Here is a 144179-nt window from a genome sequence, read left to right on the forward strand (position 1 = left end):
CCCCAATCCTTCCTGCTGGTTATGATTACTGACATCCTGTGGAATCTGACAAACAAGATCTTCCATTGGCTCCCTGGAGTGGGACTCTTAAACAGCTGGTTGACAGTTGGACACATTTTTCGTACCACCCTTGAAGTAAAAAAAAGTATCATCTTTCTCACAGGTAGACCCATTTGGTCCTGTTTATCAGTAGCTGCTTCAGGCATAGCAGTGGGCCATTGAGTTAATTCTGACTTATAGCGACCCTTTTCAAGGTTTTCTAGGTAGAGAGTACTCGGAGGTGGTTTCATGTTCCTTTCTTGGCAATCTGGGATTGTGCAGTTTGCCCCAAGACCACCCAAGCTGGCTTGACGGGCAGGAAGCCCGGTGGGAAGTTACAGGTGTGTACGAGTGCACATCACTTTCAAAACAGGGCTGTGAAACAAAGCAAGCCACTTCTGCCTGAACTTCCTGGCAATCGAGAAAGGTAAAGGTTCCCTTTGACATTTAGTCCAGTTGTGTCCAACTCTAGGGCGCATTGCTCATTCCCGTTTTCAAGCCACAGAGCCAGTGTTTGTCCGAAGAGAGTTTCCGTGGTCACGTGGCCAGCACGGGTAGACATGGAATGCCGTGACCTTCCCACCGAGGTGGTACCTAATTATCTACTCACATTTTTACATACTTTCGAACGGCTCAGTTGGCAGGAGCTGGGACAAGCGACGAGCGCTCACTCTGTTGCGTGGATCAGATCTTATGACGGCGGGTCTTCTGACCTTGCAGCACAGAGGCTTCTGCGGTTTAACCCGCCACGCCACCACGTCCCTTTGGCAATTGGATACCAATGTCTTAACCCAAACTGATCAGTGGAAATGTCTGGATGGCTTCTATGCTTATGCTAACCAGTTCATTGAACGTGAACGATGACAATTCTCCCTTTCTGTCTCCTATTTCCTTGTGTCACACCCCAACAACCAGTGTCCCGGTGCATGCGTAGGCCTGATGCTTCCATATTGCACTCTGAGCATTATACGTCTGAAGAAGGGGGCTACGTCCATAAAAGCGAATGCCACTGAGAACTTCTTAAAGGTGCCAGAAAACTCATGGTTTTAAAAGAGGTGGTTGCGTTAGTCTGTGCAAGTGTATCCAGCAAAATCGGGAGAAACAAAGCAAAGACAAAATTAAAAAAAAGATTAAAAACATGGTGGCCCCTTAAAGACTAATGATTATATTTTAATCTGAGCTTTGGTGGACACACACTCTTCATCAGACCTTGGAGAAAAGAATAAAATGATGGATGAAATATCAGTTTCACAAGTGGACAATTCTAAATACAGTGGGGTCTTGACTTGAGAACTTAATCCGTATTGGAAGGCGGTTCTCAAGTCAAAAAGTCTGTAGGTCAAGTCTCCATTGACCTACAGTGCATTGAAAACCGATTAATCCCGTAACAGGCCGTTTTTGTTCCATTTTGGGTTTTTTCTGGTCTGTAAGTCAAATCTCAGTCTGCAAGTCAAACCTAAATTTTGCGGCCAGAGAAGTCTGTAACTCAAAAAGTCTGTAAGTCAAGCCGTCTGTAAGTCAAGGGCTGAAGGAGTGTGAAGTGTGAGGTACATCTAAAGGCAGTATGGTTCTGTTGTAGGCAATTCACCAGGAGACAGAAGAAAAAAGATGCTAGGCCTGAGCAAGGATGAAGGAGGAGAGAAGGGACAGAAGGGGAGTGTGTGAGTGGGGGATGATTCAAGAGAGGGGGGGGAAAGGATATATAAAACTACAAATAGATAAAAGTGAAAGAAGATGGCAGAGGAATCACATGTGTTAAGGTGGGGAATACGGACCGTTTTTGAGCCTTGTGATGTGAGAGAGGGGCTTGGTAGTTATGAAGAACAGCACAGCAGCGCTTGATCACAGCCGAAGTGTTACCTTCGGTAGTGGCTCAAGAAACCTCAACTTCTATTCAATCCATGTATATGGGTGTCCATCAGGTGTACAAATTTTATCTCAACTGTTCTTCCCTCTGTGTTTTTGATCTGTAATGACTCTGACATCCTTTGCATTATCAGTGACCTTTGCATGCTTAAACCACAGCACAAGCAGTGCCTCTGAAAAAAAAGCATCTTGTTCTGGTCCCTTCCCCCTTCTTTAAGTCCGAGCCAAGAGGCCAAAGTTCAGACAGGATAATGAGCCTTTTAATCACAGAAGGGTTAATAATAGCAGAGCATCCATCACTAGGTTAGCTATTGTCTGGTTCAGAGCCCCATAAATTCCCAAAGGCATGTTTGAGTCTGTGGACTCCTCAGGGGAGATTTTCTTCTAAAGGAATTGATCAACAGCCAACAAAATATAATGCTTCGGAAAGGCCAGAGAAAAGAAGGTCAGCAAAAGATTGTGAGGGCATCAATGGCTTAAGTGTTATCCATCAACACAGCGCTCTGTGCATTGACAGAGCATGCTGAGTGTGCACAATGTCTTAGAATCAGAGAATCATTGAGCTGGAAGGGGCCTCGAAGGTCATTGAGTCCAACCCCCTGCTCAACGCAGGAATCCAAGTCAAAGCAGATGTGACACAGGGGTTTCCAGTGTTCTCTCGAATGCCTCCCATGCTGGAGTGCTCACCACCTCCCCGTTGGTTTCATTGTCATACTGCTCTAACAGTTAGGATGTTTTTCCTGATATTCAGTTGAAATCTGGCTTTGTTTTAACTTGAGGCCATTCTTACTTGTTCTGCACTCTGGGATGATTGAGAACAGATCCTGCCCCTCCTCTGGAGGACAGCCTTTCAAGGAACTGAAGAGTGTTCCCCTGTCTTCCACACAGTCCTCTTTTCTCATGGTTAAACAGCCTTTCCTTCAAGGGCTTGGTTTCCAGGCCCCTGAGCATCCTGCTTACTCTCCTCCAAACGTGTTCCAGTTTGTTGGTCTACTTCTTACACAGTTTCCTATTCAAGAATAAACTGGTCCTTACACCAAAGGGAGCTTACCATCTGAAACAGACCCTGTGGAGACACAAGAGATGAGGGACAAGTAAGGGGTGCATGTATGGGGCATGTAGCGATGTATGGAAGTGAGAGCTGGACCATAAAGAAGGCTGACCGTCAAAGAATTGATGCTTTTGAACTGTGGTGCTGGAGGAGACGCTTGAGAGTCCCACGGACTGCAAGGAGAACAAACCTATCCATTTTGAAGGAAATCAACCCCGGGTGCTCATTGGAAGGACAGATCCTGAAGCTGAGGCTCCAGTACTTTGGCCATCTCATGAGAAGAGAGGACTCCCTGGAAAAGACCCTGATGTTAGGAAAGAGTGAACGCAAGAGGAGAAGGGGACGACAGAGGACGGGATGGTTGGACAGGGTCATCGAAGTGACCAACATGAATGTGACCCAACTTTGGGAGACTGTGGAAGACAGAAGGGCCTGCCGTGCTCTGGTCCATGGGGTCACGAAGAGTCGGACATGAGGGAGAACATGATTCCACGTAGTTACAACTTTGAACTCATTCAAATGGCACATTTATTCTCCCTAATGGACCTGATTCAACCTTGACATGACCAATGTTTTGCCCATCATCCACATCAACACTATCAATGCATGGTGGCTCTCTGAATGACTGCCCACCAAAATGTCCTATCATCCACAGCCCTCCTGTTGGACGGGGTGGTGGGGTTACCCCAGCAAGGGTCACCTACTTACTACCTGTTTGCACCACGGCTGGCAAGGGCTGAGCCAGAACCCAAAGGCACGTAGGTTTCCATCAGAGAAGGATTGAGCCCTGGTACCCATCTGGATCTCTCTCTCTCTCAGTGGTGAATGCCGCTGGAACATCCTGCAACCCCTCGGGAAAGGGTCGGTGTACAACGGTGGGCCTCCATCGATCGGCTTAAGAAGGAGGCACACGGCAGGCACAACAAATGGATGTGGTTGAATAACGCACACGCCACCCTGTGCCATTTCTGGATCATAATTGCTAGAAATGTTGGAAAGATAAAGGCAGAATCAGCAAATGGATCGAGATATTGTAACCACATCAGTGACGGGATGTCTGTGAAGGAAGCTAGGATTCTCAATGTATTTGGTAATTAAAATTTTGATGCTGATTGCAAGAACGCTTAGGATGCTCGGCTGCTGCTGAATATTCACAGGGTGCTGAATGCCCTCGGATCAGACTCGAAGCCTCTCCTCTTTGAGGGGAACGCAGTGCACGCCAGCAAGAGCAGGATCTGTCCTTCAGTTCATTCGAAGGCAATCTGAAAGCCTTTCTACAAGACAATCTGCGCATCCCATCTTCCTGGTCTACGAATGGGAAAAATACTTCCTCGGAGACCTCTGGTGATCTGTTGCCGTCAAACCAGCAAGGCGTCTTGTGGCATCTTGAACACTACGATAGGAGGAACACACTCAGAGGAGATGTTTGCAGTCCATGGTAGCTTTTGCCGAAGAAAACCGGTTTGCCTCGAAGGCGCGACACGATTCCTTACGGGTTTGCCCGAGAAGGTATCCGGTGGCCTTCCGGCAGCTCCTTTTCTTTAGCTGAGGCCAAACCCAGAGCCGGGAAAGAAGTCTTTTCTGGGATCACATCTCCCAGAGTCCTACAGCCAGCATCTCAGAATCGCTCCCTGTCAGCAAACATGGGTTCGAAAACACACGTGTAAGCCTGGACAGAGAGCAATCAGGAGTTTGCACACGCTAAAATGGGCTGAGTGAGTCCAAACTCAGCTAGCCATGCTACAACACTCCCTCTTACAGGTCTGCCCACATAAGAAGCCCTTGTGCCCTTTCTCTATTACTGAAATAAAGCCATGTGGGCTTTGTAGTCCTGAGACTTATCTTGCACCACAGGCAGGACTCCTAAAGTATGCTAGGCTGAGGTAGCCCTCTCAGATGACCCTATGACAAGTGTACTGTTCAGAAAACCAATTGAGTTTTATAATCCTTATTTTATTAAAGAATAAGCATGTTTCTACGTATCAAAGCCAAATTAAACCAAAGCAAATAAACTAGCATTGTGCTGGTTAGTTACAAAGATGTAGTGAGGCAAAGAAAACATGAAAAATATGCAAATGTCCAAAAACCTTACAAAAACACAAAAAGCCATTAAAAAGAATAAAAACAGTTCCAGTCCAATGATTCATTAGTAAAAACAAAATAATCCAAGTAGGTTATAAAAAGGCTATAGTCCTCAGTGATCCTGTAGAACAAAAATACTGTTACAAAAAGAAAAATCCAGTAAAAGTCCCATTATCTTTAGAAAAGTCCAAGAGTATAGTCCATATGAAGTATTTCAAGAAAAGAAGTCCATAAAGAGTATTCCATAGGTAACAGTCCATAGGAAATAGTCCATGCATAATCCTTAGGAAAAAGCCCATAAGTCCAAGGGTAATCCAGTATAGTAAAGGTTAGTCCCATGTGTCATGAATGACTGAAAGGTCGGTCTTGGAAAGACAATGTCCATAGGTAAAAAGTTCCTTTTTCAAGAGTAACTGGCAAGGGCCTAATGCACCTTCCCACGATGTCATCCAATCAGAGTTCGTTACTAGGCAAACAGTCCTGTTGCACCACGTGACTTCTTTCTCATACGCACCAGATGTTATTTGGGTTACTGTAGTTTATCAAAGAGTCACAACAATTCCCATCTAATCACACCGAGTCCTTTTCTCAGGCTATCAGAATAACATTCTCTCCGCTCGCCTAGAAAACAACCTGTCAGCATAGCAAAGATACTTTATACGAAGAAACAAGATGGAACCTCTCTGGCTCATTTCTTAATTACAAAACCCATATTCCTTAAAAGATTTTAACTCAAAAACCCATCTCATCACACTCCCTTCTTTGCCCCAAAAGGTAACTAGTTACACATAACTAAAATAAAAAAAATTGAGTTTGAAGAGGCCTGTAAGCCCATTGAGTCCAACCTCCTGCTCAATGCAGGAATTCAAATTAAAGCAGATCTGACAGATGGTTATCCAAGTTTTTCTTGAATCCAGGGTTGAAGCACTCACCAACTCCTGAGGTAACTGGTTCCATCATTGTACTGCTCCAACAGTTGGGAAGTCTTTCCTGATATTCAACCGAAATCTGGCTTCCTGTAACTTGAGCCCATTGTTGTGTGTTCTGCGCTCTGAGAGGATCGAGAACAGATCCTGCCCCTCCTCTGGAGGACAGCCCTTTCAAATATTCAAAAAGTGCTATCCCATCACCCCTCAGTCTCCTTTTCTCAAGGCTAAACATGCCCAGTTCTTCCTGCCTTTCCTCCTTATAGGGCTTGGTTTCCAGCCCCCTGATCCTCCTTGTCGTCGTCCTCTGAACTTGTTCTGATTTCTTAGCATCCTTCTTGAAGTGTGGCATCCAGAAGAGGACACACAACTTAGGGTGAGGCCTCACCAGTGCTGAATAGAGGGGGGCTAGCACCTCCCTTGATTTGGAGACTATATTACTTGTAAGTGGTCGTTTCCATAGTCTAAGAAAGGCTGGAGCCTTCCGGATGATCTTCTGTGGCCTCTTGTCGATCCCGTGAAGGGGAAGAGCTGCGGTCTTCTATGCAAAGCGACAAACTCCGGTAGGACAGGAGAAGCCACTGACTTCCGAATGGGTGGGCATGACGTGGCTTTTTCGGCAAGGTGATGCTAGCCTAAGAAAGGAGCCCATGTTTTCTCTCTGTGTGTGTGTGTGTAATTTTTGCTTTTTGTTAAGAGAGGCACTCCTCTGTTACCACAGGCCACTTGTCCACTTGCAAAAAGCTTTGAAAATGAAGGTCACCCGGGTGAGCGAATCTTCTTTTGTTGCGCTAATGGAGCCCTTGTGATAGAAAAAGCTCCCCCACAAAAAAACCTAATGACCGAGGGTTGCAATCTGCTTGATAAAACGCAGCGCAAAATATGTGGCGTCTTCAGCCACATACGTTGCCCAGGATTAATTATGGGCCTCGTGTAGCAAAAGCCAATCCTATCAAGAAAAATAATTTTGTTCCACAACAAAATTTCATCGCCAGCTTGGAAGTGATCTCCTCCCCGCTGCCGGTTTTCTCCTGACCTCCATCCTTTCTTCCACAACCCACAGTCTGTGGCTGCCAACGTGGTGCAGCTTCTGCCCCGCTTGCGTTCACCTTTGTTAAACAGCAATCGCAAAAGCCAAGGTGGTTGAAAACACAGCTTTGGAGAGAACAAAAACTGCCGAACAAGGTCGGCCAAACCTCTGCCCATTTCTGAAACCCCGCAGTGTCTCGGAGGCGTCTCCCAAGGTCCCGATTCTCTCAAATGAAGAGGAGTAAGCCCATGGTACGGCGTTTCTGGCAGAGGAAAAGTTAAAAAAAAAAAACAACCCACAGCTTTCAAAACATAAAACAAAAGCACCAGGCTAAGAAATTGGACATCGACTAGATTTCTGAGAATTGATCAATTTCAATTAGGTGTTGTTGTTGTTTAAAGATTGATTTATTGTAGGGTGGACAGCAGTTCCTAGAAGGAAAGTTCCTCTCTTTTTTGGGGAGGGGGCTTCAGAATACCCCAGCACGGCAGGGTCAGTGGGCTGAGAGTTTCTGGGAATTAAAGCCAAAAAAGAGAGAGTCACTTTGCCAACCTCTGTAAGGCCATCACAGGCAGGTTCAAAAATTACTTATTTCTGCAATCGATCTGAGCCGTTTAACACTCAAGGGCCCCACCGCTATTTTTCTAAAACACCATCACCTTTATCTCCTGAATGAGGCTGAAATAATTGTTCCATTTTTGTGGGTTTAATGGGCCATTCTGTTGACAACCGAGGTCTAAAATGCAAGGTGCTGTGTTCCCAAGCCTTTTTCTTTCCTCCACTCCACATGCACAGGTCTCGGTTTTTTGTTGCTATTCGGAAGCGGAGCAAGCAATGAATCAGGATTCGAACCCAAGTCTAAAGCCAACCCGCTACCCAAAGGACTCCCCAGCTCTCCAAACATCAAGATTCCTTGTATGTGAAAGCAATGTCACTTTCAGATCGGAAAAATGGAGAGTGTGTGTGCGCGCGTATGCGCGCGTGCGTGTATGTGTGTGTGTGCGCACACGCGTAATCACATAGAGAAATACATTGCCATTTGGGCCACTCGTGGGTCTGTTTCCCAGTGACTGCACAATATATTGTGCTGGGTAGCTCAGGGGTTGAGGTCTCTGGCTGCGGAACCAGAAGTTGGGAGTTCGATTCCCCCACGGGGCCTCCCTGTGAGGGGCTAGACTGGATGATCTTCAGGATCCCTTCCAGCTCTGCAGTTCTAAAACAAGGATGATGATCACAAAAATGTGTTCCAGCCTGACCTCAATCTGTGCCCATTTGGGACCTTTTTTGGTCCAGCTGTAGGGCTTCTAATATTCGGGCCCGGGCGGGATCCATTTCCTGGCAGAAGGAAGCGGATGAAATTGATGAAGGACCATTTAAGTGAGTGACCTTCTCTGGTGCCATCTGGCAGGCGGCTAGGCAACCATCTGAGAGCACTCTGAAAAAGGGTGGACCACCGAGGAAGCCCAGGGCGGCCCACGGGGGCTCTAAAGTCCACTCAATGGTTAGGGCTATGACATGATTCTAAAAGAAAGTTCAAGAAGAGGATGCCCAGCCAACAACCTCTCTTATCCAGGATGGCGCTGGTGGTCTCTCTCCTGGCTCTGAGTCTCATCGCCTCGGCTGCCGGCACCGTGCTTCCCACATTGCCTTGAAACCCATCCCTTGGCAAACTGTTTCACAAGCCTCAAGGGCAGCTTGCTTCGACCAGTGCTTCTCAAACTGCACATACGCACCCCGATGTTCTCGGACCGAAGCTCCCAGAAATCCCGGCCAACCCCACCATACTTGATTCTTTCTACTCGTTTTTTCTTTATTTATTTTTAACTCAATTTTTCTGGTTTGTAAATTGTCATTCGAAGATCTATGTAATTTTGTGCTATTTTATTACTTGCCCTTGTTGTATTGGAAGCCGCCTAGAGTGGTCGTATAGACCAGATGGGCGGGATACAAATCAAATCAAATCAAATCAAATCAAATCAATCAATCAATCAATAAAATAAGGAGGTTTCTGGGAATTGCAGTCCAACTGGAGACCCCAGTTTGAGAACCCCTGGTTTAGAAGGTGCTTCCAGAACAAAACTTCCTTTCCTCCGGCCTCCTGGATGGTCACTCCAACTTGCCCGGAGGCGCGTTCCTTTATCCGAAGCTTGGTCATGCCAACCTCCTTCCATCCCAACGGGCTGCTAAGGCTTCACACATAGAATCTATTAACCTTTCCTGTTTCGCTCATCTATTTATCCCGCGGCAACATCCGAGGATGTGATGCCCACCCTCCAAGCCTCTCCGGGAATCCAGCTTTTCTTGGAACAGGCAAAAGGAAATCCCCTAATGGCTGAACACCTTTCGGGTTATCGCACTTACTACCAGGGACAAATTCATTGTGCATGCACAATCATGCACCGCTGATCTCTGGCCCCAGCTAAGAATGCTAAGGCGTGAATTGTTTGCTCATATTTAAGAACTAACCTCCAGTGTGAATGGTTACAAAAAGATGTGACTCTGTCTCTCTTGCCCCTCTGGAAAGTGTCTGCTGGTGGAGACTTAAGCGAGTCCAAAACACAGCAGCCAGAGGGCGGGCTGGGGCTGGTTACAGGGACCACACAGCCCGCCCTGTTACAGCAGCTTCACGGGCGGCCGACCTGTTCCTGGGCGGAATTCCAAGTGCAGAATTCAGAATCAAACCTGTATAATGCAGTGGAATTGCCATTAAAAACAATACAGTGGAATTGCCATTAAAGATACGTTTTAGAAAAGGTGGCCGTGTAAGTTTGTGGAAGTATACCAGGCAAAATCCAAAGAAATAGAACAAAACGAAAAGATAAAAACAGGCGGAAGACTAACTATTATATTTTAATGCGAGCTTTCATGGACACGTCCACTTCGTCAGACGTATGGAAACGGAACGAAATGCAGGATGAAATATCAGTTTCACAAGTAGAACATTCTAAATATTCAGTGGCTCTAAGAGCACAATATTTATGCGGTTTATCTACCGCCACTGTTATTTTCTGCACTACTACCAGGCCCATCTCTCATCACAAGGCTCAAAGGTAAAAACTATCTGTATTCCCTACATGAACACATGTGGTTCCTATACAGTCTTATTTTACTTTTATACACTCTTTTCCTGCCCTTGAGTTTTTAATGGTCTTTGCCTCCCACCTCCCCTCCACCCTCTCTTTTGCTCACGCCTGTTGCCTGTTTTCTGTCTCCTGAAGGAATGTTTACAACCTAACACCAGCACAGGCCATAAATCCCTGCATGTGAGATGTAGCCAAATACCCAATTCAGGAAGAAAAGGAGAAAAAAAAGACTCTTAGAACCAATGAATATTTAGTATGCTTTCTTTGTGAAATTGGTATTTCATCCAGCATTTCATTTCCCCCCCATATGTCTGATGAAGCAGACTTGTCAATGAAAGCTCACATTAAAATATAATAGTTACGTCTTTGTCTTTTTGGTTTGGTTTGGTTTCTCTGAATTTTGCCTAAAATTCCATTGTTTCTCCTTTTTAAAAAAATGTGCAAATGCAAAATTGGAACCGTAAGAAAAAAGTGTGTGTTTGCATTTGCACCAGTTCTGTAAAATCCTGCCCCACTGACTTTCAAATAGGAAGCCGCAAATCCAGCCTCTTAGTCAGCCGTTCAAGAGACTGCTTTCTTCTAATACCAGAGGAGATTGCTTAAGAAATTTAGCAAACTGAACTGCCTGCTAATCTGCTCTCTCTCTCCCCCCCCCCCTCTCTTTTCCACTCTGTTAGGTCCAAGAACTTTTGGCTTTATCTCCTTTAACCTCTGCCGCCAATGCGACTGATCAAGAAGGGTTTGCTAAGGAAGTGTCGTTGGAAAGAAAGCAGGGGGTGAATCAGCAGGAAAGGGAAACTTTTCCTGTCTCTGGCGAACTGCCCTGCAGGATTGTCATTCTCAGTCTAATCCAAATTAATCCATTCTATCTGAGGATAAAAGGCTAAAGCCATAGCACCAAGGAACAGAACGAGTGCTGCTACCAGACAAAAATCCAGCACGTTGCTGCCCCTAATTTCCCACGGCACTGCGGTCTTTTCTAGGGAGTTTGTCTTCTCACATTGTGTCCCCACGTAGGAAGGGCCTCCGTTTAGCTGTTTTTGATTCTCGAGAGGGTTCAGGCCTTGACTGGATTGAGCGCCCACTGGCTTGTCTTTCTGGTGATCCAGTCAAACCAAGCTGTTTTGGGAGCCTCGCGACACAGGGTTAGAACGGCAGTATGTTATGGAAGTGAGAGGTGGACCATAAAGAAGGCTGAGCGCTGAAGAATGGATGCTTTTGAACTGTGGTGCTGGAGGAGACTCTTGAGAGTCCCCTGGACTGCAAGGAGAACAAACCTATTCGTTCTGAAGGAAATCAACCCTGAGTGCTCCCTGGAAGGACAGATCCTGAAGCTGAGGCCCCAATCCTTTGGCCATCTCATGAGAAGAGAAAATTCCCTGGAAAAGACCCTGATGTTGGGAAAGTGTGGAAGCAGGAGGAGAAGGGGACGACAGAGGATGAGATTGTTGGACAGTATCATCGAAGCGACCAACATGAATTTGACCCAACTCCGGGAGGCAGTGGAAGACAGGAGGGTCTGGCGTGCTCTGGTCCAAGGGGTCACGAAGAGTCGGACACGACTAAACAACTAAACAACCACAACAACTGCAGTCAAGCTTCTGCTCACGATCTGAGTTTGATCCTTATGGGCTGAGGTAGCTGGCTCAAAGTTGACTCAGCCTTCCATTCTTCTGAAGTCAGTAAACTGAATACCCAGCTCGCTGGTGAGGGCAATGTGTAGCCTGCATAATTAAATGCAGTACAATTAAATACAAATTAAATGGAAATACAAACTGTCCAGAGAGTGTTCTACATCCTACGGGATAGTATACAAGCAGCACACTTTGATTTTTTATTCAGCTTGAGGTTGCATGGATGCAGTTCGCTTCCTCAGATGTGCAGGAGATGATATTTAGTGGAAACTCTCCTTTCATCCTGTCCCATCCCTCTCTCAGGAGCGGGCAACTGAAGAGAAGCTTGCAGCTGGAATATTGTTCCAATGCAGGCTTAACGGTGTTGTGCAATTCCTCTGGGCAGCTGTCAGTCTACATGGTGAGTAGCACCAGTGGCGCCTGCCTCTGGGGGACGCTCTCCTCCAAACCTCCAGCTCAGACCACAGAGATCCTGTCTCTTTCACAGGAAAACAGTAGCTTCTCTACAATGTGGTCAAATCGGTTACTAAAATAGTGCACATGGCCTAGTAGTCCTATCACGAATTCTGTGATATTGCCGGAGGGCTACAGTTTTGAGTGCCTGTCTGACATGCATGTTTTTTGTTTTTTTAAAATAACTTTTTAATCACTTTGTGATTTTTGCAACGGAGCCGTATAAAAGTTTGCACCTCGACAGATGAGAAAAACACAGCGCTGACTTGTTGCAAAAATACAGCACGGCCGAAACATCTCTGATTCCCCCGTGTGGATTTTGAACACGGTTTGAACGTGGCTCATTACTGTGAACATTGCTTGCTGGAGAGTAAACACAGGCGAGCCAAGGCGGTTCAGCGGGCGATGCTCAGGCGAGCCGGAATCATCATCCGGAGCAGACGCTCCCACTCGGTGGAGGCTCCCTCCTGTCACAACGCATTTACATCCTCATCATCCACCTCTGGTTCCTTGACAAACGACATCTCTCCCCCCCCCCCCCCCTTTGGAGCCCTCTTAATGAATGAGTGAGGGAGCAGCTTGGAATGTAAATAAGCATTACTGCAGCAAAAACAAAGCTAATTTGGATTGCATGAGTGGAAGCATCCTTAGGAAAAAGGATGGAGAGGGTGTGGGAGAAGCCCTGTTCCCCCGCTGCACATATTCTGGAATTAACTTTTTTTCAGGGCTGGGAAGCAGGTTTTGGTTGTGGAGAGTTGTTCTAAGATGATAAACAAACATCCTTTGCCATCAATTCAATTCAGATTTCTAGGAAAACATTTCAGGATTTTCCAAGTAGATTTTCCAGCCTTCCTTCAGAGGCTGAGAGCTAAAGGCAAGGTGTTCTCAGAGATGTCTGGATGGAGCCTAGACTGATATTTTTAGGGCTGTTGATGGATTACCTCCAATGGACCTTTTGGATTAGCCGAGTGGGTGGGGGAAATCCTTAGAAACGGGCTGTGTTCTGCGAGAGAGTGTGTGGTGGAGATGGCAAGTGCTTCTCTTTCCTGGAGAGCAAGAATCAGGCTGATTGTTCCTGATAAAACCAACTCCTCCTCCAAGTTACAGTAAAGCTCAGAAGGGCCAGGAAAGCTTGAGGAAGGTGATGGGTGCGATCATAGTCTGTGCTGCTCAGAAAGTTCTGGGCCATCAACCCCATGAGCCCAGGTTCCACTATAACATAATTGCAGTAAAGTCCATAAAATAAGGAACTCTCCATCCGTAGAAAACTAGAAAGCCAGCTGATTGGGCTGTCTTATCCCTTTTGTTGTTGTTTAGTCGTTCAGTCGTGTCCGACTCTTCGTGACCCCATTGACCAGTGAGCACGCCAGGCCCTCCTGTCTTCCACGGCCTCCCAGAGTTTGGTACCGAAGTCATGCTGGTCTCTTCGGTGACCCTGTCCAGCCATTTCGTCCTCTGTCATCCCCTTCTCCTCTTGCCTTCACACTTTCCCAACATCAGGGGCTTTTCCAAGGAGTCTTCTCACAAGATGGCCAAAGTCTTGGAGGCTCAGCTTCAGGATCTGTCCTTCTTATCCCTTACCTTACACAATTCCACATTTAGGATGTTTTTTTCCATAGGGAATCATTCAATGGTGTACGGATCTTCATCTGCACAATGAAATGGTATAGTCCAGACACAAGACAATGCACCCTTACGTTAGATATAAAAATATGGGAGTCAGGATCCCACCACACTTCATTTTGAAAGTGCCTTAGATAAGGGAAGGAACCCATCTGGCAAGCCGACAGGTTGGTTGTATTCCACGCTGCATGCAGAAACTCCTAGGATGATTTACTCTGTTTTTTATTAGCTGAGTGCAGTGGCTAAGTGCTGAGCTCATCACTGTTGAAGAGAACTCATCAATCTGAAAATGTGTAGTAAGAACCTCACATGTTGTTCTGAGAAATTCATCAAGAACAAAAAAAGAAGGATCGCAGCAGAGTCTGCCAACTGAGAAGCCCTAAAATCAGTTCCTACACTGGCTACTCGGAGAAAACCCCTGCACCATCCTCCCACTCGTTAGCTAGCAACAAGATCAAAACAGTGGTTCTTAGGAAGGAGGAATGAAGTGAGGCCAAGAGTAGCAATCTGCTTCTCTGCATGGAAGCCCCCAACCCATCTGGGCCCGAACAAAGGACCCACAGATTAAGACATACTCACACTGGACCCTTTAGGAGAAAGTATGACCTGCTCCATCGCAAGGTCTAATGTTTTATGTGTTTCCAGATCTCTGTTTTAATAACTGTATACACTCCTGAGAAAAGAGGGTGGCTAGGACTGGGGGGGGAAGAGCAGCTTTGCAGAACCCAAATTTTATAGCCTGTCCACTCAAAGCTCATACAGCAGTCATCCTGCCGCATCCGCGCACACGTTTTCAACCCTGACAGTCTGGTCATATTTCAGTGAAGTTTAATAAAGTCAGCTGAGAGACAGGACAGAGAAAGAGAAGATTATTTCAGAATGCAAACAGGCCATCTGGGGAGCAATACGGATCTTCCTCTTGACCCCACAGCTTGGCAAAATAGCAAATGGAAGGGCCACAAAGAACTATGCATGTCTGTATCACATTATGGTGTCCATCATCTGAGCCCCTCCTAAATGGCTCAAGGGCTGCATCATCCATGAAAGTCCTTCAGCTTTATGGGAGGTAAGGGGTGGGCTTTGGCAGTTCCCTCGTCTTCTCCTTTGGTGACAGGAGCTCAGTGAAATGTCTTACTTTTGATTCGTTTTTTTAAACCCTTTGAATGCCAAGTGGGGCATTCAAAGGCTCCATTGTGGTGTTACACCATCCCGGTGGGGGTGAACCGGAGCGCCTTGTCCCACCCTTCAGGTCTTGGTCACAAAAAGGAAATGTACTTTAGTTGTCCCTCAGTCAGATCACTGTTCTCCCCCCCCCCCGCCCCCCCGTTGCACAATGCACAGTCAAGAGTGAAACATTTTCCTGGCCAGCGGTGTAACTGCGGTTTATTTCCCACTCCCTGGGAGATTTTTTTTGTACCACGGTTGTATCAGTGCATCCTTGCCACCATGAGGGAGAAAACCCTTGCACCACCCTCCCACTCGGTAGCTAGCAGCAAGATGAAAACAGGAAGCGGCTCAGAGAAAGGAGGAATGAAGTGAGGCCAAGAGTAGCAATCTGCTTCTCTGCGTGGAAGCCCCCAGCCCATCTGGGCCTGAGTAATGGGACCCACATGACCTGCCCCACTTCTTTTCAGAATCAAAGCCAGGAAGGTGGCCATGGTTATTGCAGTGTGCTTTGAAAATGATTATTCTTTTGTGGCCGTTACAGCGACATGTTGGTAAAAGCAGGTCGCCGGGGAGGGGGCTGACATGCCCAGCATTTTGACACATCACTTTTTGCTAGTTATTGTGAAGAGACAATTTCTGTGGGGTGTGTTGGGAGGAGGAAAGGGCAGAGAGGATGGTGGTGGAAATAGACAGACCGGGAAAGGAATAGGAGAACAGCAGAAGACAGCTGGGAAATGCACCCAAGCATTTCCCAGCTTGGGTGCATTTCCCAGTAGACTAGTATCACGTAACTCCAGCTGGTGTCATACTAGCGGCTCAGCCGTAGACGGCCACCCTGTGTCCATTGTGTGCAATGAGGTTCTGCGGAAGCAGCCAGCGCAACAGGAGAGCTTCACAAACAGAAACCCCTCCCCAATATATTGATGGATCAATAAAGTTCAAAAATTAAATCAAGGGACTGAATTGCCCCTGGAAGCAAGACAGAAAATGAACTGGTGCCAAGGTGCGGCCAGCCGTAATGATCCAAATTGGAGGAAATAAATTGGTCCTGCTCAAAGTTCTTGGGAAGTTCGGCTCCAGTATTATATACCACATGTCTGCGAATCAATACAACAGAGTTGTGAAAAGAATCAAAAGAAGTAGAGAATATTTCCCTCATGGAACCAGGACCTCCGTGGCCCCAGAATGGCACGAAGGTCCCTAATTGAACCTCTTCTTGCGCATGGGTCCGAAGACAGTCTGCACCCCTGAGATCAATCAGGAAAAGAGGGTGGTAGTCACCACGTTCCACGATGGTCCATAAAAAGTGCCAAAAAAGGGAATATTTCGAGCTATGCCCCACCCGTGGAACTTTCAAAGAAGAGAGTGAGGAAAACTCTCTCTTTATGGAAAGCCATCCAACCGGTGTTGGGCGGGTACCCTTTTCACGCCTTTTGCCACTCAGCCCGTTCCACACCAAGTGAGAACGCCAGGCCCGTTTGTCGCGTCTGGTGCTTCATCCCCTTTAAACAATAAGTGAAATTGGAGAATAAATAAATTAGCAAATGAAGCTGTTTATTTCTGCATATAAGGTTTTAGTGCCAGAATAAATCTCCAGGCTGTCACTCTGCGCAGGGGGAGAATGAACTGCCAGCTGAGCATCGCCAGCTGTTTCCAGCAATCTCGGGGTGTTTAATTGGGCAGTTTGGTGGGAAGTGAAGAGATCAACCCCCCCTTCAATTTACGCCTCGCTGACCTTTGAGAAATTGTATGCAAATGGGTTGCTCGGATAGAGCAGAAGTCAGGATGGGACATCAACAAATCATTCGGAGACATAATGCCTCTGCACTTAGATCTCTCTCTCTCTCTCTCTTCTGCAGGGAAGAAAGATGCACCTCTCAGAAATTATGGAGGTTTGTGCATGAACAGAAATGTAACCTGTTTTCTCTTAGTGAAAAAACACACACATCTATTTGTGGGGTAAGGACGATACAAGTAGTATTTAGTCAAAGATAGGTGCCCAAATTATTTTAACTTTACTTGACACAAAGCGGACATCAGGAATAGACAGAAACCTGTTTGGATTAATTTGATTTAGCTGGACACTTTGCACTAGGCCTGAAAGTTCCCATTTTGGAAAAAAACGATTACAGGACAAGAATCCAGAGGGAGAGGGAGAGGGAGAGCGGAGATAAAATATATATATATGTTTTAAACCATTGTCAGGTTTAATATAAGCCGAGGTTTCTGAGGTCATTATCAAATGAAAAATATTGTTGTATATCCTGTATTCCCAGCTATATTTCCTTACTGACTAACCAGTGCCACTTCACAAGTTCCATTGGTGATTAGAGATGCTCATTAGCATGCTGTTCTTGCTTGTTATCTATAGCCTGAGATCAATTTAACCACTAGTCTTTGAAAACAATAACAATGGTGGTTGGTTGAATTATCCCAGGCAATAGATGACAGCAAAAACAACATAGTGATTAGCTAATTACTTTTGACGCTTTTAAAGTTGATCTGGTAATTAGGAGGGAAATATAGCTAGGAAATACAGCAGGTACAGTACAGTGTTTTACATTTGGTAGTGTCCTAAGAAACCTTGGCTAATATTGTGTCCACTGAGATGGGTGTCCAGCACATGTATATATTTTATCCCAGCTGTTTCTCTCTGGATTTTTGTCTTGTAGCTTCTCTTTTTCAGAATGGCAACTTTCAGATCTTATGCAGAGTCTCCAGGTAAATTAAAATTAACTTTAACTTAAAATTTAAATGATGTAAAACTGGTTTGTGTATTGCCATTCCTCACATTGCATAGCCTGAGAACCTTGTTAGACATTGCCGTAAGTCAGTAGCAATCTGACGACGCAAAACAATGACAAATTTGGAGAGCGTGAAGTAGTGGATAGCGACTCAGATGAGGGAAACCAATCTTTGAACATGGCACGTACTTCGAAAAACCTAAGTTACTGACACAGAACAAAGATTTGGAGACCCAGTCTGGTGTGGTGGGAAAAGTGTGTGACCAGAACCCTGGAAACTCAGGTCCAAATCCCTTCTGTGCCATAAAAACACAATGGGTGTGGCAATGGCACACCCATGAATATCTTGCCCACGCCCACAACCCTGCAAGATTCACCACAAGCCGGAAGTGATAGGATGTCACTGAAGTACAACATAGCAACTCTTTCACTTCCTTGGCCAGCTTGACACAAGACTTGGAAAAATCCCAGCCTTATTCAGTTACCTGATTTGCAAAATATGCATGCATTATCTCCTCCACCATTGCTTCCATAGGCCAAACAATTTGATGTGTATGGCTGCCAGGAGGTGCGCAAGATGGCTCGCATTATCTAGCTCCCACAGGGACCCTGCCATGCCTGCATTGTCTATGCCAGGGGAGAATGAATCTCCTACCACCACAGACATGCTGAATGGCCAAGAGATCTAGGGTTCAGTTCCCACGGTGCCAACCGGGAGATGAGACCGTTTGTGTCCCTTCAGGCAAGCTGGACGGTGGTCCCAGGGCAGCCCTGAAAGAAGGGAATGGGAAACCACCCCTGAGACATCTCTACGTGGGAAACTCTGAAAAGGGTCACCCTAAGCTGGAATCAACCAGATGTCGGGTAATTATTATGGCTAGACACCGTTTGAGAAGCACGTCATGGGGTACCAGGATTCACCGGAAAAGAGGATGGGACTAGGGAAAGCGAAAGGCAGCAGGAAGAGAAGATCAAAGATGGCCTGCTCCAAATTGGCAAGATCTGAGCAAGGCTATTAACGATAGAGGAGTTTTTGAAGGCCGCTCATCCATCGGGTCAGCATTCGTCAGAAGCAACTTGAGGGTAAGTAAAAACAACACATATATTTTAATTTCCTCGCCATGTCATTAAGATGGCATCGTTCCCAGTTCTTTCCATTGAAGAGATTTCTCTCAGCATTCGGCACCATAAATGTAGATTCAAGAGGTGGTTGTTGTCTAGAATCAGCAATTACAAGCAACCACCGTCTCAGCATGGGTACGCTGCTAGAGGGTGGCATTTTTTTTTTTTTTGGAAGCTCCGCAGAACACAGAATCTGTCCCTCCTTTACTCTGCCACCCCTGAGGGCAGCTGTTCCTTTCCCGTTCTACTTAATTCGGTTTATTTAATTTTGCCTCCCTGTAAAACAGATGTAGCTCGCACGGAGACCCAGAACGCTCCCTTCTAATGTGATTTAAAGCCGAAACCAAGGTTACCTTTTCGAATACAACCCTGGACGCCAGCCAGCCAAACAGGTGTCGAAGGGAAGCTTTGACTTTGCCGTCTGAAAGATTTGATCACTGACCACCGGGGGGGGCAATCCCAGGGGACACCCCGCCATAATTATGAGTGCAAATCATTATGGGCAGCCTGCAGCCTGGATCCATCGTTGAGGGGTGGTTGTGAGGTGATCTGGCAAGGAGAAGCACTGAAAACGACTCAAAAGGAGCAGATGAGAGACAGAAGTGACCCTGATTTTGTAAAGGCAGCAAATCCATTCTGATATTCAAAATATCCAGAATAGCTCCAGCAGATTGGAGGGTGCCTTTAAATTTCAGACTAAATGCCGGAGCGGATCCACTGCCGCCCCCCCCAATTCAAGCTACCAAGTTCCATGGGAAAGCCATCCGAGTGTGGGATCAGAAGCCAAACGACACATGGTAACACTTTTGTGTGAACTCTGCCACAAAGGACTTGAGATGGAGGAGTGTGTACTGTACTTAAATTTTGCTGAATCATAAAAATAAAAGGAGTCAGGAATGGTTGTTGTAGGTTTTTTGGGCTGTTTGGCCATGTTCTTCCTAATGTTTCGCCAGTCTCTGTGGCCGGCATCTTCAGAGGACAGGAGTCAGAACTCTGTCTGTGCCCTGGTGCAGTTTTGTGGGATAGTTGAGTGTTTATAGCTGTGGGATCAGCTTTTGTCCTTTTTTTCCAGATTGGGTGATTATGGTGATCAGCGTGTTTTTTTGTTGTGGGTGCATTGTTGTGATAAGGGGGAGATGATCTGTCACTGTGATTGATGGGTGTCGTTAGCTGGTCTTTTGTGTGCAGTGATCACTCTTACTTGTGGCTGGGTAGAGTTCATTGAACTTTTTGCAGGCTGTATTTATCAGAGCTGGGAGCCAGGCTTTGTTGAATCCCATCCGTGAAAACCTTCGAAAATAAAAGGAGTTGGGAATTTTGGCATCATGCAAACTAGCAATTCAGGTCAAGAACTTGAATCTTGCAGAAGTCCTCCTACTGGTTTACCACCTGCAAAGAGGTTTTTAATGTGGTGGGGAAAAAGTTAAGTATGAGATTTTACAAGAGCTTACGGAAGTTCCTTTGCTGGAGGTGCAGCTCCCGGAGTCCCTCAATGTAGGACTGACTGGGGGATTCTTGGAACTGTGGTTCAAAAAAGGGAAGAAGAATATGCTCTGCAGTCATAGAGTCATGACGTTCAAAGGGACCTCTATGGCCGTCAAGTCCAGTCCCTTGCTTAGTGCAGGAATACAAATCAAAGAACATCGGCTAGGGGGGTGCCTAAATTTCTCTTGAATGCCTTAAGGGTTGGAGCACTCACCCACCTCCGAGGCCACTGGTTCCACTGTCGTACTGCTCTAACAGGTAGGAAGTTTTTCCTGATATTCAACCGAAATCCGGCTACCTGTAGCTTGACCCCATGGTTGCGTGTCCTGCACTCTGGGATGATTTGAGAACAGATCCTGCCCCTCCTCTGTAGGACAGCTTTTCAATCATCAGCTCGAACTGCTTCAAGAAAGAAGAAAAATGTGCTGAGGCAGGCTTCACTCATATCACGTGTCAGGATGCGTCTGTGGAGAGCAAGAGCATCCACAGTCTTGTCTTCCCGATCACTATGTGTGGGTGTGAAACTGGACTGTGAAGAAAGCTGTGGGACGGGGGGAGATTTGTGTGAAATGTGTTGCTGGAGGAGAGCTTTGCACGTGCCCTGGGTTGCCAGAAAAACAGACAAGTGGGTCCCGGATCAAGTCAAGCCTGAACTCTCTCTGGTGGAAAAAAAAAGCTGAAATGGAGGCTGTCCTGCTTCGGGCACTTGGCTTCGACACCAAGCCAAGCTCCTCCTCGGTCAAGTTACCCGTCTCCCTTTCTGGCTGGGAGATTCAGAACATTGGAGTCCAGAAAAGTAACTTTTCCAAGGTCTAACGGCGGAGTGCCTTCTTCGCCAGGATGCCCGGACCATTTTTGTCCTACCAGCTCACTTGTTGTGGATTTTTCCGTTTGGCTTCCCCCCTTCTGGGAGCCTGAGGTGGCGAGCATGACTTTCCTCCCCTCCCTTCTTTTTTAATTTGCACCACAGTCCTGTGAGGGAGGCCAGGGGTGAGGAAAAACGATAAGGCCCAAGTCAGATCACCCGAACTGTTTGATGGCTCCGTGGGGGGACTTGTATCCCTTCAACCGTCCAGCTCCCCACCCTCGCCTGACTCTTTTCAGATACCCTGGGCCAAAGGAATGCCCATCCATGCCCAGAAGGGGAAGAGAAACATACCTGAATTTGGGCATATTTTGCTAGCATACTTCAATCATTCCAGTTTCCGAATAACCGGATGGCAACACAAACCCCATTTCCACAGACTGGCGCCGTCGACTGAGGTGACCAGGGCTGACAAACCGGGCATCTCTTCGCCCTCTGCAAGCGCGCGTTCCTGCCGCAGCCAATTTGAATTAATTTCCCCCGAGATGGATTTTGCAAGCGACTGTATCAAACGCTCTTAACAACAGCCCGGAATCAATTCCGCCCTACGACGTCCCACTTTTGAGTGTAATCCTATAAAGAGAAAAGGCTATCAGTTCTGTCAGGCATAATTTAGTTTGCATAAACCCGACACCCACTGGCTTATAGCAGAGAGAGATTTAGCTCCAGGGGCATTTTGCTCTCACTATTAATTCATTTTTTTCCCATTAGGCCCAGAACTGTGATTTAAAAGGAGGGGGCTTTTTTTTACACACTCACACCAGCCAATGCCTAATGGGGTGTCGTTTATCACAGATACGTACAGATGTGTGCCCCAGCACTCTTCGCCTTTGCTGGGGGGAGCAGGGGCCAGCTGCCACCACTGGACACCCCCGGAACAACCACCTAAAGTGTGTGTGTGTGTGTGTAAAAAACCCCAGAAACATTTGCAGAGATGACATAACCAGAAGCACACAGAATTCTGGTGCTGGAAGATGGCTTTACACATCTCAACGCTTTATGCTTTGGAAATCAATGTAATTAAAGATCGGTCTCCGGCATTTTGGAGGCGAGGTGAAAGGGCACAGCCTGCCACAATCAACAAGTGTTTGTGTGTGTGAACCACAACTGTAGACTGGCAGAGACATGGTTGCAGTGAGACTGAGGGCTGAAGCCTGCCTCACACTCCATTTTGAAAAGCATGTGATGGCTTAGGGAGCGATTCTGGCACACAGTCATCACCCCTTCATCTCTGCCTAATATTTACAAATGTCTTCTCCCCAACCCCAATTAGAGTTGTTGGGTAAGCCGAAACCCTCCCCCCCAAAGCAAAATGTGAAAACGCTGTCTCCCGCATGCACTGCAAAATGACCGTCTTAGCCTTTAAGTGGCTTCTCTTCTTTTGCACGGGCTGAAAAGCTCGCTTGTTAAAAGAGAATGAAAGCAAGCACAATCTGAACGAATCGCTCCTATTTGTGCAACTAAACACTTCATTTTTCTTAGGGTGTGACTAATTGGACAAACCATGTGGGAAATGCTTCTGGTCTGAGATTTGCATTATTTTCCACTGACTATATTATGTGAATCAGCCCAGAGTAGCTCCTCCAAAATCTGTAATTTTCCCCTCTGCTTTTAGGGCTTCTACCTTTACCAATGGGTAGGATCTGTCCAGGGATCTCTCCTACCAACTCTCCTCAGACTGAAGAAGCGACTTGGATGAGGAGCGAAATGTTTCAACCTAGCAAGACAGAAATCCAGTGGCCAGGACTCAACTTCCAGAGAACCTCACCTGGAGGACTGAGAATCTTCACCCAGGCACTAGTTTGTGGGGAGGAGAGGATTCAAATGGTTAGCAAGCTGCAAACAAGGCTGGTTTCCACCCCTCGCCCTGCTGACTCCCATGTGGCTGGCTGAAGCGCCTTAACCAGGGAAACCCAACTTTCCAGATGCAACGCCACAGGGGACCCGTTTGTGCTTTTTCCTGCTATGTCGCTGCACCCTACCTTACCTTGTTTATTTCTGGTGCCTATGATTAGCCTTGGATGCCTGCTAGACCTCTGCAGACGATACCTTTCGCTGGTTTGAAAAAAACATGACTTCTTCCACCTGGCCACCCCAGGGCGCTCTTAGATACGTGTCTCTCAAAAACAGAGCAACAGGGAGGGTAAAAACACACTGCTGAAGAAGGCAATGGAGACCCACCGGCTCCATTCAGCAATCAATCCACACAGGGGTTTACTCTCAGGCCGACATGCAGACCAAGTGGTAGGCAACACCTAAATCCTCAGAGTCCTGGGCATCTCCAAACATTCCTGGAGACGTTCTGAGAAAAGGGACCTGAACAGCCATTCCAAGGCAACTTGTTTCACAGCTCAGGTGCGGTTCTGAATGCATGGTGGAGGATCGAGATTCATGCTGTCTTCCAGATACTGGGCCCCATCGTCCATCATTTTGGCCTTGCTGGCTGAGTTTGAAGCGGTGTGATTCCACAAACATGGGGTGACTCACAAAACCCTTATCTTTGGCATCCACCTTGACTTGGACTGTGATAAAAGCCTGTGCATCACCTTCTGATTGGAGAAACAACTCTCCCTCTGCTGCTGGGCCTGCACACCTGAAGATCGGTGTATAACGATGCGTTTGTAGCAGAAGGCTGTGCAAAGGACTGGTTGGCTGGTGACTGTGAAGTCAAGCACCGTTCTCTGGTCTCACCAGCAGCAATTCTGCAACTTTATTTGAATGCATTTTCTCTCCCCCCCTTCCTTTTCTTTTCTTTTCTTTTTTGGAAGTGAAACAAAATAAATATTTAAATTAAACAATCATAGGCTGCTTTAAAGACAGGAGGGGAAAGCAGTTAGCATGCTTAAACAGGAGTGCAAGAGATAAAGAATGAGCAGTGAAACTCTTGGGTGTTCATGCTGTTCTTGTACATGTAGTAAAAAGATTTTGTTTTCAAGGGAGAAAGAGCAGGAAGTACAGTATGTTGCGTTTTCTTAGAAAAGTTAATTACAGGGATGGGGGCTTATGAGATAAACTTGCAAGATGCAGGGCACACAGAACACAAGCAGAGATATGCGCTCTCTCCCTCTCTCCTCTAAGTATTATACAGTAGGACTGTGGTATTCACAGGGAATTGGTTCCACACCTGTGGATGCCGAAAAATACAGAAGTAGTGAACATTATACATAATGTTGTCTCTGTCTCCCTTTAGTGGTAAATCCATCAGGTTTTTAAAGTTAATATTTTCAGGCAGCGGAAAAGTGAATCCACGGATACTGATAAGGTACAAGCATTAAATGGGCAAAGAGTTAGCTCACACAATTAGCAAGTAGCCACTGTTTTCTTCATGCCAGCGGCTGCGATGACAAAGCAAAGGGCGAAGGTTTGTACTGAACAAGACACGGAAAATGTTGCCGGAGGTCTACAACCACCGCCTTGCGCCTAATTTGAACAGCTTTCTGGCTGGGGAAGAACGGGAACTGCAGCTGGAGGCACCGCTCTGAAAAGACATCAGGGTTGGGACACGCTATCCCACGTCCTCTCAGTTCAGAAATGATGTGAGCAGGGAAGAATCCGTCTGCAATTTGGCAAAAAGTCCAACAGCAGAAGCGTTCCCCTTTTTTTAATTTTTATTTTATTTTTTAAAAATTTCCAAAACAAATACAAGAATACAAAATACTTACTAATACAATCAAAAACCCAGTGCACCCCCATACCCACGGGGGCCCTTTGGAGCAATACTTTTATTACCAACCTCCTTTCCAAAATTGCATTGATTGTTGCTTAGAGGCTTTCCCCTTTACTTTCACTAATACAAATTCAATAAATCTACCTCAAATAGCATAAAAAATACTTAAACTTATTTCCCCTTTTTTCATCTTAAGTTCAGTAGTCAATTTATCATTTAACGCAATGTCCCATACTTCATTATACCAATCTTCTAATTTAATGTCATTTTTATCTTTCCAGAATCTAGCTAATAATATTCTAACACTTGTCATAAAATTAGAAATCAATTCCTCTGAGCAATAATCAAGTTCTATCTTATTAAAAATTGACAGCAAAGCAATTTTAGAATTAAGTTCGATATCTTTTCCAAATACATCACATATTTCCTTAAAAATCAATTTCCAAAATTTCTGAATCAATTTACACTCCCACCATATATAATACCTGCCAATTTCTTCATCACATTTCCAACAGGCCTCAGAATAGTCTCAATTTATTATATTCAATTTCACCGGAGTCATGTACCACCTTAAACTAATTTAAATTTTTTTCCCTTTACTCTTACTGACATTAATCTTAAAACTCTCATCTTCCAAATTTTTGTCCAATCCTCTGTTTTAATTTCTGTCTTTAAATCATGTTCCCAAATTGATTTAAAATCTTCTATTTCAGGCTCTTTTTCCTCTTGTTCCAAAATTAGGTTATAAATTCTGCTTACTACTCCCTTCCTCAAAGCATCTTTCTGCATGTCTTCTTGTGATGATAGAAATTGTTCATACTTAGTACATTCTCTACATTTGCCATTAGTCTTCAACCATTCATTTGTCCAACCATCTATTTGGATATACAGTGGTGCCCCGCATAGCGAGGTTAATCCGTTCCGGATTAACCTTCGCTATGGGAAAACATCGTTAAGCAGAACGGGGAAACAGAACGTTCCAGATGGGCCCAAAACTCACCATTCTCTGGTTTTCCCATGTCCCGGCGGCCATTTTGGGTGTCCCGGCGGCCATTTTGGGTGTCCGGCGGCCATTCTGGAACCGCCGAACACCTGTTCCCCTATCGTAATGCGAGCATGCCCTCGCATTAGCGATGGGGAAATCCGCATCGCAATGCGGATTCATCCTTCAACGGTGCGCTCCTTATGTGAGGCACCACTGTAATTATACCATGATAGTTTATTAGTTTGAAGCTTAACTATAATCTGATCCTTCAATCTCATTTTAATCATCCAATCCTTCAATCTGGCAACTTCTTTATCCTCAAACAAATCAGCTAAACCCTTCAAATTTGCTGGGAAATTTTCTATTTTGGTCCCTAATTTTAGTGGTGAAGTAAAGGACATAATTTTTTATATCTGCTCCAAACATTTAACATGTTTCTTAAAAAAGGGTTGTTCACCTGATTTATTGTATTCTTTTTTACTACATTAAACAAATATTTTTCAATATTCCCATTTATTTCTGAGGATTCCATATCCAAGCAAATTAACCTTCCTTTGTTGTATATAAAATCTCCAATAAATCTTAGCTGATTAGCTATATAATAATTTTTATATTAGGAATACCTAAACCTCCATTTTTGACCCTTATACCAATATCTTTTATTTATTCTTGATTTTTTACCTTGACTACAAAATCCATTAATTAGTCCCTGCCAGTACTTAAAATCTTCCTCTTCTAATCGTATTGGGATCATCCTGAATAAAAAACTAATTTTTGGTAATATTTTAATTTTGATCATAGCAATTCTCCCAAACCCCGATAGTTTCATCACATTCCAGTAATTTAGTTTTTAAATTCTAATTTATATAATTTTCTATATCCTCTTTCAGTACATTGTTTCCTTTATATAATTTCTGATAAAATTCCTGAAAAACCTTCAATTTATCTTTCATTATATTACACCTCTTGCCTGTTCTATCTATCTTTAAGCATCACAATCATGTTTTTTTAAAATCTTCTATTTATCTTCTATTTTGGCACATTCTAGCTAATCATTGTGAGTTTTTATTGCTAAATTTAAAAAAAATTCCTCTTTATATACATGAAATCCTGAAGCGTTCTCTTAATAAACGTTTATTGGGTACTGATTTTCTGCAAGTAAAAGCAGGAGTAGCAGCAGCGTAGCTAAACATCTGGCGATTTTTCTTCCAAGCACCTGTTAGTACTATGGGCATCTTAGCAGCAGAGAAGAGAGGGAGGGTTTCCCCCCAGTAGGAAGGCACAATTTTTGCAGTTTAAAAGGAAGACACCTCAGACTTCTTTCCCTCGGGGTCCACAATTAGTCAGGGTTGCATGTTAACATTAGAAACACAAATTCAGAATCTAAAGACTACATCAAGGCTTTGTTCGTCTCTTATTTTGCATGATCCCCCCCCGCCCCGATTTTGACAGTGATAAAGAAGAAGCAAAACTACAAGGCGTGAAAATCTGACTCTCGTTCCTTGGAAATCTGTCTGTTCGGCCTTGGATGTTTTGAGCTGGCCCGCAGTTCATTCACACGTGGGGAAGTATATTTTCAAAACTTTAAGGACTAGAGACTTGATAATAAGAGTGTCGTCGCGCATTGGTTAAACTGCAGTCCTGCAGTCAAGGCTCTGCTCACAGCCTGTGTTTGTTCCGGATGGATTCGGTTTGCTCAAGGTTGATTCAGGTTGACCCTCCTTCGGAGGTTGGTAAAATGAGTACCCAGCTCGGGGGGGGGGGGGGGGAGAGAGACGCAAAGCGGAACCTGCAAAATTAAATTGCAAGCTGCCCCGAGAGTCGGTAGCTTTTTATTTTTTAAAAATTAAAACTAGGATTCTGAGCAAGCTGAAGAAGGATGCAATCTCCCTAAATACCCATAAAGCGTTAAAAGAGTTTGCATTTCTCCATTTGCGTTCTCTAAGCAACCACAACTGCTTTTGCACTGAGGTCTGCCTACTTTCCTGGGCTCCCCAAAGGACGGAACCTCCTTAGCTAGTCAATACTGAGAACAGGAAGGGCCATGGAGGCGGCCGTTGACATTAAAGAACCGCTAGCCAAAGGCCTGAGCGCCCTCCCTCCTGCGTGGGCATCCGGCGCCAGCCGAGCCTTCCCGGGGTAATCCGCTGTTTCCGCGGAACAGCAGAACAAGGAAACAATGGATTGGGTCCTCTTTTTATTGCAAAGTTTTGGGGGACCTTTTTCAAGCTCAAAGAGGTTCTCGGGGCCACATTCTGGAGAGACGCAGGGCAAAAAGAGGGGGCCAAGACAAATGCCGGATCTGAGCGGCAAGCTCTTGTGGCCGTGAAACAGAGCCCTGAAGGAAGGGCACCTTTTAATGTCTTTTATCACTGGGAACCCCCACCCCCCAAAAAAAGTGCCAGGGCACTGTGGAATGATGGCTGCGTGGGAGAGTGAGGGTGTGGGTGCCGGATACAGAACCTCAGAGGGTGGGGTGGGGGGAGCCCCCCCAGAGGGCAAGGTTTGGCCCTGAGACCTCATGGTCCAGACCTCTAATCTACAGGGGTATGGAATCAGGATGCTAAGCGGTGGCCCTGGCATCGTACCATTTTCCCGAAAATAAGAACTCACCTGAAAATCAGCCCTGGTAAGATTTTTCAGGATGCTCATCATAGAAGCCCTACCCCAAAAATAAGCCCCAGTTCAGTGAAGCCCTGCCCTCCACCCTTGTGCAGCAAGCAGAAGAAGAGGACAGGACTGCCTTTGAATAAATGTAGATGGTTGTACATTAAAAAAAAAACCCTGAAAATAAGCCCCAATGCGTTTTTTTTTTGGAGCAAAAATTAATATAAGACCCTGTCTTATGTTCAGGGAAACACGGTAGAGAAAAAGCAGGGCTAGACTAGAAGGCCTCTTCTAAATTCAGGAGGAGGAGATGGCCAACATCAGCCAAGTAAAACAATTTAAAAAACAGCACCAAACGACGGGGGAATGTTGCAGGGCACCCATCAAGGCCCGGAAGCAGAAAAGCCTGTTTCTAAGCATTGCTCTTTAAAAACAACAACATTTTGAACTTGGTGAGCACTTTGTAAGTAGTAGAGAGCCTCCAGCTAAGCTCTGACCACCCTTAAAATAAACCATGGGGTGTCAGAGCAGGAACAAAGCACTGGAGCTGCCATGAGTGTTCTTGATCTCTTTTAAAATTATTTTTTCGTGGCGCAGTGGTTAAACTGCAGTCCTGCAGCCAAGACTCTGCTCACAACCCAGGGTTCAATCCCAGGTAGCCGGCATAAAGGTTCACTCAACCTTCTGTCCTTCCGAGATCAGTAAATCGAATATCCAACTCATTGGGGGTGGGGCAATTTGTAGCCTGCACAACTAGTAAATTTTATTTATTTATTTATATTTATTTATTCTCTTTATATCCTGCCTATCTGGTCGTAAACTGCCCAGGGAGTGCTTTAAGCGCTATGGGGCAGTATAGAAGCAGCACCCTTTGCTTTTCTTCTTTCACTTGTTAAGAACAAAGGGGAGAGAAGCCTTATCCTGTGTGTGCAGGTGTTCAGAATTCTCCCTTTGGACAATTAAAACATGATTTTTTTTAGTCCAATTCTTTTGCTAACAACCGATCCCCTTCTAATTCATCAGACCTTTCTGCATTGCCGATAAGTTGATGCCCCCCATTCGCCAAAGGGTTGAGAGGATCCCCAGACTCAATTCTTGTCCACCTCGAAACCAGCCGCTGGTGACCCAACTGGGAAAAGCCTCGAAGCCCCGCTTAGAGCTTGGCGGCGGTTTGCCGTGAGCCGTTCTTGTGGACCTTCTCCAGCCACTCGATGAGGATCTTGTTCAGAGCCGCCGGCCTGCAAGAGAAGCGCCTTGTTGGGTTAGGTGGGTCTTTTGAGGTGGGCCCCCAAAGGTCAAGCCTGGGACCCACTGCTTGGAGGAACCCAATGGGCACGGAAGCGGACTCAGGACCATGGAAGTCCACCTTCTGTGACTCCTCCTGAGCGCCCTTTCTTCAGTGAGTTCCACAGGGCTGACCGTGGGCTCTCTGAACTTGGCCGGCTGCCCCTTTTGACACAGAATCTCCACCTGTCAAACCTCTGAGTCAAGTCTGGATGGGCTCAGAGGGTGTCAACCCAAACGGGCCCTCCACACGCTCTGGCTTCCCCTGCAATCCAGGTCGAGAGACTCAAGATTTTCCAGAGTGACTCAGGGATGCTCTTGCCTCCTTAGAGATCCCGGTCCCCTGACCTGAAACGGGTATCAGCCAAAGATACAGCAGCACGCAGGCACACACACGCACCGGGTCACCTAAGGTTCCTTGGTTTACATGAACAGCTTCCATTCAGTCTCATTGGCAAGCAGGAAAACGTTGTGATTATTCCTCTGCTTCCTCTTGGCCCTTGACGGCTCTCACTTGCCTGTCTCTTCAACGGTTCATGGTTAGAGATGGGCAGGAACCCGAAAACCAGTGGTTTGTGATGGTCTGTGGTTCATTATTCTGGTTTTGTCCCTGGGAGGGGACCTCCCTTTTCCTGCTCCTCTGCTGCCCACCCACATCCTACCCTGGTGGCATCTCTCCCTGGGCCTGCCACCATTGCCCAGCTGACAGGTGGGCACACAGGCAGAGGCGGCTTCCCTTCCTGCAGCCAAGCTTGACGCTTCTGTGCCTCCACCTGCAGCCCAGCCGACAGGGTGGGCAAGCACTCCAAAACCCGGGCAAGAAGAGCAGGCAAAAGCCTTGGAAAGGCCACACATGCTTGTCTCACGCCTTGCGCTGAAGGACAAGAAGCCATGGGTCGGGGCCCTAGCCTTTCGGTCCCTGCGCTTCCCCAGCCCGCAGGCTGTATAAGCCAGGAGCTGCTCCTCCTCCCTGTTTCGTCCCTCGCCATCACTCCTGTTCATAGATTCAGCAGAACATGATGGCGCTGTCGTTGAGCCGGCAAGATTTTACACCTCCACCGTACAAAGGAGATGGGAAGACGTGTCGTTCCTTACTCTGTGACAAGGGGTGCCACTCCCCTCCTCCATTTATTCATTCTCCAGTAGAACGCAGCCCTCTTTTTTCATGGAGAGATGGCTGAAATGCAGTCCCATTAGTTCACTGAATGGCCTTCCTTGAGATGGGAAGTGGCCACTTGATTTTTTTCCCCCCTTTTGTTTTACAGCCGCTGTGACATTCCGGCAGGACAGCAGTTTAAGAAAAGCAAGATGAACAACTGGGCAGGAAAGGGGCGGAAGCAGGGGGAGGCCATTGATTTTCTGGAGGGAACAAATCATCTTTTTTGACCAAAACAGAGCCTAGGTGTGCCTTCCTTCCCAGAATCCCCCAGTGGACCATTGTGGGCAACCGCCCCCCGACCCTGGCATGTCCCTGCACCGCTCTGGCCCCATGTGGTTGACGGTGCTTCTTTTTTGGAGAGCATCTCAGCGTGCCTGGCCAAACCCCAAGCCCTGTTGGGCTCAGAGGGTCCGAGGCAGAAGGGATGCACAAGGAGCAGGCTGGCTTGGGGGGGGGGGGGAATTATGGGCACCGGTAGTCCTAGAAACGGGGATTTGCCCAAACTCTGGACCTCCTTGCCTGAGCCTGCATGCCCACGCAAGGGTGTCCCTCTCTCCATGAGAGCTGCAAACATTAAGGCTCAGTGGGCCAAGGATCTGAGCCGGTATGAGACTGCTTTGGACGCTGATATTCAAGGGAACGAAAGAGTGCTCGGAGGACTCTCTCGAGCTGAGCAGTAACTTTAGCAAAGCATAACAAATATTTTTTAGCCATTCTGGACTTTGTTTTTTCATACCTGATGTCTGAATTAATAATTTCTTTATTTCACTGCAGAGATATTCTAAATCCCTTCTCTTGTTCATTCCCAAATTGATCCTGATAGAGGGTTGTGTGTCTTTTTTTTTGGGGGGGGGGGGAGAACTGAGAGACAATCAGAGTATCTAACCATAAAAGTATAAAAGGCAGGAGACGTCTTAAGTTCCAGTCTGCACCTTTGTCCAGTGGTCAGGTCAATAATCAGGAACTAGAAGAGTCTGAATGGCTCTAGTTACCCATTTGAAGGGACAGACAAAAATTTTGCAGAGCTTTGGGCAACGCATATGACCAAGTCTTCACTACTGGCTCGTTTGAATGTTCAGTTACTCCATTCTCAGAGCAAATGGCAGGTGTATGTTTTAAAAACAGGTGTAAAAGATTTTGTTTTTAGAAGAAACTGATCATTTTTTAACAAAAATAACTGTCGTAGAACCTCCCCTATCCATGGGGAATTGGTTCCAAGCTGCCCTGTGGATGGTGAAACCACGGATAATAGTGATTGCTATGCACAGCAAAACAATTTTTTAAAATCCAGGTAATTTTTTTATGATGTATTACCAGAACATTATAGTGGGCGCCAGAGACCATGATATGTGTCCTTCAACAACAACTATATAGTATGGTCTCTGGCTCCCCTTAGTGGCCAGTTCTAATAACTACATTGTGAAAATAGCCTAGTTCTTTTTTTTTTTCATTTAATATTTTCAGACCACAGATAAAATAAACCGTGGATACTGGTCCTCCTGTACAATTTCCGCCTAGAGTAGTCTTAATTGATTACATAGGCGGGATATAAATAAAATAAATAATAATAATTCCTGTTCTTCCTCTCCTACCAGAAATACTTCGTTGTAGCCAACCTGACTTTGGATGCAGCCAACTTTCAACAATGTTGTGTTGCTTCCAGACTAGCTTGAAAGATTCTCCCTCTGGTGCTTCCTTTTCCCTTCTGACCCTTCTTTTCCCATCCATTTTACATCTCACAATCAACGGTAAGGAACGGCACTTTTCTCATTATGGGACCAAAGTGCTCAAGCTTTCTAGATTTGGTGCGCATATCCTGTTCCATCTTATAGGCAAGGAACTCCAGCTGGAGAGGGTCATGTGGGGCTGTGACCAGGGAGTGCAGTCCATGCGCAAAGCAGCACCTTATTCGGTGGCTGCAGCGGCTTCTAAAACCGGAGCTCCTTATGCATATAAATGTTGGACTGGATACTGGCCTATGTGTCAAAACTCTTTGGATAATTTCCCTTTCATATGTCATTGCTGACTGCTCCTTGATCCAGGGGTTTCTCATAAATTCTTCTTTGTAATACTACGAGCCAAGCCCTTAACCCCGGTTACCTGTCCATCTGTGTGAAGTGTCCACAGTGCTCAATATGCCCACGACTCAGATCTGGAATCTAGGAAGGGGAAATAAACAAATGGATTATGCCTCAATGTTCCTTTACCTGCCAACCCATAGGTGCCCACCCACCAGAACGTGAGACAGGCATCATCCGAACACAGCTCTGGAGCAAAGTCCCAGATTCTGTGCCAGCAACGTAGGAAATTCTGAGAGGCATCCTCTCTTCTTGTGGCGCTAATTCCGTGGTACTCTTTCACTCTCAAGCCTCTTAGAAATCCCGAGAAACAGCTTTTGCTTTTTTTGAGCCATCTGGCCAGTTTGCTTGTAGCAGAAAGTACCAAAGCAAACTTGTAAAGGACACAGAAAATAATGAGATGTATGCATGTATGCATGTATGTGTGCGTGCGTGCGTGCATGCATGTGTGCATGTTCTTGGTTACAGGGAGAGCCTCCAATCTATGCAGAAATCTATCCTCTGAAGACTCAACGCTCTTCTGCATGAAGAAGGCACAGCAGCACGAGGGGGTGGGAGACCAGCTCCCCCCCATGACTCCGGAGCCACCACAGAAGAGAGCTGCTATTATGGAATTCTGCTTGGGACATGCGCGAAGGAGACATTAACTGGCATGGGGCTTTTCAACACTGATTTGGGCAAATGTGTATTTTAAAGAATTGGACTACATTCTTTATTTGTGATTTTCTGTTTTTAGTGTTCTTTTCCTTTTAATATTTTTAATATTGTCAGAACATGAATAAGAGACACTGCCTTCCAATCCCGTGGATACGGACGGGTTCTACTATATTTCAGAGAAAGAGCCTGGCCCCACAGACTTCCTTTCCCTGTGGGCAAGGCGTAGCGGTCTGTTTCCCAGATGGTCGGCAGGCATTACTCACCCATTCCTCCATGCGTTTGCTCATATCTGGAGTCAGGACCTTGTCCTTTCCAGCAGTAACCATGAGGGCAGGGACTCGGATCTGTGGATTTAGAGAGGCAAGAACAGATGAAGACATAGGAGGTCCTGCATTGGCCAGATCAGGGGGGGTCTCACACTTGGATCCCCAGATGTTTTGGGGCTGCAACTCCCAGAAATCCCGGCCACCATAGCAAGGGGTGAGAAGGCTTCTGGGAACGGCAAAAACATCCAGAGACCCCCGTTTGAGAACCACTGAGCTGGACAACTAACACCTAAGGTGCCCCCATTAGGTTGGTAAGAGGTGCAGAAGGTATGGGGCAGGGCTAAGGGAGTCCCTGGGCGGAGGCTGAATCTTACGCAGGACATCATCTCTCCCAACAGAGAGAGAACCACCAGAATTAAGGAGAAGAGCCTGGGCAGTTAGACTGGAAAGGAGGACCACGTTAGAGAAGCAGCTATACGTGCCATGACAGATGGAAGTTTTGTCGGAATGACTGAAAGACGTCCCACAGAATAAGTTTTTTTTTTTTTGGGGGGGGGTCAACAACCCAGGGACCAGAGCCACAAAGTGCTACACTCCGTGGTGGGGCGTGTGCAAACACCCCAAGAGGCACAAGGTGGAGGAAGGGTTAGACTGGGGGGGGGAGTTCAGAATGCCTTAAAACAGTTTTGAAGCAACTGTTTGAGAGGTTTGAGAAGTCCTTTTTTTTTTTTTTTTGCATTTTTTTCACAACTCCTAGAACCTGCTGGAGGAGACTCTTGAGAGTTCCCAGGACTGTAAGGAGAACAAACTTATCCATCCTGAAGGAAATCAACCCTGATTGCTAACTGGAAGGACGGATCCTGAAGCTGAGGCTCCAATACTTTGGCCATCTCATGAGAAGAGAAGACTCCTTGGAAAAGACCCTGATGTTGGGAAAGAGTGACGGCAAGAGGAGAAGGGGACGACAGAGGATGAGATGGCTGGACAGTGTCATTGAAGTGAACAACATGAATTTGACCAAACTCTGGGAGGCGGTGGAAGACAGGAGGGCCTGGCGTGCTCTGGTCTGTGCGGTCATGAAGAAGAGTCGGACATGACTTAACGACTAAACAACAACAAAGAATCTGCCCCCAATAAGGTAATTTTTTTGGACTTCAGCTCTCAGAATAGTGCAAAAAGCCTGTTCAGGGAGGAGTCTCAGAGAAAGGGGCTGGCCGGAGGGAACACCGCATGTCTCTTTCCCTGCTCTTACCTTTCTGCCCTGGGCAGTGGCATTCCAGTCCCAGTTGGCCTGCATGTTTCGGTACCAGTTCAGGGGGCCCCTGAAAGATGTGCAACGAGAAAGAATTGAGTGGACCAGACCTTCTCTGGACGCCAATGTTTGTGCCAGCGATGCGAACGGTATGCCTTTTATTTCTATTCGTTTTATCTCAAACCTTTTACCTCGCCTTTCTCCTCACAAAGGACCCAAGGCCGTTAAAAAACAACATTTATGAGCTAAAAAGAGTAGACATACAAAATATTTAAAAATTAAGGAAGCATTTTATTAAAGACGGCAAGTCAAATCAATACCGAAAATACATTTTAAAAACAACAGAGCACAACTGCCCATTTAAGAAAACCCTCTCTCAGGCAGCTGGTCATTGAGGGAAAGCCAACATGAAGAGAACGGTCTTCTTCGCCTGCTGGCGGAAGGACAGCCAAGATGGGGGACAGGCTGGCCTCCAGTGGGAGGGAGTTCCACAGTCCAAAGGAGCAACCACAGAGAAGGCCCATCTCCAGTCGCCCCACCAAGCCTACCTGATTTTAATTCTCAGGCAGGCTCATAAAGTGAGAGACACAGTCTGTTGGGCTCAAGCTGATCAGGGCTTTCTAGGTTCGAAGCTGGACTACCACTCCCAGAATCCCACAGCCAGCGCAGCAACCTCTGGGAGCTGTAGGCACTCCAGAAATTAAAATTAAACCTGTCTACTGTGTCCTCAAGTCCTGTTCTCCCAAGAAACATCCTTCCCTGGGGAATGGACCATAAGATCTGCGCACACTGAGCCACAGGGATCCAATCCCACTGTTCCATTTGTGGGCTGTAAAATGGGAGGGTCCGCCACCTGAATTTCGGGGGGGGGGCAGGGAGGGAGCTTCCTGACCGCTTCTGGCCTCCTCCTGCTTGATCTCTTGATCATCTGGGAAGGCTGCTACGGGACGGCAGAAGTCCCAGGAGACTTTCCTTCTCTCCAAGGGGGAAAACAAAAGGCTGCTAGAAGGGGGCACGGAGAGGACCCTCCATCCCCCACCCCACCCCCCAGCCAAAATTGTGGAGAGAAGATGCTCCTCTGAGAAGCTTTTGCTCCACTCTCCAGGGCCAGACCAGTCCATCTCTGGACGGAGAAGACGCCAAAGCGCACGTGGCCGAGGACCCACAGTTGAAAGCTCACTCGTGTTCTAAAGACACGAGTCAGGCAGACTTTCCAGTCTCCAAAATGAGACTTCCAAGGAAACCCAGGCTTGTCCTTAACGACACACGACAAAGCCCAGCAAGAGTGGTTGTGAACGAGAGGTGAGAAAAGCTCCCGCTGTGATCATCGCACAGATCTCATCTCTTAAGGAATCATCTCTTCTTACAAGGGGGCACGCTTAGAGGCCTGCGAGAAGCGCTTTCAAGACTAGAAGCATGGCGGAGCCAACGCATATTTTTCTTTCTCTCCCTCCCCCCATTTCTCTTTCTTTCCAACCCCGTCGTCTCCAGTCTGAGGTCCCCCCCCCAAAAGCCAAAACATTGGGGATAAAGGGCTCTCTTCTGTGGCCTTCTGTCTCCAGAAGCTGCCACAAGGAGCGCCGCCTTCCACGCGTGGGCTTCCCCTCACTTTCCAACTATGGGCCCCTCCACCGCAGCTGCCGGCAGGGATGTTGGCCCGTTCGCTCATCCTTGTTTTGCAGACTGCACCCCCTCCGGAGAAACGTGCACCCAACGAGCGAGGGCCATGCCCCCCTCGGTTCAGAGGTTCGTGCCACGTGTTTCCTTTCCCCGTCTCCCCAGCCAAGGACCCCACTCCCCCGCCGGCGTGCACACGTGCTCCTCTTCTCGTCCTCTTCAACTGTTTGTTCAACCAGACCCCGGCAGGAGCACGGGGGGGGGGGGGGAAGGGGTTCAGCCAGGGAGGCAGGAGAAGATGTGCACCACCGGCATGAACGGACATGAACCTCCAAACCGAGGTCTGTGCTCCTCTCTAGTGCCACCCTAATGCGGGTGGCAGAAATGGGTGAACTGTTCCAGGTCCTTTTGGCTTCCCCCATCGCCACCCCCACCGCCACCCTGCCTTTACCTCAATCCAGATTTCTTGAACTGCTGGACGTAATATTGAAGCACCGGCTCCGGCAGGAGAGAACTGTGGGGAGGGTCTTCGGGAAGGCCCACCAACAGCCCACCTGCAGGGCAAGAAGGAAAGAAGACCAGTCAGCAAAGCGACGCGGCTGCTCTCGCCATGGCCGGCAAACAGCCTGATCCCCCCCCCAAAGGTCTGCCCGCAGCCATTTCCCCAGAACCAAGGCTCCCGTGTGTCCCATCAAGAGGCCTCCTGTGCTTCGCGCCCTCCGCTTCCATGCGTTCGCAGGCTGTCCGTTCCGTGCTCCGTGCAAAACGTTTCCTCTCTCACTCTGAATAACTGAATAATAATTCACATGCCACAAAAGCAGAGGTGCAGAGACTGCAGGGCAAAAGAATATTGTCCTGGCACAATAAAAAACAGCATTTCAGGCTCCTTGGAGAAGACGGGAGAAGACGTCCCGTTTTGAAGGTCAACTCTCACTACATTCTTAGCAGTATGGCCTGGCCTGGCCTGTCATCAGGTTCCAGTTTACTTTGGAGTAGGAAAAAAGAAAGAGGACGTGGTGGTGCTGTGTGTTAAACCGCAGAAGCCTCTGTGCTGCAAGGTCGGAAGACCAGTCGTTGGAAGTTCGAATCCACGGCGGCGGAGGGAGCTCCGTCGCTTGTCCCAGCTCCTGCAGTTTAACCCATGGCACCATGAGGCTCTAGTGGTCAAAAAACCAGGGGGGGGGGTAGCAAAAATCCATCCGTTATCCTTATGGAACACCAGATGAAGTTTCTGGGTCTCTTTTTTTTCCTTTTAAAAAAAACCAAGGAATGTTGGGGGCATAGGGGTTGCTAAGAACCTCCAGGACTATGGGACTGCATTTAGCATCCGAGGGACTGGACTCTACCCACCCCAGTCTAAGCAGGAAATGGGAAGCGGAGGCAATGATATTCGGAAAGACATTGCAAAGGTACCGAGGGATAGAGAGAAACGACCCACAGTCCAAACCTGAATGCTACACATGGATAGTTTGACACGGAGATTCAGGGCCCAAACGTCCTGAACGATCTAACTGGCAAACACAGCCCGTGTTTTAACTCCTAAACCCCATCACAGAGCAAAGCAAGCTGGCTTGCCCGCTACATAAGGAGAGAAAAAAGCTTCAGCCTCAACCATCGCATACTTTCAGCAGTTAAGAAAGCCCCTCTTCCGTTTGTGTTATCTTCCCTCATGCTCTTGTGTCTGATACTGTTCTGGGTGAGCTCAAAAAGAGCTCCCCAAACCACTTTTGTAACTTTTTACCAGTCCTAATGAAAAATATGGCCCAGCATTGCTCTACGCTTTTATTAACAGGCCACGCAGAGTGGCATCTGTAAGTCTCGTGGCACAGCGGTTAAACTGCAGTACTGCAGTCCAAACTCTGCTCTGCCCAGGTTCACTCCCCAGGTAGCTCAAGGTGCCTCAGCCTTTCATCCTTCAGAGGTCAGTAAATCGAGTAGCCAGCTTGAGGGCAGGCAGGGAGGGACAATGTGCCAGGAACGGAGACTCGATTTGCTATCGAGTTGGACTTAATTCGCACCAGTGACTTGACTCAGACACAGGATTTTTTTTCAGCGATTTGGATTCAATTTGCGTTTTGGAACCCGCCCGCCCTTCCCCTTTTTTTCCTAGGGAAAAAGGCTATTTTTAAATCGGGACTCAGATTTGGTACCAAAGAATCAAAATTTGGACGAGATGCTGAAAACTTGGGACTCGGAAAAACATCTGTGCAATGCTTCAACGGCCTAATTTAAACTGTAAACCGCCTGGAGAGCGCTTTAAGTGCTGTGGGGTGGTTTATCCTTTAAGCCACAGGCTTTGCTTTTTGCTTTCACTTCCTTTTTTTATTTCTTAAAAAAATATATATAACTGTTCCCCTCCTTCTGTGGGGGTTCCTTACCTCGTGCCCTCACACTGGAGACGTCCAGCGAAGCTCCCTCTATCCGATCCTGTAAGGAAAGCCTTGTGAGTGACTTGGTCAGGATTCACAATTAGACCCCTAATGAAGAGGGAAGTGGACCACGGAGCCACATGACCTCCATCCACCAAGGCCAGTGACCAGCTGGCCACGGCGTGCTGGTTGCCCCACCATCCTCCCTGGGTGGGCACTCAAGAATTAAAAGCACACAAGCATTTCCAAGCCAGAACCACAAAGAGTATCAGGGCACCCTTAAAAAACAAACTAGTTTTATTTGGCCACAAGGTCCTAACGTGTACTGCAGCTCACTTCCTCAGATGCCATCCTGAGCTGGGTTAGTCTAAATGTTAAAGCCAGAAGAAGCGGAAATTCACAACCTGTGCAAAATTATGGAGATCAAGTCACATATGCACAATATATTTCGCCTTTGCAGTCACATGGAGCAGGGACTGGAGAATGCACCAACATTACTCTATCCCCAGTATGCGGATGACACCCAACTCTCTTTCTCTCCTTTCCACCTAATTTCAGGGAATCGGTCTTGACTCTAGACCATGCTTGGCCTCAGTCATGGGCTGGATGAGGGCAAACAAACTGAAACTTGATCAAGAAGAGGACAGAGGTGCCTCCTGGTCCGTCAGAAGGCAGATGAGGGAATGGGGATACTACCTGCGCTGGAACAGGGTGACGCACCCCCTGAAAACTCAGGTCCGCAGCTTGGGGGTTACTCCTGGACGCATCCCTAACCTTGGATGCCCAAGTCCTCAGCGGTGGGCAGGTGTGCATTTGCAGAGCTAAAGCAGGTGCGCCAGATGCACCCGTTCCTTGAGATGGCGATCTGGCTACAGTGACATATGCCTTAGCTGCATCCCGTTTGGATGACTGCAACGCGCTCTATGTGGGGCGGCCTTTGAAGACGGTTCGGAAACTTCAGCGGTGTGCAAAATTCTGCAGCCAGACGACTGACTGGGGCCAGCGGCAGGGAGCCTAAAATGCACCTGCTACGAGAACTGCACTGGCTACCAGTCCCGTTTCCGGTCCCAATTCAAAGTGCTGATCATTACCTATAAAGCCCTCTACGGCTTTGGTCCAGGCTCCCTAAAGGACCATATCTCCCTGTAGGTGCCTTCTCGACCATTAAGGATCAGCATAGGAGACCCCTCCTCTCAGGTCCCCATGGCCAACGCAGGCACAGCTGATGGGACACAGGGGGGGGGGGAGGATGGAGGGAGAGACCATTTCCTTCTCTCGGGGCTGCAATAGTTCGAACGGAAACTGACCTCCTTCCGGACCGACCGCACCATGAGCTTCAGGGTCCTGCTCAAGTCTTTTTCCAGTTCGGCCTCTGCAACACCCTGGGGAAAAGGGAGGAAAGGGAATTTATTTACCGTATTTATTATTTATTTTATTTCATTTATATCCCACCTATCTGGTCGGGTCAGGACCACTCTAGGCAGCTAACAATCATAAAAATACAATTAAAATTATATACACAATTTAAATAATAAAGCAATACACAGAGTGAGAGAAACAGTAAAAGAAGAAAGGAAAAGCGTCAGGGAATTATTTGATGGGAAGGCCTGTCCGAATCATCCATGTCTTTAATTGCTTCTTAAAGTTACCCAGCGAGGGGGCCCCGGAAATCTCAGGAAGTAGATTGTTCCAGAGGTGAGGAGCCACCACCGAGAAGGCCCGATTTCTTGTCTTTTCCTTCCGGGCCTCCTTTGGCGTTAGGAAGACAGGTAGCACAGCTTCATACCAGAAGGTTCCCCCTTCGTCCCCCCCCATTCTGATATTCCCACTCTCCCTCCATCTGTCAGTCCGATGGCCTCCAATGGCACAGGAACACGAAGGAGGTACAGTGGGACGGACACACACACCCGATCTGCAGGATGAGTATCTGCAGTTTCCCTTATCTGCGGTCTGAATATATTAAAAATATTAAAAGCAAAAAAAACAACACCTTAGAAAATACGTATTTTCATGTTGTGTTTACGAGAACTGGCCAATAGAGGGAGCCAGAAACCATGTTATGTATTCTTGTTGGCCAGTTCTGATAACGGATGATAAACCAAAGCAAACACACGCCTGCTTATATACCGGCCCATAGCGCTTAAAGCACTACCTAGGTGGTTTACCATTTAATGATGCCAAGCGACACATCCTCTCCGCACCCCACCACCCATCCCACCCCAAAGCAAAGCTGGGTCACTCGTTCGACCGACCTTGGAAGGATGGAGTCAACCCCGAGCTGGCTATCTGAGCGCACGGGGGATCGAACTCAGGTCGGGAGCAGAATCTTGACTGCAATACCTGCCAATTTAAGCACTGTGCCACAAAGCATGTGGCCAGCTGGGGAATTCCAGAAGGTCAGATCGGGACCACTGGAGGACCTGACTCAGCTCCAGCGCTTGAAATGCCTCACCTTTGCTTCAAAGCCTTGAAGGAAGGATCAGTGCTTTGGACAATGGTCAAAAGCACCACTGGCCGTGCCCCTTTAGCACAAAGGCCAAATTCTGCACTCATTCTGAGCCCTGCTCCACCGGGTCTCTCCTACCCAATTCACTCTGGCACTATCCCTCTGCATCAGCCCACCTTCCTTTCCAGCAAGAGGCCCCGTTTTAACTTGGGAGTCACCTCGGGAGGAAGACAGATTTAAGAGTCCACCAGCAACAAAAGAGTAAAACCAATCGCAGGCTCGGATCGGATGCGGAAGGGAGGATGTGCATTTTCCAGTTTCGAAAAAAAGCCCCGATGCTGCCCATTAACCTCCCCTTTCTCTCCACCTGCAGCCCCAGAAAAAGCATGGCTGGGGCTACTGGCCCCGATCCGCAAAAGGAATCTCGCCCCTGCCCCCTGCCGGCCGGAGATTTTGCACAGCTGCCACCTGAAGAAAACATCAAGCCCCCCCCCCCCCCCGTTTGCCTTCCGGCAATTAAAATGCTCTGTTGATTGCCTTTTGTTGGAAGGGCCAAGGAAACAAGGAAACAAAAGGAGGAAAATGTGCATTTCCAGAGACGTAAATGTCTCCATAAAGAAACCCTGAAAGGCGTGCTCTCCGATTCCTGGCCACCTTGTCTGTTAGGCAGAGAAGTGCCCTCTCCCCATTTCACCACTCCCTGGAGCGCATGCCTTGCACCCCTGCCCCGCAATCTTTTCGAGAAACACATCTGCCCCCTCTCTTCACACCAGGGCTGGAAATAATACAAATTTGGGCTGGGGAGGGGAGAACCACCACCCCCCATGCTTGTGCCATGCTCCATTTCTCTCCCCGACCTCAGCAAAAACCTTGTATAACTGTCTACATTTTGATTTGTTTTGTTTAAAAACGTTTTTTTTTAAATGTCAGTAAAAAGGGAAGGACACCCTTTATGGAATAAGCCAGCATCTGATGTACGGTTAATGTGATTACATCTTTCCTGTGTTCTGCAAGAAGTAACGGCAACCAGCGCTCTTGCAACACACTGGTCCCTCCCGTCACCTAATTGTGAATAATACGGTAGTGCTGCCGGTTAAACCGCAGAAGCCCCTGTGCTGCAAGGTCAGAAGACCAGTCGTCGTAAGATCGAATCCCCGCGACGGAGTGAGCATCTGTCGCTTGTCCCAGCTCCTGCCAACCTAGCTGTTTGAAAACATGTAAAAATGCGAGTCGATAAACAGGGACCAACTTGGTGGGAAGGTCACTGCATTCTGTGTCTATTCGCGCTGGCCATGCGACCACGGAAAAACGATCTACGGACAAACACCGTCTCTACAGCTTGGAGACAGGGATGAGCACCATGCCCTAGAGTCAGACACGACTGGACTAAAATATCAAGGGGAACCTTTACCTTTTTACCTATATATGGGATTTTAATCTTCTCCCACCCTCCACCCCCAAAAACACAACCTACAAGTGGCACTCTTGAAAAGCAGGGTCTAGGCTGGGACATATTCAGGTTCTGAGCTAATGGCAGAAGGTTTTAACATCCCTTCACTGAATGTCCAGGGCAGCCAGCAAAGCCTCGGGGGGCGGGGGCCAGAGGCCAAGGCATTTGGACCCCGGCCATGTGCTGGGTGCTTCTCGCCCTGCCCAACATTTTGGAAAAGCATCTCTCTTGGATACAACTTCCAGAATCCCACAGCCAGGAGAGTCCCAGCTCTGTCTTGGCCACGCTTTCAGCTGTCCTACCCTATTCTCCGAGGAGCAGAGCAAAGCAAATGCTCCCGTAGTGCGTAAAGCACTCTCTGGTTCATTTATAATTTAATTATGCAGGACAGAGAGAGACAGAAAGAGAGAGAGCTAATCTTGAAATCTTGAGCCGGCTACCTGAGACCATCAGGATAAAACTCTGGTTCTGAGCAGAGTCTTCACTGCAGAGCTGCAGTTTAACTCCCACTGGAGTTAAGCCACAAGCAGTGGCCAGGTGCCCTCCTCCTCTTCCTTCGCTGATCTTTGGACTCCTCCCACCCAGTTCCACCAGGGTCCACCTCCTGGCTCGAAAGTTCAAGCCTCAAGAAGTCCAGCATCCTTGGCAAGACCTGAGCATGCACCCCATGCTGTTCCCCTAGATGTGCTTGGAGGCTACGGGCCTTCCGTTTAACCCTAACCCTGCCACAGGCAACTCTTTTTTCTTCACGGAGGGTGAGATATCTACTGAATTCCTCTTAATTTTTAGTAGGGAAAGGGGGGGGGGAAGTCTCTTCAATAATTTTAAAAAAAAAAACCAAACAAGCTTTATCTCGGGAATTACTCTAGGTTCACATTGAATGGGCACCAGATCTGCCCAGATGTTAGGACTACTTTTGACTTCCCCTCTTCCCCGTTTGATGATCAGTCCGGGTGAGACAGACAGCCGTTTTTCAATTCTGCTGCCTGTCTCAGAGCTGCAACCTCAGGCAATAAAGCAGGGGGGGAAAAGCAATAAAGCACATGGAAAAAACTGGCTGCGCGGGGTTGCGTGAGACCCTCGATCTAAACAACTGAATATTTATTATTTCAACATGTTTATTGATTTAAAATACTTTTATCCCACCTTTCTCCTTTAAAAAGAATCTGTGGCTTTCTGGAGAACTCAAAAGTCGACACCACTTTTGTGACATTTTGGTTGCTCCTAATAACTCTACGACCCGACTCTTAATTTTTGCCGCTATTCCTGGATCCCAAATGACTTGGGCTTTGATGTTGGCTTGCTTTTTAGACAACCCGTTAAAAGGCTTGCTTAGAAATCAAACCAAATGCCTCCCCTGACATCTGCGACAACCCAGCAGATAAATAAACACCAGCCTTTGCCAGGAGGAAGCGGTTTTACAGCCCCAATATCGTTCGGAGTCGACCGAACCACTCGGCTCTGATTTCCAATCACCCAAAACCAGCCAGAGCAGCAGCCGGCCTGGCATTACGCTCTTGGTGATGGATGGAGCCCTCCTGGCAAGGCTAAATTGGATTACTGCTGTCGTTGAGCGCGGTGATTCAGTGCCCGGACTCAGCAGTATTTCTTCCTCCCCCTGCAAGTGGGGATGGCTGATGAGGGAGGCAGGTTGGCTGGCCGGCCTGTCCACTTGGACTGCTCCCGTTCCCCCCCCCCGCCACCCCCTCTGGTCAAGGGAGAATCCTTCTCTGCCCCCGGACTGATCCAAGCCCTCTGCTTCGGAGGAGTTACTTCTGGAGTCACCCATGGGCCCACTGACTATTCCCCATGGGTGCAGAAGCAGGCAGCAACAGCCCTCCAGATGTTCTTGGACTACAATTCCCATAAATCTTTCACTGTCGACTAGGAGGAGCCCTAAGGCTGATGGAGGCTGTCCGTTGGAACACATTTGGAGGGCCTGCGTCGCCTGCCCCTAAGGATTGGTTACCAACTGTTGCAGAAGAGTAGGTGGGAAAAGGAATGGAAGCAGACACGGATCCAGCTTTGAAATAATGGTCAGAGCTCTATCAAAAGAAAGCTGACATTCCTTAAGGCATGCTGATTGGTTCAAAATTGGGAAAGGAGTACGACAAGGCTGTATATTGTCTCCCCGACATCACCTTGCTAACAAAGTCCGCATAGTCAGAGCTATGGTTTTTCCTGTAGTGTTATATGGAAGTGAGAGCTGGACCATAAAGAAAGCAGACCGCTGAAGAATTGATGCTTTTGAACTGTGGTGCTGGAGGAGGCTCTTGAGAGTCCCCTGGACTGCAAGGAGAACAAACCTATCAATTCTGAAGGAAATCAACCCTGAGTGCTCACTGGAAGGACAGATCCTGAAGCTGAGGCTCCAGTACTTTGGCCATCTCATGAGAAGAGTGAAATGACCCTGATGTTGGGAAAGTATGAAGGCAAGAGGAGAAGGGGATGACAGAGGGCGAGATGGATGGACAGTGTCCTTGAAGTGACCAACATGACTTTCACCCAACTCTGGGAGGCAGTGGAAGACAGGATGGCCTGGCGTGCTCTGGTCTGTGGGGTCACAAAGAGTCAGACATGACTTAATGACTAAACAACAACAACAACAACGCATGCTGATGTCTCCCCAAAGCTTGTAATCTTTTTGGACTTTGCATCCCAGAACCTCCCAGTCAGTATGTCCACTGGGAGCAGTACGTAAGAAGAAAGAAAGAAAGAAAAAAAATACCCAAACTCTGGGATAATGAGATTCCCAAAGCTTCTTCCAACAGAGACAGGAGACTGAGGCCTGATTGGAGAGCACTTTTCAAGAATGACAGGCATACAGAGAAGGGGCAGGATCTATTCTCAAATCATCCCTGAGTGCAGGACATGCAACAATAGGCTCAAGATACAGGAAGCCAGATTTAGGCTGAAGATCAGGGGAAAACTTCCTGACTGTTAGAGGAGTACGACAGTGGAACCCGTGACCTCAAAAGGAGTTGGTGAGTGCTTCAACACGGGAGTCCTTCAAGAGAAATCTGGACAATCCTCTGCCAGGTCTGCTTTGATTTGGATTCCTGCCTTGTGCAGGGGGTTGGACTGGATGGCCTCGGAGGCCCCTTCCAACTCTATGATTTCTAAGAGCAAACAGAGAAGGACAAAGAGAAAGTATGCAAGACAAAGTACTTTGGGGACACGGCTTCACACAAACTGCTTTCTGGAAGATGTGGTTACTCCTCTTGGCAAGACTGCTTGCAATAGGCATTTATAGATATAGTCCATGCAAACTGGAAACAAAGGAAATATACTTAAGGACAAACCGCCCTCTTTGTTCTGCCTTTCTGGGACTTCTCACCCCGTGGAGAAAAGGGGAATTCATTGCACAGCCATCAAGGACAATCATCCAGCTGCTTTCAGAGGAGAGTTAGAACGTCTCAGGCTAGGGCGCACCCATCGCTGGGGTGATGATGGAGGAAAGGCTGGCAGGACTCAGATGCCAAGGCAATGTGTATCGTGATGCCTCATGGCTATGACCCAACACATCGTTCAGATGATGGTGACAATAACAACAACAACAGCCACCCAGAAGTGAGACCTTGTTAGAAAGCCTCTTCATGTTTGGGAACAGCTTCCTTTACGACTGCAAAACAAAGCCTTTTGTCCTGTTTTCAGCAACTTTGGCAATAATTCTGGCTCCAGATTTTCTCCCTGGGCTGGTAACCCTTTGTTGAAAACACTTTCCCCAACAACCAACGACTCCAGCCCCCTTCAGACCAGCTCCGATGACTGTCTTCCCCACTGGCCTAGCCTCTGTCTGCCCTAGAGTGTGGAAAACTTTTAAGCAGTAATTCCTTAGAGTTCTCATTCTAAGTACCCAACCATTCATTGCTATTTCAAAAAGTAACTTTTTACTTCCCTGTTTCTTAAAAGTAACTAGTTACACACTGAGTAACTAAAAAAAAACATGTTAATGCTAGAATCACTATGAGAAAAGGCAGGAGAATGGCTCAGATCAGTCTCTCCCAGAAATAATACCTAAGGCCAATGTATGGAAAATACCTTTGAAACTTGGAAAAAGTACACTTAACCTACTGCTTTTACAAGGCAGTCCTGTCCTGCCTCAGAAGCATTTGTTCTAATAAGTGATTACTGAGTAAGAAGCACAGGATTGTATTCTCGAAGGATTGCAAAAACTGCTAGCCCTGCTTTATTACCATTGTTTGTAATCCTTAACCTTTTACTTAGAAGTAAGTCGTGGCATTAAAGGAGGTCAACAAAGCACTTCCCTAGCCATCTTCTTGTGCACATCTGCTATATTCAGAATAAACCACAAAGAGAAGCACATCTGCTCAGAAATTAGAAAAAAAAAAAAAAGACTGGAGAAAGATGAAATGGGAGAAGTCGGCAAATGGATGAGCAAATCTGGAAACAGCGCAAGCCTTTGGGAGGAGAGGATGACAGTGCTGATCTTAATCCACAGAGCAACCCCGGAGCCCTCTGGCTTGCAAGCATCTTCTCCTGTTCCATTCCACATTCACAGGAAGAAAGTGACTCCAATGTCTAGGATCAGAAATGAGAAGCTGGAGGGGCTATCCACACGTACAGTATACGCCTCTTAAGAAACACACACACCTGTGCTGATGACCAAACCACTTTGCACGCAGAAGGAAAAGCAAATCAAAAGGCTAAATCCAACGTTCGTCACACCAGTTCAAGAATAATCCACACTTGGTTAAATCCCTGATTTCGCCTGATTAAATCCCCAAGGGTTTCAATGGGTCTCCACAAGAGATGGGCACAAACTGAAGTACGAACTGGGGGTGGGGGGGGGGAGAGAAACACGATCCAGGACGGTTCGTGGTTCAGTTTGTGCAATCCTTTTTGCTGAAATGAAACAAAGCACTGAACTTTTTTTTCCACTTGGTGCTTTGTTTTGCTTTGGCCCCCATGTCTCCCTACCTGGTCTTGTTTCCTTTTCTTCCATTTTCAGAAATAACAGCCTGGCTTCTCTTCCAGAAGCTGGTCCAGCTATCTCTGAAAAAGGGTAGCAGTCCCACTGGGCACAAGCCAAAAACCGAACCAAGTACGGTTCGGTTTTCTGGTTGGTTCATGGTTCGTGGTAACCGTGAACCATCACAAACAATAATTTTTCAGGTTTGTGTCCATCCTTCCAGTCAACAGGACTAAAGCTGAATTTAATTCCATGGGACGATATCTATCAAAGTAACTTAAAAACGACAGCAACATGATAAAAATACTAAAGTTGTGGTTTCGGTCTCTGGCCGTGGAGACAGAGGTTGGGAGTTTGATTCATAGGGCCCTTTCCAGCTCTGCAGTTTTAAGGTTCTAAGGTTGACTGCTAATTGTGAAGGGATAAAAAGAATAAATGGACGTGGTGGCGCTGTGGGCTAAACCGCAGAAGCCTGTGCTGCAGGGTCAGAAGACCAGGCAGTCGTAAGATCAAGTCCACGCGACGGAGTGAGCGCCCGTCGCTTGTCCCAGCTCCCGCCAACCTAGCGGTTCGAAAGCATGCAAATGCAAGTAGATAAATAGGGACCACCTCGGTGGGAAGGTAACAGCGTTCCGTGTCTAAGTCGCACTGGCCATGTGACCATGGAAGATTGTCTTCGGACAAAACGCTGGCTCTATGGCTTGGAAACGGGGATGAACACCGCCCCCTAGAGTCGAACACGACTGGACAAAAATTGTCAAGGGGAACCTTTACCTTTACCTTTAAAAAGAATAAAATTGGATTCTCCAGTGTTATTTGGACTATTTATTTAAAATATTTTCAATCTACTTTTCTCCTTAAAAAGGAACCAAGTGAACTTACAACAAATTAAAGAACTAACAGAAACTAGCTGTTTTAGAAGGGGCAAGCCCTGTGATTCTGTGCAAGCATTAGATGTGAAAACAAAACAAAATAAATTTTAAAAAACACACGAAAAACGTGGTGGCACCTCAAAGACTAAGTTGTTTCCAAGCCGCTCCTGTTCCAAACGAGTGTTTTTTAATTAAGGCGAGGAAAGCAATGTTTTCTCAAGGTGTCAACCGCAAGCAAGGACTCAGCGGGAGGAGCAGAGACTCCGGATGAGCTGAATAACAAAACAACACATTAGCATAACAAAACCCGGCTCTCACAGGCGGGGAAAGTGGTAACCTTGAGCAGCAATTGAGAGATTTCAATAATTCATCCCTTTAATCAGAACTGTGAGCTTAGCGGGAGAAACTACAAGGAAATGCACTTCAGGTGCCGAGAAACCCCTCCCAGCTGGGATTGCTCTCCCCATCCCTTCTCAAGAAAAGGAGGAGGAGGCGCCTATATACAGTATGTGTGTGTATTCTGCACAAAGCCAGGAAAAAAAAAAACCAGAAGGGCAGCCACCCTCTCTTTCTCCAGAAACATCCAAGGCCTGGCATAGGTCTCAGCCAGCGGCAGGACTGGCCACGGGAGGCTGGAAAAGGCAAAAGGGCACCACCGGGCAGAAATGAAAAATAAATCTGGCTTGGCAAAGAAGCCCTTTTGCAGAACTGAAATTGGGCTCTGAGGCTTCCCACGCATGCCCTACTCTGTGCTCCTAGGAAAGTCAAAATTCCAGCAAGGTTGATTGATCCTCCTCTCTCTCTCTTTGTATCAGTGTTGCTCAATTGAAAATTAGGGATGTATATGAAATATAGGTAAAACTGAAAACAAATTAAAATGTTAAGATAATGAGATTTTTTTTAAACCAGAAGCAGACTGCTTCAATTGTGTTATCTCAGCCATTTAAGAACCTAAGAGGAGCCCTGCTGAATCAGGCCAAGGGCCTCATCTAGTCCAGCTTCCTGGATCTCCCAGTGCCCCCCACCAGATAGATGCCTCTGGGAGCACATGAGACAGTAAGATCCCTGTCTCCCAACCTCTGCATCTGGCATTTGGAGGTCCCTTCCTTCGAAGCCTGGAGATGATACCTCCCCATCATGGCTTGTCACCTGCGATGGACTTCTCCAGGAATCTGTCACATCCCTTTGAAAGGCATCTAGGCCAGATGCCCTCACCCCATCCTGTGGCATGGAGTTCCACAGACTAACAAGACGCTGGGTCAAGAAATGTTTTCTTTGATTTGTTCTCACTCTCCCAACACTCCATCGGAATGGATGTTCCTCCATTTGAAAGACATGCAGTTTCCATAATGATCTCTGATATTTGATACCCCATGTGTTTGCAGTTTCATCATTGTGCATCTTTCAGGCCGGCTCAGATGGATGTAAGGAAATGCAATCTCAGTCCCTTCAGTCAGTGGGTGGGATGAAGCCCTTGGGCTTGCAGGCTAGGACAGCTCAGTGGTTTAGGCATCTGGCTGCAGAGCCAGAGGTGGGGAGTTCGATTCCCCATTGTATGTACAGTGGTGCCTTGCTTAATGGGCGCTCCGTTTAGCGACGAAACCACATATTGATGATGTTTTTACGATCGCTTTTGCAATCGCTTTGCGATGTTCCCTATGGGGAAAAATCGCTTTGCGATGATCGGTACCCTGTTTCGCTTACCGATCATCGCAAAGCGATGATTTTTTAACAGCTGATCGGCAGTTCCAAAATGGCTGGTGGGTAAACAAAATGGCTGCCCACTGTGTTGCCTCGCTTTAGAGGCATCGAAAATAGCTGCCGCAATGGAGGATTTTCGCCTAAGGTTAGTTTTCAACACATTAAATAGGTTTTAATGCATTTCTATGGACTTTTTAACATTGCTTAGTGATGAAATCGCATAGCAGCGATTTTTGCTGCATGGATTAACATCGCTAAGTGAGGCATCATTGTATCCCCTTGTCAGGGGCTGAACTCAACGATCCACAGGGTCCCTTCCAGCTCTGCAGTTCAAAGGTTATTATTATAGGTAGAAGCATGAAAAAGCAACTCTGCAGCATGCAGAGGACGGTGCTTCGTGTTCTGTACTTCAGGATCCACCAACAACAAAGATCCAAGCAAAATTAGACCACAGGGTCTAATACACACCTATTCTGCAGAGGTTCTGCTACAACTTCAGTCTGACACCTACACTTAGAATTCCACACTAGAGATGGGGACAAATCGGGGGGGGGGGGGGAATGGTGATTTGATGCAATTTGTCATTCGTCAAAGTTGATGAATCGATGAAGCACCAAATTTTAGCAATGACTGATGAATATTTGTTGATACATCCTTAAAATACGATGTCTTGCCAAAGAGCTGATGGGTGGGCCATTGACAAGCATCCTGGTTACAGGAACAGAAACTGGGAGCCAGGCTGCATGAAGGGATGAATAAAAACGGGAAAATATTCGTCCCTTCGTATTCATCGGGGGCTCCGGACCTGACAAATACAAAGGAACAAATATTCCACGATATTTCACGAATATCATGATTTGTTTTTTTATATGTCCCCGTATCTATTCCACAGCTTGATATATGTGACGGGACCCACCTTGGGTCTCAGCTGAACTTTCAAATGGCCAGACCATGCTAGTTACTTGATTCTTGAAGTCTGAAAAGCCCCTTCTGAGACTTTAAGAGTCATATCACAGGTAAAGGCAAATATTTCTGCTTCTTTCAATATAATCCTCTCCAGGCATGCCCGTCCTTCAGTTTTACTGTGCTTGAGGTATCATACGTGAGAACAAAGCCATGTTATCTCCCAACCAATTACAACAGGAAAGGAAGCTGATTTGTCAAAAGGGAACCCACAGAATCATAGAATGATGGAGATGAAAGGAACAGGTCCAACCCGCTGCTCAAGGCAGGAATTCAAATCATAGCAAATCTGACAGATGGTTGTAGAATTTTCTCTTGAATGCCTCCAGTGTTGGAGCGCTCACCACCTCCCAAGGTCATCGGTTGTCACACTGCTCTAACGGTTGAGAAGTTTTTCCTGGTATTCAGCCTAATTCTGGCTTCCTGTAGCTTCAGCCCATTGTTGTGTGTCCTCCACTCTAGGATGATCGAGAACAAATCTTGCCTGTCCTCTGTAGGGACTACTTTTCAAGTACAGTGTGCCTCACTTAGCGATGTTAATCTGTGCAGCAAAAATCGCTGCAATGCGATTTCATTGCTATGCAATTTTAAAAAGCCCATAGAAACGCATTAAAACGTGTTTAATGCATTCCTATGGGCTTAAAAACTCACCTTATGCGAAAATCCTCCATGGGGCGGCCATTTTCGGTGCCTCTAAAGCGAGGCAAAACAGTAGGTGGCCATTTTATTTACCCGCGGCCATTTTGGAACCGCCAATCAGCTGTGCGAAAAAGAGGGCTTTGCGATGATCGCTTCTCCGCGATCATCGCAAAGCGAATTTTCCCCATAGGGGCCATCGCAAAGCGATGGCTCTGGAGATGACAAAAAGTCCATCGCAAAGCAATTTTGTCGTAAAACGGAGTGGTCGCTATGCGAGGCACCACTGTATTTGAAGAGTGTTCTCCAATCTCCCCTCCCTCTTCTTTTCTCAAGACTAAATATGCCCAGTTCTTTCAGTCTTTCCTCCTAGACCTTGATCTCCAGACAAAGTTCAGACCAGGCTCTACTTCAAAAAAAAAGCGCTATTTCTAAAGAGGGAATCAACATCTCCTTGAAGGAGGCGCTTAGGAAGTGGCAACAATAGCTTTGAGCTAAAATATCTTGAGGTTTCTGAGTCCACTGTTTTGCCTTCAACTCTGTGCATGACTGGAAGGCATGCTCTGGAGAACATATCTAGAACGAATTCAGCCCCTTGGTCTAAAACAGGTCTCATGCCCTCATTTCAAGGTGCTACTCACAGGCTCTTGGAAGTAGAGCTGATAATCAAAGGCAGGGTTGGATTCCACCAGCTTCAGTGCATCTACGTCAGGACGTGCAGGCTTGTAAGGGGTATTGAGGCTAGCCACAGCCCTAAAACACCAGGAGAAAAAATGTTTTAAAAAGGGAATCGCTGGGACTGACAAATGCAGAAGTCTTACAGAAGCTTACTTAATACTTAGATGCTTGACATCTAACCAATGCAATGGTATAGTTTTGTATTTCTTTTGTTTATAACTTCCCACTCTTTTTGAATAAATATTTTATAGGTTACCCAAGCGTGATTCTAGGGGGAAACAAGGGTTGGAGCACCTAAAGGAAGCGCCTTAGCCACAAGGGCTATGTCTGCTATTTTTTGTTCTTTGGGTGTCCTACCTCGTAAGGCTGGTGTTCAAGGTTCAAAGCACACCCCTAAAGAGCTTTAAGCTCAAATACCGGAGTTGCTCTAGGCCACCAAATGGGTTCCCTCTCCATTCCCAAAGAGTTATGGAGTGACGAGGGCAAGCAGGTCCCTCAGGCAGCTTCATGGAGATTGTGTGGGCTACGAGCATGGCTACAACAACCCCCGCCCCAAAAATGGGTTGGGCATATGATGAGAAGGCAGGATTCTTCCCTGGAAAAGACCCTTGTGCTGGGAAAGGGGGAAGGCTGCAGGAAAAGAAGACCCAATAGGAGATGGACGGACCCCTCCCCCCCCAAAGAAGCAACAGGCTTGAGTCTGCAAGAGCTGAGGACAGGGACCTTCAGGGGATTGCTCATTCATAGGTTTGCCAGAAGTCAGAGGCGACTTGATGGCACATAACAGCAACAATGCAACAACAACAACAACAAAAGTAAGAGTAGTAGTAGTAACAACACAACAACAACTTACCTGACACGCTCTGGGTAAAACTGAGCCATACCCCACACTGTGATACCGCCCCAGTCATGACCAATGAAGGTCGCCTGCGAAATGCCCTGCAAGAGAAAAAAATATATGCCATGAGTTCGTACACCAGGCAGACGTTCCTCCCCTGAGCACCAGTTTTTTTCTTTCCCTGCCGCCTCAGCCTTGGACTGACAGAGTTTTCTGCTACCCAAGGTGGCCGACAGCAGCGGCCCTGTGGACCCCCTTTTGGGTCAGGGGGCTCGGAAAAGGTCGTGACGACGGCCTGCTAAAAGTTTTCGTTGCCTTTGCAACTTCAGCGGGTGGACGGCGGGCTAGCATGCTCCTTACCTATTTATGGACCAGTTACCTTTCTCCTCCTCCTTGGGGAGGGGGGGGGAGAGGACATCGCACCCCTGTTCTACTGGTGAACTCTGGGACAATGACGACCCCCCCACCTCATTTCCCGTTCTCTCCACCAGCTGCTTCGGGATCCCTGTGGATCGGAGGCACGTCCTCCACGTTGCGAGAACATCGGGGCGCGTTTCATGACCTCTCAAGAAGAGCTCAGCCCCCGGCCGGCGGCCAGGCCGACCACCAGCCCCTCGTCTATTAGGCATGACGGCCCACGCGGTGTTTCACGGCCGGTGGCATCAGAACGATAAGGTGCACGGCCATGAACCACAACTCCATCCTATCCTGGCAGATGAACTCTGTCCAGGAGCTGAGATTACTAGATGGGATTTTTTTTTCTCACAAGGGAACAAGTCACTCTGGCTGGAAAGGGACACCCTGCCACATTATCTTGAAAAGCAGGGACAAGAAGGAAAAATATTAAAATTCCAATTTGTACCACCCAGGCTCTTACTTAACATAAAAGGGTTACTCTTGCTTTCAAGTGCCATCTGTCTGCCCCAGATACGGCCCTGTTTTCAGCTCTGCCTCCGCCAGCCTCTTTCCCCGGCCGTTCCAAAAGGCCACTGAAAAGCAGCAAGATCTCTTGGGGGTTCCCTTGAAGGTCTCTATCAATTCCCGGGCACTGGGAAAGGGCAAGGCACCCCTGAGCTGACCAGGCAAACCAACGCGTGCCAAGCCAACCCTTCTGCTGGGCCGGTCTTTTCCAACCCAGTATTCTGCAGTATTTATTCTTCATTTATTGACTTATTAGACGGAGATACCAGCCCATTCGTGCACTGCACTAACAGGAATGAATAAAATGCATCCGATTAAAGGGCAGACACGTACCAAAAGGTTGAAAAACCTTCAGCCAACCCAAGTGGCTCCTGCGGCAAATTCTCAAGGAGACAGCATGACTAGGAGGCATGAACCAAGCAGGGTCCGTGCGGAAGGCCTCCTTGAAAAGCAGCTTTTTTAGTTGCCTTTGAAATGTTCAGAGGGAAGGGGCAGGAAAAGGATTTGAGCAGGTGCTGGTTCCATAACATCGGACCCAATGTGAAGAAGGACCAGCCTCTCATGGAGGATTCCTGGGCTTCCCTTGGGGCAGCTATCCAGAGCATAGCCCAGGAGGATCTGGTGAGTTGGGTAGATGACATGGGGAAGAGACACACTCAGACTGATAGCATCGGCTCAAACTTTGAAGGGCTCTGTATGGGAGCGTCAGAACCCTGAACCTGATCCAAGACACAATGGGTCATCAGGGGAGGTGGGCCAGAATGGGAATGGTGCATCCAAAGGGGCTCCCACCAGCTACCAGCCTGGCCATGGCACTCTGCACCTGGTATAGTCTCTGGGTCAGTTTCAAGGGAAGCCCCACGTAGAGTGCACTGCAGTAGTCGATCCGGGAAATGACAAGTGCCTGCACCAATGTCCTGAGTGAACTCTCATCAATGTAGTGGAGGACTTGGGCAATAGGTAAGTGGCTCAATTCAGACGGTGTTGGTCCTAAGGCACAACCCTCCACCAAGGCTATGTTTTTAAAACCTGCATCTCCAAGGGTCCTCCTCCATTTGGGCAGGGAAAAAAAGACTCAGCAATTCCCTCCTTACCAATTCTTGCTGCTAAGGAAGTCGAGACAGGAAGCCAGACCATAGAATCAAGTTGTTGTTTAGTCAATAAGTCATGTCCGACTCTTCGTGACCCCATGGACCAGAGCACGCCAGGCCCCTCTATCCTCCACTGCCTCCTGGAGTTGGGTCAAATTCATGTTGGTACCCTTGATGATGCTGTCCAACCATCTCGTCCTCTGTCGTCCCCTTCTCCTTCTGCCTTTGCACTTTCCCAACATCAGGGTCTTTTCCAGGGAGTCTTCTCTTCTCATGAGATGGCCAAAGTATTGGAGCCTCAGCTTCAGGATCTTTCCTTCCAGTGAGCACTCAGGCCTGATTTCCTTTAGAATTGATAGGTTTGTTCTCCTTGCAGTCCAGGGGACTCTCAAGAGCCTCCTCCAGCACCACAGTTCAAAAGCATCCATTCTTCGCGGTCCGCTTTCTTTATGGTCCAGCTCTCACTTCCATACATCGCTACTGGAAAAATGATAGCTGCTGAGAGATGACTGCAGCTTTACATTTATGCTGTTTAGGTCTTTTAGGCGGAGAAGGCTCTGGAACTGAAGAGGTGGACATCTGATGTTTAGTGGAGGGCTTCAATATTGATGATTTCGGTATCCAGCGCTTCGATTTATGGGTTTTTGAAGTTTTAGACAAAGTGGATGGAACGTTGGAGTGGGATGGCGTGGTTGCTGTGAGGCCTCAGAAAGAGCCTTCTTCATTGGTTTGGCTTCTGAGGTGGCCTTAGGAGAAGGTTGCGCCAAGGTACTTATACGGGTGGGGAGGGGCCTTATTCTAATGTGTTTTTTGCGACCGCAGAAGCTCCATAATTTTCCGATGAGGCTCCGCGCAGCCGCAGATCACCCGGGGTGTGATTCACAGAGGCCATGAAGAAGAACCATAGCTTTGACTATGCGGATCTTTGCCAGCAAGGTGATGCCTCTGCTTTAAAAGATGCTGTCAAGATTTGTCATGGACAGAATCACAGAAAAGGTAAGTTGGGAGGGGCCTCTAAGGCATCAAGCCCAACCCCTTGCTCAAGGCAGAAATACCATCAAAGCAGATCTGCCAGGGGATGATCTAAGTTTCTCTTGAACGCCTCCAGGGTTGGAGCACTCGCCAACTCCCCCTGAGGTCACTGGTTCCATTGTCGTACTGCTCTAACAGTTAGGAAGTGTTTCCTGATATTCAACCGATATCCAGCTTCCTTTAACTTGAGCACATGCTTGCGTGTCCTGCATTCTGGGAAGATCAAGAACAGATCCTGCCCCTCCTCTGTATGACAGTCTTTCAAATATTTGAGAAGTGCTCTCCTATCACCCCTCAGTCTTCTTTTCTCAAGGCTAAACATGTCCAATTCATTCAGCCTTTCCTCACAGGGCTTGGTTTCATCCTTGTCGCCCTCCTCTGAACTTGTTTCAATTGGTCAGTGTCCTTCTTGAAGTGTGGTGTCCAGAACTGGACACAAGACTCAAGGGGAGGCCTAACCAGTGCTGAATAGAGGGGGACTAGCACTTTGCAGAATTAGGAACTGTACTTCTATTTATGCACCCTAAAATAGCATTGGCCTTTTTTGTAGTCACATCACACAGTTGGCTCATGTGATCTACGACAATTCCAAGATCCTTCTTGGTTAAGGAATCTGGGAGTTGCAACTGAAGGGGGAAAAACCAAACAACAACTGGTTGTTGTGGGTTTTTCGGGCTCTTTGGCCGTGTTCTGAAGGTTGTTCTTCCTAATGTTTCGCCAGTCTCTGTGGCCGGCATCTTCAGAGGACAGCACAATACTGTCCTCTGAAGATGCCGGCAACAGAGACTAGTGAAACGTCAGGAAGAACAACCTTCAGAATATGGCCAAAGAGCATGAAAAACCCACAACATCCATCAGATCCTGGCCATGAAAGCCTTTGCGAATACATCAAACAACAACTTTTCAAAGCCTTGTACTGACCACCTTTTGCTCCCCCATGTCTCATGAAGCCATGAAAAGTTCTTCTCATCCCCACCTGATTCTTTGGGTCAAGTTGTCCAGTTTTGAACTTGGGACCTTCTGCATGCAAACCAGGTCCCCCAGGCACAGAATGACTGTGTCCCATCAAGTTGTTCCTGATTTACAGTGACCTTCATAGGGTTTTCTACATATAAAACACTCAGACGTGGATGACGGTCCCTCCTTCTGGGGGCCCCCTGGGAAGACTTGTGCAGCTTGCCCGAGGTTGCGCAGGCTGGCTCTGCTCCTGGGAAGGCCCAGCGGGAGACTCACACTCCCAAACTCTGGCTCCGCAGCCGGGGGCTCCATCTCACAGGCAGATCCAGCCACATCTGATGCCGTCCTCTCCACACAGAGCCCAGTGGGTGAACCACAGACAAATAGCCACTTCCGTCTTCAGGCAGACCTGCCCCGTGACAGCATCCTCTGGGTTTCCTATCGTTCAGGGATCTACCATAATTTGGGCTCAATGAGGCAGGCTGGGTTCTTTAGTCACTTACAGCTTGGCGGCGTGTCTAACGATCTGGGCGACTTCCAGGTTGCCTAGAGAGGCTTAACACCTTTTTATTCTCTGCGTCTTGGATCCAACATGATGCAATGAGCGCGCGCACACCCCCAATGAGCGCACGCACACTCCACGTTGCCCACTGTTTGAGCTGTGCAGGATCTCTCGAGTGTCAGAGAGCCAGCCCGTGTCGGCCCCTCGATCAGGGCTGCTTTAGGCTTCTCGGCTTCTCTTCTGCCTCATCAGCAGCCGCTCTCCCCGGCACGACCCTGGCGTAGCAAATTCTTCTTGATTGAAAAGGGGCTCCTTCGCTTTCCCTAAATTGCACGCTGGCAAGAAAGACGGCCAGGCTTTTGCTGTAGCAGCAATAAAAAGATCTAAGCCTTGTCACGGGAAGCGAGGCAGCCTGGAAACCAGAGCGCTCAGGCGCAAGAGGCCAGCAATTCGTAACAAGAACAGAGATTTTATTTAAAAGAGTCCTTTGCATTCCCAAGGCAAAACGTTCAGCACAGTCTTTTTTCTACAATATTGTTTTAAAAGGTAAACTTTACATGGCACGTCCCTGTCGGCATCAACATGTCCCATACATGAAGCCGCCTACTAGAACTTTACTGTGGTAGATAGGTTGTGCTCTGTTTGAATGACAATATGTGCAGCTTGGGGGGGGGCTTACTGGACCCAGCTGGAGGGCGATGACCGAGAACAGATCCTGCCCTTCGTCTGGACGACAGCCGTTCAAGTATCTGAAAAGTGCAATCCTCTTTCCCCTTAGTCTCTGAGGTCTATCTCAGAACCACAGAGCAGAAAGCAATCTAAAACTGCCAAACAGACAATGACAGCCACTGTTGACACTTTTCCCTGTCCATCACATACTCCCATATAAATCTGATCCAGAGCGAAGTTCCTTTCTAGCAGAGATCTACATTGTTCATGTAGCTGGGTGTGACTTACAGCAACCTGAACAGGACTTTGAAGGTTCATAGTTAAGCATCCTTCAGTCTCGAAAGACTATAGTCATGTGCTCTGTATGGAGGACGAAACGGCGTCCTATTGTGGCTGAGAAGGCCAATTTGAGAGTGACCATCCCTTCCACACTGAAGACAAATACAATCTGTCTCCTGTCCAGCTCCCTGATTTGGCTGCTTTCAGGATTGCCTCTTGGCCTCGGTCTGCTGGACAAGGGACTCTTCAAATTGGGAGAAGCCATGATGCACCGCCTGCCTCCAGGCTGAACGCTCAGAGGTCAGGGTTTCCCATATTTTGCGGTCCATTCCTGAGGCCTTCATATCCCGCTTGCAGATATCCTTGTATCCCAGCTGTGGTCTCCCTCTGGGGCGATTTCCCTGCACTCATTCTCCATACAGGAGATTTTTGGAATCTGACCGTCAGCCAGTCTCACAACATGCCCAAGCCAACGTATATGTCACTGTTTCAGTAATGTATACATGCTATCAATTCCAGCTAGTTCTAGTACTAATCTGTTTGGAACTTTGTCCTGCCAGGTGATCCCAAAAATGCATCGGAGACAACACATACGGAACATGTTCAGCTTCCTCTCCTGCTGTGCACAAAGGGTCCAGGACTCACTGTAGTACAGGAGTGTGCTCAGGACACAGGCTCTATAAACCTGGAGTGAGACGTTTAAGGAATGGTTTCATGAGTTCCATCCTACCTCCAAGTGAGTTTCGATGGCTGAGTAGGGATTTGAACCCACGTCTTGGTCCGTCACATATCCACTACACTCGACCATGTATCCAATATTGTTCACACAGAATTTTAAACCCTAACCCTCCAAGACTAGGTTCAAGGGTCCTCAAAGCTGGTTCCTGCTGGTAGCAAATAACCCAAGCTGTTCAAAGCACAAACCGTCTCTGACCTGGTATTGGATATATTGGTGAGATGCACAGAGAACCGGACTTCATACGCACCAGAGCCTAGTCCGAAGACAAGGCAGAATACACATTACGCTCTGCTGGTGTAATCATTTCTGCTTAAAGTGTAAAGAAACGCTGGATTGACCCCATTGCATACTTTTAGTTAAGAGCTGCCGATGCATTTGGCAAACAGCTGAGAAATGCCAAAAAAAGGAGGGGGATTTGGGTCACGCAGCTCCAGGAGCTGAGCAAACAGGTCACGTTAATTAGCAGACTAATTACTGAAACAAAAAGGCAAGATTTTCCTTTTCTTCCTTAGGAAGGATCAAACACACGCTATCCAGCCAAGGAAAAGGGAAGAAATGACTACTGGCTGGCATTTAGCAATCCCTGAAGACGCTGAACCAAGGGAAAAGCAAAATACGAACATTATAAATAACATTAACAACCCCCATCTACCATTCAATTGCTTTTAGCATCACATATTTTGCGGGAAAGACAGAATCAATTGAGAAACAGGAGGTTTATTGGTGACGGGAGCCATTTGTCTTTCAGGATCCGAGGCACAGTGCTTAGCCTCCCTCTGTAATTATTGCTGGGCATCAGATGGCACCAGGGAATTTTAATCAGCAAGCAAATTAAGTTGAAAGGGCTCAGCACACCTCCACGTGAGCAGGAGGCTTGCACCAATTTTCATCGTTAGCGCTTTGAGAGAACGTACATGTTCAAAGCCTGGCCCCCAGAAGTTAATTAAATTTAAAGCTCGCACCTGCCAGGTCACATGGAGAAAGTGTGGGAGGGTGGGATGAGGGAGAATGGGAAAGGAAAGTAGGAGAAACGGTAGGTTCACACTGTGCAGGAGACGACAACAGACAAACGAATGTACATAGCAGCCAAGAAGGAAGAATCAGGGAAGACCATTTATTAGGAGAAGACAGAGCTGGCTGCTTGAAGAGAGTCGTAGACTCCAGCTTCACAGTTCAAAGCAGAGACTTCTTATAAGATAAAAGGAATTTGTTTTAGTGTAGCACAAGGTTTCTGTAGCTGCACAGAGTGCAAGCTTGCTTACCTTGTTTGGTGACTGATCAGTAGGAGGTAATCATGATCACTACACACAAAAGACTATACTGTATTCTTTGCTCCATAAGACGCACTCCCCCCCCCAAAAAAAGTGGTGGGGGAAAGTCTGTGGGTCTTATGGAGCGAAGGCCATGATTTCGCCCCCACTGGCCCCGTGGGGGGGGGAGCGTCACAAGGGTCCAAGTGAGCCTTCCAGGATCCTTGTGACGCTCCCCCACCCCCACGGGGCCAGCGCGGGCGAAATCGCCACCTCCTGGGAGTCTTTTGAGGCTTGGGAAGCTTCAGAAGACTCCCAGAAAGTGGCGATTTTGCCCCATCTCACCCCCGGGGGGGGGGCAGGGTGAGCCTCCAAAGGGTCCTAGGGTGTGCCATAAGATGGACCTCTCCATAAGGCTCACCAATTTTTAGGAGAAGAAAACAGATTATTTTTTTCCTATTTTCTTCTAAAAATTTGGTGTGTCTTATGGAAAGGTGCGTCTTATGGAGCGAAAAATACGGTAGTTAACGACACCCATCAATCACAGTGACAGATAATCTTTCCTCCTTATTACAACAATACACCCACAACAAAAGCACACTGATCACCATAATCAACCATCTCCTGAAAAGGACAAAAGCTGATCTCACAGTTATAAATACTCAACTCCCAAACAAACTGCACCAGAGCACAGACAGAGTTCTGACTGCAGTCCTCTGAAGATGCCGGCCACAGAGACTGGCAAAACGTCAGGAAGAACAACCTTCAGAACACGGCCAAAGAGCCCGAAAAACCCACAGCAACCAATCATGAGCTTCCTTTACAAATCAACTGTCCCCAGACACAACAGCCTTGAAATCATATGTCTCAAAGGCGCAACAACTGCTTTCTAAGTCTGGAGTTCTATACTTTACAAAGCCATGTGCTATGCACATTTGCAAAATTGTATATAATTTGTGGAGCCTGGCTTGTCATTGATTTAAGGACAGAGAAGGATAGGGAGAGGCAATTACGAGCCAGAATGGCAGTTCATATATTAGAAGTCTCTCAGTAATTTTTCTACCCGCCAAGGCTCTCCGAACAACACACAAAAAGATACAGATATGTAACGTTCTTTAAAAGCAGATTTTAAACAATTTCAAGAGCTGGTTTTAGAAACCATCAGCCATATGAGATAAAACCATCATGGCTGCCCAATAGACAATCAAGAATTATGGAGTCCTGTTCATTTCAATGGATTTAATCAAGGGGGGAAACCCTCACACTTAATGTTAAACGGAACATACCCAAAAAGCTTTTCAACCTGCAATTGATCTGTATAAAAATCACACTGTTGTTATTTGCTGTCAAGTCCCCTCTGATTCATGGCGACCTTATGAATGAGAGACATTGGCAAAATCTCCTGCTCAGCTCTTGTAGACTCAAGCCTATGGCTTCCTTTAAGGAGCCGGTCCATCTCACATCTTCCTCTTTTCCTGCTGCCTTCCACCTTTCCCAGCATGACCGTCTTTTCCAGAGAAGAATCCTGCCTTCTCAGGAGGTGCCCAAAGGAGGACAGCCTGAGGTTCAACATTTTTGCCTCCAGGGATAGTTCAGGCTTGATCTGATCTCGGGACCCCTTGATCTGTCTTTCTGGCAGTCCAGGGGATACACAATGCTGTCCTCCAGGCACCACATTTCAAACGAACTGATTTTTTCCATTAATTCATATTAAAACCCACCTCAATACTGTTTCTAAGCCAACAAGATTTCATGAATCTAGGTTGCAAACTATTCACGGCACCACGTACACATCCTCCACTCTTTCCATGAAGTCAAACTTTCCTCTCTCTCTCTCTGTATTGTTCACCTCCTGCCCAACCCTTGGCATTTGGGGACAACTCTCAAAGGAATTAATTACACCTCTCATCCATGCTTGTACTGTATCTTCGCTTTGAGACTTGGAGGGAAGCACCGAGGCGCTGTTCTCAGCGCGCAAAACCTCTGATGCCCACCAGGCCCCTTAGCAAAACAGGTCTAGCAGCAACAGCGCCAGGCATTACGCCCGCTCTCTGTCCTGCAATCGATTGGGCAAATACAACTCACCAGAATTGGGGTCAGGGGTTGAGAAGAAAGGCTCCTCAGAACTTTCCTTTGAGTCCATGGAGGAAGAAATTGAAATCAGCAGAACGAAGACAGGAAGGGAGGTTGGAAGCACGCGGCTGGAGGGGTCGGCCACATCGAATCATAGAAGGGTGGTAGGGTTGGAAGGGAGGTTGGAGGTCTTCTAGTCCAACCCCCGGCCCGAGGCAGGAGACCTCAGACCATCCTGGACAGGTGGCTGTCCCATCTTTTCTTGAAAACCTCCAGCGATGGGGCACCCACCACATCGGGAGGCGAGCTGTTCCACCGCTTGATGGTTCTCACCGTCAGGAAATGCCTCCTGATTTCCAGGTTGGATCTCCCTCTGATGGGTTTCCACCCACCTTGTCCCACCTTCGGGCGCAAAGGAGAATCAATCGATGCCCTCTTCCCGGTGGCAACCCTTCAGATCTTGGAAGACGGCTCTCACGTCTCCCCTCAGTCTTGTTAAGTTCAACATCCCTAGTTCTTTGAGTCGTTCTTCGTAGGATTTAGCCTCCAGTCCCTGTATCGTCTTTGTCGCTCTTCTCCGCAAACCATTCCAGGGCCTCGGTGTCCTTTTTGTGTTGTGCGGAAGAAGCCAGGAAGAAAGCCCCAAGCAAACCACACACCCCGGCTGCTGTGGCCGAGAGGAGAGAGACAAAGAACTTAACAAGCGCACTCCAGAAGAGCAACCAAGGATGGCTTCCAAGTCCAAGTCTCGCCTTAGCACATGTTTTCGGATCCATGTGCTCAGAATGGGAGGAGCGCCTTTGAGTCTGGGGCCCTGAAAGGATAAACCACTCTCCCACCCAGGTCTCGCCAGTTACTGCACAGAAAACCCCAACCAGACAAAGACGGAAGAGAGGGACCAACGTAAAGAAATGCTCCTAAAAAGCAAACCTTTCCCCTATGACACCAACCAACTCCCAGCAACTCCATCCGGGATCAAATCCTGACCGGCTGCTTGGCTGTTCTGAAGTCAGGAACCTAGCGTTTAGCCAAGGGATGCTGGATCAGTGGGCAGCAATAAAAAAAATAACGGTAACTCGTGAAGGCAACAAATCAAAAAAATTAAAGAAAAGGCAAAATCAATGGTGCAATTAAATCCATGAAAAAGTATCAGAAGGGAGGTCGCCGTTAAAACCAGTTAATAGCTGGTAGATACAGGGGTCCCAAGGAAAATGTGCTGGGAAGCCCGCTGAAAGGGCAGAGTTTTTAAAAAAATGTTTTCGTGAAAATCATCAAGGAAGGGGCCAGGAGGATTTCGGGCTGTAATTCATTCCAGAGCCGAAGAGGAAGCGCCAAGAAGGCCCGTTTTTCTGTCCTCTGCCCTCCTGGTCTCCCTCGGGTCAGCATCCTCAGCCAACCTGCGGTGTTAGGCAAGTATCCGACAGAATTCCACATTTGTTGTTTGGGGACCTCTTTGATGTCTCTGCTGTCATTCAGGGGACAAACCAGGCACTCTTCAGCACAGCATTCTAAGCAGCTACAACCACTATCCAACTCAGCCCCAGGAAACTGGCCGGGGGAGTGGGAACCGGTAAAACCACCCCTTAAATATCTCACTTATAAGTTGGTTTTGACCTGATGGCACAGAAGAACATCAAAACCCACCACAAATCTCTGCATTCCAGCAGTAGCAGGCCAAGTGGCATCAAAACTGGTATAACTGGGCAGTGTAAACACGCTCTGTATCTTATGAGTGGTGCGGGAAGGTGGAAGGAAGGGACGCTGCATGCCCTTGCCACCCGAAGTCCAAGTCCCCCTATTTCCCCACTGGGAGGCTAAACCACAAACATGACTCCAAGCTTTGTCTTGTTTTACTGGTCCCCTTAACTGGTTTTTGACCCGTCCAGATCTACACACAATGTCAACAGGCACCAGGGATCACGGCATGAGCTGCCAGGCATCCCGGGTCCGTGCCCAGATGCACAAATATCCCCACGGAAGCCGCAGAAGGAAGCACCAGAACGACTTCAGAGCAAATCAAGGTCACTTGCAGGCATTAAACATGCAGAAGCCTAAACAGGGTGTTCATCTGCTTTCCTTAATTCTGTTACAGCCTTTCCCCGACAAAGCACAGTTGTTCTACAGGCTGGCATGGCAGAGGTCTTCGCCCTCTCCGACAGCCGCACTTTCACTCCTCTAAACAAATTATCCTCATCACAGTCCAGCTAGCAAAACTCATCCTCCAAAGGGCGCGGAGCAGGTACCGACCTCAGCCATGGAGGAGAACGAACGGGCTACAGCAAACGTTTTTCTGTACCAAGGGAGAGTCTAGAGTGACTGGATCCCTGTCAGAGAGGAGAAAAAGCAAGGGAAGAAGAGGGGGGGGGATTTCAGAAACACCCACGAGAACAGCAAAGCCCTCCGGATTTTGAAACTCGCATGATGCCACCAAACTTATTCATTAATGTATCAGACTGGTGTTTTTTTTTAAAACTTAAGACAACTTGAGTTCAGGGCTGCTCCCTCATGACTAGAGATGGGCATAAAAAGGAACAACAACAACAACAACAACAACAACAACAACAACAACAACAACAACAACAACAACAACAACAACAACAACAACAACAACAACAACAACAAACCCAAGAAACCGGGCAGGTTTATGGTTGGTTTCTTGACCCTGTTTGTGAACCTGTTTTGCCAAAGCAAAGCAAAACACGGGACTCTTTTTCCTCTCAAGTGTTTCGTTAGCTTTGGCCAACCAAGAGTGCCCGCCTGCCCGCCCGCTTCCTGCTGTCCGCCCCCCCATCCCCTCAGTCGGTTGTCCTGCTGCTGCTGTTCCCAACCCCTGCCCAGGGTGCCCTGATCCCTGGGGGCCACCACAGGGAAGCCAGATGGCGGCCTCTAAGAAGGGGCCTGCCGCTCAGCGGATCGGGGCAATCAGCTGGCAAAAAGCTAGCACGCAGGCACATGGGCAGATAGTGGCGGTGGCCGGGAGGTAAGGCCAGGCGATGGTGGCAGGGGAGGGCAGAGGTCAGCCCAAACCAATACAGAGAAATTTGTTTCCCCGGGTAGTTCGTAGTTCGTCACCCGTCTCCCCGCCAAACACACTGCGAAAGAGGTGGAAGCTGCTCTTCTGTTCACGGGCCACCCAAAGCGGGCAACAGGAATGGAAACCCAAAAACGGATGAGTAGCCCTTTGTTTGAAAACTGACTTGAAAACCCAACATGGCACAAGTCCAACAGCCCATTTTTAGAGCTAGTGTTAAATATCCAGGGCCATGTGGCCTTATCCAGCCCCTCAGGGATGGATCCAGCCCATTTTCCCCTTTGGGGTGGGGTGGGGGTGGCAGGCAGGAGAAGGTTCCACCACCGAGGGGCTCCTGGAGAGAAAGCTCTCTCTTAAGGACTCAGCAACCTAACTTCTCCGGCTAGTAAGCAGGACACGCAACAGGGGGATCTGGGTGGACTTTTGGATCGATCCACTTTTCCCGTCAACGGCTGGAAGATTCCAGATGTGTAGAGGCGGACAATTCCTCGTTCTCGTGCTCTTCCCCTGTAATGCGGCTTCCTAGTTATTTCTGCAAGGAGCTGGTGGGAGGGGGGGGATCTTGCTGGTTGATTTGCCCAGAGACGCTGAGATTCTTGAGGCTCCTTCCTTATCAACAGCATCCCCTGCTTGGAGATGGAGAAACACAGGAGGCCTCGATTCTGCAAAGGGTAGTTAGTGGGCTTCCCAAGAATGACACCAGCTGGGGGGGACAAAACAGAGACCTCCGGTGTACTTCTCCCCCCTGACCCTAATGAGATTCCTGGAAGAAGCCTCTCCTCCACTCTCCACACCTTGACACCCTTTCCTCATCCTTAAAGGTAAGAAAGTAAATCCCACAGAATGAAAAACGGCAGGGAGGTCGTACGCACAGGAGTTAGGGTTTCTCTGACCAGCCCCAACCTTGATTCACAAGGAGTTGGGCAGTTCGGTCATCTCTGTGTCCTTCCAAGGTTGCCCTTCACCTTAGTGAAACCTGGGCAGAAGATGAAAGGGAAGAAGAGGGCCAAGATCGAATGTGGGGTGAGGAATGAATTTGGGGTGATATCAGGAGAAGCCAGAGGAAGGAACAGGGCCCGGGCAGGACAGCTGCCCAGCAGAACTTCAGCCTGAACAAGAAAACCTTGCACAGCTCCTGTGCTTGGACAGAAACTAATGGTCAGCCTCTACAAACAGCAGAGAAGAGAAGGGAAACAAAATGCAAGGGAGATAGGGAAAGTTACAGAAAATGGAATGCTGAATTCCAAAGAATAGCAAGGAGAGACAAGAGGGCCTTCTTAAATGAACAATGCAAAGAAATAGAGGAAAATAATAGAAAAGGAACAACCAGAGGCTCCAATACTATGGCCAGCTCATGAGAAGAGAAGACTCCCTGGAAAAGACCCTGAATGTTGGGAAAGTGTGAAGGCAAGAGGGGAAGGGGACGACAGAGGACGAGATGGCTGGAAAGGGTCACCGAAGAGACCAGCATGACTTCGGTACCAAACTCCGGGAGGCCGTGGAAGACAGGAGGGCCTGCAGTGCTCTGGTGCATGGAGTCACGAAGAGTCGGACGTGACTTAACGACTAAACAACAACAATAACAACGGCCAGCCTGAATGAAAAACTCAGAAACCTTTTTCCAAGCTCTGGATGAAGCTATACTGATCCAGACGGCTGTGAGGGGCTTTCAAGGGGGAAAAGGACCACCATGGAGGTTGAACTTGGGAATACGTGACTTTCATAGAACGATGGCTCCTGGGAAGCAGGGTAATTCTCGGAGTCATCATCCAAAACAAGGCAACATTCCCAAGGCTTGCACAGGCATGCAGCACACATGGACCCCTGAAAACCGAAACACATGCCAGAGAAAAGGGTTGTAATCTTTGCCTGTTGTATGCCTTTGTTTCCAGTGAAGGGGGAAAAGTTTTTGGGAGTAAATCAAGAAACTTTCAAGCCTACAGGTTTAAAATCTAAACATAAGACCTCTGTCAATAAAACAGCAGCAGGGATAAGAAACAAGATAGATACTAAAAACTTGGGATTTTTTTTAAAAAAATGGATAGAAAAACGGCATCTAGAATTAAAACCAAGTTGGGAGCAAGAAAATTTCTCATATTCTAGCACGGGAGTCCCTCTCGAGGTGTCCTGCTTAAGATTTGAACACGGGGCTGCTAGGTGGAATAACAGAGGGATGGTTCTTATAGAGACGCCTGTGTGAGAATCGGTCTAAGGAGTAAACAAGTTTTTTTTAGACATGGATTGCTGTGCTCTGAGGCTTTCAAATGTGTTTTTCGCATTGATTTTATTTACCATTTTTGACATAATACTTGTTGAATTCCTTTTTAAATATTTCTTGTTTAATTATTTTCATATATGTGTATGCTTACTGTTTTTGGCTTTTAACTACAGTCGTGCCCCGCTGGACGATTACGCCGCTCTACAATGAATCCGCATTACGTCGACATTTTTGCGATTGCTTTTGCGATCGCAAAACGATGTTTTAAATGGGGGAATTTTGCTTCACATTGATCGGTTCCCTGTTTCGGGAACCGATTTTTCACTTTACGACGATCAGCAAACAGCTGATCGTCGGGTTTCAAAATGGCCACTGACTTTCAAAATGGCCCCCCGCTGTTTTCTAGAATGGATTCCTCGCTATACAGGCACCGAAAATAGCTGCCGTATGGAGGATCTTTGCTGGACGAGCAGGTAGTCAGCCCACTGGAACGCATTAACCAGGTTTTAATGCATTTCAATGGTTTTTTTGTTTCGTTTGACGATGTTTTCGCTCTACAGTGATTTCGCTGGAACGAATTAACATCGTCAAGCAAGGCACCACTGTATTTTATTTTAATTGTTTAAGCCTCCTTGAGTCCTTTTAAGTAGAATGGCGGGGTAGAAGTATTTTAAATGAATAAACAATAATAAATAAACCAACAGCTTTGGTCCTCTCCACACGGTGAATTTTGGTGCAATTCGGCCGGTGATTAAAAAGGTCCTTATTTTCAGTGCAATCTATTTCCACTCTTGGTACCCCATCATAAAGAGCTATTTTGCATCTCAATGAATCATCCCAAACAGACTGCATGCCCGACTGTTGGGCCAGAAAGGTGCACAACAGCTTTTAAAGGGGAAAGATGGATTTGTATTCTTGAAGGCTTTCAGGAATATACTGGATACCTTGCAGTTGTGGCCAGGTATATATTGGAACCACAAAACGCAGCATCCACACCAGAATCAAAGAACATGAGAGACACATCAGACTAAAACAACTGGAAAAATAGGCAGTAGCTGAACCTGCCTTGAAACAAGCTGGACATAAAATTCTATTTCAAAATACAGAAATACTGGACAACACCAGCAATCATTATGTTAGACTGCACAGGGAAGCCATTGAAATCCACAAACACCAGCAGAGTTTCAACAAAGAAAGTCTAAAACTCAACAAAGCCTGGCTCCCAGCACTGAAAAATACAGCCTGCAAAAGGCCAACAAACTCTACCCAGCCACAAGGATCAGTGATCACCGCACACAAAAGACCAGCTAACAATACCCATCAATTACAGTGACAGATCATCTCTCCCCCTTCTCACAACAATAACACTGATCACCATAATCACCCAATCTCCTAAAAAGGATAAAAGCTGATCCCACAGCTATAAATACTCAACTATCCAACAAACTGCAACAGAGCACAGAGTTCTGACTCCTGTCCTCTGAAGATGCTGGCCACAGAGACTGTCAAAACATTAGGAAGAACAACTTTAAGAACACGTCCCAACAGCCTGGAAAACCCACAATAAACATCGAAGGATGAGTTGTTTAAAGTAGAATATGAGCAGATGAGCTCTTTTTCCCCATGCTAAACAGTGCTATCAGGGAATCGCGTAGCATAACTATATGCCAGTGTGGTTAGACTCTTAGCTGAGCCAGGAATCCTGAAAGAGAGAAGTAAACGACAGGTTCAAAAAGAGAAGTGCACAGTGTGGATTGTCCTTTTTCTTTAGAATGTTCTATTGCAGACCAGAACTTCAAAAAGCTAAATCCTTTGCAAGAGACAAAAACGCTTCAACAGGGAAGCGCAAAATCTTGCTGAATTTGACATTTTGGCTTCTCCCTCTGCCGCCAGGACTTCAAACGCTCTCTCCCTCTATACCTATCCCATTTTAATAAATCCGGAATTGATTCCTTCCTTCCAACGGGGATGGAAATCTGAACTACAATCCTAATTATATTGTCAAGACAGATTAATGTCCCCGGAGAGGTTAAAGGAGAAATCGTTATTTAACATCGGAGGTGCTGATTGGGTGACCTCTCTCTTTGGTCTCCCGCTTGAGATTTGACCATTTATCAAAAGAGAGAAAGGGGAGCCCATTTCGCCAGGCAAGGTCAGGAGTGCAGGGCTGGCCCGTTTCAGCCAAAAGCAGCAGCGAGAGAATTCATGAGCTCGTCAGCTAAAACACTTTAGAAATCAGCCTCAGATAAAATCTACAAGCAATGCGTTCCGTGTCCGTAAATTAGCTAGACGTTACCCAATCCGGTTGGCCAAGATAAAAGAGATCCTCATCTCATGAGATAAAAACTGTTTAAGCATCAGCTCCAGTGATAAGAGCGTGCATACAAAAGCAAAACGAAGCCGCATTAAACGATAAGGCAAAGTCACCCCAGAGAGAGACTTCACCACATCAAAAAGTAATTCTGGAGGTCAAACTACAGGATGCAGAGAACAGCAAGAAACCCTAGTGGAGAAAGGTTAGCCCTCTTCCCTTCTTGAAAGGCTGCACCGTATCCATCACTGAACGACAGTGCCCCACATTCACGAGGTACAGTTAACAAAGAACAAGCCAGCCCAATGAAAACCCTCTTTGATCCCATTCAGGAAGACTGGAAAAAGATCTGGTTATGCTTAAGGAAGGGGACTGGGCAGAGTGAAAAAGCTTCGGTCCGCAAGGGTACCATCACCTTGAAATGCACCATGCGTACCAGATTTGAGTGGGTATACCTGGTGTCAGAAACTCAAGACCGCACTGGGATTTTGCTGGGTGTCCTGTCCAACCCACTGCCTTACAAGCCAACCTGCAAGGATTTTTGAATCCCTTCTGCTTCCCAGTGACATTAAGAGAGCTTGGGGTGGCCAAGAGCGGATTCGTGTGAAAGGGTTGTGAGCTGCATTCAGGTCTAGTACTGAAATTTCTAGGCTCAAGATGCTTTAAGTCTGAGAAGTCCATGGAGATGGATGAATCTGAATGTCTTCAGGGAAACTTTGGGCAATTTTGGCTGGCTACCTTTGACCAGAACGATATGACACTGAAGACCGAATTCAAGAAGGCATTCTAACAGCAGAGAAAGAGGCCTTTTAAGACACATTTTGCCTTTGTTACTACAATATACAGAAAGGCAGGAGAGATACTGAGAAGGCCACCTGGCCTTCTCATATCCCCAGGAGGGTTTGCTGTGGAACGTTTTGTTAACACACACAGGCTACTGAACTAATGCAGCTTCAACTCAAGGAATCCTAAAAGCAGTAAGAAGGGGACACAAGAACAGCATTGCCTCCCTCAAAGGCATCAAGCCATTCCGAAGGCTAGGATGAAATGGGAGCAATCAAAAACAATCAAAATTTGTGACCCAAATGAGCCGAGGGGTTAGTTACAACACAACAACAGCAGAAAGCAATACCGCCCACGTGTGTGTTTTTTTCCCCCCAGATGGTTGGCTGACTCTTCCGTCTCCAACACACGGCATCACTTTCTTGACAGAGGGTGCCTCGCTATTAAACTGAGATGAGATCCTGTGCTTTGGTCGAGAGGGAAAATTGATTAAAACATTCACTCCGGCTGCCTGCTGGATCCCCGGGGAATCTTCCTTTACTGTTCTCTCTCCGTGATGCTCAAAAAAAAACGGACATGGCTGAGCTTTAACAGAATTTCTATTACCTTTGCCAGTTCTTGTTAGTCAGCCATGATCAGAGGGATAAAGGAAGAAGACGGTACAGGAAGAAAATGCCGAAGCAAACAAACTGGACTGCAGAACCAGAAATCCAAAGCTCACTTGAGGGTCACTTTCTAGAAACCTTTTTCGTTTGCCATGCGGGATCCGAGTGCCAAAGCAGGCACCTAAGCAAAGGCCGCCCTTCCCACCTCAAGACTCCCGGACAAGCCCAAGCTATTGTAAAAAAAGCCCTGAATGCCGACAAGGCTCTGTCTGTTTTCCAAAGGGCTTCTAGGAAACACAAATGTTTCCCTGGAAGAGTGAACTGCACAAACACAGCTAAGCCACTTGTGTTACCGGCTGTTAAAAGTTCCCAAAGGCTTGCTAATTAGTGTAACGGTCCTAAGCTGCATTCCTATGAGAACCACACTCTTCCTGGTTCAGACTGTAGCTGGTTAGGGTATAAAGGGAGGCAGGGAGAGAAGGCAAGCTTCCTTCTTTATGCTGTCCTGCTATGTGCTGATTTCCCTAGTCCTGGACCCTGTTTTGTTTGAATCCTTTGTTGTTGTCGTTTAGTTGTGGCTGACTCTTCGTGACCCCATGGACCAGAGCACACCAGGCCCTCCTGTCTTCCACCACCTCCCAGAGTTGGGTCAAATTAATGTTTGACCCAACTCTGGGTCAAACACAAATCTTCAATGACACTGTCCAACCATCTCATCCTCTGTCGTCCCCTTCTCCTCTTGCCTTCATACTTTCCCAACATCAGGGGCTTTTCCAGGGAGTCTTCTGTTCTCATGAGATGGCCAGAGGATTGGAGCCTCAGCTTCAGGTTCCTACGTTCTTGTAAAACTGAATGGAGAAGGCCAGGTAGCCTGAACCGGATAAAACTGAGGCTTCTCCAGATGGGGGTTGCAAAGCATATTATGTTGACTTCCCTCTATATCACTTTCTTTTGATTGTTCTCTGATTCCACGGGCCCACGTTTTTTGAATCTGGTGCCCAGAGGATGCAAAGAGCAACATTCTTCTGCTCGCATCTCACGCCCATACTCTATCTCTTCCTCATCCACCCGTTTCTGCACCCTCTTCTCTGCCCTTTTCACATCCTCTCCCACTGCATTTACCAACCCTTTCCACCCACTCTTGTGTCCCAGGGCCACTCTACTGTTTCAAAAGCGATCTTTACAATAGGTCTTTATTTTCTGCCGGCCCTTTCAGGCCTTTCGTGCCAATGCAACCGATTCTTGGCAGTCTACCAGCTTCAAGAAAGAGTTTAGTGCTAATGTCACTGAGTTTAATATTCAGCCGCACTAAACTCACTACAAACTTTAAAAAAGAAATATCTATTATTATTATTTATTTTATAAAGCTTACAGACCACCTGACTTAGTGAAACCACAACTCGGGGCAGTTTACAAAATACAAATATGCCACACAATCAACCAAAAAAAAAGGGGGGGGAGGGAACACATCTCAGTTAAATTAACCAAAATGAGACCATCAGCTGACACCAGCAACCAATACCAAAAAATTTAGAATACATATAATCCAGGGCAAAAAATGAAAATGATAAAACTTCAAACTGAAATAGAACAACAGGTCACTCAATTAATAACTAGAGATGGGCACGAACCATCAAACTGGTTCGTTTACCACCATCCCGGGGCATTTACCACCGCAAAAGGTGATCAGGACTTCAGCACATCCTGGCTTTCCTGCCCCACCTCCTCTGGGTGCTTCTTCTGAGTGTGCACCCACCAGAGGAGACGGGGTACTGAACCGCAACACCTGTTAGGATGGTAAACGAACCACACCGAGCCGGCGGTTCGTGCCCATCTCTATTAACAACAGATGTTGCCAAAGATGCTGCCTGAACAGTTCGGTCTTCGATCATTTTCTCAAAGACTGTGGAGCAGGAGTCTGCCTTTCACGCATTAGTATTCAGTGGTGGAGGGTGAGAGAGTTTTACTATCCCCACACCTCATGCGACTGGATGTCATGCACCACAATCTGGATGCATATCCGTGAAAGGCCCCAAAAGTCCTGATCGGTTTGGTCACGCTACACAACACCGGTACAAAACAGCAAGAAATGCATCAACACAAATCCCAAACCCCACCAAATCAGGCTGAAGAAGAAATAAACAACTCCAGCAAAAGCCATGGAATAAAATCAGCTACAATCAACAGATACAAAATGCCATCTCAAGGAGCCCTTCAGTTATGCTTGCTTGTCTTTTTCTCTCGAGCTGTTTCCAAACTGTTCTCTATTTCTCTGAACTGTAATAAATCTGCCTCCTTAGAAAATAACTGTGTGTGCTGGCTATTCTGTAAAGACGTAGCGCTAAATCCAGCCCAGTGCCTTGCTGTCCTCTTGGCATATTTGTTATTTACTAAGAGTAGCAGCGGGCACAATTGCTCCTCGCCTCCCCTGGCTCACCGGGCATGCTGTAAAGGCTGAGAATACACTGACCCACGGCAGGAGGGAAGGCTGGCTTGGACTGTGGTTCTTTGGGACCTGTTGTGTGGCCAAACTCCCTTTGGTCTCTAGTGGCATTTCTGAAACTCAGGTTGAACTCTTCCCCCCCACTCCCCACTTCAGATATGCTCTTTCACAAGACTCAGATTCATCCTATTTAGATCACTTACCATTTTGTCCAGGAAGATCACCAAATCCTAAGAAAACAAAGAAAAATGTAAGAGCTCAAGTCTTGAAACCTGCTTTTCACAAATACCCCACATACACACCCACACCTACACACATTGGTTTTATAGCAGGTTGATACAGACTGTCAACACAACAGGAAACGAGCCAGGTCTACTTTACAAACACATCTCTTTCGATGTTATGACTGACAGCAGGAGAGGTTATTTCTTTTACCTAGCTGTCATGACCGGTTTGGCTCATGGACGGGTAACAGGCCTATCAGGATCTCCAAGGAAGCTTTATATAGGTGGCACAGCCTTCAAACCAACGCAAGGCACAATCTGGGTCACAACAAGAGGGTCACTCTGGTTTTAACTCAGCAAAGGCATCCCATTAGCCATCATTCCGAACACAGTTCAAGAGGAGTGCCTTGAACAATGCTTCAAATGCTCTAGTTGGTATGACCAACCCCTCTAAGGACATCTTGCACGTAGAACTGGCATAGGTGAACTCTACAGACAAGGTGGTAAGCAGCATTTTCCCCACCTTCACAGCTTGTTATCAAAATGGGTGCAAATAGCCACCTCTCGGGGTCTGCTTTGTTTCAACACAGCGAAAGCGCATGCCGCTTCTTCAGTTTCCATGCATTCCCAGGTGAGCTCCCACTGTGCACGTCTACGCAGGATCAATGCCACTGAGTGCATGCCAGGGGTAGTCAACAAGACTGGCATCCATTCTCAAAAGCCACAACCTACCTTGCATATTTCTTCCTGGGAATATTCTTTTATATCTGCAACAACAAAATCAATGGTTAAAGCCATTTTTAGCGCCCTCAAGTTCATCGTTCAAAGCTTTCCACACGCATGTCGTACACCCTTCAGTCTCTGCTCCAGGGAAACACCTCAGCGGGCTTTATTTCCTTGGGTGTTGTGGAGGCGCCAAATGGCTGCGTGCCTCCATTCCCAGGCCAAAATAAAAGAACCTTGTGTTTCAATACAGGGCCATGGGGTTGAGCAAGGAACGCTAAGCAGTGGGCAACCCAATGTTTAATGGGATCGGGAAGAGATGGTCCAGCCCACAGAAGCAGAGGTGGAACCCCTAACCTCCTGACTTCAGCCTGCGGCCCCCATTTTGAAAATTTTAACCAAGGAACCTGGCCCACACATCCATCCGCCCGTGGTTTATTGGGACTTTTCATGTTTTTTTTTCTGTACCACCCACACCCCTGAAAGGTGCTCAGCCGGATGAAGATCTGTAAAAAATTCAAAGAGAGATTCTTGTTTCTGATATTTTAGTGATGCAATTTAAGTTTTCATGCACCCTTGCCATTGGATTGTGTACAAGGACTGTGTGTTGTGTTTTTTTTAGGGGGGGTTCCTTTTTAAAATATTTTTGAGAAAGAACGGGGAACAAAGCAAAGTGTGCTGCTTCTATGCTTCTACTGTATGCTTCAAGCACTCTCTGGGTGGCTTACAATTTAATGATGCAGACGACACATTGCTCTCTTCCCCCCCCCCCTTGAATTCAGAGGGATGGGAGGCTGAGACAACCTCGAGCTGGCTTGAACCCGGGTTGGGAGCACAGTTTTGGCTGCAGTACAGCAGTTGAACCACCGTGCCACAAGGAGACGTGGCGTTTCTTGGAAAAAGTTGGAAGGACGTATGAGATGGATAGCATGATTCAAGGGGTAGAGGACTGGACTGAAGCCATGGCTATGGTCAAGTAAGAAAGGGGGGGGGGAAGAGGGATCTTTTGCAGGGAAAAAAGAATCCAGTCCAGTTACTAATAGGCAGAAGCCCAGGTGAAGAGAAGCAGGGAGCTGCTCTTTCAGGGAGGGCTTGAAACCGCTGGAAGGCAGCTATCCTGCTGCTGCTGCTGACTAGCCATGCCTCCAGCCTGCACTTTGGGAAGCGCACCAGAAGCGAGAGCTGAGCTCATGAGAAATCCAATCCCTGGCAGCTAAAGGATCTAGACAAGCAGGACTGGGGAAGACCATTTCTCTCAACTTCTGGAGAAATTACTTTTCTGGATCACGAGACCCAGAATTCCCCAGCTCGGTTGAGAATTGCAGTCCAAAAAATCAAGTTTAACAAGCTTTGGTTTGTCACCTACAGCCGTTGGAGGGGGCTGCTTTCCGTCAAGTTGATGAACAAGAGGATAATGACATGAAGGCAATTTACATTCAGGTTGTGTGTTTTTTGAAAATATGAACAGCTGAGATGGTCTAAAGAACAGCAGGATGGAGAATTTAACTCCCCCCCCCCAAAAAAAACACTCTTCTGATGAAACTCATAAAATGTCTACTTTAGCTTGTGGTTCTCCCAAGCAGAAGGAACAAGGGGGCTAATGTTATACCAGACAGCTTCAGCTCTCTGAAATATCAGAGGCGATTTCTTTGCCTCCCCACCCCCCCATTATTACTGTACTATATTTTTACTGTTTCATCTTAAGATACCGTGAGAGCAGCAGAATTGGGAGAGACCTAAAGGGTCAACACACACACACACACACACACACACACGTTTGTCTTCTAGAGCCACAGATGACCTGTGTTCTCCATCTTTCACATGACAATCATTTCTCCTGTTTGAAAATGCTGACTGGTCACTTCCCAAAGCTAACCGTACCTAATTCTGTCAACTGGCTCTTCACAGTGCTTGGTTTCGAGATCTTTTATATCTTAGATACACTCCTTTTATATCTTAGGTAAAGGTTCCCCTTGACCTTGAGTCCAGTTGTGTCCGACTCTAGGGCGCGGTGCTCATCTTCGTCTCCAAGCCGTAGAGCCAGCATTTTGTCTGAAGACAGTTTCTGTGGTCACGCGGCCAGCACAACTAGACACAGAACGCTGTGACCTTCCCTCCAAGGTGGTACCTCTTTATCTACTCGCATTTTTACATGCTTTCGAACAGCTAGGTTGGCAGGAGCTGGGACAAGCTCCCTCCGCCGCGCGGATTCGATCTTACGACGGTGGGTCTTCTGACCGTGCAACGCAGAGGCTTCTGTGGTTTAACCCACAGTGCCACCACATCCCTCTTATCTTAGATACACCCAATATTCCAGGGGATGTCTGATGAAAGCAGAATACAATGGTCCCATGACTTCTCTTGACCTGGACAATGGAAGTCTTATCGATACGAGCTTCATACTGACCCGGGAGGAGCCGGAGAAGCCAGTTTGAAGTCCTCTTCCCGACTCACCTGGAGGAGCAGTGGAATCTCCATAGCCTTTCATTTCCAAGGCGATGACACGGAAGCCAGCGTCAACTAGTGCAGGAATCTAGCAAGGAGAAGGGGTGAGGGAGAGATTGGGGATTAATTTATTTCATATAAAGATTGATTTCCACTCTTTCTCAGGTTTCCCCCAGCAAGCCTCTCCCATCCTTTCTTGGCCTTGTCAGTCATCACAATTAGCCCATCAATATGTGTGGCATACGAGGGATTTCCAAACAAGAGTCACAGGGGTGCATAACAGGAAGCATGGATATGATTTATTAAGCACTTAAAGAAGCAAATCATGCTGCTCATATACAGTGGACCCTTGACTTACAGACGGCTTGACTTACAGACTTTTTGAGTTACAGACTTCTCTGGCCGCAAAATTTAGGTTTGACTTGCAGACTGAGATTTGACTTACAGACCAGAAAAAACCCAAAAGGGAACAAAAACGGCCTGTTATGGGATTAATCGGTTTTCAATGCACTGTAGGTCAATGGAGACTTGACTTACAGACTTTTTGACTTGAGAACCGCCTTCCAATACGGATTAAGTTCTCAAGTCAAGACCCCACTGTACTGCCCCGTAGTGCTTAAAGGACTCTCTGGGTGGTTTACAAGTTAATTAGGCAGGCTACACATTTCCCCATCCCCAGCGAGCTGGGTAGTCAATTTACCAAGCTTGGAAGGATGGAAGGCTGAATGAACCTTGAGCCAGCCGTTGTTGTTTAGTCGTTAAGGCGTGTCCGAATCTTCCTGGGATTGAACCCCAGGTCATAAGCAGAGTCTTGACTGCAGTACTGCAGTCAACCCACTGCGCCACGAGGCTCCCTAAGAATCCCAAAAAGTGGACAATGTCTAAAACGTACTAAAAGCACTGGCTTGCCACCATCAAAACAGACAAAGTAAGACCACAAGGAGAGAAAAGGCAGCAACTGGACTGAAAACAGAATCCACTGGCAATGTGGGGTGAGATTTTAGAACCTGGATGGGTACTTGAACAAGATTTATGATGCTCTTTCTGGGTGTATGTTGAGCACACCTCTTATGCTGTCAATACTGCAGAATGCATTTCAAATCTCCCAGGACATCCTCCGTCTCTCATCAGCTCCCTGAGGTGCCCAGCCCTCTCCCCCAGGTCTCACAAGGGTTTCAGCTCAGCTGGGCACAATTCTGCAGCATAGACAGATGCTTCAGGAAGAGCTTAACCTTAGTCTCTCACAATAATAAAAAAATGGATAATAAGAGATAAATTGGAGGAGCAGAGGGCACTGTCCACTCTGAGCAGGTGGAACCTGTTCTAGCCCTTGTGTGTTAATGAGTGAAGAGACAACTGTGGGGTCCTGCAGGGATCAATCATCTCGCCAATGCTATTTAATAGCTACACAAGGCCTCCGGTGGAGGACATCAGGTCAACACTCAGCTCTCTCTCTCCTTCCATCCTTCTGCAGTGGATGCTGTCCCATCCCTTGAGTGGTGCTGGGATGGATGAAGGACAACAGACTGAAGCTGAACCCAGACAAGACGGAAATCCTGTGCGTGGGGGCCCTTAGTGTCTGTGGTCTGGGTTCCTCCCTATCTTTTTTGGGGGGACACTCTTTCCATAAGGGCCGAAGTTCATAGCATGGGTGTACTTCTGGACCCAGCGCTATCAATGGCATCACAGGTAGTGTCTGTGGTCCGATCCACTTATCTTCACCTAAAGCGGATTGCCCAATTGTGGAATATCCTCCCACCCGAAATTCATCTGGCCTCCTCACTAGACATTTTTAAAAAGCTCTTTAAAAACTGGCTATTTAGACAGGCCTTCCCAGAATAACATCCTCATGCAACAGTGCTTCCGGTAATGTCACATTTAACACACCACCTTGTTTTTATGCTATTAAATGTAATGTATTGTACTGTATTCCACTATGTCTTCCACCGTATTTTATGGTATTTTGTCCTGCATTTTAAAATTTATTGATGTTGTCATATTTTGTTATTCTATGGTTCTTCTGTTTAGCTGTTGTAAACAAACCACCCAGAACGCCCTTGGCTTCCAGATGGGCAGTATCTCAATCCATCCATCGATCCATTAAACAAACGAACAAAATGAACAAACGAATGAACAAACGGAATTTGCTGTACCTGGTACCTCCAAGAAAGCCAAATCTCTGGGAAGCCATGGCAGAGGCAAACCACGGGGCCACTGCCCATCTCCACAAAGTGCAACCGGGTGTGAGGCTGAGAAGGGGAAAAGACGCAGGTACAGAAGGCTTGTGAGTCAGAATCACAAATAAAGGAAAATCATTACATTTCTATGTCTCCTGACCGATTTCAGTACGCATGCCCATCAGGTATTGAAAATCACCAAACTCTTGTCTTCATGTAGACAGCGAGGGAATTGAAAGGAATCTAAACGGCAATCAAAAATCAGTTCAAAGAGGTGCTCCCCTCCCCTCTCCCATTTCGTGCACAACCTATTCTGGAAAGATTTTAGAAGGCACTTCCCAGCACGAAACTCCCAACTGCCTTGAACTGGAGCAAGCGCACGAATGTTAACATGCAGCCACTTGCTCCATGTTGGTGACTGAAGAGGTGTGACGAGGACAACTTTCCCCCAGGCCCGGAAAGAATGAAGAGCAGATGGATTTGCTCCCTGAAGGAAGTCACGGCCATGAGTTTGGAAGACCAGAAGAGAGCCGGTCATAACGGGACCTTCAGGAGATCAGTCAATGGGGCACAGCAACAAAACCACCCTTGGAAGGTAGGTCCAAGAACTAGAAAATGGAGAATGGTTTTTCTCTGGAAGGTTACTGGAAAAGGAGCGCTATTTCCTTTCCACCATGTCTATTCTCAATGTTTTTGGTGGAAATAAGCCTCGGTCAACATTTTTCTACATTGACACGGAACTGGCTGCACACACAGCAGGGGTGACGTTGCTGGCCCATGGCCATAGTCGGTCGCATTTGCTTTGAACCAAAGCCTGGGCTACCAGGTGCCAACAAAGCAGAAGTCACACTGCACTTGTTGGCCAACTTGGAGAACACCGAAGGACTCCTATCTCAAACAAACGTCAAGCCACCCAGATTCAAAGTATTGAACCAGTTTGCATTTACGGACACGAGCCCCTGTTCTGAGTGAGCATGTTCCAGATACCAAGAAGGGCTGGAATCAAGGCAAGACCCACAAATGTATCTGGGCAGAGACTGTCAGGATGATCGTTTCAGTCTCAGCTCCATCGAAGTCTGAGCTTCTGCTTTGGCTCCTTTCTTTCTTGAATTCATCCTGAAAATGATTTCTTTCCTGCCCTTAACTGACTTAACAAAGAGCAGGTTTGAGCCAGCTGAGAAACAATTCCCACCTTCTTCCAGCTGTACTTAAGCCAGGCAATAGGAGCCATCGCCGTGTTGTGGATAAGGAGATCTGGTGTCAGAACTCAGGAGACCTGGGTTCAAATCGATGGAGGCTCACAGAAGCGGAGATGGCCATGATCCATCCCTCCATGAATATCACACACACTTCTAAAACCCTTGGAGTGCAGGCAGTGAAAAGCCACTGTGAGAATGAGTTGTCTTCTTAGTTTGCGAATTTTAGATTGACTCTGAATTTATGTATATAAGAGTTTGCCCATGCTTCTGTAATAGTGAATTTAACACACTCCTTTCATGATTTCCCTTTATTCCAAACATATTCCTGGTTTGGAAGTGAAAGGTATCGTCTCTACACAATGGATCCTGAATAGGTTTGTGTTTCCTGTAGCTGCTCTGAGCTCTGAGTAAGAAGCCTTCTGTTCATTCTGTGAGAAAAACAGCACATCAATAAATTCACTGTACTAAACGCGTGCTGAATGGCTGGATAAAGTCAAGGTTCCTGGACTACAGAAAGCACAATCGCCTATGAAGGAGGAGACGGGGTTTAAAATTCAAAAGGCATTCGTCAGCCATCACTGCCTGCCATCTAAAAAGCATATTATGGGAAATGATGCTATTGTGGTGGTTGTGTGCCATCCAACTGCACCCAACGTATGGCAATTCTATGAAGGAGTCAACCTTACTGAAACAAAGTTTGTATTGTGTTAACTTTTGGTATGATATATGGATGATGTGTATATTCTTTAAAAGCTTTTAAATATATGTTTAGCCCCCTAGAGTGGTCCTGACCCGACCAGATAGGCGGGATATAAATAAAATTAATAATAATAATAATAATCTCCAAATCTTCCTGTCCTCAACAGCCCTGTTCGACTCATGGTAACCAAGGAGCAAACTGAAATTCAAGGCTATGAATACATACAAATGTCCAGACTGTGTCGTGCCATTACAAACCCACCCTATTGACACCACCAAAAACGATGAAAAGGGGGTTTCGGTTCAACTATAGTCTCCCTACAATTACCTTGATGGTCACGTAGCCATGGGCCACATTCTCCGGTTCACAGGCAGGCGGCAGGCTCTCTTCCTGGTCCAGAAGCTGTGGGGCAGATAATTTTGGAAAAGAGAAAGACATATTTCTCGTGTCACTCAAGAAGCACCCAAGAGTGGCAGCCAACACCTCAGGCGGGCTGAGCAGATAAAGCAAAATGCAGCCAGTGTGGGTTCTCACACACTCCACTGGCTCTGTGTCACTCTGTCAGGCTGGAAGGTTCTCTGTTTGGTTTTCCTTGCTCGGTGCCTTTCCCTTCAAATACTCACTTGGCACCAAACCTTGCCTAGTCAGCCCCTTAGTGGAGTCCAACGTTCACTCCAGCTTCTCTCTTATGGAACCCTGCAGCTGGCAGATGTGTGTACGAGCCTATTTGCGTGCACTCATTCCTATGTGGGCATCTAAGCAAGGAACGAACAGATGCAATCCATGGACTGGCATGGAACCAAAACAAAAATTCACAAAACCTCAGCTCTCAAGAAAAGGCAAATAATTCAAGCACTCAAAATTGCACCGGGCAGGGCAACAGAGACCCGTTAGATCGCTCGTTTACAACTTCCATGTTCTGAATTTGGCATGTGAGATTTTGTAGACCTGAAACCAAGCACAGTTCTTGCATTTCAGTAACGCACGGTGTTTCACCAGAGGCACTGGTGAGCATGAAGAATAGAGGGCTGCTGTTCAGAACCCCGAATCACTGCAAAAAGGGCGTCAGCAATACCGCAAAACGCCTGTGAACCAAGGCAAGGCATGGATCAGGCAGAGGACAAAGTTAATCTCCCAGGCACATGGATTGCTTATTCAGAAAAAGAGGACTGTGTCAAATATCTGCAATCATTACATTTTTAAATGTGCTCTTTGAAAAAAAAAAGAATGTTCTGTACCACATTCTTCATAACAATCTCTCAGTGGCAGATAAAACAGTGCAATTAAGGAGAACTGACCCTGGGATTTAATTTCTTCCTTATGAAATCATACGGCCGATGGAAAATGTCCGTTCTTTTCCTTTCCTTTGCTCCCCACCCCACCCCCATTAAGGACAGAGTACAAACGCCAGCTCTTTCTCAAGTCCAAAGGTGGGCCGGTGCAGAAGAGAAGATTCGTAGCACATCGGCGGTTAATGGTTCACTCAGCAGAGGCCTCTCTAGAGAGAAGAAAACAAAATCCCTCTTTCAGGGGAATCAGGCAGATCCACTTTCCAAGAATCAGCTGGCACGTGAACTTCCTTCGATGGAGAGGGAGGAAGACGTGCAGCGCCTTGTTCGGCTGGGAGCAACGGAAATGCTACAGAGAAGCACTTTGCTCCTCCACTGAGTAACAAGATCCTGTTGGGCGCAAGTCGGCCAGCCGTGCAGGCAGGTGTCCAAGGTTAACTTGCCGAACGGTGCTGAGGTCGGCAGTTCTGTAGAATCTTTAGGCAGCGGCCTCTCCCGTCTTCAGAATTTTCTTGCCACTAATCTTCCCTTCCCGGAGATATTATATTCCTCTTCCTCCTTGAACAGTACTCACCCAACAAGCTGCTTTTTCATTGGCTTTATTTACCCTTCCTAGGTGCGGCTGGCTTACTTAAAACTTGTAAGTTGTTAGCATGGTACAAGTATAGTAAGTGTCATATTGAAAATATCACGCTTCTGGCATTATTGCGCCTTGGAAGGACAACTTAGAAAAAGTCATAATAAGCTCACATACATTTTAGAACCAATACTGTATGGAATCAGACAGGCTTACCTGGACCCCCGTCAGGTCTTGCAGCTTCCTCAGAGCAGAATCAGCATCTTCCACGAGGATGGTGGCGATGCCCATCTCCCGAGCAGGCTTCAGGTTTGCACCAATGTCATCCAGAAAAATCACCTGGAGCCAGGAAGACAATCAAAAGCCAGCATCAGCCCAAAGGAGAAAGCAAACAAATCGACACGCCAAGCTGTTCAGCAATTGTAAGCACGAAGGGAGACCTGGGCTTCCTTACGGGCTGCAAGCGGCGCATTCTGCATGCCACACTTAAAGGTATTTCTGCACCAAGGAAAACAGAATTCGACAACCTGTACCTCTTGCTCTCACTGAGCAAAGGTGGTTTAGGTTTCTGGCTGTGGAGACAGAGGTTGGGAGTTTGATTCCACCCCGTACCTCCTTCATAGGAGTTGGACATGGTGATCTATAGGGTCCCTTCCAGCTCTGCCATTCTAAGGTGGCGAAGATGATGATATGCATATGGAAGGGCCGGGGGGAGGGGGAAGAGTCAAGACCCTGAAACCTACCCTTGTAAACTCAGAGAGGTTCACGCTCTAACCTTTAGGAACTCCACTGCCATTCCTCACGTGCGCCCATAGTCTACCCCAAACCCAGCCTTTGCAGAGTGTCACCAAGATACAGCCAGAACTCAGAAACACTGCTCTTTGGGAGACATGCAAGAACTACGCCCACAGCCCAGGGAAGGTCCTTTTGGAAGGACACTCCTAGAACCACCACTGCCCCAGCCCGCAGGCCCCTTTGCACATGGGGCAGAGCCTCTTGCCCCAGAAGGCAGCCCATTCCGCCCTCAACCCCAGTTCCAAGAGACAGGGTGATGGATCCGAAAGAGAAGCGGCAGCGCTCCTGAACAGTTAACAGACATCCACCCCACCCACTCACTTCTTCTGGCTTGGCCTTCAGCTCTTTCAGGGCATATTCATATATCCTGGGATCAGGTTTTTGCAGGCCCACTCGACAGGACTCGATCACCCTGTCAAAATATCGCCTCAGGAGACAGAGTGCAAGCCCCGTGCGATATCTGGAGGGGGTGTCGTCAATCCAGTTGTTGGTCAAGACGGCGATCTTGAAGCCTGGAAGGAGACAAGGCGGCTCAGTAAGAGAAGGGGGACTCAGGCCTCCGCTTCTACACATCAACCACCATCACGGGGCTGAAGGACCACGACCTCAGCCGTTTGGAAACAGGTGCAATTCCACCTTTAGAGAAGACCTTGCTTTCTTAGACAAGATCTCCTAGAATCCCCCAACCAGCATGACCAATGGAACAGCTTGGAAGTAACTATTACAAGCATCCGCTATCTGTAACTAGTTCCTTTTGGGGTAACAAGTAATGCAACAGCTAGCAACGTCGTACATGCATGCATGCATGCATGCATTCATTCATTCATGCATGCAGTCATTCATAATATTTTTACCCCACGATTCTCCTTAAAAAGGACCCAAAGCAGCTTATGTCATTAAAAGACAGAATGTAAAGCTAACAAGAGTATACAATACTGAAAGGATTAAACAAATATCACATTTTAAAAACCGCAAACAGAAGCAACACCAAAAACAGATTCAAAGCAGTAAGCTATAACAATCCATCTGAAAACAAGTGGTTGTTGAGATACCTTAATAGCAAAAAATATGAGGTAAAACGTAGTTAGAGAGGGGGGGGCTCCAAAACATGGCAAAATTAACCTCCCCACTCCATGGAGGGGCAAAGAATATTTCTGGAGGCCAATAAATGTTTTTCCTTCAAAAATATAATTGATAATAAGTTTGGGGCTGGGGGGGTGCCTTTTTGCCCCTAGAGTGCCTGTTTACACGCAGCCAGGGGCTCAAACGTTCCCTACTCTCGGCTCGCTTCTAAACTCATCAATAAAGGAGGCCCTAGTTTTGCCAGAACTCACCCTCTTACCTTTGTTCTTGAGCGTCAGAGCTGCTTGCAGGAAGGGTGTACTGAAGAGGTCCACCTCCACCATTTCCTGGAACATCGGACCCACCGAGAATGTGTCTGGGAGGGAGCCTCCTGACGCAGTAGCAGCTTTCTTGCAGTCTTCTTCAAACTCAGAGAGAAGCTGAGACATAAGACGCCACGTGAACCTGTCGCACATCTTTTCAGCATCGTAATACAAGCAGGGAGTGCTCTTCGCGTGTGGGAGGGAAAGGCCCTTATACTCTGCGCCTCCCAACCTCAGGTCCCCAGACATTCCTGGACTACATTGCCCAGAAACCTTCACTCCTAGCTGGCCAGGATTTCTGGGAGTTGTAGTTGAAGAACACCTGGGGAACCGAGACTGAGAACCGCCACTCTCAAGGGCTAAATCTAAATTCTTCTGATACGCTTGGCCATGCGTATTGAGATCTTAGGGGCAGGCTATCGCACATTGACCACAGCCAGTTTGCTCTTCAGGATCTGCAATGAGTAACATAATGGGCATTTTTTTACAAAGAAACATTCCACGCTCCAGTATCTTTATAGCAAGACATGCAAGATAGACCACTAGAATGGAAACAGGTAACAGCATGCAGAACTTTTAGAAGGATTCAAGGACTGCCATGAATCCAGGAGAAGAAAACACTGTTTCAGAGGAACCAACTTTGAAGGAAACTTTCATGAGCAAAAGAACTAAGGCAGGCGGGTAGATGCATCGTCTCTGCTCTGAGAAACACAAACGCAGGGATCCCTACGAGCTTCCAATACTGGCACGGGACAGAAAGAAGAGCAGAAATGTACCTTTTGTGTTAAGCCTTTCTGCGTTTCACAGAACAGGCTGAAATCCTGCGGCTTAACAGATAAAGCCCCAGATCATCAAAAACAATGGTAAGACGGTTGTTGGGAAGGAAAATTGACTTAAAGAATCCAGACTCAGGTGCCTGTTTTTATTCTGACATGTTTTGAGGGGACCCCTCTATGCCTGGCCCCCACACCTCCCACTACAGGGCAAAAGGACAGCTTTCTGATTTTTTTAAAAAAATGTAAGAAAAATAAGGGAGAGAGGGTTGCAGGAGTGAATATAGGAAAACAATTCCTTAACAACCAATACAGTTCCTTCTAGAGTTGCGATCTCTCGCTCTCCCTTGCTTCCTCTCTCTCTCTCTCTCTCTCGGTGTCCTTTGCTTCTCAAGTGGAAAGGACATTAATTCTGGGCAGATCACAAGACTTCCATAGAGGAGAAAAGTTCCTATAGGGCCATCGAGTCCACCCCCCACCCCACCCCACTTGTTTCATTCTCAGCTTGGGAGCAGAGGAATCACGATCGCCTTTCACTTTCCTTGTAGAGATACCACAACAGATAAGTAATTTGGAAGGTATGATTCAACTTTCCTGTTTCAGCTGCCTGTAACTTTCTGGTTACTTTCTGTTCCTTTTGAACACTTCAGAAATGATAAGCAAATGGCATGAATCTTCAACTCTTCCTCTGAAAATACCATGAAAAATGCCCTTTCAAAGTTACTCAAAAATATAATTCATGGCACCAAGGAAGCCTCTGTGTTCCTGTTCTTTATTACTGATTTATTCTGCTTTTCAGGTGTTATCACGGTGGCCCTCTTGCAGCCCAAAAAGCAGAGAAGTTGCAAGCAACTCATTGGGATTCATTAATTCCAAGTTCTGATCCAACCTGCATCTTTATGTGTCCAAACCACATCAGTGTGTATCCAAACGAGGCATCCCCCTTACCTGTGTTAGTCCGATCTGACCGGTCATTGCTTTCGCAAAAGATCCATCAGGGCCACCTTGAAGAATGACGTTTTTGAAGAAACCACTAAAAGATGAAACACAAACACAAAATTAAACAAACGGCAGCTATGTTCCAAATGAATCTGTTGAAAACACCATGTCCTAAAGGCAAAACCTGTCTCGCACGTTACAGAGAAAACTGCTGAACATCTCACAGCTATCCCGCAGCCACTTCAACATGACAAGACACCTTAAGCCCCACCGAATCCCCCATTCCCCGACAATGTGGGGATCACTCATGGACACTGTCGTTTGCAAATATATATATCACTGGTGTCCTTTCCCACTGAGGAGCAAAGCATCTACACAGGAAAGCACAGAACCACCGGTGGGTTGACAAGAGAGAAAGAAGCAAGCAACCTGTTCAGTGCTTCGGGTCCTTAAAAGTTGTCACCATCATAGCACTGGGGCAGTTGCACCATATTGCACCAGAAAGGCAACGGTGCACAAACGCATGTTGCTTTTGTTCAAAACATTTGCTTCCCAAGTCAAGAACACGGCATCTCTTCCACAACCAAAGACTTATGTCTCCTGCACACAAACATTTAAAGACAAAGGTTAGACCACCCAGCTCACAGAGAAGGAAGAAAGATGAGGGTAGGGGTGGAAAGCTTGCCACCGCAGGATTTTTTGGTTCAGACAGGCAGCTATAGTGCAGGCAAGACAGCCCGCTGAAGATTCTCCAAACCCCTAACCCATGGCAAACAGTGCTCTCCAGGAACCCTAAACCAGAACTCCATGCCAGTGCGGACTGGCTCTGAGTCGCTTGTCTTCCTGGCACGGTCAAGGTTTAAGGGTTTAATGCAAACCAAAGAGATCTCTAAGGCAGTATTATACTGGACCAGAATTCCTGTCCTCACCAGCTAGTGTGAGGAAAGGTGATTGGGCACATCCTTCCCATTCCCACACAGGAGTTTTCCAGTTGCTTTCCCAAGAACTTTGCAATTCATCCCCACAACACCCAGCCTTCTTTCTCCAGATCCGGAGTACCGGAAGATACTCAGCAAATCTCAACCCTCCCACTAAAGGAAAAAAAAAATACTTTTCCAGTCCCTACGTCTAACTTTTTAGGTGGTACATGCAATGAACACGGAGAAGTATTTCTTCTCTAGAAGCAAAAGGACAGTCCATGGCCTTGCAGTGAAGCAACACAGGAGTCCTCAAGTCGCGTTTGGGGGATTATAAAGAACAAGAAACACTTGTTTTGGATGGCTCCTGCCCATAACTCTTGATTTGTGCACAGTCCTCCGTATTATTACAGAACAGAAGCAAAGCGAAAGGGAAGGGACACTGTAGACTCTTCCACTTCACAAAAGAGGTCTCGACAACATAATATCACTGAATATTCAGCCATGTTCATTAAATTTGTAGCAGTCTGCAAAAAAGACGAAGTCCAATCTGCACACATTCTTTGATTAAAGCCCAAGTCATGGGGGGGGGGGCAAGACAACATTGAGTCACTGGTGCAACTTAAGTCTGATCAGACAGTGAGTCCCAAAACTTGAGTATCCCTTCTTTCAGATGACGAAGAGTGCCCAGGGTGTTATTAGCTGGACTTCGATGTTCCAGAGAACACACAATTCTCTTAGCAAAGGCTTGAGAATGACGCTGTCCAGATTTTCTACCCCAGCCTCCTAGGGTGATCTACAGGGGATTCTTTTTGAGCAGATCCCAGAGACTCAATTTGGGATGTTTGCAGAGCTACAGCAACCCGTCCTTATTGCCGCTGATTTTTGCAGGCCAATATTTCCTCATTACAATTCTACATGGATCCCAGGGTCCCACTCTGACAGGCAAAATTAGATGAATTATGCAAATAAGTGAAAACAAAGCAGAGCTGCCAAACAAACAAGCCAGTGAAAATGAGTCTAATTTGTGTAAGTAGAGCTCAAATTGAATGGAAGAAGCCGTCCTACCTCCATCAGAGATGGGTCGGCCTTAAGTGTCCTTCATGAGTGGAAACGGAACCTATCAGAAGCATGCACTGGGGGGGGGGCTCCACGAGATGCTTAGTAAAAAGAATGAGATGAGAACATCACCGCATTTCATGGCAGTCCAGCAGAGACTTAAGTGAAAAAAAATAATAATGGATTTTTAAAAAGATGGATGGAAGGGGAGAGAAGGAAGGTATTCACTGCATGACCTGCGCAGGGATGAAGGAGCAGAAAGAGAAACCAAAGTGCAGTTAATTAATTTAATTCCATCGTTGGGGCTTTCCAATTGCCCAAGACCTGTCAATATGCTTCTGCTTTGGGGTCTTGTTTCTGTTAAAGCAATCCTTTCATTTTCTGAGTGAGACTCATTGGCGCTAAGGTTTGCTCCCCAAATTTTTCCAGCTCTTCAAACACCCAAAGTGGACCAATTCAGCACTTTTGAGAATAGCCTGGATTCCGTCTGATCACCCCTTCGGGCTTCACTAAATCACTTCGGATGGAGCCCGAAACTCATAAATACCTCTGCTTCTCTTTGTTTTCCAAATAAATCTCAGATTCAAAAAGCCCATCCCCAAGCAATTAAAAGGTGGCTCTTACATGTTATACCACATAGCAGTCTATAAAAACACAACATCCAAACTGTGGCATTTTTAAAATGCAATAATACTTAGGCATTATTTAACAAAACCCAGTTCCCTGTGTCCTCCTTCAATCCTCACACAATCCATCGCATGTTGCTGAATTTCAACTTAAGAGTGACCCTTCCCAGGGCATGGTAGGCACACAGTACTCAGAAGTGGCTCCCCAGAGTCTCCAGATGTGCCTCTAGGACTGCAGCTTGCTCAAGGCTAAACAGGCTGGCTCTTCTCCTACTGGACGCAAAAGGGAACTGAACCCGCAGCTCATGGCTCTACAGAGAGGTGGTCCAACGCAATGCTGCAGTCACAAAAAATATTAGTGCTAGATTTTTTTTCCCCTTTTGAGCTAATAAGAAAGACAAAGCAACTCTTTGGCTTATACATGAACAGACTGATTTTTTCAAAAGGATCAACCTTTAACAGATACCCCATGTAAACAAACAGCAACAACCTCATCCGTAGCCAATATCGGAAAATGCAGGTCTAGGACCACCACAAATTATGGGATGGCTGGCTCTTTCACACTGCTGTGACAGTGGTATTTATGGATATACTGAGCAGGAGAGCCCTTCTTCCCCACCTCTTCTGCTTCTCCGAAAGGAGAGATGCTTCTGATCTGCTTGTCTCTCTCCTGGGCTTTTTCCAATTCTACTGACTCCACTCCACCTTTGACAGACTCAAAAGGGCCGAGCTTGTGTGAGAACAGCCACGAGGATCTCCTGGCGGGCCGCCGTGGCGCCTCTCAAGACCTCTGCCCGTGGCCAGCTCACCCGTGGGCAAGTGGGGTGGGGGGAGAAATGTCAGAACCAGAAGAGGGAGGAGAGACACTAGACAAGGAAGGATGGAGAAAAGTCAGGAAGAGCCCCTAGAAGGGAGGAAGAGGAAGATAAAAGGGAGCAAGAGGGGAAGGAGGAGGAGGACCCACTGAAACAACAGAGGTCAAGGCACTGGCCATGAGTGAAGAATAGGAAGGGATTGAGAGGGACGACCCATGGACAGGGGAGCTGATGGAGCTGCGGGTACCAAAAGCAGAGGTGGGCATACGACCCCAGGCCAAGCTGGCTCGGACGCCATCCTTTTGGGGAGAACAGGAAAGAAGAGGAACCCTTCAAAGTGTTGAGAAGAAGGTTGGTCCCCCAATGACAGCTTCCGGGCCAGGCGTATGGAAGAGAGGGTGTACGCCAAACCATTCCCCGTCTCGAAAAGAAGGCAGGGGTCAGAATTGTCAAGGGCTGCGTGGTCACCCTAGAGAGCAGCCCTGCCTGTGGTGGCAAAGCCCCAGTCCTGCGTGTCTCGGAGGAGGAGGCTTCCAAGCGCCGGGTGAGCCAAAGGAAGAGCTCCGTGGAAGTGACCCCAAGAGGGGATGGAACGGGTTGAGAAGCAGGACCCGAGTTCTGTGTCTGAATACAAGGCAGTCTATTGTTCATTCCCCCTGCCCCGGTTGAATATACCTTGTTACAAGCAGCCTACGCCTCCAAGCAGGGAGGAAGGAACCGTGATGGCCCTAACTGCCACCCACTGGTCTAAACCCCCTTTTAAAGCTCTCCATGTCGGCTCCCTTCACTTTGAGATCACTTTGCAGCTCACTTTAAATCCCCACCTGGAGGGATCTTGACTCCTTTGATAGCTCAGCAGATTACACCTTGCCTGGCCCAGGTTGGGAAGATCAGATTTAGCCGGTTCCTTCTGAGGATGCCAAGGGGCACTGGCATGGGGCAAGGGCCACCAGCCCCTCCCTTGCCCCATGCCGAGTGGGCTGCTGAAATCTGGCAGAGAAGGGATAGCCATTTGGGCTATGCGTATGGTTAACTCCCCTTTCCTGCATGGCTATTTACCTTCTCGTTTAGAGCAGACGATGGGGCGGCCGACCTCAAAAAGATGTAATTGGGTGACCTGAATAACGATAGGTTGCCCACGTTCCTTTTAGGGGCAAGGTGACTGAGAGGGTGGTAGCAGAACAACTGCAGACGTTCCTGGAGATGAACGTTGCCTGCATCCATTCCAGTCAGTGTTACGGCCATGCCATGGGACCGAGATTGTGTTTTTAAAACAATAATTATAATAATAATAATCATAAAACTGCAGAGCTGGAAGGAAACCTACGGATCATCAAGTCGACCCCTGTCCGAGATGCACCATGGGCAACTAAACGCTCAATCTATGGCTTCAAAGCCAGAGATCTAAACCACTGAGCTATCCAGCAGCTGTTTTAATTACTTTAGGGTACCCTGTTTCCCGGAAAATAAGACCTAACCTGAAAACAAGCCCTGGCATGATTTTCCAGGATGCTCGTCATAGAAGCCCTACCCAAAAAATAAGCCCCAGTTCAGTGAAGCCCCGCCCTCCACCCTTGTGCAGCAACAAGAAGAGGACATGACTGAATAAATGTAGATGGTTGTACATGGAAAAAAAAATAAAGCATCCCCTGAAGGTAAGCCCTAATGCATTTTGGAGCAAAAATTAATAAAAGACCCTGTCTTATTTTCGGAAAAACATGGTACAGTATTTTATTTTTTTTCATTACTATACTCTGCTGTGAGCTCTTAGGATAAAAAAGGGTGGAATATAAATGTCCTAAATATACAAAGAACTATTTCCGCGATGCTTTTATCCACTGGGCAACGGGAGCACCTCGCTGGTTCATCCTTCCACTCTGGATTACCTCTGAGACAAATGAAGAAGATCTACCAGGTGCCGTTTTACTGGCCTATCTTTCCTATACAGATCTGCCAGGGTTCACCTTGAGGCACCCTCAATACATTTGCTCAAACTGGTGATATTCCTTCCAGGACAGAGGGGGGGGGGATCTCCCTTCTTTAAACAAAGGCCAACTTTAAAACAAAATATCTCCCTAAAAGAGATGTCACCAGTCTGGCTGTGAGCCCACCGGTAAGAGAAAACAGTTTTTCCACGACAGGCCCCATGCAAAGGGTTTGGGGCACAATTATTTTGCCGTAGAAAAGGAGCGAGATCAACCCAGGCCAAGGACATTTCCCGTCTTCGCCTCCGTTCCTGGGAACATTCCCCCAGCTCGTTATTTTTCCAATTCAAACACCTATTAAAAGGAGCTTTCATATGGGGGTCTTTGAAGTTCACAGCTAGCGATAAGAGAAGTTAATCGGCTCCTTCTGGGGCCGGCTGCAGAAGGCAAATGAGGGAACTCAACAAAGAGTCTTGCCCTCCTTTAAAGACTGGAAACGTTTTATTTGGCATAAACGTTCACGGACTGCAATCCACTATTTATAAAACTTGCCGGTTTTTAAGAGACCGCAAGGCTTTTTCTTCATTTTGCTGCAACAGCTTTGGACTCTTGGTCCAACACCCTATTCTAGGGGTTCACAACCTTGGGGTCCCCAGATGTTCTTGGACCGCAACTCCCAGAAATCCTGGCCTATCCAGTTGGCAGCGAAAGCTTCTCTGAATTGTAGTCCAAGATCACCTGGGGACCCAAGGTTGGGAACCACTGCTCTATTCAGACTACAGTGGACCCTCTACTTATGGAATTAATCCGTATTGGAACGGTGGCTGCAGGTCGAAAAGTCTGTAGGTCGAGTCTCCATTGATCTACAACGCATTGAAAACCGATTAATCCTGTAACCACCCGTTTTTGTTCCATTTTTGTTCCATTTTGTTTTTTTTTTCTGGTCTGTAGGTTGATTCTCTGGCTGCAAGTCGAACCTAAATTTTGCAGCCAGAGAAGTCTGTAACTCGAAAAGTCTGTAAGTCGAGCCGTCTGTAAGTCAAGGGTCCACTGTACACAGCACTCAAACAATATTTTCCCCCCAACCATCTCTCTTAATAGCCAAAGCACATTTTGATAAGATTTACTACGCTCACAACACAGGCAGGCTTCGTGAGTCCACCTTTACTTCAAGAGACCACTTTGGCTTAAACGCAAGAGATTTCTCAAGCACCGCACCAGGTTGGGATGGTTCAATCCAGCCGACTCTTGTTCTGTGCCAGAGTTCATGTTCAGCAACAGAACTAGACCTACCAGATTTACCACATTGTAAACAACACACAAGTTCACCCACAAGCCACCTACATTCCCCTTCCTTTCCCAACGGCCCGTTTTGTCTAGTTGTTTTCTCTTTTCTCTTTTATTTTTTACAGACATAAACCCTGGCTGCCTTGTGCCATGTGATATTTTCCATTTGTTTCAGGATTGAGACAAATAATGTCTTAAAATGTAGAATAGCCCACGATGCTAGGGCTAGTAGGCAGAAATGACCTACTCTGGGTGTCAATAGGTTAACCTCGTTTGAGCACAGAAATTTTAAGTGAGTTGAGAAACCCCGGACATGTAAAGGTTGTTCTTCCATTAACCTTAAGCCCTTTGATCAGGGCACAAGAGGTTCCAAAATTACACACTCTGTGCAAGGTTTTGGGTATTTTTAACACTGGAGGACAAAGGCTAAGAAACATTCTGTGATCGGTCCCTTGTCCAAACCTTTTACCTCCAAAATGCTGGTGATGACTGGGTTCTCTTAATGATCTCTGGATTGTAAGGAAAGGTGTCCTGTATCTGCATAACTGATTAGAATCACAGCGAAAGACAGACATTTTCAAAACCTTCAAATGTGCCCTGCAAATTCCAGCACTCTTGTGGTTTTAGAGACTCAGATTTAATCTGAAGGGAGGAAAATCAATCCTTCAGAATGATTTCCGTCTTAAAGGAAATCAACCTTGAGTGAGGAGGAATTAAAGAGCCTCTTAATGAGGGTGAAAGAGGAGAGTGCAAAAAATGGTCTGAAGCTCAACATCAAAAAAACCTCAGATCATGGCCACTGGTCCCATCACCTCCTGGGAAATAGAAGGGGAAGATATGGAGGCAGTGACAGATTTTACTTTCTTGGGCTCCATGATCACTGCAGATGGAGACAGCAGCCCCGAAATTAAAAGACCCCTGCTTCTTGGGAGGAAAACGATGACAAACCTCGACAGCATTTTAAAAAGCAGAGACATCACCTTGCCAACAAAGGTCCACATAGTCAGAGCTATGGTTTTTCCAATAGTGATGTATGGAAGTGAGAGCTGGACCATAAAGAAGGCTGACCGCCGAAGAATTGATGCCTTTGAATTGTGGTGCTGGAGGAGGCTCTTGAGAGTCCCGTGGACTGCAAGGAGAACAAACCTATCAATTCTGAAGGAAATCAGCCCTGAATGCTCACTGGAAGGACAGATCCTGAAGCTGAGGATCCAATCCTCTGGCCATCTCATGAGAAGACAAGACTCCCTGGAAAACACCCTGATGTTAGGAAAGTGTGACGGCAAGAGGAGAAGTGGATGACAGAGGACGAGATGGATGGACAGGGTCATCGAAGTGACCAACATGGATTTGACCCAACTCCGGGAGGCAGTGGAAGACAGGAGGGCCTGGCGTGCTCTGGTCCATGGGGTCACGAAGAGTCGGACACGACTTAACGACTAAAGAACAAACAAAGGGAGGGGGGAGATGACACTCTGCACAAATAGAATTAAAGGTGATGTAGGTTGTTACGTGCCACCTTCAACAATGGAAGCCCTAAAAATTAATGACCTCCAAAAGGCCCTATCATTTAGTTTATTCATTTATTTATTCATTTATTAGACTTTCTACCCCGCCCGCTACTCTGGGTGGCAAAGTGTTCATGTCTTCCAAACTAAAGGCTGTAGACTCCTTCACTGAATCAATTCACATCATGTCTGGTCTCTTCCTCATCCTGCTTGCCAGTCTTCCTAGCACTTCTGCCTTTCGCCCAGCCTTTCGCCCATTCAAAGTACAATAGTCTCAGATGGATAACTTCCAACGAGAGTTTGGGCTTGATCTGGTCTAGAAAATACTTATTTGTCTTCCTGGCCAGCCATATCCCCCACTCATATTTGTCCTTGTTCTGTGCCATCAAGTCAGGAGCCGACTCAAAGCAATGCTAATAGGGCTTTCAAGGTAAGAGAGATATTTAAAGAGGAATACAAATGACTTGCAGGTGCCCTGGTCTTGAGTGGTCAGCTAAGAGCCATTAACTTTACAAAAGACCTACTTCTCTGTTGTTGATACAGGCTGATCCCAGCAGCTTGCATTTTTATTTTTATTTTTTTACTCTCCAGGAAGAGTGCTAGTTATGGAGACCGACATAACAAGTACCTACAATGGAAGGCTCCATGTACTGAGAACAGAGACTATTATTCTCTTGAAATGCTGGATAGCTCAGCAGGTTAGGTCTCTGGCTGCAGAGCCAGAGGTTGGGTGTTGGATTCCCCCATTGGGCCTCCTGGGAGAAGAGCCAGCCTGGGTAGCCTTGGGCCAGCTGCACAATCCCAGGGCACCCCAGAAGGAAATGGTAAACTGCACCTGTGCATGCTCTACCTGCAAAACCCTAAAAAGGAGGATTCCGTTTATTAGAATCGACTTGATAGCACATTATGACTATTATTTATAATATTTCATGTTATGTTATAATGCTGTAATTTGTTTTGTTTGCTTTTACATTATTTTTGGAGTTTGATGCTGATTTAACGTTCTCTTATTAAATCTGGTGACTGTTGTTTCATTTTGTTGCAAACCGCCCAGAGTAACCTCTGTCCAGATGGGCAGTCTGTGAGTCAAAGGAACAAATAAATATTGTACTTTACAGCGGATCATGGCCCTGACAGCACTGACAGAGATTATTACCATAACGGACTACATAACCAACAGAGCCAGGGCATGGAAAGTTCCTTTTGGATAGCTCCTAATAAAAAAAAAGACTATGACTCCCATCATGCTCTAGTGTGGCCATTTTTGCTGGAGGAGGATGGGAGCTACAGTCTAAAAAAGTAACTTCCCCAACTCTTGAATAGGATCAGGCTGGATTTAATCAGAGGACTCTCGTTTTTCCTGCACATCTATGTATGCCAACACCCTCCTGGCCTCATTACACCACATAAATACCCTGAAAATGCCAACAAGAAACCGCAGGGCAAAAAAATAATAATAATCATTTGCACTGTATAATTGCCTGCGAAACCCCCCAAAATCATCATCCACCGCCTGGCTTGTGAAGGATCTTGCTGCAAGGTATATTTCCAATGTCCTTCCTCTTACCAGGAGGAGAAACAGGAGCAAGCCGCCTGGGGAGCCTCTAAGCATGTACAGAGTGCAACTAAAAGCAGACCCAGAAAAAGCCAGCGAGGCTGAACCTTCAGGGACAGGGCTTGAAAGCCAGAACCTGCCCTGTTCCCCATCAACAAATCCCCTTCTGGGGGGAAGAGATTCCAGGGCCTGTAGTCCCAAATTTTTTCCTTTTTTTATAAAAGAAAAAGTAACTTTTCCCCGGGGGGGGAACTGGTGCCCCCACGTGAGTCCACCGGGGAGGGCAGGGAAAGGGGGCGCAAGGCCGCGCGGGCGGGCGCGACACGCGCCAACTGGAAGGGGGGGAATGAGGGTTAGGAATTGTCTTTGTGGTACACGCGCGACCAGCGGGCGAAAGAGAGGCGGGCGGGCGGGCGGTGGGACGATTTTGCGGCGCTCCCGCCCGCCCGCCCGGCCTCCCTTCTTTCCTCCCGGCCTCTACCCACCCAGGCAGGCCCAGCGAAAGCTCGGAGCGCCGGAGGATGGTCGGCAGGCCGGAGCCCAGCAGGACGCCGCCCAGGTCGAAGAGCACCAGCCGACGCTTCGCCGCCGCCGCCGCCATCGCCTTTCCTGGCCGGCCGCCGCTCCGAGAAGAGGCCGAAACTTTTCCCTCAGGATGGCCACGCCCCCTCTCTTAGGGAGCCACGCCTCCTCTTGGTCTGGCCACGCCCCCCACACAGCCGCGCCCCCCCAAGGCACGCCTCCTGGAGCGGCGAGCGGCCTCCCGGCGTCCGCGGATCCTCGCGGTCCTAGCGCCTTCCGGGTGGTGCTCCCTATGCCGTCCCGTCCGGAATCCAGCTTGGGGACTCCAGGACCCAACAAGAGCGAATAGCTTTCTCTCTCTCTCTCTCTCTCTCTCCTATGTTTCTTTTTCGAAGGGATGGGATGGGGAGCCCGGTTCTAAAAAGTCGCTTTCGAGTTTTACGTCACGAACTTGTCTTTCAAGCCCAAACCCATGGTTTCCTTTACTGGTTCGGCCCCTCTCACGTCCAGTTCTCCTCTTTTCCTACTGCTGTCAGGTTTACCCAGCGTTCTTGTCCTCCCTCCGTGATTGTTGTCCTCTTTGGATATCCCCACAATAAATCTGTGCAGGATTCTTGTTTGTTTTTTAATTATCTGGAGGATCCTGGTAGTCCGAAAAACTGAAATCTGGACACCTCTAGCCTAAAGCATGGGATGCCCCTTTTTTTTGAGCTTCCTGGGAGAATCCCAAGGCCCAAAGACTGTAAGCCTCTGTTACTGGTTCTGCTTAGAACGTGGGGCCACCGTGCCCAGAATCCTACAACTCACAAAGCAGGCACCGAATAGGAACTTTTCAAAGTTTTGTTCAACGTTCTGCCCTTACCTGCTCCTTAATGGGGACAGAAGCCTTCCTGCTGGTTCCCACCAAAGCCCCACCTGCTGAAGCTAATGTCATGCCGACTGGGGGATTCTGGGTTCTGTAGTCCAATAAAATAATTTCCCCAAAATCTTGCTGTTTTCGGGGGGGGGGGCTTGCTTCCAGGAAAGAAGGCACAGAATGGCAGCCTTAAACTGGCAGTTCTACCTTCTGCCTCCAGGGATTATATACAGTACTGTATCCCCAACGGCACTGGAGCTGTGCAATACAAGAGCTTATCAGACAGGTTTTGCATTTCTCACTTCTATTCCCAAACCAATGGTGTTACCTGTGGAAGTCACCAGGTGGTGGTCATAATGTTCTCTTGAAGGACTCCAGCATTGGAGCACTCGCCCCCTCCCCTTCAGGTCACGGGTTCTGTCGTCGTACTGCTCTAAGAGTTAGGAAGTTTTTTTTCCTGATATTCAACAAAAATCTGGCTTCCTTTAACTTGGTCAGCATCCTTCTTGAGGTTTGGTGTCCAGAACTGAAACACAGGACTCAAGATGAGGCCTCACCAGTGCTGAATACAGGGGGACCAGCACCTTGCGGCATTTGGAAACTATACTTCTGTCAAAGCAGCCTAAAATCGCATTGGCCTTTTTTGCAGTCACATCACACTCTTGGCTCATATTCAGCTTGTGATCTACGATGATTCCAAGGTCATTTGTCTCCCACGTCTCCACTACAAAGTAATGCTTAATGGGGTTTTTAATATCTGGACAATGCAAAGAAATAGAGGAAGATAACAGAAAATAGAGGAAGATAACAGAAAAGGAAAGACCAGAGATCTGTTCAGGAAAATTGGACATATTAGAGGAACATTTTGCGCAAAGATGAACATGATAAAAGACAAAAATGGGAGGGACCTAACAGAAGCAGAAGACGTCAAGAAGAGGTGGCAAGAATACACAGAGGAATTATATCAGAAAGATGTGGATATCCCGGACAACCCAGACAATGTAGTTGCTGACCTTGAGCCAGACATCCTAGAGAGCGAAGTCAAGTGGGCCTTAGAAAGCCTGTCTAACAACAAGGCCAGTGGAGGTGATGGCATTCCAGTTGAACTATTTAAAATCTTGAAAGATGATGCTGTTAAGGTGCTACATTCAATATGCCAGCAAGTTTGGAAAACTCAACAGTGGCCAGAGGATTGGAAAAGATCAGTATACATCCCAATCCCAAAGAAAGGCAGTGCCAAAGAATGCTCCAACTACCGTACAATTGCACTCATTTCACACGCTAGCAAGGTTATGCTCAAAATCCTCCAAGGTAGGCTTCAGCAGTATGTGGACCGAGAACTCCCAGAAGTACAAGCTGGATTCCGAAGAGGCAGAGGAACTCGAGACCAAATTGCTAACTTGCGCTGGATTATGGAGAAAGCCAGAGAGTTCCAGAAAAATATCTACTTCTGCTTCATTGACTATGCGAAAGCCTTTGACTGTGTGGACCACAGCAAACTATGGCAAGTTCTTAAAGAAATGGGAGTGCCTGACCACTTCATCTGTCTCCTGAGAAACCTATATGTGGGACAGGAAGCAACAGTTAGAACTGGTCATGGAACAACTGAGTGGTTCAAAATTGGGAAAGGAGTACGGCAAGGCTGTATATTGTCCCCCAGCTTATTTAACTTATATGCAGAATGCATCATGCGGAAGGCTGGACTGGAAGAAACCCAAGCCGGAATTAAGATTGCCGGAAGAAATATCAACAACCTCCGATATGCAGATGATACCACTCTGATGGCAGAAAGTGAGGAGGAATTAAAGAACCTTGTAATGAGAGTGAAAGAGGAGAGTGCAAAATACGGTCTGAAACTCAACATCAAAAAAACTAAGATCATGGCCACTGGTCCCATCACCTCCTGGGAAATAGAAGGGGAAGATATGGAGGCAGTGTCAAATTTTATCTTCCTGGGCTCCATGATCACTGCAGATGGAGACAGCAGCCCTGAAATTAAAAGGCGCCTTCTTCTTGGGAGGAAAGCGATGACAAATCTGGACAGCATCTTGAAAAGCAGAGACATCACCTTGCCAACAAAAGTCCGAATAGTCAAAGCTATGGTTTTTCCTGTCGTGATGTATGGAAGTGAGAGCTGGACCATAAAGAAAGCAGACCGCTGAAGAATTGATGCCTTTGAATTGTGGTGCTGGAGGAGGCTCTTGAGAATCCCCTGGACTGCAAGGAGAACAAACCTATCAGTTCTAAAGGAAATCAACCCTGAGTGCTCACTGGAAGGACAGATCCTGAAGCTGAGGCTCCAGTACTTTGGCCATCTAATGAGAAGAAAAGACTCCCTGGAAAAGACCCTGATGTTGGGAAAGTGTGATGGCAAGAGGAGAAGGGGACGACCGAGGATGAGATGGCTGGACAGTGTCTGCGAAGCAACCAACATGAACCTGACACAACTCCGGGAGGCAGTAGAAGACAGGAGGGCCTGGCGTGCTCTGGTCCATGGGGTCACGAAGAGTCGGACACGACTAAACGACTAAACACAACACAATATCTGGACAAGAAGGAGAACAGTTAAAGCAAAATTTTACTGTAAAACAATTAAAATCCAGTAAAACCAAGCCCACCATGAAAATAATTCAAATCGGCTCAGTATTCAGTTAAAAACATCACCGCGGAATAGATTAGGGTGCCTGTAGTATGGAAGGTGATGCAGGTTTGCCTTGCTCGGTAGCTGCTGGTGGGCTTTGTTACATTCCTTTTTATGCCTCTCCAATTTAACAGCCCTCCCTATATCTTGTGGCAGTGAGTTCCACAGTCCACCCATGTGCTGTGTGAAGAAATCCCTCCTTTATCCTGTGCCCACTTCTCTTTGACTCCAGTGGATGTCCCTTGTTCCTGTATTAAAAGAGGGAGATACTCAAACATTCCACCCTGGGGTGAGACAATTTCCTTCACAAGAAGGATGATGCCCAGTTTTATGTGGGTTTTTCCCCCTTTCCTCTCTGACTAATCTTTCCTGGACTAGAATATTTCCTTGTGGAAGGGAAGCTGGACAGGTGTTTATTTATTGCAGGAGCCAGCAAGTTAAGCCCTTCCAGATGTTTGTCAGGCTGCAACACCCAGCAGCCAAGGTTGAAGGATGATGGGAACTGCAACCCAGCCCTTTCTGGAGACCCCCAGTTTGCCCACTGGCAGTCTAGTCCAGATCAGTTCTAGTATTTAGTAATTTTTAGTAATGGTGGCAAGCACAATATGTTCCCTCTTAGTTCCTGGGGAAGGGGGGGGGATGTGTTCTGTTTTTCTTGTAAATCAGCTCTCAGTCTTGGTCAGTGGTTAGCATTCCACGGCACTTAAGTAAATTGAAAACACACGCCCGCGTCACCGTGCCACGGCCAAGGCAGCCGGGCTCCTCAGCGCTGGCTGAGGGATAAACACATCCGTCCTTCTGTCTCGAATGCATGCGCGGCTGGACCGGTGGAGAAAAGGGTCTTCTTCAGTTGACTGGGTGACCCTCCAGAGAGAAGGGCCGTAGGAGTTTCCTTTCCCACCCACCCCGGGACGGAGGATTTCCAGAGCTGCCATCCACCTGATTTTGACCAAGCCCTTTTGGGGGAAACGACACCACCGGAGTTTTCACAGACGGCTGCAGCGGACTTCTGGAAGAGATCTCTTGAACATGGTGAGTCTGTGGGTTTTGATTCAATCTGAATGCCACCTGGCTGGGCATGTGGATGTATGTCTTCTCTGCAACCCATAGACCACGAAAAGGGGTAAGAGTTGCAGCCAGGATGAATCCTCCAAAAAAAGTAATAATATTTCCATGATCTGATCTCGTGTCTTTCTATGGCTCTGCACAGCACCCGAAGCAGTGCTTTTTCACCCTGTGAATTGCTGAGCTTTGAGCCTTTTTCTGGGGTTGGGGAGCAGCAGCTGCTCAAACAAGGACGGGCCGGAAGCCGTTCGGGGTGACCGGCGTTTCCCAGCAGTAAAAAGCTTACAAATCCCTGGGCTGTTTAAGCAAAAACAAACAAAAACTAACCAGATCATTTCTTCATAACTACTATCCCGTGCTGAATAGCTTGGTGATTTAGGCACCTGGCTGCGGAGTTGGGAGTTCGATTCCCCCACGGGGCTTATCTGAGAGGGGCTGGACTGGATGATCCTTGGGGGTCCCTTCCAGCTCTGCTGTTCAAAGATTATGAGCTGGCTGGATAGATCAGGGGTACAGCTCTCTCCCTGCAGGGCTAGAGGTTGGGAGTTCAATTCCCCCAAGGGGCCTCCCTGAGAGGGGCTGGACTGGATGATCCACAGGGACCCTTCCAGCTCTGAAGTTCCAAGATGATGATGATGATTTTGATGAATAGCACAGGGATGAGGCAAGATACTACGAGCTGCACATTTTATTCTCAGGTTTTTTTTTAATTGTTGGTGCAGGATCGAGACCTTTTCAATGTATTCCTATGGCGAATGTATTACGTTCTGAAGATCTGAAAGATTTACGTTCTCCATTTGGATGAGAGGATCTTTCAGTCTCACCCCAGATAGAAACAAAGCATATGGACAAATATTCATTTATTTATTTATCCATTCAACTTGTATGCCGCCCGCACTCTGCAAGAATATATACCAATACTGTATATATGAACCCTAAGCTTAGCCCCCGCCTGGCCTGGGAGATGGATCCAGATTGCAATAAAATTGGACAAGGGTCTTAGCTGGACTACGGTTGCCCCAATCCGTAGCTACTATGGCCACATTGCCCATCGTCCTCTGGGGGCCATCATCCTCTCTGGCCTCAGCGAACCTTCTTCATGGAACATCAGAACATCACTCAGGTTGCAGAAGGTTTCTGCAACACTGCAGAGGTTGCTGCCTCAGGCGGCTTGTGCAATGGGGTGGGCACGGCCCAGCATGCCTGAGCCTCTGGGTAGGGCGAGGCAGCTGCTTCAGGCAGCAAGCGACCTGTTACATGTCTCCCTTGATCTGAGCGGCATGGTTAGGGTTATACACTCTCCTCCCCAATTAATAAATAAATAAATAAATAAATTTCCAATAAATTCTGTGCTGCTGTTTGTCTCGAGGACGTGGTCTGAGAACGGTCAGTCTCAGGCTCGCCTCGAGTCCTATTGTGGGAAGCGTGGCAGTTCCCAATCTGACGGCTCTCCTGGTATGACACGTGGTGGGTGGGGAGGGTGCAGGGAGGCTGACACTGGTCGGTGTGTGTCAGTGCACCAGGAGGAGAAGTGTGTGTTTGTGTGTCTGTGTGTATGGGAATCAATGGCTTATGCTCTGTAGTTACATTTTGGGGGACATAAGAGTTTAAGTAAATAAATTTTATTATGCGGTCATAGACCCGATTATACAAAAGTAAATACATAGAATAAATGTATAGTATAGTATAAAATAAAAAAAATTCACTGCAGATGGTGACAGCAGCCACGAAATTAAAAGACGCCTGCTTCTTGGGAGGAAAGCAATGACAAACTTCGGCAGCATCTTAAAAAGCAGAGACATCACCTTGCCGACAAAAGTCCGCATAGTCAAAGCTATGGTTTTTCCAGTCGTGATGTATGGAAGTGAGAGCTGGACCATAAAGAAAGCAGACCGCCGAATAATTGATGCTTTTGAATTGTGGTGCTGGAGGAGGCTCTTGAGAGTCCCCTGGACTGCAAAGAGAACAAACCTATCAATACTAAAGGAAATCAACCCTGAGAGCTCACTGGAAGGACAGATCCTGAAGCTGAGGCTCCCATCCTTTGGCCATCTCATGAGAAGAGAAGAGTCCTTGGAAAAAACCTTGATGTTAGGAAGGTGTGATGGCAAGAGGAGAAGGGGACGACCGAGGATGAGATGGCTGGACAGTGTCTGCGAAGCAACCAACATGAATCTGACCCAACTCTGGGAGGCAGTGGAAGACAGGAGGGTCTGGCGTGCTCTGGTCCATGTGGTCACAAAGAGTCGGACACGACTAAATGACAAGAACAATTGCCATAGAACGACTGGCTTCTCTTTGTTCCTCGCATAGGTCAGGGTGTAGCCTGCCTAATTAACTTGCAAACTGCCGAGAAAGTGTGTTAAGTGTGATGGGGGTGGTATATAAGCAGCCCACTTTGTAATGTTTTCACTCCATCAGCAAAAATGTTGGTTGACCGTACGCAAAAAAAAAAAAAAAAAAAATCCTCATAGTATAAATCAGTAGATCTGGGGAGGTATTGTATGGTTGTTCTGGGTTTTTCAGGCTCTTTGGCCATGTTCTGAAGGTTGTTCAGAACCTGGCTCCCAGCACTGAAAAATACAGCCTGCGAAAGGTCAACAAATTCTACCCAGCCACAAGGACTGCACACAAAAGACGAGCTAACGACCCCCATCAATCACACTGACAGATCATCTCTCCCTCTTATCACAACAATACAGCCACAAAAAAAAAAAAACACTGATCACCATAATCACCCAATCTGCTGAAAAGGACAAAAAGCTGCTCCCACAACACTCAACTATCCCACAAAACTGCACCAGAACACAGACAGAGTTCTGACTCCTGTCCTCTGAAGATGCCGGCCACAGAGACTGGTGAAACGTTAGGAAGAAAAATCTTAAGAACATGGCCCAACAGCCCGGAAAACCCACAACAACCATTACATCCAAAAGGTCTGAAGTAAGCCTGTCACTCTTAAAGACAATCGGGAAGGAAAGAATTTCATCAGTCCAGGGGAATTTTGTAGAAACATGATTCTGTGTGGGTAACAAGCTGGCTCTGCTCAAAGCATGCCCTGGCCAATTCTTTGGTGGTGCCTGTTTCCAGCTTTAAAAGTCCCCCTTTCAGAGCCAGAAATTCAGACGGCCGGCCTTTTCTCCTGGCGCTGGCGGCCATCCTGTCCAGTGTCTCTTGGCTTGTTTTGAAAGAGTCTATAGTCTGGTACAGGCGTCTCCGAACTGCTGCTTCCAGATGTGCTGACAAGCCCCATCCGATCCTGCCAACTTCAAATGAGACCTCAAAAGGGCCAGAAAAAAAATTTTTTTTACCCCTGATGTAAAGGGTTTTTTCCTGTTTAGAGCTTTTTTGGGGGAGGAAAAAAGGGTCGAGCATTTTGACTAGGGACCCACACGGTGAGGAGAAAGGAGAAAGATGTAATGGTTGTTGTAGGTTTTTCAGGCTGTCTGGCCGTATTCTTTAGGTTTTCCTTCCTAACGTTTCGCCCGTCTCTCTGGCCGGCATCTTCAGAGTCAGAAAGATTTAACTTTCACATCATACTAGAAAATCAGAGGGAACGGGGACAGACCATAAATGGTGGATGGATCAAGGGAAGTCACAGAACTTAAAACACTGATGAGTGCATTCAGATTATTAGATATGTTTGGGTTTTGTTTTGTTTTTAAGTGTTCGGGATACTTGGATGTCCTTATATAAAGGTCTAAAAGGCTGCAGAAAGAAAAGAGGAAAGACTGGTGTCTTATTGTCTTTCCATGTCCCTGCCTTTCAGAAAGTCCAGACGTCTTCCCTTTAGGTAACCCTCTTGTGTGGTTTCTTCAACTGGCAGTAGCAGTAAATGTTGTGGTCACGTGCTGTCAAATTGCCTCCAACTCACCGATGAGCAACCTCCAAAAGGTGAACCGCCCTGCTCAACTACCAGTAGCCTGAAGGTAGAAGGGGACCCTTTTGCTCCTTTTCAGCCACAGGAGGTAGCTGAGCTCTCTAGAAGTGGGGGAAAGAAGGATGGAATTGAGGCAGTTGTGTTTTGGGTACGTCACAAGAAAAAAGCAATAACGTCCCATGGGCGACAGCGGGAAAGTCAGCCAGGTTTAAAACGTGGCCACGAAAACCAGCAAGGGCGCACAGGAGAAACTGAGCCACGTTTACTTCCAATTGCATGAATCTGAATTCGGTGAGATTAGTTTATGTCCCATCTAAATATGCTTTGAATTCGACAGCCAGTGTGGTAGTCTGGATAAGAGGGTTTCCGACTAATCCCGAGCCCCATCAGCCCAGCGTCTCTTCGGCACAGCCGTCAACCCCCTGGTGTTACCTTCCTCAGCCTGGCGTCTTCTCTCCTCCCACCCCTGCTCTCCCCGTAAGAGGGACGAGGAGATGGGCAAGGGTCTACTTCATCCCGAGGGACCGGCAGCTGGATAAAGACTCCTGGTCCAGGGGTCCTCTTCGTATAGGTACGCTCAGCCTTGGGTGGCTCAGGTTTTTCTGGGAGTTCCCCTTAGGACCCATTACCAATCCCTCTTCCTTCACTATCATTACAGGGAGTAGATCACAAGCTGAATATGAGCCAACCGTGTGATGTGGCTGCAAAAAAGGCAAATGCTATTTTAAGGTGCATCAACACAACTCTTGTCTCCAAATCGATTATTCCCCTCTATTCAGCACTGGTGAGGCTTCATCTTGAGTCTTTGTGTCCAGTTCTGGACATTGCACTTTAGGAAGGATGCTGACCAATTGGAACAAGTTCAGAGGAAGGCGACAAGGAGGATCAAGCAGCTGGAAAACCAAGTCTTAGGAGGAAAGGCTGAAAGAACTGGGCCTGTTTAGCCTTGAGAAAAGGAGACCGAGGGGTGATAAGAGAGCACTTTGCAAGTTCTGGAAAGGTCATCATCCAGAGGAGGGCCAGGATCTGTTCTCAATTATCCCAGAATGGAGGACACGTAATGATGGGCTCAAGCTACAAGAAGCTAGATTTAGGCTATCAGGGGAAAAACCTTTTTTTATTTATTTTATTTTATTTTATTTTATTTTATTTATATCCCGCCTATCTGGTCGGTTAAGACCACTCTAGGCGGCTAACTGTTAGAGCAGTACAACAACGGAACCAGTTTCCTCCAGAGGCAGTGAGTGCTCTCACACTGGAGGCATACAAGAGAAAATAATGGACCGCCATCGGTCAGATTTGCTTTGACTTGGAGTCTTGCCTTGAGCAGGGGGTTGGACTTGATGGCCTTAAGAGGCCCCTTCCAACTGCATGACTCTATGAGTCGTTCTCCTGTCTGAGTGCCACCTTCTGCGTTTTCCTTCTTCCTCTTCAATTCCAACGGCCCTCTCCCTTCCAGTGTCCTCCTTATATTTTCCCAGACCCAGGATCCCTTTTTTTCTCCTTCCAGGAGTCGCTTCCTGGGGGCTGGGGCTGTCACCATGTGCTTCCCCCCACCTCCTCAGGGTCTCTTGTTTGCATCTTCTCCTCAGTTTCCTCCTGTCCGGGACCCTCTGGGATGTCTCCAAATCATCCTGCCTCTCCCAGGTCTACAAGGAAACGTACAGTCCGAAGCGCCAGAGGCCCTGGGAGGAGGAAGGATGGCTCGCCAGCCGGGTGCCTCCACCCCTGTCCACAACCTCACATGAGGAGTCAGGAGATTCGGGTTCAAATCCCCATTTGGGCAGGGAGTTTCACAGTAGAGAGGCCAAAAGTTAAACTAGTCTGTGAAGATTGCACGTGCTTCCAACACCGTATTAGGGTGTTCCTAAGTTTGAAGCGCCTGGATGACATATACTATCGCGACAGCAAACTAAATCAGACCATCAAGTCTAAATATATTGACTTGGATGTCAATTTTTGTTATTTAGTCATTAAGTCATGTCCAACTCTTCGTGACCCCATGGACCAGAGCACGCCAGGCCCTCCTGTCTTCCATTGCCTCCCGGAGTTGGGTCAAATTCATGTTGGTCGCTTCGATAACCCTGTCCAGCCATCTCGTCCTCTGTCGTCCCCTTCTCCTCTTGCCTTCACACTTTCCCAACATCAGGGTCTTTTCCAGGGAGTCCTCTTCTTATGAGATGGCCAAAGTCTTGGAGCCTCAGCTTCAGGGTCTGTCCTTCCAGTGAGCACTCAGGGTTGATTTCCTTCAAAATGGATAGTTTTGTTCTCCTTGCAGTCCAGGGGACTCTCAAGAGCCTCCTCCAGCACCACAATTCAAAGGCATCAATTCTTCGGCGGTCAGCCTTCTTTATGGTCCAGCTCTCGCTTCCATACATCGCTCCTGGATGTCAGCCACCACTGAGCAATCATGGTCATGATCAATATAGGAAGACCCAACAGCTGGATCTTGGGAATTCACGAGGTGAGCCTATCTTGTCTTCCTTCCATCACCTTTGGGCAGCTGGGGAAGCAATTTGGTGTTGCAATTTCCAGTTCCTGAAATCTATTCCAGCTGACGGCATTTCAAAGGAAACTTAAGATTTTTGTGGCAAGCGAGTTGGCTTCCTTGAGGGATCACTATGAATGGATTTTGGAGCTCGGTCTAAAAAAGACGGCCTGGAGGTCGCCCCACTGCAAAAAGGCAGTTCCCAGATGTGCCAGGAATGCCGCTTTGCAGGAAAACAAAAGATCCATGCTTCTGCCGCACAGCTGGCTTGGATCACTCCGAGGGGACAAAGAGAAAGAAACCAGGGAGACGACTGAGAAAGTGGGGAGGACGAAGACAGGGCGAGGAGCAACAGAAAGACTTGCTTGGTGTGGGAGAAAGACAGAGGAATCGGCCCAGAACCGAACTGTTTCCACTAGAGCAGGTCTCAGTTATATCCGGTAGGAAGTAGGAAAGGGGTTAAGAAAATAAACAGGAGGCACATCTTAGTTCCACAGGTAAGTCTTGCTGATTTTAATGGGAGTGATGAACCAAAATACATGCTCAAGGAAATGTGCCTTCCCAGCTCCTAACGACATTTTCTCTCCAGTAACACACTCCCATATGTTGTGGGCACTCCTGCCTAATCAGACATGCAAAGGGAGCCATTATTTATACACTTCAGAGAAAATTCTCATGCCACGCTACTTTTTAAAAGTGTTAAAGTTTTTAACAATTGCATCTTTTTAACTCCTCGAGGGAGCACTCCTTCTAGATACAGAAACATCGCATCGATCATGAACCTACTTACATTTTCATGTTGGCCCAAGGTTCACAGAGTCAAGAAAGTGGGAGCTCGTGGCTGAGCTCAACAACACAATGAGCTGCTGGATAGCTCAGTGGTTTAGGTATTGGGGTGGGGGTTCAAATCCCCTCTGTGCCTCCTTGACAGGGACTGGACTCGATGATCCAGAAGAGATACACAAAGAATTCTGAAAGTTAATTTACAGTGGTGTTCTTTCGATTCCAAAATGCCCCCCTTGATATTTTTCCTTTGAAATGGGTTTATTCCAGGATGCCCCGACCGATCTTCCTTCAAGAAGGAGCCAAAGTCTTTTGTTGTCTTTAACAGACCTTTGCTAAAGGTGGAGGTGCCTCTCTCGACGCTTCTCAGGCCATGGCCCTGCTCGGCTCTTGCAGACTCAGGCCTGTGGCTTCCTTTGGGGAGTCCGTCCGTCTCGTGTTATTGGGTCTTCCTCTCTTCCTGCTGCCTTCCCCCTTTCCCAGCATTCTTGTCTTTTCCCCAGCGAATCTTGCCTTTTCGTAATGTACCCAAACACACTGCGAACCTACTTCAATCCAACATTTGCAAACACACCTATGCAACATGGGCAATACCGCTTGTATAGGGCCAGGGTTTGGAATATTCCTTTACAGAAACGAAATAGCTAAACCCTGCAACTCAAAACGGGTGCCATGGACCTCAGGCTGAGCTAACGATCCTGGTTGCTCGTGTACTTGACTGGTTACCATTGGCATATCGTGAAGCTTTCTGAAAGGTGTTCTATCATCCTCCATAAGAAGCAAAAGAGTCCGCCTCTGGATTCTATTGCTTCGTTCTTCTCTCTCTCTCTCTCTCTCTCTCTCTCTCTCTCTCTGTGTGTGTGTGTGTGTGTGTGTGTGTGTGTGTGTGTACTCCAGAAAATACTGATAAACGTCCCCGTCAGCATTTTGGCTGGACTGGCTGGCTATTTCATCCATCAGGAAGTGCAATTAAATAGCTTACACCAAAGCCACACCACGGAGCTTCTTGAGGTGCCTGGGTGTTGTCTTTGGCCATAAGAGGATGCTGCTAGATCAAATCTTGGTCCAGCCAGAAACAATCTGCCTCCCAGGGGCTACTGTGCCCGGCGCCTGTGGAGACACGCCGCGATTGCCAATATCCATACCCTATTTTGCCTCTTCAGTCCTCTAATGGCCGGCCTCCTGGGTACCAGGCAGGTTGTGGGACCCATGGCCGTCCCGCCAACACGGCGCAGCGACCTCCCAAAGTCTGCCACCCGAGGCGGCTGCTTCAGTTCCCCTCGTGGGAGGACTGCCCCCGTGGAGGCCGGGCCTCCTTCTTAACGGTCAGCGGCACAGAACTTCAGGCCTGGCCAAGCCTGGGAGGGCGCTGAGAAGGCTGACCGCCTTGACGAGTCCCTGGAGCATCTCCTGCCGGCTGCTCTGGGTCTCTGAAGCACTGCCTTGATCTCCCCACACTTCGGTTCTAGCAAAACCCCCTAAAGCTCTGAAAAGTTCCTTTCTTGGAGGGCAACTCCCAGCAGCCATGGGCAGGGTGACCTTGGATGGTAGGACGTCCAGCCTGTTGGAGCGTGGTCGGCGACTTTGCCTGCTCTCTGTGCTTTGTGTGGAATTTCTGCGGCCTCAGCAGACGGTCTGCCCAGCCCTAACCAATAGATCCTTCTCGCCTTTGAATTCAAAGAGAGGCCTGCCTCTCTTTCTCTCACTTTCCTAGGTTTGATGGCAGTTTCTTTTGTTTGTTTGTTGTTGATCTGTTCAGTACATTGCTAAGTATATGTGCAGGAAAGAAAGCAACATACACATGTCTGTAATTTCAAGCAACTGTAAGTAAAAATATATATAGGTTTTCCCCCAGAAATCCTAAACTCTAACACAGCCTAGGTCTGAATTTGATCAGGGCTGTCCACAAAATGGGTCTAAGCCACAGTTTGGAGGATCAAAGGGTGACAGTCGGTCTATCCACTAACCACTTGTTCCTTCCCTGCCTCTGAATTCAAAGACAGCCGTGCTTCCCAACATTTTTCTCCCTCTCTTTGGTCTGTTGGAAGCACTGACTCTGTTGTTCAAAGCAGTCATGTTTCTCAGTTTGCTGTTGGATCAATTGTAAGCAATGACACCTTTTATTCTGTCTCCTAGTGGGTGACTGAGTGAATTATTGAGACTTAAGGCGGTGGGAAAGGGGGTGGTCTACTCTGCTCTGCTCTGCGAAACGCTGCACTCTTGCTGTGCAGCTCGAGGAATGAAACCAAATCTTCAAAACTCTGCAACATGAAGTCACCTCTTCTCTAGTTTCTTGTTCAGGTACTAACTCGCGGTTGTTTTTCTTCTAGCGTGGAACAAGGCAAAACCCTTTGGGGACCGTGCTCCTGGCATTATGTGTTTTCGTGCCCATCCCTTCAGCGCAGACGATGGAGGACGAGATGGTGGTGGAGGACGTCCCTACGGGGCAGAAGAGGGCACCACCGACGGAAGCCCCCGAGGAACGGGGTGCTGAGCAGGCCAGTCCAAGCTATTGCGACTTCACGTTTCACATACCCTGGTCTGGGAGCGTTTGCTCCCCACCGCCTACCCCGGCGTCCCTCTTGGCCTCTCAGGAGGAGGTGGACCACCTCAAGACCTTCTTGGCCGGCAACGGGGAAGTCCTGAAGGTCCTTCAAGAGGAGGCGCTTCGGGAGGCTGGAAGGTCCCGGTTCCAGGACGTCATCTCTGAAGCCCTTCCGGACGTGAGAGAGGCCAACGAGGCCTTTTACGAGACCCTGGAGAAGTTCTTACAGGAGCTGGAAGACCACGGGCAAGGCGACCCTCCGCCTCACGAGGAGGACGAGAAAAAGAAGTAGGTGGTCTCTCAGCCTCCGCCTTTCAAGCGGATCATGTGCCGTAGAGGGTGGAGGGTGGCCAAGTCAAGGTCAACGTAGGTTTTCCAATGTTATTTCTTTATTTGAAATATTTTTACCCTGCCTTTCTCCTTCAAAAGGACCCAAGGTGATGGTCATCGTTAAAAGAGGACCCTGAAGCTAAAAACAGTACATGTACCAATGCTGGAAAGGATCCAGCGATACCACACAAACAATTTGTGAGATCTTTAAGGAAAGGCGTTGCTGGTGCCACTACGCCACAGCGAGTTTCCGTGGATGAGTGGGGATTTGAACCCAGCTCTTTGGGGTCCTCACCGAGAGCTGTACCCACCGCATTACACGGGCTCCCAAGGGCGCTTTATGAATGAACAATCAGTGGTGAGCAGAGAAGAATTTGCAAAGCCCTCAACGAGAGGCGAGGGGAAGAGCAGGGTCTTCGTAGAGCAGCGTTTCGGGTATCCCAGGGAAAACCCCGGCAGGGAATGAGGGTCAGAAAACAGGTAACAGGTCACATTTTATAAATTTTTAATTTAATGTTTAATTTAATTTTAATGTAACTTAATTTTATTTTATTTTTAAATTTTAATTTAATTTAATTTGATGTTAATTTAACTTAACTTTTTAAAAATTTAATTTAATTTAATTTTAATTTAACTTAATTTTTATATAATTTATCTTAATTTAATTTACATTTTATTTTATTTTTATGTAATCTAATCTCATTTCGTTTCCTTTCCTTTCATTTTATTTTTTTAAATTATTACTTATTTATTTCATCTTGTATACTGTACACACACACACACTGGGCCATTTGCCACGCATTAAAACACATTTAAATCATGTTATACTCAAGGAAACCAAATACTTTGCAAGAAATACTCTAAAATAGAGAAAACCCTGCTCCTAAAACCTATCTTAAATCAATTAAACGGGTTGGAGCACCTCAAGTTGTAAAGCACGAATGAAATAATAAATAATACTGTTTTTACTAATTGTTTTAAAACAGAGAGGGGTGGCTTCTGCTGAACCTCTGTTGGCAACTTGTTTCAGAGCGAAGGGGCCACGGCCGAAGAAGGACGGCTCGGAGCGTTGACTCTTCGGGCCTCCTTTGGCATCACCCAGTTTGCCGTCATGGCCTGTGACGAGCGGGTGGGATGGGCGGCTATTTTGTAGGAGAGACATTCTGCCAAAGATCGAGGTCCTCGGCCATTAAGGGCTTTATAGGTTATGATGAGCAGCACCTTGAATTGGGCACTGAAACGAACAAGGGGTCAATGAAAGGGTGCCAAGACTGAGGATATGTGCTCATATCAGCTGGTAATAGCCATCCGTCTAAGCTGTCGCATTTTGGATCTGCTGAACCGTCCATCCCGACTTCAAGGGAAGCCCTAAATAGAGAGCATTACAGTAGTCTATTTTGGAGCTTATCAATGAGGGATAAGCTCCAAAATAGTCATTGGACTATTGTGAGCCATGTCTTCTCCAAGAAAAGGTCTTGCTGGGCAATCAACCCAAGCTGATGAACATCACTCTTGGTCAGAGTAGATATTTGCACCTCCACGCAGAGCGCTGGGTTCGAGAGTTCCCCCGGGCTGCGAACTTGATCCTTCAGGGGGAGTGTAACCCCATCGAGGCCAGATGTTTCCATCTAAGCAGCCCAATGATCCCCCCCCCAGCAGTAGGAACGCCAGCTTATCTGGATCCTGCTTTATTCAGTTTTGAAATGGTTTCTTTCTGTAAGTGTTGCTGTTGTCTGATTCGAGTCTTGTTATTGTGTTCCCCAAGAGGACGTGGGTGTTAGTTGCGCTCTTTGTTCTCTCTGACGGATCCTATTTTCAAAATGGTACTCATGAATAAATAAAGAGGAGGGTTTTTCTAGGAGCAGAACAAAAGGGGGTTACCCGAGAAATTCAGATTTCGGGATAGAAAAGGAATGGCCATCACAATGACAGTCCCAAAGCCCAGAAAACCGTGAGATGCCTTTGGAGTTAACAGTTCCCATCCACCGTGTGTGTGTGTGTGTGTATATATACATTTACTTTCCTATACAGTGGTGCATCACTTAACGATGTTAATTGGTTCCCAAAAAAACATCGCTATGGGAAAACATCGCTAAGCAAAACACCATTTCCCATAGGAATGCATTGAAAACCGGTTAATCCGTTCCAATGGGAACGGATTACCGTCCTTAAGCAAAAATCGCCATAGGAAACATCGCTAAGCAAAACAATGTTTCCCCCATTGGAATGCATTGAAGCCTATTCAGTACATTCCAATGGTTTTGCAATGTCCGTTTTCGCTATTTTTAAAGTGTCTTAAAATGTTCAAAAACTGTTTTAAATGCTTGGGATCGTTAGTGCACCTTGTAAAACCTTTGCAAATTTAATTTGGCTTTGTCCTGACCGTTAATTTTTTGTGAATTTTTTTCTCCCCCATTGGAATGCATTGAACTGTAGGTTTGACAGCTGTCAATGTATTCCAATGGGGGGAAAAATTCACCAAAAATTAACAAAGACTCAGAACAATGCCAAATTAAGTTTGCAAAGGTTTTACAAGGTGCACTAACTAGTCCAAGCATTTAAAACAGTTTTTGAACATTTTAAGACAATTTTAAATTAGCGAAAACGGAACATCGCTAAGCGAAACAGGGGACCTAAACTGTCATCGCTAAGCGAGGCAGGGTCCCGAACATCACTATGCGAAATTTCCCCATAGGGAACATCGCTAAACAGAGCACAAAATCGCTCCAAAAACCTCATCGCTAAGCGAATACATCATTAAACGAGGCAATCGCTAAGTGAGGCACCACTGTAATTCGAAAGCATGTAATTAGAATAGTTACCTTTCTTTTATTTATTTTTTAAAACTCTGGATGCGATAAACTCTGGCCTGTGTTGCAAAAGGACATGATGTTACCACTCCCTTTAATATTTACGACACAGCATTAGGCACCTGAAGAGCCAGCACAGGAACAAGGTTATCCTCCTCCTCCAGAATTCAGTCCAGCTCCTTCACTGTTGTAAGTAACTAAAAAGCTGCAGTGACATGGCCATGGCTGGGATTATGCTACTGTTTGTGTAGGGTTAGCATAATGTGTAGTGGCTAATTGATGGAGTGTGTCTTGGCTGCATGCCTATTCACACAGCCGACAGCAGGATTGAGACACCCCCCCCCCCAACACCATGTCAATTAGCAGCCATTAGCCACAGCAAGTTGCACAGACCTCATGCAAAGGACAATCAGATTCTGGTCAAGAGGCATGTTGGAGTTTGCACAACCTCACATGTTGCCTTTAGTAGTTCTGGGTAGGAGGGACCCTTCTGGGCTCTGTTGACTGTCAATCTCTCCAGCACGAACGAATAATTCCTTCACTGCCTTTGAATTCAAAGAAAGCCTTTGCTTGACTTCTCCCCACCTCTTTGGTCTGGCGGAAGCAGTAAGTCTGTTGCTGAAAGCAATCATGTCTGTCAGTTTGCTGTTCGATCTGTTCACTTGTAAGCAATGAAACCTTTTATTCTTTCTCCTACCCTGTTTCCCCTAAAATAAGACCTAACCTGAAAATAAGCCCTAGTATGGTTTTTCAGGATGCTCGTAATATATGCCCTACCCCCAAAATAAGCCCCAGTTGAGTGAAACCCCGCCCTCCACCCTTGGGCAGCAATCAGAAGATGACCTGACTGTAAAATAAAACATTCCCAGAAAATAATCCCTAATGCATTTTTTGGAGCAAAAATTAATATAAGACCCTGTCTTATTTTCGGGAAAACATGGTAGTGAGTTGTTGAGTGAATGATTGAGACTGTAAGTGCCAATGGATGAGAAAAAGGGGGTGGACTCATCTGGTGAACTTGAAGCTATTTTTCTCTGTGTGCCCTTGCACCTCTGCTATGCAACTAAAAGAATTTAACCCAGAATTTAAAACTCTTCCACACAGGGACCATTTGGGGACCCCGGAGGACCACACCGCCCATCTGACCCTCCTCCAAAGGGGTGACCGGTCACATCCTGAGATACTTCTGGAAGCACGGCTTGCCATTTCATCAGGGGTGGGTGGGTAGGAGTCGGCACTGGGAGGGTCTCAAGGAACTCAGGCAAGCTGCATTGATCCCTGGACCTCCATTTACCCACCTCTGCTTTTAGGTATGGGGGGGGGAGAATAGTGATCATTTCCAAGTTCCGTTTGATGCTCTGTCCCTCCCTCACCTGTCCGTCCAGTTTGTCCTGGCATTATGGAGCCTAAGACAGGTGGGTTGTTTTTCTTCTTCCAGGGGTTCAAGAGGGGACGATCAGCGGGAGGTGGTGCGGAAGGGAGTTCAAGGAGCCACATGCAGAGCGACAGCCCTCCTTCCCCTCCCTTTCTGGTGGACATGTCAACCCTTGCGCACCACCGAGTGGGTGTCTGGCTTACCACTGGCTGAAGCCCAGAACAGAGCGCCAGCCAATTTCCTGCTGAGAGGTGAAACGGAACCCGAAACCCTGGCATTTCCCCAGGAGAGACATTTCCCCCACACGCACACACCTCCGAGCATCAGCAGAAATCCCAACCCCGCTGAATGTACCGACATCTCTCCATGCAACACGTAAAGGCTGAGCCTCCGCTGGGCATCAGCTCAGCCCCACCAGAGAGAAAACTGGCCCATGCTCAGGGGCCCAGAAGCCCCCAGGAGAAGCTCTCCACATATGATGTTCGGACCGATCCTCTGGAATGTCGTTCCGTAGGGATCCCATCGGAACTCATCATTTGGAAAAGCACCTCTTTCAGCCTACAGCTCCAGAATTCCCCCCCCCTCACTACTGTGGCTGGTGACACTTTCCAGCCAGATGTGGTTGTCGTGAAACAGATGTTTGACATCCAGGGACAAATCTATCTAGGCTCCTTTTAAACAGGTCCATGCATTCCTGTGTTTTCTATTTTCACTCCAAATCGGAACAGTGACAAGCCTGCAGCTCAGCACTTTCTATTCTGATTTAATGTAAGGACCCCCAAAGGGTGTCGTGGCCCTCTTAAAGATGAAGAAAAACTGAAAGAAAGACAAAAGTTAGGTCTTAGATCAGACCCAGTCCGGATTCTCTCTGGAGGCGAACATGTTGAAATGGAAGCTGTCCTCCTTTGGGCACCTCCTGAGGAGGCAGGATTCTTCTCTGGAAAAGACGGTCATGCTGGGAAAGGTGGAAGGCAGCAGGAGAAGAGGAAGACCCAATAACACGAGATGGACGGACTCCCTCAAGGAAACCACAAATGCTGAGCAGGCCTGCTGAGGACAGGAGATTTTGGAGGTCGGTCATTCACAGGGTTGCCATACGTTGGAGGTGACCGAGTGGCCCATAACAATGAAAAAGAGTTAGTAGGTGTCATCTGGTGTAAACTCTTGTGGAGCATACAAGCACACTTCTTCAGATGGAGAAAGAGGGCATCTAGAAAACTGGGCAACAGGCCACCAGGATCTTCAACTTGCTAGTCTGTAAGGCACCGCGGGTCCTTTCGTTAGTTTTGCAGTGGTTGATTAATATGACAGTTAATAATAATAATGTTCATTGTGAGTTTTCAGGTCAGTTCTGACTTAACGGTGACCTTTTTCCAGGGCTTTACAGGTACAGAATACTCAGACAGGAGTCCTTTTGAGGAGAAAAGCAGAGGAAAAATGTTTTAATAAATAAAATAAATTCTTCTGAGGACGCCCAGGGGCAACCACCCACCCACCCACCCCCGTACAGCTTGCCCAAGTCCACCCAGGCTTGGCTGTTCTCCCAGGAGGCCCCATGGGGAGGAATCGAACTCACAACCCTCTGACTCCATATCCAGATGGCTGAGCTCATTTGCCCCACCGGAAATCTGGTAAGGAGCTTCTTGGTAAAAATGTTCCTCCTTTCTCTTCCCCTTAGGTTAAAGGAGCACTTGAGGATGATGGATCACATGCTGCGGGTCACCGGCCGCCTTGCCGAGGCGATGGAGCAGGTGTCCCGGAACCTCCTGGCGACTCTGGCCACCTCGGGCGAAGCTCCTGCCCTTGCCTAGGGAAGTCCCCCTGGGGCTGCTTTGGGAGGGATGGAAAGATGCTCCTGCCGTGGACTCTCCAGCAGCGACAGCCTTGAGCCTTTGGAGGCATGCGCTTTCCTGACATCCCAGGCCCCCGGTGTGAACGGACTCGAGACTCGAACTCGGGGCACGGGGTTCCGGAAATGCCCCCTCCCCCAAGACTCAGGATTCCGACATCCTTGGGAGTCGCCAAGGCTCACCAGGGACTGGGGCAGGTGCCATCGTTTGGATGAAATCCCTGTGCTAGCAGGGGCATTGGCGACGGCCACCTTCGGCACGGAGATTCCCTGGGGGATTCTGGGAGTTGTGGTGGTGGTGGGGAACAGGCAGTCTCATGCCCCTGCTCTTAGAATCAGCCACGCTTGTCAACTAAACCCCATCCTGTTATGGGGGCCATCCAGAAACCAAATCCTTCTACCGGATGAGAACAGAGCTAGGAGACTTTTTTTATACTACAACTCCCAGTATCCCCCACCAGGCCCAGCCAGTGGGTTTCTTCACCTTTTATGATTCAAGGCTACGCGCTTCCATGGGAGGGGGCTGCCAGAGGTCACTTGTCCATCCAAAGGGCCACATCTTGTCCAAGAATCACAAGAAGGAAGGCGGTCGGGGCCGTTGACCTCACCCATCATCCACGATGAGCATCCCCCGGGGCAGCCGCCGCCTCGGCTGAAGGATCGCACGCAGGGCCATCCGATCACAGCCTTCTCCCTCCGAGTGAAATGCGTCGGAATTCTAGGAAATCCTTTCGCTTCTTCTCTACATGTAAACCCGCACGGGTCATTTTATGCAAAGCCGTGTTTTATTCCATTTATTTCCATTCCTTTAGGCGACGCGCCCTTTCGGGTGATGTGTTTTTAAAACATAAATTTTAATAAAGGTTAAACAAGACGAAACGTAGGAAACAAAGAAAAACGCACGCCACGCGCCTGATTCCCACCCGCTCGATAAACGTACATTAGATTAGTGACCCCATCACTGGGGTCAACGGAGATCTATTTCCTTCGGACCATGGGTGATGACGTGCCATCTCCCTTCCCAACAAACCATCATCTCTTTTGATGACGTATCTGTGGCCGCTCTATAGGAAACCCATAGCCATGCGGACTGGCTATGCGTGAGGGGAAAAGGCATGGAACAGGGGATTCTGGCTGGGGATTCTGGGAGTAGTAGTACAAAAAAGAGAGAGAGAGAGGCAACTTTTCCAACTACTGGGCAGAAGGCCATGCAGTCGGTGTGTCTGTGTGATTGTGTGTGTATCAATGGTCCTTCTGGTCAACTTGTCCCGGCCTGAGGTCCTCAGCTGCATGCCAGCACAAAGTCTGGGGAGGGTTCCGGAAGGGGTAGCCCCCCCCAAGTGGAAACTTCTCCGAGGGGTGGATTGTGTTGCAGAGTTTTGAATTTCTGGTAAACTTCCTTTGCTAGGCAGTAGAAGTACAGGGACTCACAGAGGGGAATAGCTTCAAGTTCCCCAGATAGTCCACCCCTTTCTCATGAACGGGCACTTAGAATCTCATCCACTCACTCTGAGGCATTTGTAGTTTCGTTGCTTACTGCTGTGAACAGGTCAACCGCAAAACAACCTGAACCCACCGCATTCTATGGCCGAAAGAGAGGGAAAGAGAACACACAGCGGAGAGGCGGGCCTCCCTTGGAGTTCAATTTGATTGGTTAGTGCTGGATAGATGGACAGTCAACCCCCAGCCCAGGAAAAGTCCCTCCCGGTCACTCAGATCACGGGCAGTAGGTGAGGATGTCAAAACTCCAACGCACTACACACATAAACACACACACAGTGCTTTGAGTGTCGGTGAAAACACACTAGCTGTGATCAGCCACCGGGAAGGGGAGAAAAAGAGTGGAAATGTGTGCACACGCGTGTGCAAAGGTCCTCGGGAACCCCCAGCGACTCCTTCCATCCTATTCACACACTCTTTGGGCTTCAAGAGGAGAAGAGAGGCGAAGCCATACTCTCTCCTCCCCCCCCCCGTTTTCAGGGCAGAACCACCAGGGGGCGCCTTCGCGCTGCTCTCCCGGGTCCCCTTAAACGAGATTTAGTTGACTCTGGCGCCCCCTGGTGGCATGTTTCCCTCCCCTTTTTTGCTGCTGCTGCAAGAAGCCCCCCTCCCCGATTTTTTCTTCTTTTCTTTTATATAAACAAGAAAAGAAAAAAAAAACCGGCCATAGTTAACCCAAAGCTGCCTGCCTCGACCTGGCATTCCCTGAGAGGTGTCAGACTACAAAGCCTATCACTCCTAGGCAGTGGGTTCCTGTGGGTTGGGGATGATGGGCCTTGCAACCCGGCACAGCCCCAGCGAAGCCTCAGGGGTGGTCGAGCAGGAACCCATGCTCTGCCTCTCTCTGATTTTATTACCTTGGGGAGGAAAAAAGAAAGGTATCAAGCTTTAAAGTTAAAGAAATAAAATGGAACCGTCTGCGGCATGCCTTATTTATTGATTGATTTATTTGATTTATGCCCCGCTCATCTGGCCTATAAGACCACTCTAGGCGGCTACAGGGGCTCAAAGGTGAAATGCTTCACCTTTGAGCCTCTGTAATGCAGGATGGCTTCGGCAGGGCAGACCCCAGGAATTTTGCTATATCTGTCACATAGAGTTCTCCATCTTGAAAATGGAAGAGGCTGGAAGAGTTCCTTTTCCAGACTGTAAGTTTCCGACTCCCACAGCCGCAGTGGCTTGGGGATGCTGGCGGGCGTAGTCCAAAAAAAGAGAAACTTTTTCCAGGTCATGAAAAATAGATTCCATTCCACTTCGCTTGGGGGTTCTGAAAGTGAACGTAGCCACATCAGATCCTTTGCAAAGTTCAAATGGCGATGCAGCAGATCAACAATAACAGCCCGGAGCGTGAGAAATCTTGACAGGCTTAAGAAGAATGACTCTTTTAAGATGAATATGGTGAAAAGTTGAAGGCAACAGGAAAAGAGGATGATCTGATGTGAGATGGATTAACTTGGTATAGGAAGCCATGGCTGGAAGTGGCAAGACGGTGACAAGGGTGCTAATGATGGGACCTTCCGGAGATTTGGCCAAGAAATAGGTAGAAGTGAGGTCCCTCAGGTGTGGCTGGATGACAAATCCTATCGGCCCTAGCTAGCAAAACCCGTCGCGCAGAATGTTGGAAACTGCAGTTCCACAGGATCTGGAGGGTTCCCCTTTCATCATCTGCTGTAGTGGACAATCAGGTGCGGGAGGGAAGCATGGTTAGGAGTGTGGAACTGTGGATTACCCTTTTCACCTGAAGACGGAAACGCTGGGAGAAGCGAGGATGATAACCGAACTCAAGCAACCGAAAGACCGCCCTATAGAAAAGTGCCGAGATTTGATCTCGAGCCTGCTACCGAGGCCGGGGTGGATCTGACCGGCTCAGCTAGTCAATAGTAGCAGTAGCAGAAGGTCCTTAATGGAAGAAGCCTTCAGACCCTTTCAAATAAACACCGGCAAATAATGCAACCAACAGCAAAGAAGTTGTCTTGCAAAATATCTTTGAAGACTCTCAGCTTGCAGCTTGCAAAGGGTTAAATGTAATAAAATGCGAACGTTATCTATACAATTTAGTGAGACAATTTGTCATACTAAAATAAGCGTCTCCCAGTGGCTTAACTAATCTCTCTGTACATAACTGGAAAAATGGGGTATGTCGGTCTGCATGAACTGAAAAATTAATTTACCCAGTCCAGTGGGCAAGTCACATCCAAAATGATTTTAAAAGAAATATTTATTTTCCTTTTATTAATGATTCCGGCTGAAAGTAATATGATGAATAGTCCTCCAGCTGCACACTAGGACTTATAGTCAGCCATTATCGATTCAAGATTATTTGATTCCCCACTGCCCCATTACAGACGGATGCTTATCTGGCATAAAGCTGCCCAGAGACCTTTGGGTAGAGTGGGCGGCATATAAATTAAATTAAATTAAATTAAATTAAATTAAATTAAATTAAATTTAAATAAATAAATAAATAAATAAATAAATAAATAAATAAATAAATAAAGGGACTTAGGTATTTCATATATTTGTTTAAACACTATGCTGTTTGAATAAAACTTATTTAAAAAAGAAGAAGGTGGAGATTTTCATTGAATTTTAGAAGAAACATCTCCCTGTTAAGCACCATTTGACAGTGGAACTCCTCACCACTTTAAGCCACTGTGGGCTGCAGAAGCCCTCCCTGGGATTCCCTACATTAATGGTTGTGCACGGGTGCAAATTAATTTCCCATTCTGTGAGGCTAAAGGCCAACTCTGCTGACAAAACGACCATCATATTGGGTTCAAAAGAACAAACTGTTAAGAAAATGTATAATTATATGTTGGAAATTCAAATGCAAGAGGAAATGGTTAAAGAACCTATGATTAAGTGGGCACAAAATATAGGGCACAACATTGATATTGATCAATGGCTGAAAATATGGCAAAATAACATAAAGCTCACAAGATCGGTTAATTTTAAGGAGAATATATATAAGATGTTCTATAGGTGGCATATGACCCCTGAAAAACTGTCAAAGATGTATACTGATGTATCAAATAAGTGTTGGAAATGTGAAACACAAATGGGAAGTTATTATCATATGTGGTGGTCGTGTGGGGTAGCGAAAAAACACTGGAAAAGAGTGCATGTTATGTTACAACAAATTCTGCTTTGTAAAGTACCACTAACCCCAGAATTGTTTCTATTAAGCATGATACCCGATAACATAAATAACATAGATAGGTCAAAGGAACATATAGTTATATATATTATCACAGCAGCCAGAATTATGTATGCTAGAAATTGGAAAAGTACGGCGGTGCCGGAACAAGAAGATCTGATGGAAAAGATACGGGAAATAGCCGAAATGGACATCTTATCGGAAGTTATGAAGGACCAATCCTTGCAAAGGGCAACAGAAAGATGGGACTTATTATAAATGGACTGAAGTAACAGGTAGTAGCTGAATATATATAGTGAAATGAGAACCTTATACATAAGGCAGAAAAGAGTAAATAGAATGATTTTGGATTTGATATGGCAATAGGTATAGATTGGATATTAGTCTGCTATGATTTCCCCTCTCCCTCACAAATCCCCTTCCCTCACAAACCCTAACCCCCATGTCCCTATGTCACCCTTCATGTAAAAAATAAAATAAAATTATTTTTAAAAAAACCACCATCATAATCTTTCCCAGAATGATTTTTCCTTGCTTTTTCCTTTACTTACGTTGCATGCAAATACGTATGTCATCCACTTCCTCTGCATGGGACACCCAAGAGGCTTATCTGGGTACTCCACCTGACTTGCTAGGTGTTCCGCCTCCAACATCAGCCTAGAGAAGACCAGACCAGCGTGGGGGCTTGCAGCCTGTTCTCCAAAATCTGGAGCCATCTGCCATGTATACGTCAACTGGGTTGGACTAGATGGCCTTACATGCCCCTTCCGGCTCCTGTGATTCGATGAAGCTCCCTCCTGTTGCCCAAATGCTTTTGGCATAACCTTTATCCACAAGGCAGGCAGTCCCTTTTAATTCATCCTTTTCCCCACCGGCTGTCCTCTCCCATCAGTGAAACGATAAGTTGTTCAGGACTTGCGGTTCTGCTTCCCACACCCCTCTGCGGGATTCTCAGGTCGCTCGGGATGAAGGTCCGACCCACCAGATCCCCCCAGGCCAGGGTCTCCCATGTGGCCACCCCGACGGGAGCCCAGAAGTCGTCTGCAAGGTGCAGGGCCTTCTCCGTGGTGGCTCCAACCCTATGGAATCAGCTCCCGGAGGAGTACGCCTGCCCTCCTCGCCCTGTGGCCATTTACAAGCCAACTTAGAACATTTCTTGCCAGGGACGCCTTTCCGACTGACCCTGGTTTTCCTCCTGTCCTGCCCTCAACAGGAAATTGCCTCTGCACCGTGGCTTCATATGCTGTTGTGCATTTTAATTTTACTGCATCCATTCTGCTTGTTTGTTTACTTACTTACCTATTTATTTGACTTCTGCACCGCCCATCTGGCCCCGAGGCCACTCTGGGTTAGTTTACAACACCGCAAAACAGGAACACTTAAAAATAAATAAATAAATAAATAAATAAATAAATAAATAAATAAATAAATAAATAAATAAATAAATAAAGAGAGAGAGAGAGAGAGAGAGAGAGAACATCATCATTGTAAAGAATCAAAATTCCAACATACGATCGCAAAGGCCAGAATAACAGCAACATCAGGTAGGTAGGTAGGTAGGTAGGTAGGTAGACAGACAGACAGACAGACAGACAGACAGACAGACAGATGAGAGAAAGAGATGGACAGACAGATGGACAGGCAGACAGACAGAGAGAGAGAGAGAGAGAAAGAATTGATCATGCCTGCTTTTACTGCAACCTCCCTTCAGCATTCTTTATGAGTGTTTTCTGTTACATTTCTGAAGTGCACCGAACACTTTATCGTTTTTGAAACAACAAGCCTGTAAGGTAGGTCGCTGGCTGTCATGCGGTGTCTGTTTTCCAGCGGAGGGGGGGGAGAGGGCAAAGCAAGGGAGCGAGAGGTGCCCAAGAGAGCAGCCAGTCCTTGCTGGGGAGGGCTTGGGCCCCAGAAGGCTTGCCCTCCCCTCTCAAAATCCATTCCCGTCCTGGGTCTTCCCTCTCCCAAAATTGCAGGCGGCTGGCCTCACCTTTCTCGCTCAGGCCATCCTTCCATTGGGACCTGCCGGCAGCCCCATCTTCAAGAAGACCCCCCGGATTGCCCGGACAAGGTTGCAGAGGTTTTAAGGACGTGCCGGATTCTGGCAAGGGGCCCCAGCCCTCCATCCTTCCTGGGGATTCCCTGACCAAGTCCCCCCCCCCCACCCTTTGCTTCTTTCTCCCCCTATTCTGAGCTGACACCGCCCGCCACCTCTCCTCCTTCCTTCCTTCCTTTGCCAAGCTCTGCCTGTCGTCACAGCCATGTGGAAATCTGGGAGGGGGGGGTGAAGCTGGCTGGCTGGCTGGCTGGCTCTCTCCTCCTGCAACTGGAAGCTTGGCCAGGACCACCTGCTTCCCAGAACTGAGCGAGAGAATCAGCAGCAGGGAGGGCTCCTTGGACACTCAGCTCTGATCTCTCTCTCTCTCCCCCCCCCCCCCCCCCAGTCTGAAGCAGAGCAGCAGAGAGAGAGGGGCTGAGCATGCCACGGTGTTGGCCACGCACACTGGAGTTCATGCACCCTCCGTCCATGGTGCTGCTCCAAAGGCAGTGAGGCTGGAGCGGGCAAAGGATGCAAGAAGATGCTACTCTGCCACCGGAGAGCCCCTGGGTCGGCTCAGGACCGGCCGGCACCCCTCATCTCTCTCTCTCCATCCCTCTTCCTCCTGGCAGGTAAGTGTGATTGTGTTTCTCATCTTCGCCTCTTAGCCAGAGGGACCAGTTGTCTGCCTGGGAGAGGGTTCCCTTTCCGCAGCTGGGAGTGCAACCCTTTTCACACGCTCCTCGGTGGATGATGGTGGTGCGCCCAAGTTATCCCAAGCAACCCCTAGAAGAAGCAAAGTTTCTCTGTGCAGGACCCTCTGGGGGAAGGGGTGGACGTTTTCTACCAGCACTGAAGGGGACTTTGAGCGTCGTAGGACATGGGAACTGTCATTAAAAAATATCTCCAGAAAAAAAAAACAGCTCGCTCTGTATAGGGTTGCTCCTGCCGTAGTTGTTATGTGCTGTCAATTTGCCTCCGACATATGGCGACCCCATGAACGAATGGGATCGAAGATGTCCGGTCCTCCACACCCCTGCTCAGATCTTGCAAACTCAGGCTTGTGGATTCCTTTAGAGAGTGAGCCTGTCTCATATTGGGGTCTTCCTCATTTCCTGCTGCTTCCCACTTTTCCCAGCCTTAGGGTCTTTTCCAGAGACTGTTGCCTTCTTGTGATGTACCCAAAGTAGGACAACCTCCATTTCAACATTGTTGCTTGCAGAGAGAGTTGGCTTTTTTAAAAAGTGTAGGTATTAGCTGGTAAAAGGTGGAGGGGGTCTTTGGGGTGGTGATACTGGGATCATTAAGCACAGCCAGAGCTGTAAATCTCAGGAGTGCAATGAGAATCATCATCTCAGCCTACTCTACAGAGTCAGCGTAGGGCTTGCTAAAACACACCAAGGTGTAGGCAGTGTGAATGTTCAGTTTTATTATTTTTGTGGAGGTTTCACTGCTGTTCCTTATAGCTAGCATCTTAGGAGCCATCAGAAATGGCAACCTTTTGCGCTCTCAAGAAAAAGTAACTTTTCCGTTTCCATCGATGGAGAGGACGTGGATGTGGGGAGGGAGAGATGGGGGCAAGTCTACATGAAGGACCCCCACAGTAGTTTCCAGAGAGCACGACCAGCTGGAAATCTGCACCAATTAACGGCGGAGCGTCCGTAAACATGCGGCTGATCTGTCCAACTTTAGAAAGCTGGACGTGCTCTCTGTGCGGTGCATTGTTAAGAGGCTGTGCCTTGAGTTATTATGTCCCTGGCAGGATGGATTCCAAAACTGTCAGATTATTGGAGAGCTGCATAAAATTTAATCAGTTAAGTAAAGCTCTCATGGCCCCCCGAGGACCGGCCATTATCCCAATGAGGCGTATTTACAGAGAAGCAGAGACGCTGGGGTTCGGAAACCCTGTCTTGGACCTGGCAGGCAGCCTGTCCGTCGAGCCCAGAACGGTGCCCCTAGACTGGCACCTCCAGGCAGAAAACAGATTGCTCACTTCCGATAACCTGTTATCTCTGGCTCTTTTCCATCAGAGCAAACCTCCGGTTTTTCTGCAAGGAGAGCAAGCCATGCCATCTAGCTCCTCAGCCCTCCAATGTTTTCTTTGGCAGAGGATAAGGGCTCGCACCAGCTTTTCCCCACTGCCACCTTCCAGTTGTGTTATGCCATGGATAGCATAATCCCCAGCCAGCAGGGTTGACCGGGGATAATGGGCATTGTCATGCAACACCACCGAGGTCTGATTTCCAGGCATACATAAGTTTCCAGGTTGCATCTACTGCGTGGAGCATTCAGGGTGGCAGGAGAGATTTTTTAAAAGGGTCCCTTCTCCATAAGCCTCTGTCATCCACGGTGGCCTACCATTTTTGGGCGTCAAAATTCAACCTTGCATTTTGAGAAGCGGGTTTGCGAGGGGTGTCGTCTGCCAGCTGAGTGCCGCAGATTGATCCTCCACAACAGGGACCCACCCCTGAAGGTTAGAGGGCAAGTTCCTTTTTAAAAATACTCCAGCTTCCGGAGCATTATGGCCACCATGGGGGCCCGATCCCTCCCCCAAACACTGCTTCTCCTGCCAACGAGCCTTTTTATACCCCAGTCACAATGGTGGGTCTTTGGCTATGAAGCAGGAATGAGGTAGACCTGTTATTCTGCTTTTGGAATGGTTCGAGAGCTCGGCATGTGTCAAGAGGCCCTTCTTCCTTACTGCAATCCCCATCATCCTCATACTGCAGACACAGTGGGCTTGAGGGCTCTTAGCTTGCCAAAGTTCCCAACCCGGGCTTTTGGACTCCGCTTTGATGTCTTTCCATTGGGAGCCATACTCTCAGCGCACACGCACCCCCACAACAGCTCCCCATGAGAAAACAGGGGAAAGACAGGAACCCCCACCACCACCAAAGGATACATGACAGAGAGGCAAAGAGCACATCCGTAGAAGCTAAGTCACCACCATATTCGACGAAACTTTGAAGTAAGGTTGCAAACAAAACCTGGTGGGGCAATCAGACGGTTTTCCACAGGGACAACATTCCTGCTTTCAAGAATGTGCTCCCTGTAATAGATGAGTGGACATACAGGGAAATGTTTCAATTCCTTCGGGTGCTCTCAGCCAAGTCTCTGCAAGGGTGTAGCAGAACTGCTCGGGAGGGAGGGAGAACAGAGGACAGGGCAACCCAGGCTCCAAAGCCCATACTTGCTCGTGCAAAGCTTGACGGTGAGATCCCCCTTCCACATCCGTAACTCCTCTCAGGACACACTCGCTCCCGCCAATAAAGGGATGAGCTTCTCCTATGGGGTGAGCTTCTCACCGGCTCTGCTGCTTCCCCCCCCCCCCCCGAGTTGGTACCAACCCCTTAAGAGAAGTTGCAAGGATATAAGAATGGAGCCGGATGTCCGAAGAATGGCCTGCCTGTTCAGGAATCCATTTTCTTCTGCTGCCGGCCACAAGCAGGCCGTGAAAGCCATGATTGATGTTTTTGTTGTTTAGTCGTTTCCGATTCTTCGTGACCCCCATGGACCAGAGAGCACCCCAGGCCCTCCTGTCTTCCACTGCCTCCCAGAATTGGGTCAAAGTCATGTTGGTTGCTTCGATGACATTGTCCAGCCATCTCGTCCTCTGTTATCCCCCCTTCTCCTCTTGCCTTCACACTTTCCCAACATCGGCTTCTTTTCCTGGGAGTCCTCTCTTCTCATGAGATGGCCAAAGTGTTGGAGCCTCGGCTTCAGGATCTGTCCTTTTACTGAGCACTCAGAGTTGATTTCCTTCAGAATGGATAGAGTTGTTCTCCTTGCAGTCAAAGGGACTCTCAAGAGCCTCCTCCAGGGAAATATTTGATTGATGTACCCTCTCAAAATTAAACCCTTCGTGTCCTCCTGCCTATGTGCTCTCCTGATGACCGTGGCGGGGGGGCACTTAGAGAGACCAGATCTTTCTGAAGGCATCTAATTAGGACCCTGTACCTCTACGATCATCTCCTGCCCTTCTGACCATGTGCTCCAGCTGACGGACATGGCTCTCCCTCCACTGCCTCCTTGCTTTTATCCTCACAACAAGCCTGTGAGGTAGGCCGGGCTGGCCGAGATACTCTGGCTGCCTCAAGGTCACCCAGGGCCAAACCTCCTCTTTGGCCGGTGGAGGGTGGCCCGAATCCTGCTCCATCAAAGGTGCCAGTGTTCCACTCCTTGACAAGGCCACCGGCCACCTTCCTGGTCATGGGGCGGCTCACGCAATGGGGACACACACACACCCAGCGCTTCATTCATGAGTGGCAATTTGCTGCCAACACAGTTAGTTAGTTAGTTAGTTAGTTAGTTAGTTAGTTAGTTAGTTAGTTAGTTAGTTGGTTGGTTGGTTGGTTGGTTGGTTGGTTGGTTGGTTAGTTAGTTAGTTAGTTAGTTAGTTAGTTAGTTAGTTAGTTGGTTAGTTAGTTAGTTAGTTAGTTAGTTAGTTAGTTAGTTAGTTAGTTAGTTAGTTAGTTAGAGAAACATTATAGGTAAAAGCAAAATAGAAATAATAATAATTAAAAAACACCAAAAACTCAGTGGCACCTTAAATGCTAACTTTGCTTACTTACTTACTTACTTACTTACTTACTTACTTACTTACTTACTTACTTACTTACTTACTTACTTACGCACACATACTTCTACCCAGCCACTCCACACACACACACACACACACACACACACACACACACACACACACACACACACACACACACACACACGTGCCTCTGCAGAGTGAATCCCGTAGGAGGGGTGGGGACCCGAGTCATGGGACTTGCTCACTGTCGAGTCGTACTTGATTCGGAATTGACTCTGGGGTTCCCCCCCCATGACTCGGACTCAACCCGGGGACTCAGAACCCGCCCACCCCTCGTCCCTTTTGTCTGGCGAAAAGAAATTGCTTTTAATAGGGGGCTTGGACTTGGGGCTTGGGACCCGGTACGGAAGGCTTGCCAACTTCCCTGGGGCCTCCTCTGGGCAGTTGAAAAACCAGCCGCAGGATTCCGGTTTGTGGAGTTGCAGAGCAGCTGAGCTAGAAGGGGATCCGAGGATCATCTAGTCCTACCCCAGCCATGCGGCCCCAAGTGGGCACACAGTGCTACTGCATGCCACCCCTTGGTCCCATGTTTGGCCAATGGGTCACAGGGAGCAGAAGCCATGTGGAACCGGCAGGGCTGGGCAAACACAGATCTCCAGATGGTCCCAGAGGGTTTGGCCCAGACTGGGCCAGGGAGCAGCAGGCGAGAGGATGCTACCAAGCCAAGTTTGCTGCAGTGGCTCTAGTGGCCAGGGGGAGGGGAGTAAACTTGAGCACATGTTTTCAAGCCCCCAGCTTTCAAGCCACCGTCTGTCAGGGACGCTTTTTAGCTGCATTGGCAAGGGGCTTTTTTCCCTTTGGAGTTTTGCAGAGCGTTGGTTAAAAATCTCTAGCTGCAGAGCAGAAGTGCAAGGACTCACAGAGCAGAATTTGTTTCAAGATCACCCCCTCTCTTTTCATTAACGGGCACTTACAGTCTCAATAACTCAGTCTGAGACATTGGCAAGAGAAAAAATAAAAAGTTCCAGTTACTTACAGTTGAGTGAAACAAAATGGGAACTGTACAGAATTTACTACTTACAGTAAGAGGCCTCAACAGACTCATCGCCTGCTTCTAGCAGAGCCCAACAGACCACCTTCTCACTGCCATCTAACTACATTAACTGCATAACAGCATGCTGACTGCCAGCAGACTAAAAAAGACACTTAAGCAGAGAATCATGGCTGCCTTTGAAATCAGAGGCAGGAAAGAAAACAATCTGCTGCCGCTGTGACTTAACTTTAGCATAGTAATACACAAACGCAAGAGTAGGATGATCCCTTTTACCAAACCACTTTTTTAAAAAAATCAAACCAATTGCACACTTTCGTGGAGAAAATTACAGAAAGACCTCCACGAAAACTTGCAATTCGTTTGAGGTTTTTACGTGGTTCCACAAAGGCAACCCATTGCTCTTACATTGGTGTAAGGCTAAGAACCACACAGCCTTTTCCTAATTCTTTTGCATCACAAACTGCCGCCGAAGCAGGTCCGTCGGAATCAGTGGAACTCCCACAGCAGATGACTCACGTGGATTCAATGGGCCTACTCTAGTGTAATTTACTAGGCTACACAACAGGATGTTGGCCAATGTTTCCTTTTCTTCTTGAGGCGGTCATTTTGGCTGCTTGGGCCATGATCCGTCTGCTGTAGGTGACGACGGTGAGCACAGACCCGAGCTTTCTTCTAGGTTGTCCAGCGCTCCTTACCAGATGGGTGGTTAGATGAAGAGCACGATCCAGATTTAAGGTCGCTGGTGCAAGCCCCATCTGGAAGAGATGCTGGAGTCACACTGGCAAAATGCTGAGCTGCCGCCCTCTGCCTGCCAATGGACACCTGATCTCCTAAATTAGATCAAGCCGGCCAAGAGATGCTGAGCATGCCAGGATGAAATACACAGCCAGTGACTTCCCTGTCGGGTGTTCTGATGAGTCGCTCCGTGTTGTTGCTGTCCCAAAGGATTTATAGATTAGACACAGCAGCAGCAGCAGCAGCAGCAGCAGGCCTGCATGCCAATGGTGTCCCTTCCTTTGGCCTTCTCTTGGGGGGAATCAAGAGAGGCCTCCGTCAAGCGAGGTGGCAGGGGACGATGGTTTCCCCCAGTGGATCCACTGCTTTCCTCTTTGAAACCAGATCAGGTCTCACACTCGTGACCCTGCGGGATGCGGCCGCGGTGGCTCCAGCATGTGGCCACGATCCTAGAGGTTTCTGACCAAGGACTCTCTGATCGTTACAGGATACAAAAGTTTACCCTTTTCGAACCCCTGTGTGGGTCTCAATGGGCTAAAGCGATGTTGCATGTCCCTAAAAGCTGTTCTCCTGCTTTTGAACTTTCCGCTGGGAGGTCTGCCTGGGTGGAAAAGACCCAGAGCAGAAAGGCGGGGCTGTCTTCGGATTCAGAGGCAGGGAAGGAAGGATTGGTTAGTGCTGGAGAGATTGGCAGTCACCCCGGCCCAGGAAGGTCCCTCCCGGCCACACCTACCAGAGGCAGCCTGCGAGGTTGCAGAAACTCCGACACCCACTCCTTCATCCCCAGCTCTCCTGTTCCTTTCCACTAAGAACACAAGGGAACCCCCGTGGATGGGGGGCAAAGAAGGCCAGGATGCCCTTGGTGGATGTGCATGGGGAATAACTCAAGGGGGGTGTTTGGGGAATTTTTTTGGTACACAAGTGGCTGTAAAAGAGGATTTTTGGAGAAGTCCAAAAGCCATTGATGGCTCTGCAAGGTCACCTTCCTGAGTTGGGACTGTATGTCATAGTGAGTAGAGTGGTGGAGACAGATGCAGGGAAACTGGGTTCAAATCCCCACCTGGCCGGATCACTCAATGTGACGTGAGTGGGAAAGCACGGCTTGAACTTCTAACATGCCCAGAAGCCCTGCGAGGGTCACCCTGGGTCAGAGGTGGCTCAGGGGCACAGAACAAAGCATGCTTCTGTATCTCAACGGCCGTGGGGGATATGAAACCGAGGATCATGTTAATCTCACGTCCTCCCCGAGGGCTTCCCGGGAGGGACACGGCTTGGTTGCGAGCAGAACACAGTGCCGGATGAGGCAAGCTTCTGGTCTGACCTTGCACAGCTCTTCTTAGGCTCTCTCTCCCTTTGCTGCAGCCTTTTATCCCATGTGCATAACCACATGAAGGTGCACGGGGTCCCAAAGGGGTCTCCACCCTTTGCATGGCATCCTCTTCACTTCTTTGGCTCGTATCCTTGGCCTAGCGCAAGGTGTCTGTCTGGGCATCCTGGTGTGTGTTCTGTTTCAAGATGTCAGGGTTATCCACCTGCGGCTGTCCCCACCTCTTCCCACCCCCCAAAATGGTGTCCTTCTTATAGAAATCATAGGAAAGTGGAAGTTGGAAGGGGGCCTACAAGGCCATCCAGTCCAACCCCTTGCTCAATGCAGGAAGACCATCCAAGCAGATCTGCCAGGTGATGATCTAATTTTTTCTTGAACGCCTCCAGTATTGCAGCCCTCACCACCACTCCAGGTAATGGGTCCCTTTGTCGTACTGCTCTAACAGTTAGGAAGTTTTTTTCCTGATATTCAACCAAAATCTGGCCTCCTGTCACTTGAGCCCATGGTTGCGTGTCCTGCACTCGGGGATGATGGAGAACAGATCCTGCCCCTCCTCTGGAGGACAGCCTTGCAAATGTCTCATAGTAAACTCTGGGCTGGCCGCTCTCTCTCACTTTCTCTAGGGACCATCATCTCGGCTCCGAACTCCTGCTGGTGGACTAACTCCCAGGACCTGCCGTGAGCTACGAGCCGACATCTCCTTCCCGGTCCATCAGATGCGCAGAATGGGGACGGAGCGTTGTTATGCCCCTTCTGGGCTGGAAGGCGTCCTTCGCACCCGGGCCTCCGAAGGCAGCCAGTAGACCATTTCTCTGCCAGCAAGGCCGACGGAGCGCTTACCGATCGTGGGCTTCCCATGAGGGTGGTTTAACCTCACACTACCGGCTTCGGATGGAAACGGGTGGCCACGGCGCCGGAGCACCCCGGAGTGAAAGCAGAAGCTCTTGCAAGACCTGAGTTGCCACTCCGAGGAGACTTTGCCCCTGAGAAGGGGAGCGTGACAGATTTCTAGCCTTGGACGGAGACCCGAAGCCCCAGCCTCTTCCGAGATGGCTCGGTTCGCCAGAGCATCCTTCCCGTGCTATTTCCTCGTGTTCCTGTCAGGTAAGGGAGGCGACTCCTTCCTGGTCCATTCTGAAATGGCCCCTAGGAATCAAACACAAGGGACCTGATGATGCAAATTGGTGTGAAAAGCGATTAGCGTGGTTCTACCTGTGAAGGCAGGAAGGAGAAGAGATTGGGAAAGAGGAGGGCTTCTCCTGTCCCCATAAAGGTCCCCATGAGCCAGAGGGAGATTCAGCTTTCACAAAGGGAACGCTTGCCCTGAGAACCCAATGGGGCTTCCCAAAGAAAGAGCAGGACACGGCGTAAAGGGATCCTTGTGGGACCTGGAATCGCTGCCAGGAACCATTGAGAAAGATCACCACCGAGCTGCCAGGGACCCCCTTCCCCACATTCTCCCCCCCCCCCGAATGCCTGTTGAAGTAATATTCAGAGGATTCCTTTAGAGTAAACAAGGAATTGTTCCTTAAATACGTCCCTGGCAGCACGGGGCACAGGCAGGGACCGTTCCTGTCCTGTATGCGCTCTGTGGGACACGTTTTCTGGCCAGTTCGAAGGGCGACGGACTCGCTTGATCTGAACAAGGATCTTAGCGGATGGAACCCAACAGCCTTGTCTTCTTTTTCCAACGCTCTTTCTCAGAGTCTGTCGCCGGCCTTTGCTGCAAAAGCCACGGGTCGGGCTCAGTCTCTGATCCAGCGATGCTCCGTGTAGAGAAGGACGGCTGTTGGCCTCAATTTCCCACTGGCTTAGTTTCATGCGATAATCCCCCCCCCCCCGGTTTTCTAGCACTGAGAGATAGGCAGGAAAAAGCCTTCCTTACCACTTTTCACACACCATGTGTTTCCCGAACACGGTGTGCCAGCTTTTTGTTGCAGAGTTTTAAACATCTGGTAAAATTCCTTTTTGATACAGGGCAGAAGTACGGAGATCCACGGAGGGTGTGGGTGGGGAATAGCTTCAAGTTCCTCAGATAGTCCACCCCTTTCCAAGGTCTCCGTAACACACTCGGAGACATTGTAGCAGAAGGACGGAAAAACATTTTCATGACTTACAATTGGGAACAGCGAACAGCAACACTGACAAATGACTGACTTCAACAGACAAAAGAGAACAGGGAGCAGAGAGGCGGGTCTCTCTCTAAATTCAGAGGGGAAGGAATGATTGGTTAGTGCTGGACAGACGGACAGTTCCTCCAATCCCATCATTCAAACCACAAGCAGCATGCAAGGTTGTAAAAACTCCAACACTTTTTAACACTCCTGTAGGGCCTTGGCTCTTTATTTTCTCAATCCATATTCCCCAGAGTTGCTAACTTTTCCTTGCAAAGGACTCGATCCTGCCCCTTGATCATTTTGGACACCGTTTTCTACGCCTTCTATGGATCCACGGGGTGTTGCTATTGTTGTTTTAAGTTGGTGTGACCAGAACGATACCCCATCTCCCAAGTGTGGTCTCACATCGAGTTTGGAAACATTATTTTGCAGGCTGGGCCCCGAGGATGTGTGTGTGTGGATTCTGGAATTGCCATCTCCCTGAAAGGGGATGCTTTAAAGGGAGCTTTATTAGGAGAGACTGTACAATGTGGGTTGTTTTGGGCTTTACACATTTCCTAAGAAAAGGAGAGAAATCCTGTGCACTCCCATTTACACACACACAGAGAGAGAGAGAGAGAGAGAGAGAGAGCAGAATTCAGAATTCTCTGACTCCTGTCCAAATTTTCCACATAGAAGGAGGGAGACGTGTCTTTTCGACAAGCCTCTTCCTCATTTAGGAAGTCCAGGGTATGATCTCCAGACAGAGCACACGGGGGGGGGGGGGGAGATCAGAGGCATTTAAGTGGACATGTGTGTTTACCCCTTTGGGTTAGATCCAATCCACCGCAAAGCCTCTGATGGCTTCGGTTGTGACGTGACGGGGGTTCTGCTTGCTCAGAGGAGATGCGCTTTCCTTGCCAATGGTCTTCGGTGTTGAGAAGTGAGTCTAGCCTTGATGGGATGGCTGCCTCTCCGAGGAATCAGCCTTCATCAGCCTTCTTTTTCTCCAGAGTCCCCTGACAACTCCATAATTCTCAGTGTCTTAGATGCCAGACGCGGTGAGTCGGAAAAGGCTTCGAAATCCGATGACGGCCATTCCCCCCCGCTCACCACTCCGTGGCCAATTCTCACATAAAGTTTTCCGAGCTGATGTTTGGAAGATCTCCAGCATTAATTAAAAATTTGGTCCAGGGGAAGAATGATGGGGTGGCTTTGACGAAACGCTAAAGGGCAGAAGCAACACAGCTAATTGAGGGAAACGTGTTGATTATGATAGAAAGAGGTATGGGAAAAGGGAAACGGAGAGAAGGTTCAACGCAGAACCACAGAGCTGAAGAAGCTGCGATGATGATGATGATGATGATGATGATGATGATGATGATAATGATGATGATGATGATGTTCCAAGTGCTCCATGCAGAGCACGATACCATAGTCTCTCGAGACTGAAGGATGCCCATTATTATTATTATTATTATTATTATTATTATTATTATTATTATTATTATTATTATTATTATTATTATTATTATTATTATTATTATTATTATTATTATTATTATTATTATTATTATTATTATTATTATTATTATTATTATTACTACTACTACTACTACTACTATTATTACTATTATTATTACTATTATTATTACTATTATTATTACTATTATTATTACTATTATTGTTGTTATTATTCAGAACACCAAGCATGGTCGACATTATAAAAACATTGACTGGCATTATAGAACAGATATGAGTTTTAACCCAGAACCTAAGGATTCTGTTAAATATCGGCACAGTGTGTATGCTGTTCCTAATATTGCTGGTTTTTGTAGCTCGGTGGGATTTCTGAGACCTGCAACTGCTTATCATAGCATAGGCATCCTTCAGTCTCGAGAGACTATAGTAACATGCTCTGAATTGAGGAGTGTCCTCTCCAGAGCATGAAACCCGGGTAAGGTAGTATGGAGGATAGGCTGTTACCCAAGCAGCAGATCCCCCCTCTCCACATTGCTGAAATGGTCCAATGGAAAGGCAAGAGCCAATACAACTGGTTCCAGCGACGTCGCAGGAGTTGGCAGAACGACACGAACTGCCTTCGGGACTCCAGCTCCGGATTTTGCCTCGAGGTTAACTCCTGAAGCCTTTTCCATGAGTGGATATAAACACAAGGCAGTGGAGGTTTGAAATCGGAGTTTTCCTTCTCCGAGATGGGCTGCCTTCCATGGCTGACGAGCCCCACCTACCCGGCTGCTTATCATAGAATCACAGAAATCCTAGAAAAGTGGAAGTTGGAAGGGGGCCCACAAGGCCATCCAGCCCAACCCCCTGCTCAAGGCAGGAATACCATCCAAGCCTATCTGCCAGGGGATTATCCAAGTTTTTCTTGAATTCCTCCAGTGTCGTGTGAGATTTCTTGATATTGTTTCCAAAGCCCTGATGACGATAATAACAATGTTGGGATCAATTGATCCATCTGTCTGCATTTCTCCACTTGAGTGTCGTCGGATGATGTGGCTTTTAGGAAAGTCTGTCTTCTTCTCTCTTTTTTTTAATGGGGCCGTGTGTGGTCAGACTTTGGAATTTGCTTCCACAACTCACAATTTAGGCCCATTTAAAAGGATTTCGACAACGGCTTGACGAGAGGGCGATCGGTCATGACGACAGTCACGATCAGACGGCAAAGACTCTTCCGGTATCTTAATGACCAGCGGGCTTTAATTTGGCGTGTTCCTTGCTCAATGTGGCCGGTTGTATCTGCTGCAGCAGTGAATCCAAGAAAGCTGACGCTGGATAAGAACTAGTCAGTGTTCCAGGTGTCACGAGACTCTGAGTGTGATCACACGGAGAAATAGTGGAGTGGCCTGTCGTCCTCTATGTTGTGGTGACGATGACACAACACACGGGGAAAGGTGCGCTCAGCTATCCCTTATCTGTGCCAAAACTGGGCCTTGCTGGTCAAATGGTACGGCTTCTCCCTTTGTGGGCCAGCCTGGACCGCACGGTGGCCCTCTCGAGCCCTGGAATGGAGGAGCCCCACCCCATAGGGTCCCGAAAACTCTCCCAAGACGGGAATGTCTGAAAACAGCCAGCAATGATGCAGTCTGGTGCGCTTCAGGGATGGCACGCAGAAGGTGTTGTCAATGGTTCACCCCAGGCTGTGGCCGGCATTCTCCTTTGAGCACTTGAGATGGCGGAGAAGCCGGGGCGGATGCAGGGCTGTGAGGCCGGCAGAACAGAAGGCGTTCTAGTTGCCAGCGTGGCCAGGCCAGAAGCCCCCTCGTGAGCTCACCATTTTCACCAGGCTTGTTCAGAGGTGTGTGTGTGTGTGCCCTTCCCTCCATTTTTGCTCTCTTTCATCATCCTGTTCAGTTCATCATCATTGCCTCCCTTGTGAACCACAGGGCCTGCGCATCACCTGAGAAGCAACCACAGCAGCTACGAAGCGGTGCTCCTCCAACTCCTGTTGTTGTTATGTGGTGTCAAGCTGCCCCTGACTTATGGGGCGACCCTAGGAATGAATGATCTTCCAAAGGTCCTGCCCTTAACTGCTCAGCTCAGCTCTTATAAACTGAAGCTTGTGGCTTCTTTTAGGGAGCCAATCCATCTCGTATTGGGTCTTCCTCTTTTCCTGCTGCGTTCCATCTTTCTTAGCATTATTGTCTTTTCCAGAGAATCCTGCCGTCAGGAGACGGTCCCCTTTCTTCTTCTGATTTCTTTGGCCGCCGTCTCCCTTTGGATGGATGATTGAATCACAGATGCACTGATGTTCAGGGAACACTAAAAAATCAGGCTGTGGGTTAGAATCCCAACAGGCAGACACAGCAGCTAACGCAGGTGCGCTGCCCACCCCCCAAAATGAACGGACGGATCCTGCACAATCCCAGAATCATGTCTAGCAGGATTCCTCTTCTGTCTCTCCAGCAATGCCTCATTGACAGCACTCGTCAGGATCGTTGTACAGAGGACATGGCAGTGTGTGTGTGTGTGTGGGGTCACATCTGTTTACACACCCTATTTACTCATCTTGTAACTGTCCTAATGAAAAGCAGTGAAGGCAGCCAGTCATTGTCTGCCCCATCTTGAAAGATCAGAAAAGACGGGAAAGGATCAGAAAGCAAACGTCATGTTCCCTGATACCATTCAGTTACGGGAATACTGACGGTGGCGCCATCATATTAAACTCGCTGCAGTCTGGCTGTTGATGAGTGGGATGATAATATTTTATGATGATCACAGTCTAGCTATATAACTCTACAGATATGGACTATGTTCTATTTTTGCACAACCTGCTGTATGCCTCTGTATAATTGCTTACCGGGCAGCAATTTTTATCATCATCATCGTCATCATCTTAGGCCTGCAGAACTGGAATTAACCCTCTGGATCCTCCAATCCAGCCCCTGTCAAGGATGCCCGAGGGGGGGGGGAGAATGAATTCCCAACCCCTGACTCTTCGGCCAGCTACCTGAAGCATTTTGCAGGGGTTTTTTTAAGAGCAGATTTTTAAAATAAGATGTACTTTGAGAGAAAAGTTAAAAAAAAAGAGCCGGGGCAATAGAGGAGGGGAGGGAGGGGAAGAAATGCACAAGATATAATCACGTTCTAGAGGTATGCATTAATCTAAGCTGGACATACGGCTCCCATCAAGATTTATTTGAGAGTTGGCATCAGTAGAATCAATGCATCTGCCTACGGAGCTGGAGCAGCGAGATTGGCAGACCATTGGATGACGGATGGCGTATTTTCCCCTGCCAACCTTGGAGGGCTTGGGTTTTTTTAAGACAGCATTGGGGAGACAATCTCCCACAGGTGTATGGGCATCCATTCATCTCCAGCTTCTAGTGTTGCTGCAGTTCTATCAGAACAGGATGAAACCGACGGGCTTTGGGTCTCATACAGCCAGACTCTCCATGCACGGGGGCCGTTTGCAGGATCATTCAAAAGGCAGACCACCTTCTGCCCCCCAAGACCTCTCCGGGTGAAGAGAGGGGGAGCGAACAGGTAGCAGGTGGGCAAAGCAGGAAGGAGGGGGGGATGAAACGGCCAAGAACACCGCAGGGAGAGTGGGAGGGAGGCCAGAAAGGCGTAAAGCAATCACTCCTCACCTTCTCTTGGAACTAGATTCACAAGGAAGTCAGAACCAACGAGCAACCCTCTCCTCTCTGCTTGTTGGCTGAAGGACAAGGAAGGAAACACATGTGGCTTTGGGAAGAGCCGGGCACTGCCCAGCGTTGCATTTGGCATGTCGGGCAATGCCATGGTTGGTGCTCCCTGGGGCTAGCAGCCGCCAGAAAAAGGAGCACCGTTTTTTGCTTAGAGGCTGGCGGCCGATGGAAACGCTTTCTATTGCTTGCCAAGGGCCGGGACCCACCTGTTGCACAGAAAGCAGTGGGAATGACACGTTTCTACACCGCCGTATCTCTTTCGGGGCTTTATCCGTGGTCTCTGTTTGATTTGCACAAAGATTTTCCAGCCCACCGTTCAGGGCGGAGAACTCACCTGTCAGCTTACAGAACAATACAGAAGAGGAATTGAGATCCCTTGATCATTTTAAAAGGGATAGCGCCGTGCTTTATGAGAGAGGTTGGGAGTTCGATTCCCCCACTCGGCCTCCAAGGAGGGGAGCCAGCCTGGGTAGCCTTGGGCAAAATAGCACAGTCCCAGGGATCCCCAGGAGTAGGGAATGGGGAACCATTTCTGAGTATGCTCTACCTGGAATTAATAACAATTTAAATCACAAAATGTCAGCTTAAATCCATTGCCAGGAACAATTCTATCTTGACTAATGAATTTAAAGCAGTTTCCAAAGGTTTTAAATAACAGGCGCTCCCAAAACCGGCACTTACTGAAACCCATTCAGAAAATGGGTTGCTAGTCTTTAGCGAACTGGTTCAAAACTCGTGGATTGGTTATGCTTTCTTGAGTCACCAGACAGAGAAATAAATCCCCTGGATGAGTGCATCTGGGGGGAAAAAACGGAAGCCTGAATTTAGTGAGGGAGTGAGGGAGTGAGTTAGTATTTTTTACTGCATCTTTCTTTTGAAGAAGGACCCAAGTCTGCTTACATCATTAAAAGGCAACATGCAAAGCTAAAAACAGTAAGTACTGCACACAAATACTAAAGAGGATAAAACAAATACCGCTTTAAGAAATGGTAAACAAAAAAAATACCAATAACCTATTCAAAGCATTAAGGTACAGCCATCCATATAAGAAACCCCCACTTAGGCAACTAGACATTGAGGGAAAGCCTGCCTGAAGGGAAAGGTCTTTTAGCTGCTTGCAGGCACACGGATAGAGCCTGCCAGTGTCTGATGGGGACCAGGCTGGCCTCCAGTGGTAGGGAGTTCCAGAGTCTAAAGAAGCAGCCACAGAGAAGGCCTCTCCCGGGTCCCCATCAGACACACCGATTGCGCACAACAGGGTTCTGTGTCAGGGCACCTGCTGCTGTGCCACACTCCCCTGGCCTCAGGGCTCACTAGCTCAGTCCAAAGCGTGTTGTGTCCATTTTTCTTGTCTCCTTTTCGAAGACAGCATGGAAAAACCTGCCCCCCTCCCCTCCATACACAAAGCCACACGTTATTTTGCACTTGTGATTCAAGAAACCACTTTTTGTGATTCCCACAAAGGCCGCTTGCCCCGGATCCCCAGCCCCTGGTTTTGAACTCCCGGGACGCGGGGTGCGGTTCTTCATGCAGACCGACCTCTGGGGAAAGAGGGTGGTCGTTCCAAACACTTGGTCCCCAAACCTTTTAGGGCAGCGCATTACCTGCACCCATGCAGGCAAAGCGTCTGGTCACCCTGTGGATGAGGTCAACACCCCCCCCCCCCAGGAGAGCAGTGGGTTCCTTGCTGAATCTCCCGCGTTCAGACACCATCCAAAGGGCTTGAGGGTGAGAGAAGACGGCTCCGTTTGCGTAGACGGGAGTCCTGCACGTCCAGAAGGAAGGAGGACCTTCCAGAATGCTAAGCTAGACCTTGCGGGGGGGGGGGGGGGAAGGATGCACGGCCAGGAGCACTGGTGGCGCTGGCAGAACATAGCACCTCATTAGCTAAAGAGCCTCCGTCTCTCCTCCACTGGCAGGCTCCATCCGTTATACGTTGAATGGGGTCCCAGACTGGATTCCTGACATAAACTGGCCTCTGGCTACCTCTGGGGTGGAAGGTTCGACTTCCGCTGTGGGTGAGCATGCCTCTCCCCCCCCTCCCTCTTTGGGTTGCCCAGAGGCCCAGCCATCCTCTCCAGACTTCATGCCCAGGTGTGTCCACCCCCCCACCTTCTCTTCCCATCTCTGTGCCAGGTTTTAAAGCGACCAGGCGGGGGGGGGGGCATGGCAGAATCTAAAACGAAGTGACATTAGAAGAGTTACTGGTCGCTGGTTACTTTGGGAGATAATGAGCAAGTGAGCGGCGCCTGGATTGTTCATGTCTTATATGATGCTTTTGAGTCTTATTAAATAAGCTGTCAGACCGTTTCAGAATTACATATCAAAACATATAAATAGAAATAAATGTATAAAATGATAAAATGACCCGGGATGACTCTTCCGCCAGGAGGCCCCGCGGGGACTCGAACTCTCAACCTGTGGTTCCACAGTCAGAGACCCAAACCACTGAGCCATCCAGCCAACGATTAAAGGAAAAGTAGGGCATCAATCAAGAGACCGTGTATTGGATGTAACCAACCACTGGCAACGAATGAAGACAGTCATGGGCTGTTGGGTAAGGATGATGGGAACTGAGGTCTGCTACAGCTTAATGGATTATGGGAGTTGTGGCTCAACACACTTCAATGAAGTCCAGTGACTCTCATGGCATGTGGGCATAAATACACCCTGGAGCTGGATAAGACCAGAGAGGGCGCTAAATGGGCTTCGGTGCCCCGTCACATGTGTGGCCTTGGGCAAGCAAGCTGGACGGTGATCTCAGGGTGGCACCAGAAGGCGAGAATGGGGGACCGCCTCTTATTCCGTGACAACTAGAAAACCCTGGGAAGAATTGCTACCAGTGGGACTGGACAGCACGTGATTATTTTTAACGATGTCCAGTGTCTAATGCGCACTACGTAGTCTTTTTTTCCCCCCTCCTTGGAAACCATGCCATGTTTTATATTTCAGTTGAACTTCAGTCTGGTTACAGTTGCTGTTTGCCATATCTGAACAACCTGCTTTTTTGGGGTCCAAATGCATGATTTTGACACACCGGCATGCACACATACGACCCAAGGGGATACACCTTTCAGTTTCCTAATTTTTATGGAAATCCATCAGCTCCCAAATCGAGCAGCCCATAAAAGGTAGGGCCCAGGGGCTGTCTGTCAAGTGATGATGACGCTTAGGGAAGACGGTCGCCCACCAGAAGCAGGCTGAGAGATGCCCGTCCCCATACATTGTCCAGAGAGATGGTGAGTCAGAGCCTCAAAGATCTCGGCAGGTGACGTGTCGAGGTTTCCTGCTCCAGGAAGAGGAGTTGAGTTGAGTCTTCTCAGTCAAGAAGACCACAGTTGTGTGCAACAAAGCCAAGCTGTTTCCTATCGTCGCCTTTTTACAGTTTTCAAGGAGTGGAAAGGTTGCTTTTCGGAACAACAAAGCCCAGCGTCCTCCAGCCAGCATTACAACACTCTTGGTGTGTGGGTGGGTGTTTTCTGGAGGCTGTAACTCAAAATATGAATTTCCCCCAGTCCTGTAAAGGTGGTGGCCTGTAAAACCAAAGCTTTCAGCTTCTAGAGCAGTGGTTCCCAACCTTGGGTCCCCAGATGTTCTTGGACTACAACTCCCAGTAATCCTGGCTTACATAGCTGGCAGTGAAGGCTTCTGGGAATTGCAGTCCCAGAACATCTGGGGAATCTAAGGTTAGGAATCACTGATCTGCGACTTAATTCTTCCGACAAGCATTAGGCCAATAATATTGTTTGTTTAACTGTTTACCAAAATTCACAAGGTCCTTCCTCTCCAGGATGGAAAGAACTTGTAATTTTAGGAAAAGCCAATGGAAGAGAAAGCAGAATTGGAAGATGCGTCTGTTCTGGCCCTCGAAGGCTGAACCCCTGTGTCTTCAAACCTGCTTCGTGGTTCTGAGTAGGGTTCCCACTGCCTTTTCTGAGAGGTACCTCATGTGTCACACGTGTATAAA

At 47.6% G+C, this 144179-nt stretch overlaps 1 protein-coding gene across 1 annotated transcript; it reads right to left on the reverse strand.

Moving 5' to 3' along the window:
- Positions 1 to 24797: 24797 nt before the first annotated feature.
- EPHX2 (epoxide hydrolase 2) lies at positions 24798 to 98120 on the reverse strand. Its single transcript, XM_072986092.2, has 19 exons — positions 97936 to 98120; positions 87768 to 87852; positions 86004 to 86163; positions 84983 to 85173; positions 84083 to 84205; positions 82328 to 82402; positions 80078 to 80173; positions 77934 to 78012; positions 75489 to 75523; positions 74736 to 74762; positions 53644 to 53729; positions 52754 to 52865; positions 40419 to 40493; positions 39121 to 39169; positions 37194 to 37296; positions 35126 to 35195; positions 33871 to 33951; positions 32973 to 33031; positions 24798 to 29667 (listed from the first exon to the last, which is right to left on the reverse strand). The coding sequence occupies exons 1-19, from the start codon at positions 98049 to 98051 to the stop codon at positions 29583 to 29585; spliced, it is 1707 nt and encodes a 568-aa protein (XP_072842193.2). The 5' UTR covers positions 98052 to 98120; the 3' UTR covers positions 24798 to 29582.
- Positions 98121 to 144179: the final 46059 nt, after the last annotated feature.

Source organism: Pogona vitticeps, chromosome 1, assembly GCF_051106095.1.
Source record: "Pogona vitticeps strain Pit_001003342236 chromosome 1, PviZW2.1, whole genome shotgun sequence".
Lineage (NCBI taxonomy): Eukaryota > Metazoa > Chordata > Lepidosauria > Squamata > Agamidae > Pogona > Pogona vitticeps.

Excerpts from the sequence above, each read along its gene's own strand:
- EPHX2 (XM_072986092.2), bottom strand. The coding sequence starts at position 98,051 with ATGGCGGCGGCGGCGGCGAAGCGTCGGCTGGTGCTCTTCGACCTGGGC. Across the intron at positions 84,206-84,982 it reads TGAAGGCCAAGCCAGAAGAA|GTGATTTTTCTGGATGACAT; the intron begins GTGAGTGGGTGG and ends TCCTGGCTCCAG. Across the intron at positions 53,730-74,735 it reads TGATCTTCCTGGACAAAATG|GGCATTTCGCAGGCGACCTT; the intron begins GTAAGTGATCTA and ends TTTCTCTTGCAG.